Here is a 144,179-nt window from a genome sequence, read left to right on the forward strand (position 1 = left end):
GCATTCAGTGAAAGCTTCATTTGCACACTCAATCGGTACTTAACCCTTTTCAATCCACTGTCTGACATCTAAAGACATTCTGATTGAAGGCTGTACAGCTCAGATGTTGGAGGTCGTCCGGCAGGATATTCTTACTGTAGATTACTGGCTGCTCTGTTGTCGGTAGGCCTCTCCAGCTTGTCCCATACCGCAGTACTGGCTCTAGCCAGCAGATGGCGCCATTGCATAATGGCAGAAAGAGAAAGCCCCCTAGGAAACCCTGAATCCAAAATTGGATTGCAAAGAGTTAAGTAGCTGAGTAGCTACTCAATAGTTTATGCAAAATGATCGCTCAAAGCTGTCATTCAAACTGTCGTTTGAGCGATCATCGCTCCATGTAAATTGGCCTTAAGACACTACTTGCTGCTCTGACACTGCTCATATGGTCAACACTGGCCAATCAAGGCAGCATGCAGTGTATTATATAGTATGTATATACTAATACACAGTGCACTAAAGGTAGTCAGAGAAGCATTGCGGCCTTCTTTGTTTCTCCTGGTCTGGAGAGTTGCTTTAAAGCGTACTCGAGCTCGTATGGGACTTTGTGCGCAAATGCGTACTAATATTCAGGATGCTCCGTTTTTTTTATGCAGATGCAAAAACTAAAATAAAAAACAAACTCGTTGAAATCAGTTGGCTTTATTCTCTGGGTATTGCGTGTGAAACACGTCTGTGGAAAGCACCCTTCGAGACCTTCTGGCCAAATAGTTAGTAAACCCACTGTAATGTGTGTATGTATAATGTGTGCACACACAGAGAGACACACACCCACACGCTGGAACAGCAAAAGAGGCAAAGACTGCGGAGATCATTATCTCAGTGTCTGCAGATCTGTCAGCCTGCAGCCTGTAAGTAAAGGGTGGCCGCCTGTGAAGATAGACCCTCCCTCTGTTGCTAGGAAAACATCCCTGTGTCCTTGTTACTATGGAAGGTATGTACCCAACAACAGACAGTGTACTGTAGAGAAGCTAGAAGGGAGGCCCCTAGTGGCAGACACCTTAAATGTAATTTACAGTAGTAAAAGCAACAACATTTTTAATGCAACTGTAATACTGAAAAGTTAGTGCCCCTTCATCTCTGGCTCTCTATATGCTACAAAACTACAACTCTCAGCCTGTATTGACAGCCTGCAGTGATCAGGACCTGCTAAGCACTGTAGTTCTGGAACAACCCGGGACATGGTTTCACTGCCACCCGCATGGGATTTTTTTCTCATGCAGCAGTGTGCAGAGTATACGGAGAATAGTATGACTGAAATAAGACATCCAGCGAAAGGTAAATAATTTGCCGATGAAAGGGGTCAAGGGGAAAGTCAAGAATCATTCTGAGAACCAGGTACTGCAGTATCAAGCAAATTTCTGCCAAATACAAAGCTGGTGCTCCAACTAAAGGCCCATTTACACGGGAAGAATGTCAGGCGAACGATGCCCGACGCTTGTCCCTGTGTTTCCTCGCTCCTATGCTGCTGCACGGAAGTGAGTATCATTTGCTCTCTGACAGAGCGACCAGCAGGGGGCCAGGGTGGCTGGAGGAGACTTCACTCCTAGCTCTCCCCCACCCCTCTCCATTAACTTAAAGGGGTTGTCCCGCGAAAGCAAGTGGGTCTATACACTTCTGTATTGCCATATTAATGCACTTTGTAATGTACATTGTGCATTAATTATGAGCCATACAGAAGTTATCAGAAATTATTCACTTACCTGTTCCGTTGCTAGCGTCCTCGTCTCCATGGTGCCGTCTAATTTTCAGCGTCTAATGTGGATTAGACGCGCTTGCGCAGTCCGGTCTTCTTCTTTTGTGAATGGGGCCGCTCGTGCCGGAGAGCGGCTCCGTGTAGCTCCGCCCCGTCACGTGCCGATTCCAGCCAATCAGGAGGCTGGAATCGGCAATGGACCGCACAGAAGCCCTGCGGTCCACCGAGGGTGAAGATCCCGGCGGCCATCTTCACCAGGTAAGTAAGAAGTCACCGGAGCGCGGGGATTCAGGTAAGCGCTGTGCGGTTTTTTTTTTAAGTCCCTGCATCGGGTTTGTCTCGCGCCGAACGGGGGGGCTGTTGAAAAAAAACAAAAACGTTTTGGCGCGGGACAACCCCTTTAACATAGCGGCTGTTCAGTACTGAACGGCTTTACATGTCCGAATGCACAATTCACCATTCATTAGCACAGATGTGCTATAACAGAAAGACAAGACTCCAGTTGGCAAGACACAGCAAAAATGGTATCACTGAAGAGCGAAAAAACATCACCTGGTCAGATGGATCGATGACCCCTTCCTGTCATTTGGTCAGACCATGTCAGCACCTCCATCTAATGTGCAGCAAATAGAAGAAGCTTCCTGTCCGCAGGGGCCGATATTGAGAACGATTTCATCACCTAGAGGAATCTACACAATGAATTTCTGTGATTCTGAAGGCCAAAGGAGGTCCACCGTGCTCAGATGGGGGTCTCTAATAAAGTGGCCATTCAGTGTATGTATTTGACATACTGCACTGGATAAATCTATATAGGTTCAGCATGCATGTATATATTGCCGCCTCCTTGGCTGCATACAGCGTTCCCCCTGGCAGTACACCTGGCAGATAATGCAATCATCTTCCCGACACCTGCAGAACCTGAACTTCACTCCGGGCCTCTCCCACTTCTAATTTTTCCCCCAGGCTGCGGCGCCCCTTGGCTGCATGCTGAGCTGCACACTTGTAATACACATAATTAGGGAATTGGGTGGAAAATGAAGCAGATCATTGCGGGCTGGTGTTACATGATGCGAGAAGTCTAAAGATTGTGCTGGAGGATGGCGGTTTAGGGAATAGGGTGGAAATACAATCCAGCTTATTACGGAGCAGAATGCAGACCACAACCACAGCATGAAATACTTGAAAGCTTTGGTTAGAGCATGAATGGTCTGCCCCAAGCAGATGGTAAGCTCACGGGATCAGATCAGCTATACCGGCAGATCTGCTGATATTAAAGCAACAGTAAACCTAATGCTGCTCACACAGGTATGTGATTTTCAGCAGATCCTATTGATTAAAAGGGGCGGACTATAGTTAGAAATTGGCTAAATGTACCCCAACAACAACTCTTGGACAGCTTGATTTTAACCCAATCAATCCGTTTCCTTGCTCCTAACAACCAATCACAGTGCGCCTTAAAGGGGTTATCCCACAATCTAAACTTATTCCTTTTGCACAGGGTAGGGTTTAACTTTATGACCAATGGGAGTCTCGTCAATGAGACCCTCACCAATCCTGAGGACAGGGGTCCCATGTCCCCCCTCTTCTCATCACTGCCCCCACAGTGATGTCAGAGAGGAGCAGTGGGCGTGCATGTGCAGCTGTCACTCCATTCATTTCAATGGGGCTGATGAAGATCAACCAGCACTTGTACTCGGCTCTCTGGCACTCCCATTGAAAGTGAATGGAGCGGCACTGCACATGTGCAACCACCGATCCATTCAATCGACATCTCGCTGTGGGGTGGGGATGTAGTAAATCTGCAGTGGGGAGGAGGGGGGCCGTGGGATCCCCATTCTCAGAATTGGTGCGTCCCCTACCGATCATAAAGCTATTCCCTACCCACAGGATACGTGATAACTTTAGATTTTGAGCTAAAGAACTTAAAGAAATGCTGCGCTCTGATTAGTTGGTTTAAGGCAACAGGAAATTTTTCCGTTACAAAGGTTTAAAACCGTAATACGGAGCTAATGTAAATTAATAAGAATTCAAAGGGGCATATTTTTCACGGCCGTGTTTTAAAACCTCATATTCGTATTCTTTTCTTTTATGTGAGAACAGAAGTCTGGGTCATAGAAAGGACCATGTGCAAACGCTACCACCTCTCCACTAAACTCCGTGCAGCCCATCTCGGCTGAGAAGTAGACTCTCATTCTCCTGCTAGATGTGGGTCCCAAAAGTGGCTTCCATAAGATCAGGCATTAACCCTTTCCAATCCACTGTCTGACCTCTGAAGAGATGATTTAAGGCTGTACAGCTCCGATGTTGGAAGACGTCCATTGGGGTTCTCTTACTGCATATTGCCAGCCTCTCTGCAGTCAGAGCCTATCCAACGTGTCACCTCATGCAGTACTGGCTTTAGCCAGCATGTAGCGCCATTGTATAACAGCAGAAAAAGAGTAAGCCCCCTAGGAAAACCAGAATACAAATTGGATTGGAAAGGGTTAAAGAGATATTCCTGTCTCAACGAAACATGTCTGACATGAGAATACAAGCAACTACTCCACAGTCAACAGTGGCCAGGATTACAGAAACACCCGAATTGGCTATCCTACAGAATTTCCTTAAAAGAGGTATTTCCAGCCCTGTAAGTTATCCCCTATCCACAGGATAAGGAATTACTTGACAATTAGTGAGAGTCTGACCGCTGGGATCCCCACCGATCCAGAGAAAATCTCCCCTGGCTTGTTTCGGAATTTTGAAGTTCTAGACAATCTGCAGCAGTCCCAGTCACTTAATGGGATGACTGGACATTGCTGAGTGCTTGAATTTGACCATTTCTGGTGGTCCCATTGAAGTGAATAGCACAGTGCTGCACATACATGACCATCGCTTTCAAAATTACAGGACACACCAGGGGCAATTTCTCTGAACCAGTGGGGGTCCCAGCTGTGGGACTCCCACTGATTGACAAGTTGTCCCCAATAGGAGTTACGGAAACAATACAGAACAGCCAATTCGGCAGTTTCCATAATCCAGTTTGTTGCGGGGTACAGGCTGGTACTGTCGTTATAGCCATGTTTGGCTGAGACGGGATTACCTCTGTAAACTGCTCTGAAAATTATATTTAACTGGGATTGGTTAAAGCGGTTTACTGGGACTTTACTAATTCAGACCTATCCTCAGGATAGTTCATTAATTGTTTGATCAGTGAAGGATCCCCGTCGATCAGCAGATATCAAGCCTACCGTCATTGTGGACAGAGCCAGACAGCACTGTCCGTATTGCAGGCACAGCTCCCATTCATTTCAGTGGGCAATACCAATCAGCTGATCGTTGGGGGATCTAGAGTGCCAACTTCGACTGGACTGGACAAACTTTCTTTCCTTGACGTATATCAGAGGAAAAAAGGCGTGTTGGATTTCAACATGTCTGATAGTTTTGTTTTCAAGGGAGATCAACCGCTGCCACCAGAGGTGTCTGATGACAGCTTATCTCCCTTCCTCTATTGGTACCAAGCCACAATCCAGCAACCCACACTGGAAAGATCCTACAGTTGGCCTCCTAACTCTCCACCAATGGCAGAAGTCAGAGGGGATGAGACTGCCCACTTCTTAAAGGGGTTGTGCCATACGATAGGTGAGAAAAGCCTGATCAATGGGATCTCACCACTGAGGTCCCCACTGATTCCAAGAACAGGAGTCCTATGTTGCCCTCACCTTCTCACTGTAGTGAGAAGATTGAATGGAGCAATAGTCGAGCATGTGCGGTAGCGCTCCATTCATCTTCAAGGAACTGCCGGAGATAGCCAAGCACTTACTCAGTTAGTACAGTCAGCCCCATTGAAATTAATGACGCGGCATGGCACAGGTTCAACCTCCACTCCAATCAATCTTAATGTCATTGTGGCATGGGCAGTGATCCCACATTGAGGAGGAGGGGAGCCCACCATTCTTGGGCCTGGTAGAGGTCTCAGTGTGAGACCCCACTGATCAAAACTTTACTAACTATCCTATGGGTGAATAGATTTAAAAAAATTTAAAAAAAAAGGATTTTGGTATGACCTCTTTAATATAAAGGTAAATTCCCCTGGTGCAAGCACCGAGTCGTGACGTTTTCTTGGCAGACCATTTTTGTGGGGTGGTTTGTCATTGTCTTACCCAGTCATCATTTTACCCCCCAGCAAGCTGGGTACTCATTTTACAGACCTCGGAAGGAGGGAAGACAGAGTCAACCTTAAGGCCTCATGTCCACTAGGAAATTCGGGTCCGCGCGGATTCTCCATGCAGAATCCCGCAGCGGGTCCCTCCTTTCCCGCAGACATGAGGCCTGAAAAATAATTTAACTTACCTGCCTGGATGCTGCGGGTTCCCGTCCGTCGCAGACAGATCTTCTTTCCTTCTGCACAACGGATATGCTCAGCATGCCGCGTGACTGCGCCGTGCACTCTTTTTTTTTTGCTCTCCTCCGCCAGAGAGCAGAAATTCAGCTGCAGGTGTACCGCGGGACCGGACTGCTTCCATAGGCCTCTATGGAAGCCTGCGGGAGACCCGCAAAAAATGGAGCATGCTGCGTTTTTTTCCCGCACGTGAGAAAACGCAAATCCATTAAAATGCCATCCACGGGTGCAAATTTCAATTAATTTGACTGCGGATGGCCAATGATTCCCTATGGGCAAAATTGAATGCGGATTTCACAGCGGAAATCTGCAATTCAATTTTGCTAGTGGACATGAGGCCTAAGCTGGGTACCTGAATCATGCATTGAACCCGCAACCTTCAGGTCGTGAGTGAGAGCTTAGGACTGCATATTGCTGCCCTAACACTGAGCCACATGAAGCATCCTTTTGTTTGCAGAAAGATAAGCTACCACCTGAGGTGTCTGACAGCGCCTTATTCCACTCTGTAGATTCAGAACACACGCGCTTTTGGGCAAGCCAAGTGTAACCGTATGGAAGTGACGGGCATGATAGTAGGCTTGATAAAGACTTATGGTCGAAACGTTGCCTTTTTACAATATGGAGCAATAAAGAAAACTTGATTTTATCCTGCACCTTTGATGCTGCCACTACCTCTTATACCTTCGGGCATGATAGTTGGCGGCTGACAGAACAGTCAGCCGACAATTATCTTATATGTATGGCTAACTTAAAACTTGCGGAGAGCCGAAACAAGATTTTAAAACTTTTTTGGATTATCAGATGTTGGAATAAAGAAATGGCACTGTAGATGAAGGTTAATTAGATTAGAATTATTATTTTACAGAGATTTTTTGGAGTTTTTGTAAAATTTTTCCCAAATTGACCTGAAAATGCAAAACGATTTGGAATGGTTACATTTCTAATTCGGCATGAAAACAGCTCCAGCGAGATTTCCACATCCGCTATAGATTAGTAACAGTTACGATATAAATGAAATTGGTTATCAGGAATTGTCCTGCTGGGCGTGCGCAATTGTCTGCTGTCTCTGGGAGCGGGCTCCTGCCGTGCCTTACAATAACCAGCTATTTGCGGTCCCAGCAGGAGGCTGCTCTTTAGACACAAGAGGAGAGACGTGTAAAGCGATATTGTTTTAAGCTGAGGGCCTGTGTACGCGGAACGATTTCTCAATGGACATGAAACATCTCTCATGAGACTTGCTGCGGGCAAGTGAGATCTAACGACAAGTTAATCGGTGAATTGATCTGGAAACCTGTTGGTTGTCGTCAGTCAATAGCGTTCTGCTGCTATATAGAAAAGGAGAGGCTTGACAGAAAAAGGTGTGAAAGACTGAATTCTAGCGGAAGTACCCAGAAATTGATGGCATGCTTTAATAAAAGTGTTCTTTGTAAATAGTGCTAATTTCTGTGTAGGAAAGAGATAAGCGGCAGTCACCAACATCCGATGCTGCTTATCTCAAAGACACAAAGCACCAAGGAGATAAATATCCATTTATACGGGACGATTATCGCAAATCATTTGGTCAAACTAATGGAAATGCGCGATAATCGTCGTGTCTAAACGCAAAGCCATCGCGCACTATTCGCTTGTCGCTCACTTTCATCACTGCGTTTAATCGCTCCCTGCTCAGCGCTTCACATAGAACGTGAAGCACTGAGCGAGGGGTTAGCGACAAGTGAGCGAATCCTAGCGATTTGCCTGTCCGTAAAATTAAAACCTGCTGATTACACTGATAATAATAGCAGCACATCTCATTTTCAAGTTATTTAACCCTTTAGTGACCAAGCAATTTTTTTGTTTAAAAAAAAACAAAAACGTAACTCCTTTATTTATCCATCGACGTCGCTGTTTGAGGGCTTGTTTTTAGCGGGACGAGTTGTATTTTTCAATGGTGCTATTTAGTGTACCATATGATGTACTGAAAAACTTTTTAAAAGTTCTAAAATGAAAAAAAAAACAACAAAATTCCACCATTCTTTTGGCGCGTCTTGTTTCTACGGCCCACAAACTTCAACAAAAATGACATGATAAGTTTATTCTATGGGTCCGTACGATTACTACGATACCAAACTTATAGATTTTTTTTGCTGTACCACTTATTTTTTTCAAAGATATTTGCCTTTTTTAAAAATTATTTTCTCTTGCCATCTTCTGCACGCAATAACTTTTTAATTTTTCCGTCCACTAAGTTGTACAAGGGCTCATTTCTTGCTCGACATCCTGTAGTTTGCGGTAGTAGCATTTTGGAATGCATACGACTTTTTGATCACTTTTTATTGCAATTTTTTTTCTTGGAGACAGAATGACCAAAAAAGTACGATTCTGGCATTCCTAATTTTTTTTTTCGGATGACGTTCACCGTCTAGGGTAAATAATGCGTTACTTTGATAGATCGGACTTTTACAGACGCAGCGATACTAAACATGTATTTTTGTTTTATGATTTTGATTCTTTTATTTAGTATAAAAAAGGCCCATTTACACCCAATGATTATCGCTCAAAAGACATCTTTTGAGTGATAATCTTTGTGCGCATTTACACGACACGATCATCGCTTAAAATTTGCTCAAACTGCAGTTTGAGTGACAGTTTTGAGAGTTCACTTTGCATACATGTGTAAATGAAGGCTTACTCTGTATGCAGAAGACAAGCGGGACCGCTATCTTCTGCATATAGCTGTTGTCTTTTCGGAGTGCTCAGCTGCTATACAGCTGAGTGCTCCAAGTGGGGTATGCAGAGTACAGCTGCAGCGCTGTCTTCTGCATACTCCTGCTGTGTTCACTGAGCGCTCAGCTGGTATACAGCTGAGTGCTCAGAGTGGTGTATACAGAACACAGCTGGAGCGCTGTCTTCTGCATACTCCTGCTGTGTTCTCCGAGCGTAATACCAGCTGAAACAATAGTATCAGCGGTATCCCGATGAGAACTCAGCACGGTCCTGATAAGACTTATTGTTGTCCTTCATCTTGCTAAAAGACAACAATGAGCAAATAGTTAACAAAAACTGCATGATGCCTGCGAGTTTAGACCCAACAATTCCGGCTCAAAAGATGGTTTTGAGTGAATTTTGAGCGAAAATCGTTGGGTCTCAATGGGCCTTAATTAATTTATGAACGACTGCCTGTTTACTGTGAATGAAGGCACGTGTGCCGGAATGAACCTTGCCTCCATTCACTAGCGATGATCGTTGCTGTGTAAGAGGAGAGGAACGATTATAGTGGTCACGACCTGTCGGGCATCTAAATCTGACAGGTTGTCCAGTATAAAAGGGCTCTCGGGGTGGCTTTACACATTTTGTTGCTCAATAGGGCAAATATATGCAACTGTTGTTACGGGTAAAGCGGGTGAGAATTCATTCACTAGTCACTTCATTTCAGCTCACCTAAAAATAGTTGCTGGTTAATTATCATCTGATGTAAACACGTAATCGCCGTCTTTTAACCTCTAGTCAACAACTTTGCAGGGAGGATGCGCTCTTGCTCGGTGTGAACCTCCCACTAATTGGCTCCTGCCTTTTTTTTACCGTTTTACCCTCCCACTTAATGCTCATTGGCTCCCAAAAGCACATAAATACATGTGAGTGATCCTCAACTGAACAGTTCCTGCTGGTCGTCAAAGGAACACTCGCTGCTACGCTGGCTGGTTTTAGTCTTTGAAGACACACTCACTGCAGCGCCGACAGTTCACTCGAACCAACGAGATGAGAGTAAATATGTGCATTCAGTGGACTCCGCAACCAATGAGCGTGCGTTATGCAGGGGTAGAAGTTTCAGTGACTGCTTAGCAGTTACCTTTCATAGACCGTGATTGGCTGCAGCAGTCACATGTCCCGGTCAGCAGCAACCAGGAAGGACAGAGTGGTTGTGAAGCAATTTTAAGTTGTGGGAAAAGCCCTTTAAGGTATCTTTACACAGAACAACCAGCATTCAGATAGTCATTCACAAGAGTCCGAATGGCAGTCGTTGGCATGCCTTACAGAGTGATGATTGGCCATTAATTGTTTGCCGAGATCTCGTTCATAGAGCGGATGAACATGCAAGTTCAAATATTAACTGTGACTTTACACCAGACAACTTTTGATCAACCAGCGATTGTTTTTTGATAAGCTGAAATAAAAAACAACTAGTAATTTATCACTTAGCACCCTGTCGGTGGATGGGTTTCCACTGATTGACTATCGTTTGAATTCGCTCTTTTGAGCAATTACTCCGCTGATAGCCGTCCCATATAAAAGGTACCTTAACTTGTATAATCTATCCCAGGATAGGCAATTGGGAAGTTAAAGGGGTATTCCTAGAATAGACTTATGGCCTATCCACATCATAGCTGAAGATCTCACAGATGGGACCTTCAGCGAACAGAGGATGGCCTTTGTCCACCTACAAAGGGGAGGAGCCAAGCATACGTGCTGCCACTTCATTTCAATGGGGCTGTCAGACAGAGTACAAGCGCTCGGCTAGTTTCAGCAGTCTCATGGAGTTGAGCTGAGAGTCAGCGTACATGCTTGCTTGCTGCTTCACTCAAGCCCCTCATTGTGGGGTGGACGGTGGCACAGGACCTCCGTTCTCAAGAACAGTGAACATGCCAGTTGTGAGAACTTCACCTATCCCGTGGATGAGGGATAAATGTTGATTCTAGGATAACCCCTTTAAATACTGGTGATACACCCCTTAATTTCATGTTTTTTGTTTTTTTTTCTTTTGAAGGGGATAGTCTTTTCCCAAAATCGCTTCTTTGAGGGGTCAAGGTCTCCATAATACGGAACCATAACGAGCACTGTAAAGGCTCATTTAGACACAATGAGAATAGCTCAAAGCCATCTTTTGAGCGATTTTCGTTGCATCTAAATGCACTGACATTGTGTAGTTTTCGTGCACGAGTCGTTGATTGCTCACTTCGAGTTTCTTGAATTGAGCAATCAGCTGTCATCAGCGCAGCCTACTGTTATCACAGCCGACTCCGCTGATAAGATTCTCTGTGCCTGTCTCCTGCTATGATTTCACAGCTGGGCATGGGCTGTAATCCTGCAGAACAATACAGCTGTTTGCTTATGCAAAACAGCTGTATTGTTCTATTAGCAGTGCCCTCTGTGTCCCGCTCCGGTTGCATAACTGTATAGTAGCTAATGTGTTCCCCATCCTCCTCATTGCGGGGTTACTTGACCGCCTGCAGTGAGGAGGAGACTTAAAGGAGCACTGCTCCCGTAAGCACACCAGCTCTTCATTCAATTTCAATGGGATTGTTGGGTATTTCCAGTGCTCCCACTGAAATGACTGAAGAGATTTTTTTCTCGCAGCATCTGCTCTTTTTGAGGCAATCTTACCCATTATTTTCTATGGGGCCAGGAAAAAAAAACACACAACTTAAATCGCACTTGTATGCAGATGCACATGAAAAATCTCATGTACTGCGATGCGTTGCACTTACGTAGAGAATTGGATGATTACCAGCATATCATCGATCCAAGTTCCTTGGACCAATATTGCAATTGTCCGTGTAATTACAGCCTCAGGCCGCATTTAAGACTGATTTTCTCGTGCAAGTTTTATGCATTATGAAATGCCCAAAGCTCACACAAAAACAGAACCCCTTGCTTTAAATCAGTCAATTTCACGTGGGATTTTTCTCTCGCAGCGATTCTGCAAAGATTGCAGCATGTTCTATTATTCTGTGATTCCGCAGAAAACGTGTCCATTATTTGCGATGGGCAAGTAAAAAAAATGCGATTTTTGAATTTTTCCCATTGAAATAACGTGATTTTTGTGCATGTGAAAAAAAATCACATGTACCACAATGCGTTTTTCTCACAAAATCACGAGACTAAGAGTAATATTGGTCTAAAGTAAATACAACCTTATGGAGAGCGGTGGAATCCGCTTCAAGAGCCGTGGCAGTAACCGCAGCTGTGCAACTGCATCGCTGCGGATGCGCATGTGGATTTAGCCCCTTTTAATGGACAATTTGCATGCAGAATTCACATAGAGAAGTGAGAAGTCACAGATCTGAAATAGACTTGTGGAATACAATTTGCGCAGTATAGACTACGGCGCGGACTCCCATTAAAGGTAATGGGCGCAGATTCAGCACCACTTCTGTGAGAATGTAACTTTGGAAAGACGTTCCCTTTACGGAAGAAAACTATGTTCCATAAATAAGTTATAATAAATCAGTAATGGGAACGTTCTGGAAATCGGTCTCGGTAAATCTAGCGACCACACAAGAGCCCGTTTTTCTCTGTTCCCCTTGTTCCTAATTGCCTGCAGCGAGCGGCATTCATCGCCGCCGCCCCCCCCCAGGCTTATCTCATGTTGCAGCTCCGTTGCTTATCTTGCAGACAAATGGCCTGCGCGCACGACTCAAACAGCTCCCGCATTTATCTCTCTGACACGTGCGTCCCTGTTTGTTTTCTCCAGCCTTGAGACATCAGCTCAATCTTCTGACATTATTTAAGATGTGTCTGCCAGCGCGCTAATGCTCTCCAGTCGCTTCCTGACGTATTAATCAATTTCTTTGGTGCATTTATCACTAAGTGCAATAAATCCGCACCAATCAATGCCTATCGCCTGCACCGACACAAACACAAATCTGCAGGAGAAAAAACGCTCCGGTAAGCCTGGGGGGGGGGAACGTAGGGGAAAAAAAAAAAAAGAAGAGCAATCACCTTTTAATCCCATTTGTTACTACGTCGTCCTCCGCACTTCTGGTGTCAATGTCGATGCAGCGGAGTCAATAAAATGGATTCTTTGCAAAGGAGATTTATTTCACCTTAGAAGACTTCTTCTCCCAAGGATTTCCTGTGATCTTGACGGGTAGATTCATGCAACGGGTAAAAAAAGTGAAAGATATAATGCCAGAGAAAAAGACATATGAGACCGATAGACACGAGACAGACAGATATAAGATAGACATGAGATAGATAGACAGACATGCTTGAAAAAGACTTCTTACACTCAAAACGTTGCCTGTATTTTTAATATGAAGCAATAAAAGTTGTTTTTATTTTGAATCCACCGCTGATGCTGCCACTCCATTTGCTTCAATAGACAGACATGAGCTAGACAGACATGAGCTAGACAGACATGAGATAAACCGCCGACGAATAACGCGGGCCGACGCTTCCCATAGCGTTGCTATGGAAAGCGCTGGCACCTGTCCACGAGCTAAGAATCATTGCGATTCTTTGCTCGCGGTGGGCAATTCGCAGCATGCTGCGAATTGCCCCGATTCTCCGCGGTCAGCCTATCTATTAGATAGGGCTGACCGGCAGAGATTCAGCGGCGGCTCCCATGGCGGAGCTTCGCCACGGGATACCGCATCGCCCGTGGACAGCCGGCCATAGACACGAGATAGACAGATAGATATAGTAACATAGTTCGTAAGGCTGAATGAAGACAATGTCCATCTAGTCCAGCCTGTCTATCCTCCTGTTTTGTTGATCCAGAGGAAGGCAAAAAACCCCAAGAGCAGAAGCCAATTAGCCCTTTTGGGGAAAAAAATTCCTTCCCGACTCCCTAATGGCAATCAGCCTGTTCCCTGGATCAACCCCTAATAGTTCCTACCTGCCTGTATACCCAGATTAAGTTAACCTAAGATTTATATCCTGTAATATCCTTCCGCTCCAGATAGACATCTAGTCCCCTTTTAAACTCCTCTATGGATTTTGCCATCACCACGTCCTCAGGCAGAGAGTTCCACAGTCTAACTGCTCTAACAGTAAAGAAACCTTTTTTATGTTGGTGATGAAACCTGCATTCTTCTAAGCGTAGCGGATGCCCTCTTGTTACCGCCACAGTCCTGGGTATAAACAGATCATGGGAGAGATCCTTGTATTGTCCCCTCATGTATTTATACATAGTTATTTGATCACCCCTTAGCCGCTTTTTTTCTAGAGTAAACAATCCCAATTTGGGTAGCCTCTCCGGATATTCCAGTCCCTTCATTCTGTTTATTAATTTAGTTGCCTGTCTTTGAACCCCCTCCAGCACTGTAACATCTTTCCTGAGCCCCGGTGTCCAGAACTGTACGCAGTATTCCATGTGAGGCCTGACAAGTGCCTCATATAGTGGGAGAATAAGGTTCTCGTCCCTCGCCCCTATACCTCTTTTAATGCATCCCAAAACTTTATTTGCCTTCGCAGTAGCTGACTGGCATTGGTTACTCCAGTTTAGTCTACAATCCACTAGTACCCCCAGGTCTTTTTCCATATCACTTTTCCCTAGCAGTACCCTATTTAGTGTATTTTGGTGACATCCGTTTTTGTTGCTCATGTGCATAACTTTATGAGACAGACACGAGAGAGACAGATATGAGACAGACACGAGAGAGACAGATAAATATGAGACAGACACGAGAGATGGATATTCTGATTTCTAGTTTAATGACATATAAAACAACTCCGTTAGTCAGTAACGATCATCATGTCTATCTATTTAATAGGCTTGCTACGGTAAGATACAAGATATGATGAAGCAATGAAATATTCACAGAATAAATCCAGCGTTCATCCATAGAGAGCGCCGAGGCCGAGTGTCCATGACGGGAGAGGTTAACCCATAGACAGCAGTTTATCATCAGCCTCCTCCTCTGTTGGTACCTCCACGATGTGGAGACGATTCATCATGCTCGGAGCCACCTCTAAGAGCTCCGCGGTCGGATGCTTTAGATCAGTACATGGCGTACAGTCTTGGGATTCGTCAGGGGTAACAGTATGGCGCTGCCTTATGGAACTCTCCTGGTAGGTAATTGCCTCTTGCACCTTCTCCTCTGTGCTCATCGGTGCTTGTACGGGAACAGATGTGAGCACAGGATGGGACTCTGCCTCGGCAGCTGCGTCCTGGTGGCTCTCTGTGTTCTCCACTACTTGTATGAGAGGTGTAGCAGCTGCCTTCCCCTGGAGGGTCTCAGACGGGTCTTGCAATCCCATTTCTTCGCTGCGGCTCTCATCCTCCTCATCTGATGAGGTGTATTCCGTCTCTGATGAGTCAGAGCTGCTCGATGCTTCGGATGTAATGAGCGCTGCCGGCTGCCTGGGAACATCGTCTGACGCCTCCAGCAGTTTTTCTTCCTCTTGAACCAAAGTGGCAGCTTCCTCCAGCTCTTCCAGCTCAAGAGCCAGATCCGCCTTGGAAATGGTAGTCGCTTGCAGGCAACCTAATAAGCCAGCCACTTTCTTAGATCTGGTTTAGTAAAAAAAAAAAAAAAAGTTATAAAACCAATAATATCAAAATTTTCCCACAGTCATTTCTAGGAAACGTTATTTTTATCCCATTTACACCATTAGGCCTTTTTTTTTACTGACCTCACTAAAGGGCTTTAAACCTACAGAAGCAACATTTTAAGGCAGGGGCTTGTCTTACTACTGACAGCCAGGCTCCTGCTCTAAGGGCCTTTTTAGACAAGATCCTGGCAGTTTAACCCTTTGCATGCCACAATCAATTGTAACTGCTGTAAGTAAGTGGATAATAGGGGGCTTGTTCAGTCACCCTTCAACACCCTGCTCTTCAATTGCAGGGTACCAACGGGTTCCCATGGCAGCCAGAAGCCAGACAAAGACCTCCATGTCAGACATGTAACTCAGCCTATTAGGCCCCGCCTCCGACAGTCTAAAAGGCTTCTGTCATAGACATAGTAGAATGCAGTACATAAGTAATGCAGTGAACTATCCTAGCTATCAAACATCTTAGCAATCGCATCTTCATAACATAACAGCATATGCCATGAAAGTCTGATAGGGGCGGGCCCTTACCGCTGGGACCAGGGGCGTAACTTTAGGGGATGCAGTTGCACCTGGGCCCTCGAGCCTTAGGTGGCCCATAAGGCTTCTCTCCTCAGTTTAGGAAGCCCAGTACTATGAATAAAGCATTATAGGTGGGGGCCCCCATTACAGGTTTTGCATTGAGTCCCAGGAGCTTCAAGTTACGCCTCTAGCTGTTACCCTATCTTCTGTTCTGGAACCCATCCTGGCTTTATGCCACACACTAGGGTGGTCAAGGGGACAGAAACCACATAGGGGACTTCGCTTCACTGTTTCAGGGACTTCCATAGAAATCAACAAGAGTTCTGCAAACAGCACAATGAGTTACGCCGTTTCCATAACTCATAACGTATGTGGGTATGCATCACCTTTCAATACAAATCCGCAGTAGAAATCCATGGTAAGGGGGCATTCACACGTGGCAGAGTTTGGGGCGGATGGGCACCCATATTCACAGCATATTTTTTGGAATGGAGTTTGGTGCAGCAGTGAAATCCACGTCAATAACTGTGTGAACACGGCCCAATGGCACCAACCTTTGGCTTTAACGATTAGGTAGATTTGTCATTTAGTATCTGGAAAAGGTAACTCTTTAGGCTTGTGGTCACCCAGCTCTTTAAGCTTATGATTGTGGTCATCAAGCTTTCCAGAAACAGATCTAAACAAGAAACAGCAAAATAGAATATTTTGCCAGAGAGAGACGCGGCACGTCTTAGATAGAAGGTCGGTGAGGACCGCACAACCATTGGCCGATTGATCATCTGGTGAAATGCAGCCATACGCATATTAGTCCATATTGGCCATCACAATCCTCCAAATTGGCCGTACTTGTCCAATGACACTGGGCGATGGAGGAAAGATCTTACGGAGGACATTCCTTCAGAGAAAGATGGTTTGAAAGTGAGACAAAAAAAACTTTAGTCCACAGACAAAAAATTCAAATCTGTCATCCATCGGCTGAAATGATCATTCGCTGGTAAATTTCACCCAACGAACAATCATTTTGCTTGAAATCGACTATTTTTATCACCTTTATTTCAGGGGCATTTTTATATTCACTTGGATTGTAGAGGGGAAAACCCAACACAACCATTCGCTCATGTGCCGCTGCTGTAATGAAACGCATTGATTTTTCTTGTCATCTCCTCCACCACAATGTGGCTGGTAGGTGTATATGGCAATTAGCATTCCAGTCCTTGGGTGTGAGTGATAATGAGGTGACACACCTCAGGCTGGTTAGAAATTAACCCCCTCCATGCCTACACAAGGACATCAGGGCACTGCTTGCCCATTTTAAACGTACGCAGCCTTTTAAGCCCCTTTTACATGGCACCATTAATACAGCATACAAAGCGCTCATTAGATCAAGCAGTTTGCACAATAATTACGCAGTGAGATAAATCACTCATCGTTGGCCTGCCGCTGCATCCTTCCGGGTAAACAGGCCATCTTCCATCTATGAATGACTGCCTGTTTACTCTGAATGGGACTCTGGGAGCGTTTGGTCGATTGGCTCAGTCCTTGGAGCCGAAAAACAAAATTCCAGAACTGCACTGATTAGAACAGCACCCAACGTACCCCATAGTCTAGAATAGAGTCTGTCCGGGTGCCGATCGGCGCTTCAGCATGCTGCGTTATTTCATTTGGTATGTTCTGCTGGATCTCCGATGCAGATGTGAATGGTCATCCACTGGTTTCCATAGATTTTGATTTTCTTAAAAATGTATTCTCATGCCAGCCAATAATGGCCGATATGGGAATAGTCCTCTGTCCGCAGCGACCGCAGTCGGAAGTAAAGAAACAACTGAGAAGCTGTGCTACAACTCCTGATGATTAAATGCAGCCGGGTCGGGCTCCATTCTTGAGGTTGGCGCAGGTCCCAGAGGTAAGACTTGCACATATCTGTGGAGATGCCCAAGTATGAGATGGGAATATCCCTTTCAATTCAGAAACAAGTTAACTTTAAGGGGGCCATACACATTTAATATGGTGGAAAAAACGTTTTTCCACCACTTCAACGCTAATACGACTTCGATTAGCCAGCATTAGTAGGCCAGCAGGACCTATAGCGTATATTTTGGCACAAAGCACTGCACACTTGTACCTTATCTTTGGCTTCTGTTCCCACTCACATTACTCTACCCAGTTACTATACTCATACACAACAGATACATTTTGGCGCAACCCACCAGTTTCAGTAGGACTGGACAACAGGCTAATGGACACCCCCCTATGCAACGACAGATGGATCGCAACACTTGTTAAGGGAGATGTGCCACCCTCCAGGGCGTCTGGCAGCGGTTCTTCCCGTCTCCACATGAAAATCATGTGCATACTCGGTGTAATCCAGCGTACCTGTGTATTGGGGAGGGGGGCAGCTTTAGTGCTCATTCACACGGAGAATGCAGACTCTGGTCCATGAATACCCAAAGCGATGCAGGAAAACAGAAACCACTCATGTACTGTATGACTCCGTTCAAAGAATGGGGTTCATATTCCTGCGTCTTGCAAGGCACAAATCTCGCGCAATTTTATGGGTGGTGAGAATGTGGCCGGAGTATTCCATGTGTGTTGCATTTTTTTTGAGTGAGCATTGTATTTTTAAAGCCTGCAATCGACCCCGGTATTTTCCTACATTAATACACATACATCATGCGTATTCACTGCATATTTATGCTGGCCAATTGACTTTAATGGCTTATTTTGGTCCGTAATATGGACCAAAGTAGGACATACAGCGTTTTTTTCCCACATGCGTAAATACGTACGTGAAAAACGCAGGAGTGAGCACCCCAATGCAGTGAATGAGCCCCTAGTGTGGAAAATAAATTTTAATAACGGTAGAGCCATTTACACAAGTCTAATGGAATGGTAACTATATCATGCAGTCAAACGAAAGCTTAGAAAATTAATTGGCAATCAGAGCTGCTGTGCAAAGCATGGGGGAAGCCGGATTTTATACTCCGACTAATTCCACCAACGTGTACTTGCAGTCCAGGCCTTGAAACAAGCTAGTATGGTTCAATAGGAACTGGCAACCTGACATGCCACAAAAGGAGTAAACGAGCCTTTTTAAAAAAGGTTCTTCAGCTGTAAATGATTGATTTGCCTATATGCAGGAAAGGCCATCAATAGTAGATTGGTGGGGTTCTATCATCAGGGGCCCTGCAGATCAGTTGTTTGCTGGGTCAGTGCGTTCATGCACTTAGTTGATTTCTGCAAGAAGACGACAGCTCCATTCTCACTGCAGTGGCCAGGCTTGGTATCATAGGTGGAGTTCCCGTTCACTTCAATGCCTGTAATACCAATTCTGGCCACTGCATTGAGAACAGATCTATCTACCTTTTTAAGAAATAAGCTCGATCCATAAGTGCAGTAGTCTGGGATCCCTGTGTCAGAAGCCCGGCAAATCTACTATTGATAGCCTATTCTGCACATAAGCAATCAATAGTTTACAACTGGACACCCCCTTTAAAAGGGTCATGCCTAGTTATAATGTTATCCAGGATAGGTGATAACTTTATGATCAGTGGGGGTCTGACCACTGGAACCCTCACGATCCTGGGAACGGGGGTCTGTTAAGTCCCTGAGTGAATGGAGCAGCAGTCGCACAGTTGTACCGCCACTCCATTCACTTTAATGACAGCGCCAGAGATGACAGAGTTCAAGCACTTCAGCAAACTCCGATGCTGTAACTAAAAAGTGAATGGAGCAGCAAGGCGCCTGCATGACCTTCAGCTCCATTCACCTTGAAGAACGCCCGGACCCCCATTTGTGGAATCTGGTTGGATCCCCACCGATCATAAAGTTATCTCCTATCCACTATAACTTTGCACAGCCCATTTAAGAGGGATACCCCCTCAGGAAGCCATCACTTGCAGGTTCCCTCAAAAACCGAGGCTGCGCCTCTCCAGAATTCCTCCAGACTCGGCGCGGCGTTCAGAACCCTGGAAGGGGATTACTAGCGTCCTGTGAAGCGGATACGTCATGTCCTGAGCTGCACTTTTTGCTCTGGGCGAGCGCAGGGATCTGTTAGCAGTTAGACCCAGCTGGATGTATCCGCACAATCACATGCGGCCGCTCCTCAGGGGGAACGAGGTTTAATCCCGCTTCCCTCTCATTCCATTCCTGTGACATTAGCGGGTTGGAAAAAGAAAAATGAACTCAACGGGGGAGAAAACAAACAACGTGCAGACCCCTGATCCACCATTAACTATCTGAGGGTTAACCTCTTGTTAGCTGGAAGATCGGCGGGTTTGGAACACATCAGCCATACACCTCTGTTGCTTCTAATCTTATAGGGATCGGTCTGCACACTATAACATGGTGGTTTTAATCGTCTCTCCTTCCCCATAAAGAGGGCTACATCCCCCCACCCCTCCCCAGAACGCAATAAGATCTGCCAACAGCAATGTAATTTGTATAGACATCGATCATAATACCTCCAGGCGAAACATTGCTGGAGAAGAAAAATCCCGTCCAAACTATTTTTTTCCTCCTTTTTTAAGATACCTGCTTGCTGCCAGTGAAAGAAAACACTACTGTACATTGAGAACCTGAAGACCTGTCCTGACAGATCCATCCCTTGTTACAGTGCATCAGAGTTGCACCTGAGCTAGCGCCACACCTGGACACGTTTTGAGCCTCCGCTTCTATTCACTGACAGCAAGAAATATTGGAAAAAGTAAAGCATCGATGCACAAAACATTATTAGATGGACTGACCAATTAGAATAAGCGCCGTGTAGTTCTTGGTAGGATGTAAGGCGCACAATTCATTCTCCCCGAATGAATGACGGGCGAGAGCTGCCTGTGATTGGCTGAGCACCTCAGCCAATCACATTCAGCTCTTTCAGCAGGCGGGGATTTTAAATCCCCGCCTGCTGATAGATCAGCACCACAGTGTAGGGGACAGCAGGAGAAGACGCAGCTGAGCCCTGGCAGGGAGGCGAGTATCTATTTTTTTTTGTTTAAACCACTTTTACTTGATTTTCAGGGAAGGCCTTATGTTCAAAGGCTGGCAGCAGAATCCTCTACCGCAGCTGATGTGTGACAGCTGCGATAGAGAATGGAAGAATTCCTCTGGTGCATCTGCCACAGATGCGGCAGATGTAGCAGCAGGGAATTCTTTTAACTAGCCGCATGCAGATGTGTTCTTTACCCCCACGGGGGACACAGCAGCAGCCGACAGGTAAGTAAATTTTTAATTTTTTTACACTACTTTTAATTGGCTTTTCAGGGAAGGGCTTATGAAGCCCTTCCCTGAAAAGCCATTCACAGCTGCCAGGGCTCAGCGGCGACTTCTGCCGCTGTCCCCGGACCTGCAGCGCTGCTGAGCTATCAGCAGCCAGGGATTTAAAATCCCCGCCTGCTGGTAGTTCTGATTGTGATTGGCTGAACTGCTCAGCCAATCACAATTAGAGTTACCAGCAGGCGGGGATTTTAAATCCCCGACTGCTGATAGCTGAGAGCTACAGAGCCTGGGACAGCTGCTGAAGCCGCGGCTGAGCTCCGGCAGGTTAGTATTATTTTTTTTTGTTTTTCACACTATTTTGAAAGGCTTTTCAGGGAAGGGCTTATGAAGCCCTTCCCTGAAAAGCCATTGACAGCTGCTGGGGCTCAGCGGCGACTTCTGCCGCTGTCTCTGGCTCTGTAGCGCTACAGAGCCTGGGACAGCGGCAGAAGTCGCGGCTGAGCCCCGGCAGGTAAGTATAGATACTTTTTTTCACTCTTTTTTAAAAATATTTTCAGGGAAGGGCTTATGAAGCCCTTCCCTGAAAAGCCACTGACGGCTGCCGGGGCTCAGCGGTGACTTCTGCTGCTGTCCCCGGCTCTATAATTCTCAGCTAGCAGCATGCGGGGATTTAAAATCCCCACCTGCTAGTAGCTCTAATTGTGATTGAGCTACCAGCAGGCGGGGATTTTAAATCCCTGGTTGCTGATGGCTCAGAACTACGGAGTCTGGGACAGTGCCAGAAGTCGCGGATGAGCCCTGGCAGCTGAAGGGAAGGGAGTATTGATTTTTTTTTTTATACACTTTTTTAAATGACTTTTTAGGGAAGGGCTTATGAAGCCCTTCCCTGAAAAGCCATTTACGGGGATGCCGGCAGCAGGATTCTCTACCGCAGCTGATGTGTGACAGCTGCAGTTGAGAATTAAAGAATTCCTCTGCTGCATCTGCCACAGATAAGGCAGATGTGGCAGCAGGGAATTCTTTTAACTAGCGGGGGTGAAGGAAACCTCTGCCGCATGCGGCAGATGTGTTCTTTATGCCCGCGAGGGTCACGGCAGCGGCGGAGAGGTAAGTTTGTTTTTTTTTTGCACTAAAATGTTTCTTTTTCAAGGAAGGGCTTATATGTAAAGCCCTTCCCTGAAAAAGAATGCAGGGAGCTGGCAGAGCATTGTTTTCAATGGAGCCGCCGGCAGCAGCTGCGGCGGCATTGACAACAAGCACGCAGCTGTGTTCACGTGTTTTTGCTCGTACCTAGGTGAGGACGTATGCACCCACCTAGGTACGCACAAAAACACGTTCGTGTGAACGCACCCTTAGGGCATTTATATTCCCCCATGGGGGAGGGGGGGGGCTACAGGGAAATTGAACACTTAGAACTCCTTCATACTGGTGATTGCAATTTTGGTGTGAGAACATTGCGGCAAAATCACATCCTTGTTCTCGCAATTTAAGAGTAATCAATTGCACGAAAGTCAATTGGAGTTTCTAATGTTAAAAAAAACGCATCACACGAGATTGCAGCTGATCCCTGGGGATCCTGGCAGGACACTTTGTGATCAGCCTATCAATGGACCCCTCTAAAGCTGCCCATCCGACAGCGGTTTCCCCCGCTCCCCCATGCACAGCAGTTTGGCGGGGCTGAACATTCATGTGTTTAGGGAAGTAAGCTGCAGCCAGAGAGCTTCAGCGATGGCAAACATCCCACGAAACATAAGGATCAAGCTTTGAAACTCATCATTCTTGATGCTGCTTCTCCTTGATGTCATCTGTCAGGACAAAGTTGAGCCAACCTCATATACATCAGAGGGTTGCCCGACCCCACCGTTAGCGGCAGGTTCAGTATGGGGACTCTAACAAGTAGGGAATGACCAACCTGGAGAATTTGTTTAGAGGGGTTGTTCCAAGTTCTAGTTATTCCCTATGCATAGGTTAGGGAACAACTCTATGATCGGTGGACATCCGACTACTGGCACCCCCAGCAATCCCGAGAATAGGGTCACCACTGCTCCAATCATTTCAATGTCAGTGCTGGAAATTGTCGAAGAGCTTGAACTTGGAATCTCTGGCGTTGTCATTGAAGTGAATGGAATGGGGGTCATGCAGGCGCACCGCTGTTCCCTTCCCTCTAATGACAGCGCCGGGTATTTGAGTAATTCGGTATTCTCCGAAGAGGTCATTGAAATTAATAGAGCAACAAAACGTGTCTGCAGCCTTCGTTCCATCCACTTGGGGACTGACTGGACCGCCATGCTCAGGATCGGTGAAGATCACAGCGATCGGACCCCACGATCATAAAGTTATCCTGTAAATAATGGATAACTTTATGACTTGGTACGACCCCTTTAACCCCTTGAGTGGCACGCCCGGAAATTTTCCGGGACGAGCTCCACTGCTCATAGTGACATAGCCCGGAAGATTTCCGGGCTATGTATCACTATGGGAGCTGCAGAGCACAATGCCACAAGCTGTGACAGTGTGCTCTGCCTGCACAGTCCCACACAGAGCAGTGCAAGGGCTTTGAAAAACCAGCAGAAGATATTGCCGATATGTCGGCAACCTCCTGCTTTATTTACAGGTTGCCATAGAGACCATCGGCTTGTCAGAAGCAAGCCGATGGTCTCTGTGGCAGGGAGAGCTTGGTGCTTGGCTGTGAGAGGACAGCTAGGTACCTGCTCTTACAGCAGAGATCAGAGAAAACCTCCGATCTCTGCTGTGTTAACCCTTTACATGCTGCAGTCTATGTGACTGCAGCATGTAAAGGGCTGTCACCATCGGACCCCTGGAATGTGATCAGGGGTCCTGATGGGTCCCTGTGGAAGTCCCCTAAAGGGACAAAAAAAAAATTTTTAAAAAAAGGTAAAAAATTATAAAAAAAAAATAAAAACACTTGTCTCCCTTTACTTTGTAAAAAATCAAAAATACAATCACACATGTGGTATCCATGCGTCGTAATGACCCAGAGAAGGAAGTTAATACATTATTTAACCCCTTAATGACATGGCCCCTTTTTTTTCTTTTTCCCCCATTTCTTTTTTTCCTCCCCCCTGTTTAAAAAAATCAAACTTGTCGCGCAAAAAACAAGCCCTTATATGGCCATGTCAATGGAAAAATGAAAAAGTTATGGCTCTTGAGACGCAACTGCAAAATTAGTTGAAATTCAATGATTAGAGCATTTTAAAAAACCTGCCCTGGTGGGCACAACAGGGTGGTAGGAAACCTGCCACTCAAGGGGTTAAGGCTAGAGCTACAGACATGAAAAAAAAGAAAAACATGGGGGAACTGGGCAAAAAACAAAAACAAACAAGTTTTCACTCTTTTTACCAAAGAAAATGATCGCCTGTGACGTTTATCTGACTCACACAAAATTGCAAAGAAATCAGGTCCAGCTGTGTCCTGGATGCATGTAAATCACACGACTCCATATATTCTTATGGACTGCAGCTGTCAAGAAAACGATGTCTGTGCACAATCCGAAAAAACACTCCCTGCCATAGAAGGCGACCCCTCGCCTAAATCTTCCTCCCATTACCCAGGAGAGATCTGTGTAAGGCACTATTCACACAGGCGAGTTTTAGATATGTGTTTTAGGAGTTTGAGAGTAAATTTGGACCCATTAAAAAAATCAGTGGAGCTTTTCCAATTAGCGATTCTTTTTACGGAACGATGGTCCATGTTAAACAAAAAAAAAGCCATAGCGTGACCTATTGTGGCCCAATTCACTGCCGAGAGTGCCCTGTCTGCTCCCCTACGCATCGTACTCGGCTATATGAATGCAGCCAACAGAGTGGTTGCCCGCTAGAGCTGGCTCATACCCAAGACGCTCAACTGGTTGATGGCCATCTCCCATGATGCCCCTATATACAAGTGTTAAAGGGGTGGTCTCGCGAAACCAAGTGGGGTTATACACTTCTGTATGGCCATATTAATGCACTTTGTAATATACATCGTGCATTAATTATGAGCCATAGAGAAGTTATTCACTTACCTGCTCCGTTGCTAGCGTCCCCGTCTCCATGGTTCCGTCTAAATTCGCTGGCGGCTTGCTTTTTTAGACGCGCTTGCGCAGTCCGGTCTTCTGCTCTGAGCACGAGCCGCTTCAGCGTGCTCGCTACTACAGCTCTTCTGCGCATGCGCAGACGAGCTGTAACTTCTCGGGAGCGCGCTGGAGCGGCCATTCTGTACCATCCTCTCTTAGAGGAAGGTGCAGAAACTTGAGCCGCCCAGCTGTCCCGAGAAGCCGCCCAGCTGTCCCGCCGTCCTGCCACCCAGGTAAGTGATGGGCCGGGGGGGGGGGGGGGGCTGCCGCTGTGCCGGGGGGGGGGGGGGGGGTCTGCCGCTCTGCCGGGGACTCTGCCGGGGGGGCTGCCGCTGGGCCGGGGGGGGGGGGGCTTCGTCTGTTGTCAGGGGTCTAGCGCCGGTTACCTGCTGCCTGGCGGTGGGTGACTGTGTGCCGTGGTCGGCGGCTGCGGTGGGTCCGGTCGGCGGCTGCGGGGCGTCTGGTTGTCAGGGAGACACAGCTGGTAGCGTCTCGGGAGCGTGCACGTCGGGCTACAGCAAGCGACGGGAAAAAAGCCGGTGGCCATCTTGGGAATGTTTTTAAAAGTTGCTGAAACGCTGGAACTGTAAGTACAAACCAGCTAGAAAAGTCATTTACAGGGGGGCTTAGTAATGAATGCTTAATTAGGGGGACTGGGCAAAAAAAAATTCACTGCTTCCTCGAGACAACCCCTTTAACTTCATTAGGGAGAGGGGAATAAGCTGCCACAGGAGGAACAGTAAGGGCTTATTTACAGGGGCGAGTTTCCCGTGTGAGTTTTGTGCGTTGTCAGATGCATAAAACACGCAAGAAAACAGAACCCATTATGTAAATGGGTCAATTTATATGTGCAGTTTTTCCCTCTGTTCTATTTTTCTGCTATATTGCAGAGAACTTGCTAATTATCGGGTTAAAAATTACATTGTGCATACCAGGGCGATGCGATTTTAAAATTTTTCCTATTGAAAACACGAAATTTTTATGTACGTGAAAAATGTGCATGAAAGTTGCATCTACTGTATTGCGATTTTCTCGTAAAACGCAGTGAAAATGGGTTTAAGAGTGCGATATCGGTCCGGGTTTCTCAGACCGATATCGCACTCGCCCGTGTATATATGAGCTGTATTTACGTGAACGAATTCCTCGTGTGATTTATGTCCAACGGACAGAACTCGCACGAGAAAATGACATTTTCTTACACACACGGGGGATTCTTTTCTCCGAGGTCGAGATAGAAAAGTCGCAGTGTGTCCTATTATTTGGGTGGTATCGCCCATTATTTTCTACAGGAGAGGGAAACAAAATTGCGTTGCATTGGCGTGTAGATGCCTTTTTTTTTCCTATTGAATCATACACTTTTTCATACAAATGAAGTGTCCTGGACGGATCTCATGCTCGCCCGTATAGATACGGCCTAAAGCTCTCTGCCTTAAGTCCCTATCTCATATAGGACATAGACAGAGGCAGGCAGTGAAGGAAGGGACAATAGTTGTTTTTGGGGTGTGGGAGGAAGCTTACATGTACTGCACACGTGTGATAAGACGCTGAAGGGAGAAGTGGCCACTGAGTGCTGAGTGTGTAAATTGTTTTCTAGGGTGTGAACATGGTCTTTATCTCCCTGATGGTTTGCTAAGGGTGGAGATTTGTTTGTAAAGGCAATGGGGGACCACCTTGTAGCTATAGACTCAGGCCCTGCGATTTCCGCTTAGAGGTCAAGCTACAGCGATGTAGATAAAAACAGAAGCTCGTAAGTCATCCTGCTCTGCCGTTCCATCCAGCCTTTATGGTAACCTAGCTTTCTACAGACCCTGAATGGCATATATGTCAGGACAGTTATTTGGGGGGGGGGGGGGGCATTCTTGTAATTGGTGGGTGTGGCAGCAGTCGGACTCCCAGTGATCAGGCACTTACCCCTTTTCTATGGATAAGGGAGAGGTTTAAAAGGGATTGATGACCATCTTCAGTATCGATTATCAATATCAGATCAGGGGGGTCCAAGGATCTGGATCCCGCTAATCAAGCGGACTTCAATAAAAGAAGTGATCAGATGTCCATACCAGTGGCAGTGCCTGGTATTGCAGCTCAATCCCATGCACTTGAATGGGAATGAGCTGCTCCCGAGCCATGTGACCAATGCAAGTGATGTCATGGGTCTGAGAAAACACTGCAATCGGCGAGGATTCCGAGTGGAAGACTCCCGAGGATCAAGTATTGATGACCTTTTCCAGCCTTTTAAATCTTGGAACAAACCACTTTAAAGTCGCAAAACCTGCCCGAAATTGAGTCACATTTTTCAAAATGGCGCAAAGCATAATAAATTTAGTGTTTCTGCCAGGGCATGTATCTTAGGCCATACTTCTCTTCCTTGTGCTATCTGGTGACTGCTGTACATTAACTTCAATAAGCTACACCCAACAAAATAGTGCACGTAGTTAAATATGGCGCAGTTTACTACTCCTCTTCGTATCATGCCTTCCATCCCACCTTTTAAACCTACGGAGTCTGGCATAACAATGCCTGAAAGAAATATAATTGGCGCGCGCCGGGCACACCATGACTTCCACCGAATTCTCAACAAAATTCTGCTGCATTACGCTTTGTAAATCTCCCGCCTCCTCTCTATTTTCGTAGCTATAATCAGTTCTGGTCTCTGCCTGAATCTACAACGTCGCTGATCGCCGTCGTCTGCTGCTGCCATGTTGCTGCCAGGCATAGAATTTTGATCAAAGAATTGTTTTCTGTGTACATTATAATTACTGGCGTCTGTGATACTGCACAATGAAAGTGCTGCGTTGTGCCAATCAATGCCCTGGGACTGCCAAGTGGCTGCAGATGAGTCTGACGGGTCTCGGCAACACGCGCGGGAAAGAACAGGACCAAGGAAACGGATTCCAGCACCAGATAGCAGGTGTCTGTCCTGTCCTGGCCTCGATACAACGATTCTTAGTAAAGAGGTTGCGTAGATTGTATATCGTATGGATAAGAAGCCAGCATCTTGGCATTGGAGGAGGAAGGAGCGAACGACAGTTCTGTCTCGACTTCAAAAGAAAACAATGGAAATAGAAAAATCCACTTAGATGAACATGCCATGCAATATCATACATAATATGAGAGGTCAACGTAGGGGGATTATGGGTAATGCCATGTATACGCCATGATCAGGAGATTACAGCAAGGGTGCAAGTCTGCTTATTGTTAGTGGAAGGTTCATCTTAGAGATGGTTAGATCAGGACAGGCACATGTGTCAAACTCAAGGCCCACAGGCCAAAACCAGTTGGCACATCATTTTATGCGGCCTGCGAGGTCTGGGCGCAGAAGAGCCTCTTCTAGCTCAGAGGGTCCTTGGCTGTGCAGGGAAGACCTTCTGGAGCACTGTGGGCTCGGTTGCGGCCTGCCACTGGGTGGCGGGATCACGCCCACCATCTTGGTCCTATACTGCACTGTTACTGTAGCCCCTGATGCCTTTGGTATGCCCTCCCCGTCTGCTTCTCCCGCTGAGTCTATCCTGCATTATGGCGCTGCTTGCCGGAGTTCAGACCGTGATGCAGCTAGTCCACATTACTATTCTGCAGAGGACAGAGAGGATGTTGTGTTATACTGCTACCTAACCCAGTAAGGGCTTTGCCTAAGGAATTTTTTGGAAACCCATTTACTACATTCTGCTAACTCATATTATTTTCCTTTTCTCTGCCTACCTGACAGTTTAAAGTCAAGAGTCTGTGTTGAAGAGCTTGTGCCCCAGTTTTTCTGGACTAGAACCTTGCTCTGGTCCATCTGTTCCACCTTTTTTTAAAATACCTTTTAAAATCCAGTCTTACAATTACAAACAGCCCTTTGAAGACAACCATAATGCTGATGTGGCCCTGCTATAGGGGATTGTAGCCAGTTTCACTTAAGATGCCACCAATACAACTTTGACCCGTCAAGCCTTGGACTCCACAAGAACTCTGAAGGTGTCCTGTAATATTTAGCACCACAACCTAAGCAGCAGATCCTATAAATCCTAGGTTGTGGCCTCCATGGATCAAACTTGTTTTCCCAGCATATCCCAAGATGCTCGATCAGGTTCAGATGTGGGGAACGTGGGGGTCATCATCTTGAACTCTGTCATGTTCCGGAAAACATTCCTGATCAATTTTTACAGCATGGCTGGATGCTTTATTCTGCTGACCAAGGGCACTGCCATTAGGGAATACCGCTGTAAATGATGGGGGCTCTTGGTTTGTAAAAGGTTTAGGTAGGTGGTACGTGTCACATCCACAAGTATGCAAGGACCCAAGTACCCAGCAGAACATCGCCCAGAGCCTCACACCGCCTCCCCCAGCTTGACTTCTTCCTGTAATACATCCTGTTTCCATCTTTTCACCTAGCTGCCACATGATGTAAACCGTGATTCATCATACGAGGCCACCACCTCTCGATGCCCTTTGGTCCAGTTCTGGTGCTCACATATCCATTATAGGCTCTTTCGGCGGAGGACAGGGGCACTCTGGTCTGTGATTATAGAGCTCCAGAAACAGCAAGCTATGATGGCCCTTGTGATCTGACAACTAGCATGAACTTTGGTTTGATCCCACGGATTGTTGACAAATAGGCTAGTCTTCACCGCCATCTGCATCAATGAGCCTAGCAAATCAATGACCTAGTCGCAGATTCCCCAGTTGTCCTTCCTTAGGCCATTTTTGGTAAATACTAACCACCACATACTAGGAACACCCCACAAGACATGCCTTGTGGGAAGACCTGCAGAGGTTTTCCTCTTTGGAGAAGCTCTGACCCAATTTTCTAGTCACAATTTGGCCCGCTCAGTACCTTACACTTGCCCATTTTTCCTGCTTCCAGCCATCAACTTCAAAAACAGACTGTTCTCTTGTGGCCCGATATGCCCCACCGCTGAAAGGGGCCATTGTCACCAGATAATCCATGTTATTCATTTCACCAGTCAATGTTATGGCTGATAGGTCTATACTCTTGCCAAAATTGGGAATGGATCCAAGAGGAAAGCAAGAAAACCGCAGCTTGGTAGGTCTTAGCACAGCGTAAAGTGATCAGTGCAAAGGGAGTTAAAACCATTCCCCATATTTACAAAGGCTTAATGCCAACCATTTATGAGACCCAAACATATGCCCTGCCATGTGCCCAATGTTCTTGTATAAATAGGAGACTAATCGCTGTGTAGCAAGAACTTCTACAACTTTCTAATATACTTTGTGATTTGCATGCGAGTGAGATGTGTTTTTCAAGTATTTTACTAATGGAACCACATGGGATTGATTTCATTCATGTGAAAAATAGATGCAAATTTCACGCAAATTGCATGTTTTTATCTCAAAAACACATCATAGAAGCATGAAAATTCCAGGCAAAATTGTCCGTTTTTCACTAACCTGAATCGCACTCGCCCGTGTGAATACGGCACTGATAATCCTATTTTTGGACGATTCTTGTTCAAGAATCGCCCATTATTTTCCTATGTTATCGGTTTGTAAAGCATTTTCCTATTGGAACCTCATGCAATTTTTTTTTTCACCTGCTCGAAAAACGGATGCAAGTCTGATGTAAACTGCATTTCTAAATCAAATCACAACGTACACGCGTGAAAATTGTAGCCAAGACGGTCAGCTTTAGACTGATCTGGATTTCATTCAGCCATGTGAATAGTCCAGCATCACACGAGCGCATGCATAATTGCGCAATAAATGATACTTTTGTGCAGGCGCATCAATGTATTTCGCTGTACTTTTTCTGTGTGCAAAAGCATGTTCATTTGCTCGCGGTAAAAAAAAAAAAAATTTTTTAAATGCGCCGATTGAAATGGCTAGTCTAATGAGTCCCAGGAGTGATTTTTTTTTCCTTCGAAATACAGTTTTATGCATCTTCTACTCTGCTTTGCACGCATCTGCGCATCCCTATCGACTTCTACGAATGATCATCGTCGACTTCCGCTCGTTTGAACAATTTTTTTAACGATGATCGTTCCGTCAAAAAGGGCCTTAAAACAGCGTGACACAGCGTAGTACTCCAGACAGAAGAGTGATTTGCACTGCTGATGTTAATCAGTTACCGCAGTGTCTGTCGCCAACAGACAATTGGCAGCCATGTGACCTGTATTGTATTGGACTTGTACATCCTGTTTGTATCATCGGCCATTGTAACCCATCAAAGCAAATGTGACTTCCTGCAGCAAGAGATCTGGTGTAAATCTCCCAGAGAGCAGCGCTTTCATTTCCTCTGCAGCAGCCCTCCGTAACCTCCGAGGCGCGGCGCACTGACAGCCGAGCAATCAGCACATAATGTAATAGACAAGTCCCAGGAGGACGCGGCGGAGGTGCACATTCTCTCGGCTGAATGGCTTTTAAGAGCTTCATATTTTCTCTCCCGGGAGGATAATCATTTAACATGTCACAAAACTTAGCGTTCTACAATCTAATAGGATTTTTGTTCTCGGAGATCTCGCTACATCATCACGCGATTCTGCTTAGAAGCTGCTAAACAGCGCTCCACCCACTGGATCCAATATACGCTTTCACATAGTGCGGAATTAAGACGCAACTAAAGACGCGGCTTAATCTGCTGCTGAGGATTTCTGCTCCACAGCCCACATGGATACATGCCAATTTTGGCGCAGAATTTTCGGCGTACTTAAGTGCGTCTTGCAGAATAATTCAAGATGGCCGCAGCACTCCTGTTGCTAATGGCTGGACACAATGTGCAGCGGTAACCAGCTTCTTGGTCTGCCAAGGCTGCTCAGGTGAGCAGTATGTTATGTTTTAGACTACTGATGCAACACCAGTGCAATAATTGAAGCAGCGGAGTGGTCATCTTGGGTTACCCAAGTGGGAGCCCCCTAAAATTGTGTGGCTGTAAGGTAGTAAAAGGAGGGCACCAGGTACTATACCCCTAGGGTCAAGTCTGCTTTGTAAAGTGACCCTCCTAACCCAGGATATGATTTGTCCAGAGACAGCAAGGTCGGAGGTATGTTACTAGGTGTGTAACAGGCAGTTTTCACGTGCGAGTTCTGTCCAATTGTGATATTGACAATCCGGCACGGCGCGAGAAATACGGCAGCTGCATCCCTCTGCTTTGCGCCTACAATTTATTGGTTTACTTTAAGACCCTTTTACACGGGACGACCTGTTGGGACGCAGATGCCTGACAGGTCGTCCCAACGATAATCGTTCCTGTGCTTTTATACAGAAACGATCAGTGAACGGAGGCGGAGCGGATCGGGGATCATTCCAGAAAGCCCGCCTCTATTCACAGTAAACAGGCAGACGTTCATAAGTGATAACTGCCTGTTTACATGGGCTGATCCCTTTTTGGCATGCAGAAACTGAATGACAAATGAGAAACGAACGGGACATTTACACTGAGGATAATTGTTCAGAATCCCGCTGGATGCTGAAAACTGAACGATTCCTCGGCCCGTGTTAAAGAGCCCTTAAGGCCCATTTAGACACAATGATTATCGTTCAAAAGATGTCTTTTGAGTGATAGTCGTGTCATTTACAGCACAAGATGGTCGCTCAATCATTCAGCGATCGCCTTGCGCTCCGAGTAAACGATGCAGAAGACAAGCAGGGTATTCCCGCTTGTCTTCTGCATCCAGCTGTCCCCCCCTCAGAGCACCCGGCTGTTATACAGCCGAGCGCTATGAGCGGGTTATGGAGAACACAGCTTGACCGCTCTGTTCTTCATACCCAGCTGTCATCAGGGAGCAGGATACAGCTGAAAGAATAGTATCAGCTGTATCCTGCTGTAAATCACTGATAAGGCTGATCGTTGTCTTTCAGCACGCTGAAATACAACGATGAGCGACTGCTTAACGAAAACAGCATGATGTCAGTGCAGTTACACAGAACGATTATCGCTCAAAAGACGGCTTTTGAGCGAATTTTGAACGATAATCGTTGTGTCTATATGGGCCTTTAGACAGACTGCAAACATGCAGAATCCTCTTCAGTCACCAAAATCAGCGCGCCTGCAGGGTAACAGAAGGAAGGGGATGAAAATGCATCTTTCCCTTACTAAGAAATATTCCAATATTGTATTCACTTTTGTGAGCAAAGACAGGAATCGGGGATCATGGCAGGTTATCCCTTCCAGAAAGACATCCTATATCACACGGGGCTGTTCTGGGAGAAATCTCGACCCATAATCAAATGCAGTTGTTCCTCGGTCGGCCATTTAATTTGTATTTAATGAGGTTAGGTGAGGACAGTGGGAGGTACACGTGCAAGCAATTTACAATTCTGAAAAGGACCCTTTTAGCCAGACAGAAAAAAATATTTTTTTTACCCTTTGTTTTCAGGTTAAGAAAAAAAAAATCTACTTCACAGCGTCCGCGATAAACTGCCGCTACTAGCAGTAATAATCACAGTTTTGTATAAAATCACACAAGGTTGTTAATTAAAAGGGAAAATATCCTTTATGGTGCGTTCATATAGAACCGATTTGCTACAGATCCGCCCCAAAAACCATGACAAAATCTGCAGCGAATTCACAACGTGGATTACTCAACGTGCATAACAGTCAGCGACTATTTAGATCCACAAAACAAAAATAGTTATTGGTTACTGTCAACAGTTTTCTTTTGGGGTCTGGATAAAAACGGTTTCTCCTTGTGGAGACCTAAAAATTGGTGTGAGGGGACTTATAGGCCATGCAATGCTCCTCTGGGAAATAAAGTATGCAAATAGGTGATGGAGGGCACAATGCCTCTGCAGCGCCACCTACTGAACGGTAGCTTCTATATACATTAATGTCTTACCGTCAAACAGGCCTTGCAACATGACTAAAGATATAACAAAATCAAAGTCTTGTCCATAAGGTACAGATAACCACCTACTGAGAGCTGTTCCAGAGTTTTTCCCCCTTATCAGTGTACAGTAGGGTTCTGATTGGCTGGGCAAGAGTTCCAAGTTAATAACATAGGGGGTCAGTCTAAGAATCTTACTTTTTGTTTTACGACATCTTATAATAAAGCTACATGATGAGCAATAACTATATTGTCAGCAATGTAAAATCAGCCTGTCTCACAAAGAGAATGCAGCCGATAGCGTCAGCATGGAGTATATCACTCTGCCATTTGTGGTTGGGGGACTGGGCACATGTCCTCTCCTCCGGTCAACGGAGATGGTCACATGATCGGCGCCAGTGATGTTTGTCACAGCTGGCCAATCCCCAACCACAAACGGCGGAGTGATACCGCATACTCTTTGTGAGGCAGACTATAGTACTCCAGGGCACCGCTAACATGAGCCAACCTGCAGGACCTCAGGGGTGGTGCTAGGGTTTCCACCCAACCAATAAGTCACTATTTATTTTTTACTGCATATATTAATGGCCAGTAAACATAATTGCTAGATGCGAGCCAGCCAGGCACTGCGGCCTCTGACTGGCTGCAGCAGTCACCTAACTTCCCCTGTAAGCACAGGGCTAGGACCGCCAGAAGAGCCGCTCCCCCAGTTACCGGAGTGAGAGGAGAAGTGAGCAATGCCTAGTCGGACAACTGTTTATTAGAAGTGGTGCAGGGAGGCCAAAACAGCTACATGGACCTTCAGTGTCGGATCCTCCATTTCCGGCCTAGTTCCAACACCAGATCATGTGGTCGAGCCCCTCAGTGCCTACTATGTCATTAAGGGGGCAGGCTGCTTGGCTCATTTTACAAACTAATCCCGCCTCTTTTTCTGTCTCAGCAGCATCTGTAATAGAGAAGTGGTCTGGCTTCATTATTAAGGCAACCTTCCAGTTTTGGGACAGAATTCTGACTCCAGAGCGGAAGGGGGTGGGGTTTAGTACCTGCAGCGGTCCTTCCTTGCTGTCCCTGCGATGCAACGGTTCTCAATTCTGTTATTGTCCATCCAAGATGGCTACTGCAATTTTCAAACTACTAACGACCACTTGTCCGTCAATTTGTGTGTGCTAGTTATATGCAGAGCCTGACAGCACCTGTGATGTCAGTTACCGACTCTTCGCTCCACCCCCTGATCACATGACGGTGACATTATTATAGGTCCTCTATCCTCCTCCTGCACTGAATGAGAGATTATATGGGCAGACTACATCCCCCACAAACCCCTGCGGCCTCAGTTGCTATGGATACAGCAGTACTCAGTCAGCCAGTTTGTACCTGGTTGTCAGACTTCTGCAAACCTGTGTGGAGACTCCAAAAAGATGATGCCTCACAAATGTCCACATACATAGCTGGCGGTGCATATTGACCAACAACATTAAAGCATCATCCTTCACCACTATCTTCACATCTCCTGAACATGATATCGTGTCATCTCAAGTGCTAATGCCGCCAACACCAGTCGAGCCTTCATCTAATCATCAACCGTTGTCCAGTGTTTAAACAAAGCATCGCTGTCGTGCAAACATGTCACCACAGAGGGTTCAACGCTGCCGTGTAGCTAATGCAGCTTACATGACTCAGCGACAAGCCACGATTTCACCTCAGCCACTAGCTGCAGTTTGTAAAACACATGCAGCGAACATGCGAAAGCTACAAGCGAACGTCTCCTCAGTGAGCTGCTGAAGTGCGTAAATCACGTGCAGCTCATATGTGAAAATGTAGCAGAGCTGTGTGTGTCACGTGCATGTAACAGAGCTCTGTGGCGCATTGCGCCACCAGAAACAATGGTACTCTAATTTCCTAACAATTACTAGTCTACCTAATGCACACTGTGCACAGCCATCTGATTGGCCAGTGTTGATCACATGAGCAGCACTAGCCAATCAAAAAGCAGGTATTGTGTATTAGTAGTCCAACACTACCAAGGCACACTGGGAGAAAAGGTAGTCTTAAGATTGCTTTGGCATCTTGGACAGCACATACCGGGACTGAGAACCAGTGGATGGGAGGAATAGCAGAGAATAACAATTTCTGGTAATATACCCCCACTCCCCTCCTCTGGTCCCAGGATAGTGGCCTGTCCTGAAACTGAAGGGTCACTTTAAGAGTAAACCAAACAGCCAACCCCTGTGATGACATACTGGGCACAGAGAGAGGGGCCACATTATGTGTCCCGCTGTCGGAACCAAGCCAGAAGTGGAGGTTCCAACACTTTAGGTTTGTGAGTGTATTCAGCCTCCCTCAAGAAACCCTTTAAGGGGCCGAATTAGGAAGAATTAAAGAGGTTGTACAAGATGAGAAAACCACGGCTGCTTTCTTCTGTTGCAAGCACAAACGTTACACCCATAATGCACATTTGGGCCAGTCATTCCACTTTATTATATTGTATTATACTGTGGTCTTGCTAGAAATCCTACTGTGGCTCAGGTTGCAGGAAGCAGCACAGGATGCCCGCAGAGCACTGTATCCATATACTACTGTCGCCAGGTCTCTCCCCGCTGGTGGTTACACTCTATAAAAAGTTCCAAGTCCCTGAGGCAAAATGAAGGTTAGCAGGTTATCACCACCAAGGTCAGAGTAAGGTACTAAAGCTGCAGAAGCAATTAATGTCCATTAAAAGACAAGTCCTTAGTGCTGGGTCATTATCTTCGATTCTAGCAATGGAGAGATTTTTAAATTACTCTTCCGGGCATCCAGATAACAGCAAAGTGACCCGATCATTGACCATTACTGGACACAAAACTGAACTATGTACTGCACTTTTCATACACTAGCCTAGCAGATGTAATTGGCCACCTGAGCAAGAATTAAAAGTAGTATTTATTTCCAGATGTTAATACTTAGTGGGGCTCACTTGGCCCTAATGACATTGGATACTCTCCTTGGCATACTTTCTAATAATGTCTGAAAGAAGGTGCATCGACTCATCTACAGTGGTGCAAGGGGCGTCATCATTGGACAATTGAGCAATAGAAGAACGTTCTATGGAGTGATGAATCCCACTACATCATCTTCACATCACATGACATACCTGGGTGTGAAGGATGCTGGGCAACGCCACCTGCCTAAGTGTGTTGTGGCAACAGGCAAGTACGGCGGAGGCTCTGCTATGGTCTGGGGATGTTTTATGTGGCATGGTCTCGGTCCGTTGATTGCAGTGACAAGAACCATGAACACGGAGGTGAACCCTGACATTCTACACAATAATGTGCTACAGACAATGTGGTAATATTCTGGGAATGGTCATCCATACTTCCAAGACGACAACACGCCTTGTCACACATCCAATGCTGTTTTACGTTGGTTTGAGTATATGGATGTCCCATGATTGGACTGGCTGCACAGAGTCCCGACCTGAACCCTACTGAACATCTTTGGGATGAACTGGAATGTTCAAGAAATCTGAACGAGCATTTTCTTTCAGAGAACTCGCCAGATATTTGAAGGATGAATGGAGGGAAATACCAGCTGAAATGTATCAGACATTAGAAAGTATGTAAGAGATTTAACCCTAGAAAAACTGTTTTCCAGATGTGAGAGAAGACGGAAAATCAAAAGGAATCAACTGTTCATGACGACTTTAAAGGGGTATTCCGGTAATATAAAGTTACTCCCTTTCAACAGGATAGAGAATAATTATCAGATCAGTGGAGGTCCGACCACTAGGACCTCCATCGATCCTGAGAACAGGGCTCCCATGTACCCCCGAATGAATAGAACTGTCCCCACTGAAGAGTGCTGCCCTCCAATTCATTTTAATGGGACTGCAAGGGATTGGCCAAATTTTTAAATCATTTTTACTAAAAGTTTCCTACCATTGTGTTGTTGTAGAGATTGTGTAACTCCTTCACATAGCTGGCTGTCCTGCTGCTTCTAAGAGAGTGGACATCACACTGCTCCTTGCTCTCCTCTCAGTGTGAGGCTACATGCACATGAACGCAACTCTTACGCGAGTTCAGTGCGTTGCGAGACCCGCCAACATGAACCCCATTCTTTTGAGTGGAGTTATATACGATTGATTTTTATTCACCGCATGTCCTATTTTCTTTTAACAAGTCATATGGGCCAACTGTCATTGTTCGCTCATGCGAACGATTTATCGCTCCGTGTAAAAGGAGCCTTAGTGTATACACAAACCTGTATTATCCAATACTGACAGTTCTGATTAATCTGAGCAACCACTGCTGGGAGAAGAGACAGCCAGATATCTGTAGGGAAACCCGCTGTATGCGTTAATAAAACATATCTTCGTAGCCACCCACTAAGATAAGAAGCAGGCCTGAATACCGTAGAGCGTCCGTCAAGTGTTCACATACATTACGCGGGGAGCTTCCCTGCCAAATACACTTGTAATAAAAGCTCTTCCATAACTCCAGTCTCACGCTGCCAAATTCATCTTCCTCACACAAGCTGCGTCTTGTGTCTATGCCAAGGTAAATATGTCTGTATGAAGTGTGAACCTCTAACACGGAGAGACGCTGCAAGATAATGGCGGCAGCTCCGGAAAGGGTAAGACTGCAATAAACACAAACAGCACAGCTCGACAGAGCCGACCGCCAGCTGCAGCAGTCCTAACAGTCTATGCCAGACGAAGTACGCTGAAGGGCCACTTTATTAGAGACCCCCATGGAGTAGTGGGTTGGAACCGATTTGTGATTCACAACTGCAGCAGTTGATCGTGGCGTCCGTCTGCCGGTATCAGAGAACCCAGAATGTGTCAAGAAATATTCCCTACACCATTACTCCCCCTGCATGACAGGAAGGGGTCAGCGATTCATGCTGCCTGCGCCAAATTCTGACCTCCCATCAGCACGGTGCAACAGAAATCTGGATTCATCTGACCAGGTGATGTTTTCCGCTGCTCAGTGATACAATTTTTGTGCTCTTTTGCCTCCTCACCTTTCTGTTTTGTAGATACAATGGCGCTGGAACTGGCCGTCTGCTATTATAGCCCATCCGTGCTCAGGAATGAGGAGTTGTGTGCTTTGTTGCAGCATCAATGTTGTACTCAATACAAATTTGCCTCACTGTGCACCGACTGGTCGGCAAAATGATTCCGGACATCCTCCTCTGACCCCTTTCGTTGCAGAGTTGTTATTTCCACAGAATCCCCTTTACGCTGGATGTTTAGTCTCGATCACGCCATTCTCTATATACTCTTCACCACACTGCACACAAAAACCCCACGCAGTTGGCAGTGATATCCTGGCCCTGGCTAGTCTAGACTCTAACTGATGACCAGGATTTGATGGAAGTCACTCAGATTGCTGTTTTTTCCCCATCTGATGTAGATTCACAGAAAACGCTCTCTGATCTACTATCTCATATCTATCTATCTACTATCCATCATCACCTCCCTGATACTGTATATGTACCCTGAACAGTTTATTAGAGACCCCCATATAGCAGTATGTTGGACCACTTTGGCCTTCAGAACTGTAGCAATTCGGCATGGTGCAGATCCCACTGGGTGATGAAATCATTCTGCAGGAATATCGGCCCCTGTGGACAGCTTCTTGTAGTTGCTGCAACTACTGACATATTCTGACCAGCCTGAGAGGAAGGGGTCATCGATTCATGCTGCTTGTGCCAAATTCAGTCCTCCCATCAGCACGGTGCAACAGAAATCTGGATTCATCTGACCAAGTGATGTTTTTCCACTGCTTAGTAATGCTCTTTTGCCCGCTAGAGTCTCGCCTTTCTGTTTTTCTTAGTAGTGCTGGAACTGGTCATCTGCTGTTATAGTCCATCTGTGTTAAGGAGCAGCAAATTATACGTTTGGACATGTTCGATGGGGAAGCAGAGTTGCATTCAGCTTCAGTATGCTTGACTTGCAGCACCTGTTCCTCAGAACAATTTCTGACATCCTCCTCGGACACCTTTTTCTGTCCACACGTCATTCTCTGCATACTCTCCACATGCTGCACGAGAAAACCCCACGCGGTTGGCGGTGATATCCTGGTCCCCGGGTAGTCGAGCACCAATGACCAGGCCTCGTTGGAAGTCACCAGATCGTGCGAGCCTGGCCTCAGATGGGAAAATCTAGCAAATGGGTCAGATTCTGCTTTTGGGATGCCCGCAGCAAATTCAGGCTGGTGACCCTACGTACCTCATCACACTGCACTGCGGATAAGTGTGGCGGCTCGCAGGCGGTCATGTGCAGTAAGGTTTGTTTTTCCTCTTTGTATTTCCGGTTCTGTTGCTTAGCGATGATGTGGGTACCCGCAGCCCATACGCAATTAATGTAAATGAGTATGGACTGTGGGTCAGACAGCCTCCATTGACATCAATAGAGGCCGTCCACGGCAAAAAAAAAAGCATGCTGCAATTCTTCTTCCACTCGCAGAATACATAATTTGTATTCGTGCCTGTGAAGGGAAAAAAAAAAAAAAATCAAAAGTTCATGCCTTTCAATGCCCGTTTTTTTTAACGCGGAGCACCCATGCGGGCGGTGATCGTTGAATCAGCAAAACAAATTCGGTCGGGTGAGACCGTCCCGATGTGGATTCACACTGAAATTGATCTTTGGAAAACTTGCCACCTGATTTTATGCTGCACTCTGGGGTCACCGGGAGAATTTCCATACAGGGAGGCTCCAATGGTGAAAGGACCAGGGGCTCTAGAAGTCGCCATTCAGTGTATGTGGGGCAATAACATGACATTCACCAGACCCGGTCTTGTACGGCAAGTAGTGGGAGTAATGACCCCCAGCCAGGGGCAACCTTCCAGTAATATGACTAATATAATCGAACGGCATCGGTGGGTTCAAACAACTAAGGTCTAATGTGTATGGGGGGCCTTTATGTCACACACTGCAACCGGAAAAAACAGGACAGAAATAAAAGTAGTATTTCCAAACTGCATCACCGATATGTGGTAAAACAGGTTTTCAACTGCACCGCAGAAGAAATCTGACTGAAAGGTGGCCGCAATGTGTGATCTAACCTAATACCAGACAGACCTCTTTTACCTTATATCGTATCTATTGTAAATTTAGCAAATGCTTACACATGGCCTTTTCACCTCAAATCCATTCACCAGCCACCTTTCCATTCAGCCAGTCATTCACCTCATGGCCAACCACCCGTCCCTCCATTCACCTCATGGCCAGCCACCCATCCAATCCATTCACCTATCTCATGGCAACATGTCCGTTAGTCCATCCATCTACTTCATAGCCAGCCACCCTTCTAACCCCATCTCATGGCTAGCCAACCACCCATTCTTCTATCTGATGGCCAGCCACATCCACACAGTCATAGCCAGTCATGCATTCAACACTTCCATCCATGTCCTAACGGCTAACGACCAGCTGTCCGTCTGTCCATCCGTCTACCTCATAGACAGTCACCTATCCCACACTTCTATCCACCTCCTGGCCGTCTATCCATCTCCCCCCCCCCCCCCATGACCAGTCGCCCATCCATCCATTCACCTTATGGCCAGCCACCAGTCCCTTCAGCCATCCATCCATCCCCCCATGGCCAGCCACCAGTCCCTTCAGCCATCCATCCATCCCCCCATGGCCAGCCACCAGTCCCTTCATCCATCCATCCCCCCCATGGCCAGCCACCAGTCCCTTCATCCATCCATCCATCCATCCCCCCCATGGCCAGCCACCAGTCCCTTCATCCATCCATCCATCCATCCCCCCATGGCCAGCCACCAGTCCCTTCATCCATCCATCCCCCCCATGGCCAGCCACCAGTCCCTTCGTCCATCCATCCATCCCCCCCATGGCCAGCCACCAGTCCCTTCGTCCATCCATCCATCCCCCCCATGGCCAGCCACCAGTCCCTTCATCCATCCATCCCCCCCATGGTCAGCCACCAGTCCCTTCATCCATCCATCCCCCCCATGGTCAGCCACCAGTCCCTTCATCCATCCATCCCCCCCATGGCCAGCCACCAGTCCCTTCATCCATCCATCCACCCCATGGCCAGCCACCAGTCCCTTCATCCATCCATCCACCCCATGGCCAGCCACCAGTCCCTTCATCCATCCATCCACCTCATGGCCAGCCACCAGTCCCTTCATCCATCCATCCACCTCATGGCCAGCCACCAGTCCCTTCATCCATCCATCCACCTCATGGCCAGCCACCAGTCCCTTCATCCATCCATCCACCTCATGGCCAGCCACCAGTGCCTTCATCCATCCATCCACCTCATGGCCAGCCACCAGTGCCTTCATCCATCCATCCACCTCATGGCCAGCCACCAGTGCCTTCATCCATCCATCCACCTCATGGCCAGCCACCAGTGCCTTCATCCATCCATCCACCTCATGGCCAGCCACCAGTCCCTTCATCCATCCATCCATCCATCCCCCCCATGGCCAGCCACCAGTCCCTTCAGCCATCCATCCATCCCCCCATGGCCAGCCACCAGTCCCTTCATCCATCCATCCCCCCCATGGCCAGCCACCAGTCCCTTCATCCATCCATCCATCCATCCCCCCCATGGCCAGCCACCAGTCCCTTCATCCATCCATCCATCCATCCCCCCATGGCCAGCCACCAGTCCCTTCATCCATCCATCCCCCCCATGGCCAGCCACCAGTCCCTTCGTCCATCCATCCATCCCCCCCATGGCCAGCCACCAGTCCCTTCGTCCATCCATCCATCCCCCCCATGGCCAGCCACCAGTCCCTTCATCCATCCATCCCCCCCATGGTCAGCCACCAGTCCCTTCATCCATCCATCCCCCCCATGGTCAGCCACCAGTCCCTTCATCCATCCATCCCCCCCATGGCCAGCCACCAGTCCCTTCATCCATCCATCCACCCCATGGCCAGCCACCAGTCCCTTCATCCATCCATCCACCCCATGGCCAGCCACCAGTCCCTTCATCCATCCATCCACCTCATGGCCAGCCACCAGTCCCTTCATCCATCCATCCACCTCATGGCCAGCCACCAGTCCCTTCATCCATCCATCCACCTCATGGCCAGCCACCAGTCCCTTCATCCATCCATCCACCTCATGGCCAGCCACCAGTGCCTTCATCCATCCATCCACCTCATGGCCAGCCACCAGTGCCTTCATCCATCCATCCACCTCATGGCCAGCCACCAGTGCCTTCATCCATCCATCCACCTCATGGCCAGCCACCAGTGCCTTCATCCATCCATCCACCTCATGGCCAGCCACCAGTGCCTTCCATCCATCCATCCACCTCATGGCCAGCCACCAGTGCCTTCATCCATCCATCCATCCACCTCATGGCCAGCCACCAGTGCCTTCATCCATCCATCCACCTCATGGCCAGCCACCAGTGCCTTCATCCATCCATCCACCTCATGGCCAGCCACCAGTGCCTTCATCCATCCATCCATCCACCTCATGGCCAGCCACCAGTGCCTTCATCCATCCATCCATCCACCTCATGGCCAGCCACCAGTGCCTTCATCCATCCATCCATCCACCTCATGGCCAGCCACCAGTGCCTTCATCCATCCATCCATCCACCTCATGGCCAGCCACCAGTGCCTTCATCCATCCATCCATCCACCTCATGGCCAGCCACCAGTGCCTTCATCCATCCATCCATCCACCTCATGGCCAGCCACCAGTGCCTTCATCCATCCATCCATCCATCCACCTCATGGCCAGCCACCAGTGCCTTCATCCATCCATCCATCCACCTCATGGCCAGCCACCAGTGCCTTCATCCATCCATCCACCTCATGGCCAGCCACCAGTGCCTTCATCCATCCATCCATCCACCTCATGGCCAGCCACCAGTGCCTTCATCCATCCATCCATCCATCCACCTAATGGCCAGCCACCAGTGCCTTCATCCATCCATCCATCCATCCACCTCATGGCCAGCCACCAGTGCCTTCATCCATCCATCCATCCATCCATCCACCTCATGGCCAGCCACCAGTGCCTTCATCCATCCATCCATCCATCCACCTCATGGCCAGCCACCAGTGCCTTCATCCATCCATCCATCCACCTCATGGCCAGCCACCAGTGCCTTCATCCATCCATCCATCCACCTCATGGCCAGCCACCAGTGCCTTCATCCATCCATCCACCTCATGGCCAGCCACCAGTGCCTTCATCCATCCATCCATCCACCTCATGGCCAGCCACCAGTGCCTTCATCCATCCATCCATCCACCTCATGGCCAGCCACCAGTGCCTTCATCCATCCATCCACCTCATGGCCAGCCACCAGTGCCTTCATCCATCCATCCACCTCATGGCCAGCCACCAGTGCCTTCATCCATCCATCCACCTCATGGCCAGCCACCAGTGCCTTCATCCATCCATCCATCCACCTCATGGCCAGCCACCAGTGCCTTCATCCATCCATCCATCCACCTCATGGCCAGCCACCAGTGCCTTCATCCATCCATCCATCCACCTCATGGCCAGCCACCAGTGCCTTCATCCATCCATCCATCCACCTCATGGCCAGCCACCAGTGCCTTCATCCATCCATCCATCCACCTCATGGCCAGCCACCAGTGCCTTCATCCATCCATCCACCTCATGGCCAGCCACCAGTGCCTTCATCCATCCATCCATCCACCTCATGGCCAGCCACCAGTGCCTTCATCCATCCATCCATCCACCTCATGGCCAGCCACCAGTGCCTTCATCCATCCATCCACCTCATGGCCAGCCACCAGTGCCTTCATCCATCCATCCACCTCATGGCCAGCCACCAGTGCCTTCATCCATCCATCCATCCATCCACCTCATGGCCAGCCACCAGTGCCTTCATCCATCCATCCATCCACCTCATGGCCAGCCACCAGTGCCTTCATCCATCCATCCATCTACCTCATGGCCAGCCACCAGTGCCTTCATCCATCCATCCATCCACCTCATGGCCAGCCACCAGTGCCTTCATCCATCCATCCACCTCATGGCCAGCCACCAGTGCCTTCATCCATCCATCCATCCACCTCATGGCCAGCCACCAGTGCCTTCATCCATCCATCCATCCATCCACCTCATGGCCAGCCACCAGTGCCTTCATCCATCCATCCATCCACCTCATGGCCAGCAACCAGTGCCTTCATCCATCCATCCACCTCATGGCCAGCCACCAGTCCCTTCATCCATCCACCTCATGGCCAGCCACCAGTCCCTTCATCCATCCACCTCATGGCCAGCCACCAGTCCCTTCATCCATCCACCTCATGGCCAGCCACCAGTCCCTTCATCCATCCATCCACCTCATGGCCAGCCACCAGTCCCTTCATCCAGCCATCCACCTCATGGCCAGCCAACTGCTCCATCCATCCACTTCATGGTCAGCCTCCCTCCCATCCTCCTTATAACCAACCAACCAGTTGTACATCCCTCCAACCACCTCATGTCCAGCCAACGTTCCTCCATCCATCCACCTCATGGCTAGCCACCCATGCTTTCATCCATCCACTTCATGGCCAGCCACCTGCTCCATCCATCTATCTCATAATCAGCCAGTCATTGTCCATCTTTCCCTTCATCCAACTCATAGTCAGTCAGCTGCTCCATCCATCAACTTCATGGCCAGCCCCACATCCATCTATGTATGCATCTATCTACCTCATAACCAGCCAGCCATCTGTTCGTCCATCCACCTTATAGTCAAGCCACCCAACTATCCAACTCATAGCCAGTCACCTGCTCCATCCATCGACTTCATGGCCAGCCACCTATCTACCCATCTATTTATCTATCCACCTTATAACCAGCCAGCCATCTGTTTGTCTATCCCCCTTATGGCCAGCCACCATGGCCATAAGGTGAATGGATGGACGGGTGGCTGGCGATGGGGTAAAAGGATCTGCATCTATCCCCTTCATAGCCAGCCATCAATGCATCTGTCCACCTCATGGTCAGCCACCTATCCCTCCATCTATCCACCTCATGACCAGGAACTCGTTCGGCCGGCCATCCGTTCATCCATCTCATAACCTCCCATCTGTCCATTAATCCATCCATCCATCGCCAGCATTTTATCCACCCAAAAGCCAGCCACATCATCTATAGCTGTCTGTCTGTCTTACCATCTGTTTCAGACATTATCCAGCTAATATCTAGGTGACAGCAGCCAGTTTCCACTATTCCTTCCTCCTGTATATAAGCCCTCTGGTCGCTGCCTACTCCTTAGAGATGATTTACAGTACGAGGTATAGTAATGGCAGATCAATTCCCATACGCTGTAGCAGAGGACAATCCCTCATAAGGCCGCTGCTGTGCTGCCGACACTTCCTGTATTTAAGTGGTTTGACTCTCTCCACGGAGCAGAAGAGGAAGGCGATGCACAGCAGATTATTACTGCCTCAGGGAATCAGGAAAGAGAGTCATTAGTACTAGACTGGAGAAAATTGGGAGTTCGAGTTTCAAATATATTGCTCATCAATTCTTTGTCATTCAAAATCCCTGCTTGCTCTCAATGAATGGAAACATTCTTGTTCACATCTACAGGCTGTAAACCTGTTCTAATCATATCCACCATTAGAGCCTTTTACAAGAGATGCACTTAACAAGCCATGCAGGAATGTTCTATTCACCGACAGCAAGCTGAGAGCTTGAAAATGGTAAAGAAGTGAAACTGAGAAAATTCTGGAATTTTGCATTATATAATGATTAGGTGGTTAACAGAATCCATATAAACAAGATTTCTTGGCACATATGACATTAGAAGGCAGAGGTATATATATATTTTATTTGGAACTCCGTATTGTAAGGTTCCTCTGTTATTCCTCCTGGAAATAATTACAGATAGGTGATCCTACTCTCCTAGTTGATAAGGTTTAATCCTTAGTTAGGGCTTATTCACACAACTGTATTTCGGGGCTGTGTGATTTGTGTATTCCACAGCCAAGAAGCGCCATCTTTTCTCCTTAGGGAGAGCACCTAGACAGTGAGTGAGGAGAAGCAAATGGCCATTCATGCCCCTCTGGGTAATATGCAAATAAGGGAGATTGAATAATACCTCCACAGTGCCACCTATTGGAAGGCAGCTTTCCTTCAAGCAAAAGGCAGACTCTTTATACAAGCCTTGTAACAATGACTGGGAATTAAAAGCAAAGCCAGACTCAATGTACAGACAGCGGTTTCAGGGTATTTGCCCTTCATCAGTGCATGGTAAGAGTCTGTATTTCCACAGCCAACACATGGATTCATATAGCCCTGGAATCTATTCCCATGTCCGTTTATTAACGCGGACAGCAATAAATAAAAAGTGCTTTTTTTTTTTTTTTTAAATACACCCCATTCATATCAATGGGCAATTTATGCGTAAAGTACGCATTAAAACACCAAAATAGGACATGTGGCGCATAAATACGTGGCGCTAAAACGCCCAAGTGTGAAGCCCTATTGAAATACACGAAGGTCTGTGATGAGAATTTTGCTCGCCCGTAATATGCAACAAAATAAACGCTCGTGTGAGAGTGGCCCAAGACTAGATTCACAAGGAAGATTTTTTTCCCGGAAGTTCTGTCCAATTCCAAAATGGACAAAAAATTCAATTGAAGGGGTTAATTCATACGAATTTGAAAAATCGCTGCATGTCTTTTTGGGCAATTTCTTTTTCAGTATCGCCCATTGTTTTTCAGGCCATGCGAGTTACGTACGAGTGAGATCCATTTTTAAAGCATTTTACTATTGGAATCACATGCGTGAAAAAAACAAGTGAAAATTTAATACAAATTGCGCTTTTTATATAGCGAAAAACACATCACATACACCGGAAAATCACAGTGGAATCGTAGGTAGAATGGTCAGTTTTACACAGATTTAAATCACATAGGTTTGAATACAGCCACAGACTGTAGTCACAAATGTGATTGCGATCCGTAAAAAAAAAAAAAGAAGTTCAAATTTTTGTGAGTTTCAGCAATTTTCACGCTCCATCAAAATACCTTGCATCGCTTCTGTGAAATTACGATCCTCAGGCGCGCGTTTCGCGTGCGAAGGATCTCAATTGATTTCAATGGGAAGCCACATCGCACTCCAATGTGCATCGCCATGCAATGCCTTTCAAGGTCCCTTTGCAAACCATGGGCGAGGCGTTCCGAGGGAATGCAAAGAGATAGAACGTGCTTGTGAATAAGCCCTTAGTCCGATACCGACAGTATGGTTTGGACAGACAGCACAGACACAAACCCCACTGATAAAATAGTAACACAGTTATCAATGTACTAAGATATTTCCAGAAGGAACAACTGTTATTTTGCGGTGGATACAAGTATTAACTACAATGAACAGGTCAGGAGAGCTAACAAGTCCTGTTTGCAGACCAGCTGATGAAGGGTGTTCCAGGAGACCCCACCAGAACACCAACTGGTTAGCACCAGGGACTGCAACATGGACAGACTTACTACTATGACTCAAGCAGTAACCTCTTAGCGCCCCAGGATGTACATGTTCTAGCTGTGTGGGTTTAATATGGCATCAGCTCAGAAGCAAAGCCAGCTACATACATGGCTAGTGGTGGCTGTCTTTGACAGCTGGAACACCGCCACAATCAGCATTCATGGTAATTGCAGCTGTTAATTCTTTAAATGCCGTTATCAGTTAAATCCCCCAAATGATGATCGAAGGTCCCGATTTAGGTGCCTTCTGTAGGGTCCCTGGGCTGCCTAGTATTTTTACCTATAAGAGACGGGCTTGCAGCACATCTTAATACAACTCTGGAAGAATTATTATATACTGCAATACTGAAGTATTGCAGTATATGGTATAAGTGGTTTAATGATTTCAAGTTCAAGTCCCCCAAGTTGATGGAAAAACAAGCATCAGCGCATCCACAAGTGTCAGATCTATCAAAATAACATTTATCCTGCGCAGTGAACGTCGTCACGAGTCTTCAAAAGCCTGAATTGCGCTTTTTTGGGTCACCTTGTTTCCAAGAAGAAAAATGTAATGAAGAGCAATAAAAAATAAGCCCTCGCACAGCCCCATCAATAGAAGGGGAATGGCGGTAGAATGTTTTCCTGTACTAAAAAAAAAATATATATATAATATATATCTCAAGCGAAACGTTCGGCGGATGCATCATTTTGTAGTTGAACACACTTTCTCGTAATGCCTTTTGCTTTCGTGCTTGAGATATATATATATATCTATCCATCCATCCATCAAATTTGGGCTCACTGTAATCAGACTGACCCATGGACTAAAGTTATCATGGTCATTCTTGCCACAGTGTTCTCATTGTAAAAACAATATACTCCCAAAGATGGCGGAATAGCAGTTTGGTTTTTTTTTAACTCCACTTAGAAATTTTTAAAAGCTTTTCAGTACATTAAATAGGGTCATTGAAAAATGCCATTCATCCTGCAAAAAACAAGCCCTCATACAGCAACACTCGCGGCAGTGAGCTTCTCTCCAGCCTGAAATGGCTGATGACAGAGAGCACCAGCCTGTATTCACTGTGCAGGTGAACGAAGACAAATTTCACAATTGGGGTCCCTTTAAAAGAAAACGCTACGTATAGGGCTGAGAAGGTAAAAAAAAAAAAAGAAAAAGGGGAACTTTCAAAGGCCTTTGGTGGAGATGGAGGTAGGGTTTAATTGTATTATGGAAGTGTAAGTGGCGGAGGCAGCGGGGTGTTTGATAAGCTCACTTAGCGGGAGGATGGAACGAAGTGATGACATTCCACCGTGACCTCGGGGGTTAAGGATGCAATTTTCCATCTGGTGAAACCTGGCTCCGGCGCGCAGGCTGCCACCACCTGCTGTTCAGCGCTGGAGGATCTGAAGAATCAATCTGCTGACAATGAAATCGCCGCCGAAGCCGCTGTTCCAGTTCAGTCATTTCCTTCCACAAATCAGCTTATCTGTATGCGTGCAGGCAATGCCGAATAGATTTCCATATCGCACCGTCAACATCCTGGGATTTCTGCATTAAAAACTCTTCAGCAAATCACATTCTTGCACTCGGTGTCTTCGCTGCTTGCAAATTTACAACAAAAGTGTGCATTGTCAGCTTGCTGTCAGTGAATGGAAACTAGAAGGTTTCCAGTCAGGCTGAAAACCTGTTCTGCTTGTGTTCAATTGGATGACTGGATAATCTGGATAACCAATTGGAGGGAGTTTTCTCAGAACTGAAGACTAGCAAGCTGCAGAGCCGCTGCACTCAGCAAACAGTTTGGGGACGACCTTCAACTGGGCAAAAGGGAGTCAAAATCAGTTGCATGCAGTAGCCAATCTCATAGTTGGGGGATGAGCGGAGGGGAGATGAGCAGTTCTGGATTCCCCAAGTGCTTATCACTGTTCAGTGGGAATTAACAATCTCAGAGAGATGGACTAATTACACTGGATTCCGGCATGCACCTCTATCCTAGGAAGAATCCACCGGGTAGGGGAGGTTCAGAGGAATGAACATGGCCGCCTTCCCTTCTGTAAATACAATATTGTCTACAAATAGTGATTGATCCAAGTGATAAGAAAAGGCACAGATATAGTCCATGGGCAAGGTTCTGCCATGTCTGGTAAATGCCAAAGAGGCTTCCTTCTCATCATTCTCAGGGTCAGAGCCATTTCTGTGAACCCATAGTGGGTCCTAGCAGTCAGAGCCTTTCCACTGATCCGATGGGGGTCCCAGCGGTTCCGGTGATCCGATGAGGGTCCCAGGAGTCACAACAGTTCTGGTGATCCAATGAGGGTCCCAGGAGTCACAACAGTTCCCATGATCCAATGAGGGTCTCCGCACTCACAAGCAGCCAGACACGTGGCCAAGATCCACTGGGTGTCCCAGCAGCCAGAGGTGTTCCTGTCATCCAGTGAGGGATCCCAGTAGTCAGAGGTGTTCCTGTGAGCGGTCCCAGCACTCAGAGCTATTCCCATAATCCAGCAAGGGCCCCAGCAGTCAGAGCTATTCCCATCATCCACTGTGGTGCCCAGCAGTCAAAACAGTTGCCATAAACTGGACCGTGCTCCAGCAGCCATGATCCACTGGGGGCCCCAGCAGTCAGAACCATTTCCATGATCCCAACGGAGGTCCCAGCAGCCAGAGCCGTGGCCGTGATCCACTGGGGGTCCCAGCAGCCAGAGCCGTGATCCACTGGGGGTCCCAGCAGCCAGAGCCGTGGCCGTGATCCACTGGGGGTCCCAGCAGCCAGAGCCGTGGCCGTGATCCACTGGGGGTCCCAGCAGCCAGAGCCGTGGCCGTGATCCACTGGGGGTCCCAGCAGCCAGAGCCTTGGCCGTGATCCACTGGGGGTCCCAGCAGCCAGAGCCTTGGCCGTGATCCACTGGGGGTCCCAGCAGCCAGAGGTGTTCCTCTGATCCAGTGAGGGATCCCAGTAGTCAGAGGTGTTCCAGCACTCAGAGCTATTCCCATAATCCAGCAAGGGCCCCAGCAGTCAGAGCTATTCCCATGATCCACTGTGGTGCCCAGCAGTCAAAACAGTTGCCAGAAACTGGACTGTGCTCCAGCAGCCATGATCCACTGGGGGCCCCAGCAGTCAGAACCATTTCCATGATCCCAACGGAGGTCCCAGCAGTCACAGCTATCACCATAATCTGGGGGTCCCAGCAGCCAGAGCCGTGGCCGTGATCCACTGGGGGCCCCAGCAGCCAGAGCCGTGGCCGTGATCCACTGGGGGCCCCAGCAGCCAGAGCCGTGGCCGTGATCCACTGGGGGTCCCAGCAGCCAGAGCCGTGGCCGTGATCCACTGGGGGTCCCAGCAGCCAGAGCCGTGGCCGTGATCCACTGGGAGTCCCAGCAGCCAGAGCCGTGGCCGTGATCCACTGGGAGTCCCAGCAGCCAGAGCCGTGGCCGTGATCCACTGGGAGTCCCAGCAGCCAGAGCCGTGGCCGTGATCCACTGGGAGTCCCAGCAGCCAGAGCCGTGGCCGTGATCCACTGGGAGTCCCAGCAGCCAGAGCCGTGGCCGTGATCCACTGGGAGTCCCAGCAGCCAGAGCCGTGGCCGTGATCCACTGGGAGTCCCAGCAGCCAGAGCCGTGGCCGTGATCCACTGGGAGTCCCAGCAGCCAGAGCCGTGGCCGTGATCCACTGGGAGTCCCAGCAGCCAGAGCCGTGGCCGTGATCCACTGGGAGTCCCAGCAGCCAGAGCCGTGGCCGTGATCCACTGGGAGTCCCAGCAGCCAGAGCCGTGGCCGTGATCCACTGGGAGTCCCAGCAGCCAGAGCCGTGGCCGTGATCCACTGGGAGTCCCAGCAGCCAGAGCCGTGGCCGTGATCCACTGGGAGTCCCAGCAGCCAGAGCCGTGGCCGTGATCCACTGGGAGTCCCAGCAGCCAGAGCCGTGGCCGTGATCCACTGGGAGTCCCAGCAGCCAGAGCCGTGGCCGTGATCCACTGGGAGTCCCAGCAGCCAGAGCCGTGGCCGTGATCCACTGGGAGTCCCAGCAGCCAGAGCCGTGGCCGTGATCCACTGGGAGTCCCAGCAGCCAGAGCCGTGGCCGTGATCCACTGGGAGTCCCAGCAGCCAGAGCCGTGGCCGTGATCCATTGTGGTTCCCAGCAGCCAGAGCCGTGGCCGTGATCCATTGTGGTTCCCAACAGTCAAAGCCATAGCCGTGATCTCGTGGGAGGACCCAGCAGTGAGAGCCGTTCCTGGGATACGATGGGGGTCCCACCCGTCAGAGCCACTCCCATTATCCACTGGGGGTCCCACCCGTCAGAGCCACTCCCATTATCCACTGGGGGTCCCACCCGTCAGAGCCACTCCCATTATCCACTGGGGGTCCCACCCGTCAGAGCCACTCCCATTATCCACTGGGGGTCCCACCCGTCAGAGCCACTCCCATTATCCACTGGGGGTCCCACCCGTCAGAGCCACTCCCATTATCCACTGGGGGTCCCACCCGTCAGAGCCACTCCCATTATCCACTGGGGGTCCCACCCGTCAGAGCCACTCCCATTATCCACTGGGGGTCCCACCCGTCAGAGCCACTCCCATTATCCACTGGGGGTCCCACCCGTCAGAGCCACTCCCATTATCCACTGGGGGTCCCACCCGTCAGAGCCACTCCCATTATCCACTGGGGGTCCCACCCGTCAGAGCCACTCCCATTATCCACTGGGGGTCCCACCCGTCAGAGCAGTTCGCGTAATGTAACAGGGCTCCCAGCAGTCAGATCCATTCTTGTCCTAACACGGATGCCTGTTCTCATGATCAGTGGGGATCTCAATAGTCAGACCCACTCGTGTGATTGGTGGGTGCCTCAACAATCAGATGACATCTTGTGATCAGCAGGGTTCCCAGCAAGCAGATTAATTCTTGCAATCACTGGAGTCCTAAAGGTCAGACCTGTTCTTGTGATCTGTGGGGATCTCAGCAGCCACACCTGTTCTCGTGATCACAGGAGGATTTAGCAGTCAAGCCGGTTCTTGTGTTAACTGGGATTCCCAGCTCTCTGACTTCTACTTGTGGCTGGTTGGGGACCTAAAGTTAAACCTGTTCTTCTGATTAGCAAAGATCCCAACAGTGAAACTCCTTCTAGTGGTCAAAAGGGTCTCAGCGGTCCAATTCATTTTAGTGCTCTACAGGGAACTCAGCAGTCAAATGCCTTCTAGTGCTCAACAGGAGTCCCAGCAGTCAAACTTATTCTAGTGATGGAGGGGGTTGCAGCAATCAAACCTGTTCTAGTGAGGTTGTAACAGGCTAAACTGGATGGACATATATACTATATTAGTGAATGATAGGGGTCCCAGAAAACAAACCCAATCTTATACTCAGTTGGGTTCTGAGCAGTCAGACTCGCTCTCGTGATTAACTGTGCTCGTTCTCAGTAAGAGAAACCAAGTAATCTCGTAGATAGCATACCTTTTAATGGCTAACAAAAAAACATGATGTTAATGCGAGCTTTTGGCCCTCACAGGGTCCTTCATCAAGGCATAACCGTGGTCCTAAGTCAGTCCTGTTTTTAGGATCGTGAGCGTCCCAGCAGTTACACCCATTAACAGTTTAATTAATTCCAATAGGCACCTCTTTTCACAGGTCTCCTTTAAGGCTTTCAGATAACCACAAATCCATTTGCTGCCATTCTGTTAATGTGAAGGAGGAAAATATCCTGGAAGCAAGTGAGGTTGGGAGTCAGGATATTTACACTTCAGATTATGCAGAGCGAGATTTCTGCAATAGTATTTAAATGAGCGAAAAGAAAGAAAAAAAAAAAAAAGGTCTCAATTTGGAAGCAGCTGCTCCTCTCGCGCTGCACGGAATATATGGAGTGCGGCTGTCTGTGTACAATTGGCTTCCACAAAGCTTTTTCCCTGGAGAGAGCGCAAGTGAAAAGCTGTAGTTTTGCACATGCCTGCACAACGTCTGCCAAGCAATGGTCCTAATCGACACTGAAAACATTAGCTGACAATACGGAGATGCGCCGAGATCACTCAGGAGAGGCAAAGAATCTCTTTACCGATAAACAAAGACGTTTCCGCTGAGCGTAAGAGACTTAAAGGAGATGTCCCGCGCCGAAACGGGTTTTTTTTTTTTTAAACCACCCCCCCGTTCGGCGCGAGACAACCCCGATGCAGGGGTTAAAAAAACCACCCGCACAGCGCTTACCTGAATCCCGGCGCTCCGGTGACTTCTCTACTCACCGCTGAAGATGGCCTCTTCCTCCGTGGACCGCAGCTCTTCTGTGCGGTCCACTGCCGATTCCAGCCTCCTGATTGGCTGGAATCGGCACGTGACGGGGCGGAGCTACACGGAGCTACACGGAGCCCCATAGAGAACAGCAGAAGACCCGGACTGCGCAAGCGCGGCTAATTTGGCCATCGGAGGCCAAAAATTAGTCGGCACCATGGAGACGAGGACGCTAGCAACGGAGCAGGTAAGTAAAAAACTTTTTATAACTTCTGTATGGCTCATAATTAATGCACAATGTATATTACAAAGTGCATTATTATGGCCATACAGAAGTGTATAACCCCACTTGCTGCCTCGGGACATCTCCTTTAACCCATGAGATGCTCAGACCGTGGAAAATGGAAGGCACTCCCTAATCTTCCCATTCAAGATGTTCTTCATTAACAGGGTTAACCTTCAAGTAGGGCCACCCAGCGAGTCAATGAAAAGATACTGGAGACGTTACAATAACCATTATCCTCTAATTGCCATGGAAGCCGCACATTTAACAGCAGAAGGAAAGTAAAGAGTTTTATATGTAGAAGAATTATAGCGCCACCTAGTGGCCAAACTATGATGAAAACCTGTAGAAAATTTGATAATACAGAAAGGAAGATGGACTTTTATGGAATAAGAAGGTCTGCAATTAAAGGGTCTGAAATCAGAGAAAATCCCTTTTAATATGAGAGTTAAGGTGGTCCAAAAGAGTGAAAGTAGGCCGCGTCCACAGTGCATCATAGATCAAAAGTAGACTTTATTCCTCCAGGTTAGGGAGTTAAGGAGGTATTCAGTTACTTTTCTGACAAGAAGCCATGAAATATACGGCGATATCCGGATATCCGGGACAGGATCTGGGAAATTTTATGTAGGTTAAATATTGGATGAAATGTAGATCGCATCCAAGGAAAGAAGCTGTTTTTTTTTTTTCTTCTGGGAACAGTGCCACCCTTGTCCCCAGGCAGTATCTGGTATTGCAGCTCAGATCCATGCATATTTGGTTTAGCTGTACATAGATATTAATGGGGTGGTCTACCATATATAAAATACGTACAGGGAAGTAGATGTGGGGTATCTGGACAATTTACTAATACTATGTAATTAGGAGTTAATTAAAGGGGTTATATCAGCAATGACCATTCCATAAGAAAGGGGATAAAAGTCTGATCGGTGAGGGTCTCATCACCGAGACTCCCACCGATCCCAGAAATAGGAGTCCCGTGTCCCCCTTACCTCCTCACTGCGGGCTCGCTGAACCCCCAACAGTAACAAGGAGCTTGAATGGTGTGTTAGTCGCACACATGCGGTGCTGCTGCATTCATCTTCAAAAAGGCACCACTGGAGACAGGCAGGTGATTGTACTCGTGTTTTACGGTCAGCCTCACTGACATGAATGGAACAGTGCTGTTCATGTGCAACTGTTGCTCCGTTCTCCACGACACTAAAGGTGGGTGCAGCAAATTAGGAAAAAAGAGGGACACGGGAACCCCAGTTCTCGAGATGATGGTGGTCTCCTTGATAAGATCCCCACCAAATCAGACTTATCAGCCTATTTTGGGATAACCCCTGTAATGAAGCCACATCCCCTCACCACCGTCATTCTCCGCTGCTCCGTCGTCTTGCAAACGGTCACCAATGGAAAAGCACCTAATGGGGTCTCATCCATTATCACCTCCCTCTCTGAACCAGTTTCCTCCCTGGATGCAGATAGGGACATGCAGAGGCAACTGGCATAGAGCGGAACACTGATAGACGGGGGATGCTTCATGTATCCCTTCTCCTCTGTTGGCAGCAATTTGTAGGACAGAGTGGCATAACTGTACAGCAGGACAAATCAGTGGCAATGTTGCCCAAATACCCCACCTGCCCTGTACGGTGGCCAACCCGTTTAATTCAATAGACTCGATAAGTGGCTGCCACTTTGCTCCAGGGAAAGCCACAGGATAGGATGAGTCATGGAAAGGTATAAGAAATGAATGCTTCTCTGTGATTGGTTGCTATGGGCAACAAAGTCAGAATTTCTTTTTAGACAGCTTTCCTAAGAGTGCGGTGCCGGCCTACTATTCCATGGCCCACCCTATATAGCAATCCATCCCGCACGACCCCCGGTTCCCCCTTTGTCAGACAGCAGGGGATGTCATGCAGCCCCCACACTCCATAACTAATGGGATCCGCTAATCTAATATCAATGGCCGGCATTCTTTCCAGCCTGTCTAGTGTATCATTTGCAAGTCCTGCCTGCTGTACAGATGCCGCGACCCCCACACCAGCAGCCCCCTTTTCTTTGTATGTGGAGCCCTCATTCCTAAGAGATGTCGAGGCTCCATCCCAACTCCCGGCAGTTCCTTGTGCTGGAAATGTTTCATATTTCATCTCTCTCCAGCGTCTCCTCGCAAAAACAATCCAACTTGCTCTTGTCACTGTGACAGCCAGGAAAGTTAGAGCAATCTGCCATGTGTCTCTCTAGGGGGAGCGAGCTCTGCACGAGAGCCTGCTCTGTGAACTCCCTGATCTGTGCTGCACTTCAGCTGGCGTGCTGTGCAGATGGCTGGTGCCGATACTCGCTGTCAGCGTATTATCGCACATCCACACTCTACGGGGAGACTGGACAGAGAACGCTGGAAGGCTGGATCACAAGCCGACATGCACACTAAATAGCTGAGAATGAATGCAAATGCTTAAAGGGGAAGGCCACCTTACATAATAAAGCATAAAAGACCATGAATGGCAAATACAGAAAATACTTGCAATTTACTAAGATACAGCAATTCTGCGCTGGTCCTTCCCCTCACCCAGCAAGCTCTGCCACCTCACATCTAAGTTTTTTTTTGGTGGAGAATGCAGCCACTCCATCCTAGAAACGGCCGTCCATAAAGCAGTATGTGATGTGACCCTGTCCATCAGCATCTCCCACGCTCTGCACCTGTTCCCTGATCAGGGCTCATTTAGATCTGCGCTTTTGGGTTCATTTTTCCAGCTCAGTTAAGGAGCAGGTAAACAGCACCCAGTGCCTGAACGGAGCGGTCATATGATGGAACCACTGCAATGGACAGCAGGCTGGACAATCAGCTGATGGATGGGGCGTCCCGAACAATGGCCCACCATTTATCAATTACTGATATCTTTCCAGAGGACAGGTCATCAGTAGAAAAGAGGGCAAAAAAACCCTTCAATTAACTTAGCAGCTTAAAGACCCATTTAGACACAACGATTATCGCTCAAAAGCCATCTTTTGAGCGATAACCGTTGTGTCTAAATGCGCGGCCATCATGCACTGTCCTGCACTATTTGCTCATCGGTGATTTCTAGCAAGCAAATCACAGATGTTATCAGCGCCAAATGCTGATTATCTCAGCGGGCGGCGCTCATAACATTCTTTCAGCCTGGTATCTCCCTGGCAGTTCCCAGCGGGACACCAGCTGAAAGTTCTGAGAACAATGCAGCTGTTTGCATAGACAAAACAGCTGCTTTGTTCTCAGAGCTATCGCAGCGGTATCCTGCTCCACCTGCATTAACTCTTAAGTAGCTAATTAGCTACTTAGAGCTACGCAAAGATGATCGCTCAAAACGGTCAACCAAGCGGTGGTTTGAGCGATTATCTTTCAGTGTAAATGGACCTTAAGGTCCATTTACATGGAACAATTATCATTCCAAAAGTCGTTCAGATAAAAGAAAGTTAGCAATAATCCTTCAGTTTAAACCCCAGCCAACGCCTGAACAACAAACAAGAATTGTGCGTTTCTCATTCGTCGTTCAGTTTCAGCCGGCATAAAAATGATTGATGGCCTCTTGTTGCGTTTAAACACTGTTCATTCAGTCTTACACATAGGAATGTAAAACACTGAAAGAGAAGTGAATGAGAAGTTCATGATTCCCAACGACAATTTGCCTGTCACCTGCTTGTTCTCTTAGGCAAACGTAAGTCGTGAGGTTCTCGTTTGGTGTAAAAAGGGCCTTTACTGTACACGATCTTAACAAAAATAACTGGACACATGAGCAAGAATCGGACGTAGTATTGCCTTATGTTAATACTTAGCAGGGCTCCTTTAGCCCTAATGACATCTCCTACTCTCCAAGGCATTCTTTCTACTAACATCTGACACATTTCAGTTGGTATGCCCCTCTATTCATTCTGCAAACATATGGCAGGTTATCTCCAAGAAGATGGACACTGTTCAGATTTCCTGGTCCGATGTAAGGCAATCTTTTTAATCAACTTAGCATTTTCAATGAGAATGATGCCCGAGCCGTTACTTCTTCCCGTCTACTTATGAGAATGTCCGGCCCACTGCACTAGACAGCGGGCCAGACAATCTACTGATGGACGGAGGGTCCCAATCGGCAGACCCTATCCATCAACTACTGATGACCTATCCAGAGAATAGTGAAATATGGGAAGACAAGTCCTTTAAAATAAAAAGTAAAGCCTTACTTGACTTTCTGGATCCAGATACAGTAGTCTGTAATATACAGGTCATTGAGAATGTACGCAGAGTCGTTCTCTTGAAAGATTGCATGGATGTCCAGCAGACATTTCAGGATAGCAGCTTTACCTAAAATAGAAAAGAGATACATGTTGCATGGTGAACAGCTACATATACTGGGTAATTTTAATTCTAGAATGCCACTGAAGAGAGACAATTCTGAAGCCTTAAAGGGAACCTGCCACAAGCTTGGAGAAGGTGAAACCAACTGCAACAAGGGAGCAATAAATTATGGGGCATTCCAAAGCGGATGATGTTTAGCGGCCAACATCTTCATACCTTGTAAAACTGAGGTTTAATTATTCCTGCGCTGTATGTAAATTAAGGCGGACTATCTCCACCACCCACCGTGCGTTCCAATCTCCAGCCATTCTGTCTTTCAGTGATGTGTGGCGTGGAGAACATCTCCTACGTCATCCATAGTCTTCCATTCAAATCTGCACCATGCCACAAACCCGTACATTTAAAGAAAAGCCAGTCGATTCTGCCCACAATAGGGCTAAACGATCTACGCCGGCACCGGTCTGTGTGGCGGTAAGAAAAAAAAAGTAAAGTACTCCCCCCATTTTCCCCAACCATCCAGCACTGAAGCCCTCAGTCCTCTGCTGGTCTCTATTTACCAGCAGGGACGTTTCATACTGCTCATGGCCACAGTGATCGCATGCTGTACGCCTGGCGTCATGGTGTCCCATCACTGGGCGGTTATGCAAGTACTGTAACATGCGGGTACTAAGGCCACCGATTGCAAGTTTCACTTCAGCACTGCATAGTCAGGGAAACAAAAAGGAGAGTACAGTCTTTTTTTCCCCCCCTTCTTTTTTTAGTTTTACACTAATAGCAAGGCATAGACCTCGGATGTGATGCAAATAGAAGCGTGTCCAAACACATTGGATGGACGAATAAATCTGATGGGACCAATCGCCGTAAACTGCATATCTAATGCACTTCGGCTGTCCAGACTCTCTAGCTTCCAATGGCAGATGTCAGGGAGGGGCTCTGCTGTTTTGTTGCATAAATAGCACCACACATGTAACCAGACCAAGTCTGGTATTGCAAGCTTGTCCCCTCAAGAACCAAAAAGAAATTTTAAATTTTTTTCCCACTTTGCCTTCCAGCAGTTATATTTTTTTTGTATTTTCTCTTTCTTCATTCATTAAAAATAATAATAATAAAAAAAAAAAAAAAGATCTGAAGGGTACAGAAATTTAAAAATGGGGTAAGGAGGATAAGGCTGCTTTTACATGGAATAAATCGTTCCATGTAAAAGCACCTTAAGAAAGGAAGTATTTTACAGCACCCATCTGCACATCGCCTGGCACAGTGGGTTCTCATAGATGAATCAACAACACCACAAATCAATTTCTCGTGCTTGGCTTCTATTGTTCCTATTTTATTACCACCATCTCCTTCCCCCTTAATACAGGGAACAAGAAGGAAAATAAAAAGAAGAGGAAGCAAAACCATGATAGGTCAAAGGAATCAAGTCTTTAGCACCAGGAACAAGTGTGCCGGATACCCCAATCAGGGATATACAGGGTCACTGAAAAAGTCACAGGTGACGAACGAGGGGGGAGAAAAGCCTTTTTCAAAGGCATAGATATTGTGGAGGAACCCACACGACAAGGAGAGGTAAAAGTATACATCTGCTCGAAGCAGATTACACACAGCCCAGAATCTCGCACGAATTTGTGCGCTGCAAGACGCAGAAGTCACAGACAGATATGAAGCTCATTCTTTTGAACGTGGTCTTACACGAGCGGCTTTTTTCCCGCAGCACATCGCACTGCGGAGTAAAAAAAAAAATTCCGTCATGACCTATCTTTGGGCATGCCCTCGCATTGCATCGCCCATTGTTTTCAATGGGCCTGGCTCAGCATCGCACTGCATGCTAGGTGCATGCAAAGTTTACCCATTGAAACCATTCCACCATCCTTGCCATAGGATCGCTACTTCCCCTCAGTGATGCGAGGCGGTTTTAATACAAAAATGCCTCATATCCGCGGGGACATTACATGTTGGTGAGCGCGATATTGAGCCTGTGTGAAATTAGCCTAACAGCGTCATGTAGCTGTGGAATCGGCGACCAGTTACTCCATTCTATTCTGTGTGAACAGCAGTCTTCTTGGAACCATTCTCTGACAGAGGGCGGCCTCAGGCTCTTCCACAGACGTGGGATCACGGTCTTAAATGCGATGAGGAAAAATCTAAAAAAGCTTTTAGAGAGGTGCCTTAGTGAACCCTGAATCATGGAAAGGAGAAGCGTGGCAGGGCGTTGGGAAGAGCCGTCCCTGTAATCCTAAGAATAATGTCTAATCACTTTCATACAAAAGGTCTGCAGTCTAGGGCATTCCCATCAAGTATCGTACCACGTTCCCTTGAGCTCGCCCACACCGCCAGCATCTATCCAAGACCAGAGGGCATAATGAATGCAAGATGGCTGGAACTCTGTACCAACATGTCAAGATCTCATAATTGGTTTCTTGTGCTTTATAGAATATAGATACTTTATGACATAAAGTGAAGGACTTCGTCCAATCTACAGATAAGAATGTACAATTAAGCTTTTTTTCCAACTGGTGATATAGGTCAGGAGGACACAAGGGAGTCTACCATCAAGTTATATATATCTGAGATTGCTCTTGTCTCCTCCAGCAAACAGGGATTTCAAAAAAAGTGAAAGCACAATGATATTTCAGTGGGACTTTGTTTTTATGGTAAAAATGACAGTTGAAATCCAACATAGCTCCCCCCCTCCCCCTTATAAAAATAAAAAATAAAAAAAATCACTGATCAAGGGTTAAACAGGAGATCAGATGTTTGTTTTGATCTCTGCCATTAAAGTAGAGTAAGGGATTATGATGGGCTGCCAATTGACTATAGAAGAGATTGCCTTCAAAGTCAGCATTTCTGTAAGATCTGTGCACACCATCTTATCTGAAGACGCAAAAGGTTTTCTCCAGATGGGTGCCACAAATCCATCAAGAAAACGCTCCTGCTCATCGGGCGGCTCTTACTCAGGGGTTTCTTCAAGACAACAACTTTGAAGGGGGTTCATCATACTCCGTACTCACATGGCTGCACCTAGTGATTTTTGGCCTTTTGAAACAGTTGTATGATTTCCAGTGGTGCCGCTCTTCCATTAGTGATTTTCCAGTGTGCAAAAAAGACCCCTAAGGAAGCGATTGCAGTGGCCATGTAATCGATTGCAGGATATAGAGATAGGGGTTGTTGATCCGGGTCGTGGAATCCGGTAGGAACTTTCAAACGTTGATCCAGGATCATTCCGACAGCCATTATGGAGTAGGGAAGGAATTTTTTCCCCCAAAATGGGGTAAATTGGCTTCTGCCTCATTGGATTTTTTTTGCCTTCCTCTGGATTAACATGGGGGGGGGGGGGGGTAGAAACAGGCTGAACTGGATTGACATTTGTCTTTTTTCAGCCTTGCATACTAGGTTGTCGATGATATGAAAAACGTAATGTCAAGAGGCCGAATATTTTGAGAAGTGACAATACTTTCGGCTTTCTGGGATAAGTAGTTCTTTAGAAGCAAGTTCTTGGTTTTAGAAAACTCTTTCTAATCCTGGACAACCCCTTTAATTGCCCTTGTGCCTTGCTTATACGTAGATGCTGATTGTACCCATGTATAAATATACAAGGGGAGAAGCTACCCTTTACACTTCTCCTGCGCTCGCCGCCGCGGCATATTCTTGGCTCCATTACCCGCAGGAGATAAAAATAACAGAGATTGTTGTCTAAACTGAAATGTCTTTTTGGCATTCCTCTGCGCTCTCACATTTTCACACCCCTTCTCTTGGCAGGCGAAGCACCGGGCTAAAATGATATCCAGATTGTGTTAAATAAAACACACATTTTTCGCTCTAACACAAAGCCCACAGCTTCCCCACAAAGGCGCAAGCACAAACCGCCGAACTTTATGTGGCTTCCCGCATCCTGACGAACTCCCCACCCAGGAATATCTGCCGGACGAGGAGACAGAAGGATGGTGCTGGGTATTGATGAGCTCAGACTGGTAACACCAGATAAACCATTTATTATACTGACTTTATTAGCGACCGCCATCTAATAGTGCGTTGGACGGCAGCACAGCAATTTGTCTTGGCATCTATCCACAGGTAACAGAGAACTAAGGCTAAGAAAACATTCCCTGCACCATTACTCTATTTCCACCATCCTCAGAGAAAGGGGTCATCCATTCATGCTGCTTGCGCCAAATCTGACCTCCCATAAGCACGGTGCAGCAGAAGACTGGATCCATCTAACCAGGAGATGTTATTTTACTGCTCAGCGATACAATTTTTGCACTCTTCTGCCCGCTAGAGTCTCACCTTTCTGTTTCTCTTAGACACAATGGCGCTTTAACTGGTTGTCTGCTGTTCTAGTCCATCTGTACTAAAGAATGATGAGTTGTGTGTTCAGACACTTTATGCTCCTTTTAGATGGCACAATTGTCGTCTGCACAAGTGAATGAGCTGGTGGCGCCATCATCAGGTCATTCGTGCAGTCCGTTTAGACGGGCAGATTTATCCTTGACTCGTTCAGCGACAATCAATCATTCACTTCTCATTTAGTGTTTCAAATTCCTATGTGTAACACTGAACGAGCGCCGCTTACGAAACGAGAATTGAACAAGCCAATGATGATTTTTAGTCCTGCAGAAACTAAACAAATGTGAAGCAAATGGTCCTCATTCATCATTCAGTCGTTGACCTGAGTTTAGACTGAGCGATTATCGTTCAAAAAAAATCATTTAGTCTAAATGCACCTTTAGGCCTCTTTCACACAGGCGATGAGCAGTGTCAGCGATGCGTTTTGTGAAAATTGCGCATCGCTCCTGTCTGTGCTAAAATCGTGCAATTTTATCGTGAGAAGGTTAAGCCCTACCCAGAAACTAAGCCCTAGCTGCACTCGATTAAAAAAAACAAAGAGGAATTCTTACCTAAAAGGCTTGGTCCGGGAACTCCAGCTGCTCTCCGTGGCTCCGCCAGGCGTCCTGCAGTCCTCATTCGTCCACAGAAGATCACTTCCTGGTTGCTGGATTCATAAATCTCGCCTCCAGGAAACAATGACTGATTGGTTCATCCAGCGCTGCATTGAATAGCTGAGAAGCGCTGGATGAAACAATCACAGGCGTCGCATTGGTTCATCCAGTGCTGCATTGATTGGTTCATCCAGTGCTGTTCAGCCAATCAATGCAGCACTGGATGAACCAATGCGATGGCTGTGATTGGTTCATCCAGCGCTGCATTGATTGTTTTATCCAGCGCTGCTCAGCCAATCAGAGCCATCGCTTCCTGTGGGCGAACAAGAACTGCAAGATGCCCAGCGGAGCTAGAGAGAACAGTGGGAGGACGGGACGAAGCCTTTTAGGTATTACCTTTTTTTTTTTGGAGTGCAGTTAGGGCTTATTTTCAAGTGTTAAAGTCGCATTGCATGAAAACTGCGATTTTGTGCGTTGTGATGCAACAAGAATGAAGGCTCTATAGGGAAACATGGGCTACTAAGAACAGAAATCATGGTACTATAGAGTATGCCGTGATTTTTTTCCTTCATACGTTAGAAAACCATAGGGAGGAGAGTGAACTCTTAGCTAGGTATCCAATTTCTTACCTATATGAAGCAGAGCACATGTGTCTTTTATAGCTTTCATCACAAGGCAGAAGCTTCTATGAAGTGGATAACATAAAACGCGCCTCCCAAATGACACCAGCACATCCTTGACTGACCTGTAATTCTATTCAATGAAAAACAAAGGGTTAAAGAAATATTAGAGAAGTGAAAAGATAGAAAAGAAAAAACAAAAACAAACGAGCAGCACTGGATAATATATGGGGAAACTGAAGTATACCAATACTTAAAGGGGAGGTCCATGACTTTTGCCATTGATGACCTATCCTCACAATAGGTCATTAATAGTTGATCGGCAAGGGTCCACCACTCCGGATCCCCACTAATTAACTGATCCCTCGGCCTGCTGTCAGTACAGAAAGCGAAGGAAGCAGATATCGCTGTCCATATTGCAACGACCCAGTTTGCTACTGCAGGCACAGCTGCCATTAAGGCCTGACTGCATGCCTGGGATTCAGCGGATAGGAGGGGGATCCTGAGGCGCAGACCCATGCCGATCCATCAGTTCCTAAAGTCCTGGATGACCCCTTTACGGCCACTCCAGCACTGCTGGTCCTCGCCAGTTTGTTTACTTGGAGGCAGCTCTGATGTCGTGCGGTATAGTCACTGCATAGTCGTGTGGTTATCACTGCAGCCAATCAATGGTCTGAGCAGTGATGCTAGTATATACACGGCACAAGACCAGTTATCTGGTGGCAGGCCTAGGTGTAATTTTTTTGTTACTACTCAGGACTCTCATCTACTGGCCAAAGTGGGAGCAACTACAAAAGAACATCCCTTGCGTTGGAGGACTCAACACATTTTCACTGTGCAAAGTTTCATTTCACCTGAAGTGGCGCTACAGGGAGATTAAACACCTGCTTCTGGCTTTGGTCACAGACTACAGATGATTGCAGGGTTCATGCAGCAGCATGGCGTCCTGTGGTCAATAAGTCATCAGGGGATTTAGGGCTGCTATTACAAGAGCTCTAGCGCTCACATTTTTCCCGACAATAGCCGGGCTGCACCTGCAATTAGTGTTAACGATGCTCATAAAATAGCATAAAACTGCTAATACACGAGTGCAATTAATGCAGGTGTAATAGCTTGTATAGCCCAGCAGTTGCTAGAAAAATGCTAGCACACTGCACTGCTGCCGCCGGTCCCAGATCAATGGGCGATATCGCAAACAGAATGGACACGCAGCGATGCGCTCCCTGCATCGCGGTGCCATGCAAGGAAACATCGTGATATTGCCACAAAAAAATCGTGGCAAAATGGTGACTTTTTTCTTGCGGTTTTTGAGCGTCAGCGTAGATTTTTCTTGCAGAAACATCACTACGACTTTCGATTTGCTCGGGTGTTTTTTCACATGATTTTGGCACAAATTTTTTAACGTGAAAGTCATTAGAACTTTCTAATGTTAAGAACGCAGCACATCGCACGAAAATTGAAAGTTTGTGCTTTGCAATGCGATAAAAAGGAAGTTCCATTGGGAGACATGGGAGATTAAAAAACAAACAAAAAACGCAAAAGGATAGGAAATACTGCGATTTTTTTTTCTCGCAACATCTCATGAGTGAAAACATTGCAAATCTGAAGGAAACCATTGGTTTCATAATTCTGCGTTTTTAGTCACTATTGCATCACACAAAAATCATGTAATGTTCTCGCCAGTGTGGAGGCGCCTTTAGGCTGCTTGTACGTGTGCGCTAGCAACTGCCAATAGGCTGGATCTACAAGAGTAAATGCAGCCCGGCAATTAACTGAGCGCTAGCGTCGGCTCTGGTAATAGCACTCTAATGAGGAAAAAAAGGAATGTCCAACATGACCGAAGGACTTCTATTGGCTAGCAATCTAAATTGCACTGTGCCTGCAATTAGTAACCTAGGCAGCCGCAACATGGACAGAGCAATCTACATCCACAAATGACAGCGGGCCAGATTACAGGGGGGTTCTGGGCAGAGGACCCCTGCTGATCAAGGACTGATGACCCATCATCCATAGTTCAGAAGTGGACAACACCTTGATATGTGCAGTCTCCCCATCGAAATCTGTGCCAAATCCAACAACGGTCCACACTCCACACATGTGGATGGCGCTTCCTCAACCCTGTTCACATATAACAGAAAGATTCCGAGTGGATTTTTTGTTCCACTGCAGAAAAACAGACAGACAATCTGTTGTGGAAATAATTAGCACGCAAGCGTAAAAGGCGAGGATTCGCCCCACGAAATGACGATGGGGATAATACTGCTGCACACTTGCGGTAAAAAGTGAAGGGTCAACCTCAGATTTTTGCCACGTCAGATTATAATTACCCATGTGAACATGCCCTTAATGTGGATCTGTCAGCGCTCCCGACAGGACTGTTGTGTAAAAGGGTATACAAGTATTTACAAGGGGGAGGAGGAACTCAAACAGATATCCCACAATTTCTTAGGAGTGTGAGACGCCGCATTGTTCACGTGCATGAAAAGGTTTCAAAAGTGAAAATTAAAAGTTGCATTGCGCTCGCATAAAAAACGCCATCTACATCCGAGTGCAATGCAATATTTTTACTTACCCATAGGAAATAATAGGCGCGTTTTCTGCATAATCACAGAAAATAGGACATGCTGCCAAATTGAATCCATATTGTGGCGTTCATACATTTCCAGGAGGGATGGAGGGATAAACTGACAACTGCTTACTATTCTCCCCACCAATAGCAGTAATTTAGAAAGAGAGCAATGCAAAAGATGAAGCAGCAAACGTCCCTCCTTAAGCCTGGGAGCAAGAAAGGGGATTCCCCTGGCTGTACGGATCCGCATTACCATGGAACCGGATGGATCCTATTGACTAGAATGCAGTCCTTTGATTTCCGCTCAGCTGTCGGGTAATTTGTGACAGATCAGCGATGGAACGCCCGAACGGAGGCTCCAGCGCAGATGTGGAAGCAGCCTAGGGCCGCTTAAGACGAATCCGTTTAGCAGGAGGTTCCCCTTTTCTGCTCCCATAACACAGCAGGAAATGGAACCCCCAAAGCAGATGTGAAAGCAGCCCAATACCCCGTAAATACACAATCCGGTCATAGAACAGCATGACTCAGGACAGCGCCCGCCATCTATTTAATTCCGTCTCTAGAAACGCGATGCAACATGTGGTATTTATAGAAAACATGTGTACGGAGCGGATCTTTAAAGATGATTTATGAGACTGTTTCCAAGAAATTCAGCGTTGACAAAAGAGTAAGGGGGGGGTGACGTATAATACGGCGGCTGAGCGGCGTGTGCTGCAGAGAGCGAAGAGCCAAAGGTGATTGTGAGATAGTGGAGTCTTTAGAGGAGGTAATTAGCCAACGGCGGGGACGGATTCTGCGTATAAACGAGTGTTTATTAGAAGTCGACATTTACTGCAGAATAAAAGTTTAATCCAGCGCTGGCCTTGTGGAGGCTCGGAGCGCCATACTTGGATGGAAAAAAAAGACACCCCTTCCTTGCCATATGATGGCGACCAATCACAGCGCAGCTTTCATTTCTTTTATTGCTGAGGTAAAATGAAAGCTGCACCGTGATTGGTTGTTTTATACACTGCTGAGGTAAAATGAAAGCTGTGCTGTGATTGGTTGCTATGGGCAACAAAGATTTTCTTTTAGTCAGCCATCATAAGAGGTGGTGCCAGGCTCCTTTTTCGTAGCCGACCCTGTATATAGTTACTGAGGAGGCTGGGGGACTACCAATATGGCCATCAATAAGGGTGGTCACCTGGCTTTTCTATCGACCTAAATGGCAAATGGGTATTAATACGGGAGCAGGGGGATACAATGTTGTGCAGCTATGTAGAACTGCCATAGGTGGCAGCCGCCCCTACTGACTGCCATCCAGCTTCCCCAGAAACAGATAGAACTATGTGATCACTGAATGTGGCTTCTATTTATTGCAGTAAGCCATGATCTCCTCCTCATTATAAGCACATTAACCCCCAAGAGCCCGGAGTACTGCGGACTACTGAGCACGGGTGTGTATAATTCACCCACATCCTCTGCAATTTGAGAAGTAACGTCCTGCCATAGCCCATAAGTGCTGCAACCCATCTGTGTCTCCTGAAGGCCTCTTAAATAAATGATCACAGCCGCTTTTCCATGCCAAGATACGGCTCCCAGTGAAGGCTGCAAGTAATTTCACCTTTATTCTTTTTTTTTTTCCCTCAGCAACAAAATGATAAAACTGAAATACCAACCTAGTCGTACAGCGCGGAGAGAAAATACAAGTACATGGGGGAAATGCCATCTGGGATTCAAGCGGGCACAAATAATGGCAACTTACCATAGATGCCAATGGCAAAGGAATCTTGTGGGTCACATATCTATATTAACGACTACTACAACCAGCGAATGGCGAGGAGGAGTTTAGGGAAGCTGGATTTATAAAGTTTCCATTGAACTAAGTAAATCTGTATGCAATGAGCTCCCCCTAATGGTGGCTGTAGGGAGACAGCAATGGAACAGGATGCCCAGCGAGTATAAAACACCGCTGTCCGAAAACCCCGTTCCATCATCTCTGCACCCCATATTGTAGTTTATGGCGCTCAAACGTGATGACTGTGTGCCTTTAAAAGGCATCCCTGGGGCTATTACTACTGATGGCCTATCCTCAACATAGGTCATTAACAGTAGATTAACGGCGTTTAGCCACTCAGGGTCTCCACCAATCAACTGGTCCCCAGCTCCGCTGTTAGTATGGACAACGTCGGGAGCAGATGGTGCAGTCAACACTGCAGCCCTGATTTGGTACTACAGGCACACCTCCCACTGAATTCAGTGGGAGGTGTGCCTGCAGTACCAAACTGTGCCGCTGCAAAACAGATCGTGCTATCTGCTTCCAGAATTGTCCAAACAGATGGAAAGCATAGGCATTAGCAGAGATCCCAAGCAGCGGCTATAAAACGATAACTATTGATTATCTATCCTGAGGATAGATCGTGCTGGAGAACCCTTTAAAGGGAAAGCCATGAGCATTAATTCATGTGCAAACACCTGCTCTCCATAGATGTGACATCATCCATGCAGATTAAGTAGTTGCTTGAAAAAGGCTCTTGAAGGGCCGAAACGCGTTGCATTACTACTTTTTGTTATGTTTCCCTTGTTGCTGTGACATGCGCATATTCTATTGGCGTGCCTATTAATTCTTTTCCCATTTACTTCACTGGAACTGCTAGAGAGTCCAATAGGTGGTTCAGTCGCAGGACCCATCTGACCTCTATTCACCTCCATTGGCTCAAAATCCCCGCCTTGGGTACTGACGTCTTCAGCTCCATTGAGCTGGTGATGCCATGTGTTCCACACGCTGTGTACGTACCGCACTTCTGGAATTGCCAAATCGGCGCATGCAGAGTGAAGTAGCCTGCAAGAGCCATTGGGATCAGTGACATCATGCGACATGCATAGTGTGTGGAGCGCATTGCGGTGCCATTGGTAAGGAGCCAACGGGTGTAGTTTATGCTGATGGAGGGGATCAAAGTCCAGACCATTCCGGTGACTAAACCGCTCATTGGAAAAGTTACATATAAATTTGCGCACCCTGTGCGTCATGTAAAAACTGCAATTTCAGGGCCGCGGGGAAAATTTGTATGGTTATGTTTGTCTTTATATCCTCCTCCTTTGGTTACATTTGGTTTATTATGGCAATTTTCGGTGACCGATTTCCTTTAATAAGGACATTTAACGAATGGCGTTCAGCCCACGTTAACATATGCCTTATAGGCGCAGAATGTTGGACTAAAGGCATTAGACTGAAGGTACTTGTGGCTGAACCTCACATTCATTTTTTTGCTTTCTTCTCTATGAAAAGGAACAGAACGCGGATGAAAAAAAAAAAAAAAAAATCTAATCTATTACCATCTACAATGTTCCCTTTTATTGTCAGGCGCTGAGCATCAAAAGGAGACACGGACGAGGCACATGCATTCTGCACGCCGCCGCACATTGGGGATTCCTCTGGCAAGATTTCAAAGCACAATAAGGTCTATCACATACTGTGCGAGTGTCGCTCCGGGCACAGATAAGATCGCACTTTGATAATCCCACCAAAGAGATGGCACAATGCCAGCAGCACCAGGAAAAACAGCAGAACTACAAGACTGGCATCTGCACAGCAAAGGACGGAGGGAAGGGAGAGTTATGGAAAATATACTGCAGATGTTCCACAAGGATATCACATATCAGCTCCCAGAGGTTCTTACGTCACACTTACAGCGCGTCAACATCTATTAGAACGGTCAACAGTTAACGCTGTGCAGAGTAACCCAAGGAAAGCGGCCTGGACCAGCTAGGAGCAAATATCATACCAAGATACAAAGCTCCCCTAACTCTGATGAAGGGGCACAAGTTCCAATACTAGAGGGGTGGGTCACGAAAAATTAAGCCAACACCACACTTATGAAGGTGGTCTAAAAGAAAAATTGGTCTTTGTTGCCCATAGCAACCAATCACAGCACCGCTTTCATGTTACCTCAGCAGTGTAAGAGATGAAAGCTGCACTGTGACTGGTCGCTATGGGCAACACAGGCAGATTTGCTTTTAGATAGCATTCATAAGAGTGTGGTGGCGGGCTACTTTTCTATGGCCCACCCTGAACGTATACACAATTGCTCAATTGAAGGGCTCCATGGTGCCATTCTTGAGTGTAGAAGTAGTATTCAGGGGTGCTATTGCACTGGTGTGTTCAAGCTTATTTAGGACATTAACCCTTTCCAATCCAATTTGCATCCTGGTTTTCCTAGGGGGCTTACTCTTTTTCTGCCGTTATACAACAGCGCTATCTGCTGGCTAAAGCCAGTACTGCATGAGGGGACACGTTGGATAGGCTCCGACAGCAGAGGAGGCTGGCAATATACAGTAAGTACAGCCTTAAATTATAATGTCTTCAGACGTCAGACAGTATATTGGAAAGGGTTAAAGGGGTTCTCCGCTTTGTAGAATTCTTACTAGTTAGGGTGGCTTTACACAAGACAACGAACATCCAAATAGTCACTAGTCAACATTTTGCCCCCCTACTTAACACTTATTGGTTCCCAAGTACATGTGAGTAATCCTCGACTAAACAGTCCCTGCTGGTCTTCGAAAGAACTACCCCCCCAGCTACGGTCTCTGGCTGGTTTGATCTTTGAACATACACTCACCACAGCACCTCCTGTTCAGTCGGAACAGCGAGAGACTACAGCAGCAAGTGTTCACTCGAAGACCACTCGCACATATTTAGGGGTGTTCAGTGAACTCGGCAACCAGTGAGCATGCACTGGGGAGGGGTCTAATTTTCAAAGAACATCACACTCCCTAGTCAAAACGGTATTTTGGGCTGTGTAAACGCTCCCAGCAGTTCAGTCGGCGACCGAGAAACTGAACAAGCGAGCAACAGTCGCTGTGTAAAAGCACACAGGCAGTGGTTTGTACACCTTACCAACTATTTTGAGCGACTAGTCAGATGATAATTGTCCCATGTAAAGGCACCCTTATAAAAGGTGCCTTAACATTAAGTTGATCATAAAGCGTCATCCTACTGTGACACCCAGTGATCAGGTGTAATGTGAGGAAACCGAACCCTTATAGACCTTTTAGATGGGCAGATGATCAGGAACAAACATTTGTGTGAAGGCGCCAGCAATCAGATCCCAAACGAGCAAACCCTCATACATCTGTTGATCGCACCTCTAACGCAGCAGATTGTTACATGTAGACAGCGATCTGTCCCCGACAACATACAGAACTGCGGATTGTTCCATGGAGCTGAACAAGTGCTGATCGACCTGTAAAAATGTTCCTCAGAACTCATTCCTGGCAGAGAATCTTCCAGTTTAAAAGTAGCTTAAGGGTTTTTTTCAGGGAAATACCACAGCGACCGGAAAAAAAATAAATAAATAAATAAATAAATCACAAATGCCTCCATATTTTGGCCATTCCTCCGGATATTTGTGCGCATAAAATGCTGCATATTTATGCGCAAAAAAAAACAAAACAGAAGGGCCTATTGATTGGCTGCACAAATACACAGCTTTCTAAGCTGGGCAACCCCTTAATAGATGTGCAAACGTCTGCAGCCGCCTTTCTTGATTTGCACCAGTGTATCTCATCTTTAAAAGAAAAAAAAAAAAAAAAAGACAAAAGCGATTTTGCAAATACTTTTAAGAATGTTGTTTGTGTACACAACTTTTCTGAAGAACTGAGTTTCCATGGTTACAGACTTCAAAAGACCCTTGTGTAGTCTGATCTGGTAGTCCTGTACAGAGCGGGCCACGGAAAAGTAGCCCAGCACGACACTCTTATGAAAGATGTCTAAATTAAAATCTGCCTTTGTTCCCCATAGCAACCAATCACAGAACAGCTTTTATTTCTTATACTGCTGAGGTAAAATGAAAGCTGCGCTGCGATTGGTTGCTATGGGCAACAAAGACAGATTTTCGTTTAGACATCTTTCATAAAAGGGTGATGTTGTGTTACTTTTCCATGGTGCACCCTGTATTACTCCATTTCTTCTGCAGGCAATAGAAGAGGGGACAGAGCTATTATAGAACTAATATTACAGATTCACCCAGCTTTCCCAGACTTCTGAAAGGCAGACCAGTCTAGTTGTCCCTGATGCTGCACAAGTATTTGCAGGGACCAGTCTATGGATGTGTGGCGGTACTGGTGGGGACGCAGCCTCCAGACCTGACACACATACAGAGTATGTTCTCTGGAGGAGACCTTGCAGGACTTCTAGTCACATGATCTCTGGGAACGGCGGGTTTTTGCATCAACAATTTATGTGGCCAATTAAAGCATAAAACAGACCTGGATCTGACCGAGACGTGTTGATATTTCTGCAGCCAGCAGATGCAGCGCCGGTGGTCACACGTCTTTCCTAGTGCTGAAACACGATCTTATTATTGCTGGATTTCGCTCAAGCAGCTTGAGGTCCTCAATGCCAAGTTTATACGTTGGTCTCACATTCACATTAACCCCATCACTGACAGTCTACACTGTGGTGGAGAACAAATAAAAGGAGTGACCAGAACTAAAAGAAAAGGTCTGCTTTCATGCCCCCAGACATAGTACCACTCCTGTCCATGGCTGTGTCTGGTACTGCATCTGGTATTCACTTAAATGTGGATAAGCTGCAATACTAGACACAACCCATAAACAGGAGTGGCGCTGTTTCTGGAAGAAAACAGACCCCTTTTTCTAATCTCTCACAAACTAGTTGTAAGTTCCAGCATTTAGGTAGAGCTGTACCTTCATGTGCTAATATATCTTCCGCTCCTCTGCAGAGCCTCCATTCATAGTAAAAGATGGAGAATTGTCTTTAGTCCTCCACCAGCACCAAAAGATGTTGTACAAGATTAGAAAAACATGTCCGCTTTCTTCAAAAACAGCACCACACCTGTCCACAGGTAGTGTGAGGTAGAACAGCACAGCCACATTCACTTCAATGGAGAGTAACCAACATTGGGTGCTTACTATACAAAAATATGCATGAAGTACTATCGTTAGGAGAACTACAAGCCAAGCGCAGTACCCCATACCTACAGGCGAGCAGCTACGTGGACAAAGTATTGATGAAATTAGCCCCAAGTGAATGGCTAGAGTCAAATCAGTCACAATTAAAGCATCCCACCAACGCACGTAGACACACGACTAAACTATCACTCCTGAGGCACACAAATGGATCACGATTCCTTCAGAACAGCACTCACCAGATGGACCATGGACATACCAGAACTGACAGTACCACAAATACTAAAAGCACTGAAGTACAGCCCACGCTCCCTCCCTTTAAGCAGATATATTGAGATGAACCTACAACTCTATCACAGAGCATATATAACCCCCCCCCCCCCCCCCCAGCGAGGTCACAAAATGGGAATATACCCAGATAGGTGCTTCAGGTGCCAAGAGGTGGGGGCAAGCGTCCGCCTTGTCTGTGGGATTGCACTGTGGTCCAGAGGTTCTGGGCCAGGGTACATCTCTTGACCATCACAAACCTACCTTTAAGAGCCCCATTTGATTCTGTATGGGCAATCTTTGGATATAGAGACCCAGACAAACTGAGATTAGCCGAAAGCTTCTATACATGGTGGCCATGGCCGGGGTCAAAACAATCCTGCAGACATGGATCAACGCAGCCCCTCCTCCCTTCAAACTGTTTCTGGAGAAGCTCTCCTTCCTTATGGGGATGGACTGGGTGGAGGCCTTCCTTCAGAAAGAGTCACAGGTGAAAAGGTTCTTTGAGGTATGGGAGAGCTTTATAGACATCCTACCAAATAAAGTGAGGAGGGCCATAGAGGAATCCTTTAGAATGTCCACATGGCATATGGAGAGATCCATGACAGGGGACCCCCCCGATGCCGGGGGTGTGCCGTGACCAGGAAGGCGTGGGGTGGATCCGGGTGTCTGCTAGAGTCGCATGATTGAGAGCAATAACTTGGGTTTACCTGAGAATACGTGACAGAGAAGAAATCAATCTAGTAAAATGTCGACTTGGTTTATCGTTATTTATATTGTTGAAAAGGGTCAAAAAGGTCAGACCCAAAGTTTGTCAACCCCCCCATCCTTTCTTCGACCTCTCCCTCCCTTCCTGGTCCCTCCCCCACCCCTCATTTCCCCCTCATTTTCCATATTTCTCCTCTCCCTCCACCCCTTCCCTCATCCTTCCCTTCCATACAACGTACATTGAGAAATATGACAGACAGTTCTGGAATTGCAGAGAATCGATTGAAGGACGCACAACGTAATTCCCCCCGAAACATAACCCCTACCACAGTGGATATGATCGCAGGGTTAATGTTATGTAACTTGTATACGAGGAAAAGTTTTGTGTAATTGGCAAAAGAGAAATTTTTCAATAAAAACAACTTGAATAAAAGGGGTATTCCGGGCATTTTCAACTGAAGACCTATCCTCTGGATAGGTCATCCGTAGTTGATGGATAGGGACTTGTCGCTAACGATCTCCGCCCATAAGCTGATCGTCTGGCACACTGTCAGTGGTCCTGTCCATACTGATAAGCAGAAATTGTAATAGCAGCGCGGTGCTCCCATTGATTTCAATAGAAGTGAAGCCGGAGCTTCCACTTACTGCCTTGCCCATTAATAATGATGTTCGGTTCGCTGAGGATCAGATAATAAATGTCCCCCTCTGCTCTAAAGTAGTTGATAAAAAGTGCAGGAGAGAAGGGATGGGGTGAAAACTAAGTGTCAGTCAAGCCTCATCGACAGATTTCCTACGGAGAATCAGACTGCAAGTTCTATATACAGTGATATGTAGAAGCTTCAGAAGACAAACGGTGCAAAGTTTTTAATTAAACCTTATTGCAAAAATAATTAGCAGCCAAAAATACACACATTGAAGTGGAAACATTTATTTTTAGCCCACTTTGAGGTCGTTAAGGGCCTTTCCCATGGGCAGATGATTTGGAAAGAGCCTTCGTTCACCTGATCTGCCACCAGTCACCTGACATGATCTCATCCCTTTGTGCAAACAGAGATGTGCTGCTGCCAACAATGGAACCATATGTGCAAGCACAATCGTTCATCATTATGAAATATTAGCAGAATTGTATGAATGTGCCCTGATCAACCTGCAAAAACGAGTGGGGGTCGCGCCGGGCAAAATAAATCTGCCTTTGTAAGAGGATCTTTATAATATAATAATAATAATCTTTATTTATATAGCGCCAACATATTCCGCAGCGCAGCTGATCTATTATGTGCAACAAGCGGCTTTAATTTTCCAGAGACTAGCAAATAATCATCAGGGCAAATAATGCCACTACTGAACGGGTCAATATAAAATGCATTAACCCTTTGCAATCCAATTTTGGATTCATGGTTTCCTAGGGGGCTTTTTGTTTCTGCCATTATACAATGGCGCCATCTGCTGGCTAGAGCCAGTACTGCGGTATGTGACATGCTGCAGAGTCCCCAGACAACAGAGCGACCAGTAATATACAGTAAGAATACCCTGCTGCATGTCTTCCCACATCGGAGCTGTACAGCCTCCAATCAGAATGTCTTTAGACGTCAGATAGTGGATTGGAAAGGGTTAATAACACAGGCTGTGCCTCTTCCGTGCGCTCTCATACAACACATCCATACTGCAACCAGCTGCATTACCCCCTCCTTCCCAACTGGGAAATAACATACGTTGGCACTGCGTCAGACAGAGGGCAATTATCTTGTTGACAGGGTGTTATTTTAATGGTCTACCTGCTCTGAACAGGGTAAAACCATGTAATCATGGGGGAGGGGTGTCCTGTCTGCAGCTTTCCAGGACTCCTAGCGCTGTGTTAGATGATGACTTCAGCTGCAGGACTCGCAGTCACATACAAATACACAAAGTTGCATTTTCATATGACTCCATGCACCAGACACGAGACACGTGCAGATGCAACTTACAATTAAAAGATGGCAGTGAACGCAGACCAAGTCTCCGAATTTTGTTTCCGCGTTCACTTCTATTGATGTGCAATGCAAGCAGAGAAAACCTTTGTCACTGGATCCATACTGCACCATGTATTACCCAATTAATGGCAGCCTAAACTATCTACTCACCTCAAACCAACTAAGGGTCCCGCTCAGCTTCATGATGTTCCACGCAGACTCAACCTGCATCACAGAAATGGCACAAGTAATGAGCATCTCATCGACTCAGATCAAACACGTTGCAAGACCACATGTAGTGAAGAAACTAATTAAACAACAATTCCATAATTTATAACGTTACTTCTTCACATGGGGAGTCAGGAAGGAACTTTCCCCCAATGGGCTAATTGGCTCCTGCCTCTTGGGGTTTGTGTCTTTCTCTGGATCAACAACATAGGAGGATAAACAGGCTGAACTAGATGGACATTGTCTTCATTCGGCCTTACATACTATGTTACTATGTAATGTTTAACTCGTCCCCTGCATATACCGAATATCTCAGAAAGCTTCCATAGCTAGAGAGCAATTATTATTAAAGGGGTTGCATCAAGATTAACGTTTATCACCTAGCCACAGGAAAGATGATGAAAATCTGATTGGTGGAGTCAGTTAATATATAGAGATGAGTGAGCATACTCGCCAATTGCCGTTAGCGAGTACCTGCTCGCTCGGGAGCAAAGATTCAGCTGCCGGCGGGGAGATTTCTCTCTTTTGCCCCCCCCCCCCCCCCCCGCTCCCCTGCTCCCCCCTGCTCATGGCCGCAACTCACCTGTCACCCGCGCCGGCAGCCGCACCTTTTCTTCCGAGCGGGGAGATACTCGCTAAGGACAATGCTCGATCGAGTAATTGTCCTTAGCGAGTATGCTCGCTCATCTCTATTAATGTGCATGTTCAAACTCTGAGCACAATTTCAAAGGCTGTATTATACTGCAGAGCTGCACACACAGTGACTCCACCAGCAGAATAGTGAGTGCATCTCTGGAGGAAGGTTGTGTGTCTGAGAGCTCTGCAGGATCCAGGGTGTGGTCGCAAGAGGCAGGTGTAGCTCTTGCTGGATCCCAGGAGCAGTGCACTATTTCTGGGCTTGTTTGCTATGGAGTCTCGTGCTTCCCCCCCCTGGCTCCGGTCAGGAGGGGGGAAGAATGAACCCCAGGAGGGGAGAGGATCTAGAGGCAGCGTCACCCAGACTCCCCGGAAGGACGTGGAACACAGGAAGACCAGAGGCCAAACCAAGAGCAAGGTCAGTGCTGCAAAAGCGCCTACAAGTGCCAGCTGGGGAGAGCATAAGAGGGGTGAATCTGTGACCGCCATGGCGTCTCGGATAGCTGCGAGTTTAAAAGACTTTAAGGAGGTCGGAAAGCAGCTCCAGAAATATCGCAGGGAGCTACAGAGTGCCCTCAGCGATTTGGATAAGGCCCCACGGGGAAAGAAGAAAATTACTGCAGCGGAGAGAGTTAAATCCTGCAAGGAGGCAGTAGATTACTACAAGGAGGAGAGGTACAGGATACTGCAAGCCAGCGGCCCATTTAAAGAAAAACTCTTAAATGATGAGCGATTTTCTGGAATGGCGCATGTGAGCAGCGACAGTAGCTCTGATGAGTCGGAGGATCCACAGGAGGGGATGGCGGTATGTTCAGGGGAGCAGCCGTCCCTACAGCAGAGGGGAACTGCAGGGAGCAGCATTCCTGCAGAGCAGGTTAGCCTGCCCCCCACATCGGAGGAGTCCAATGCCGAGGATGCAGACGACGACAGCGACAGCAGCAGCGGTGAGGGGGCGCTCATCATGCAGCAAATCATGCTGCAGGAGTCCCCAGAAAGAATGCACAATATGTACTTTGGTGACGACATGCCTGAAACAACATCTACGGGCAAAAAGAAACAGAAAAAAAAGATGAAGACCACCGTGCAGGAGAGGTTTGTGTACGTCACCAAGCACTCCGGTCCGGCTGCAAAGTCAGATCGGGGTGCTAGCCCTGGTATACCCCTAGTCCCGGGCTCTGCAGTGGGTCCGGTGCAGGGGACTGGGGAAGAGAGGGTTAATGCGGCCCTGTTAATGTACGTGTTTGCCATTGATCCTTTCCTTAGGATGATTGATGGTGGGCCTATGGCGGGGGTCGGGATGGATCGGGCGGTGCCGGAAGCCTCCCTCAGGGTGGCAGCGTACGCTGATGACGTCACCGTCTTTGTGTCCTCGAGGGGGGAGGCAGAGTACGTGATGGCAGATGTGGATCGCTACTCGGAAGCATCCGGGTCCGGCATCAACTGGGATAAGTGCGAAAGTCTCTGGTTAGGAAGGGGAGATCCTACATTTAGTCTCCCGGACACTCTTCCAGTGCCCCAGGACTCGGCTAAAGTTCTCGGCATCAAATTTGGCCGGGGAGATTACCCCATGCAAAATTGGGTGGTCAGGCTCGATGGTGCCACTCAGAAGGTGGCCCAGTGGAAGGGGTGGTCTTTGACCCTTCGGGAAAGGGTTAACCTGATCAAAACATACCTGCTCCCTTTATTCATCTACCTGGGCAGCGTATGCATTTTGCCAGAACCTCTCTGGACCCGGGTCTACAACCTGTTCTTCCTAATGTTGTGGGGGAACAGGTTGAACCTAATTAGGAGAGATGTCACATATCGCACGAGGAGACTAGGGGGGTTATCTATGGTCAACCCTGTGGTGTTTCTCGTAAACACCTTTGTTAAGATCAATATAGGCAACCTCTGGCAAGAGAGGGCTCCTCCGTGGGTATTCTCCTGTTGGGGATGGCTTCGGCCTTTCTTCCAGGAATGGGAGACAGGAGGGCGAGTGAAGGATCTTCGCACGCCGCACGGGCATCTTCCGGCTTACGCTACCGTGGTTCTGAAGATGATACGTCGGTGGGGTCTGGGGATGTGGGAGATCAGAACTCTGTCGAGGAAACTCCTCGATAAGAGGGTTCTGTTGACCCATTTCCAGAAGCCCCTGGCGCTCAAGGACTGCCCAAGTCGGGACCTGGAGGGAGGGTTACGTTTATTGAATTCTGACAGGATCCCCTTGAAGTTTTGGGACTTGACTTGGCGCTGTTTCCACGGGAGACTGTATGTAAGGGGCAACTTGAAGAGCAGGCCACTGGTGGATAGGGGTTGCCCCCGCCAGGAGTGCAGCAACGTACTGGAAAGCATGGAGCATTTCCTGCTTCAGTGTCCCTTTAATACAGAGGTGTACAAACGGGTGGGAGCCTCCATTGGTTGGCCCAGGTTGGCACGCCTCTCGTATGCGGAATGGGTCTATGGGGCATTCGGGGACCTTGGTCGCAGGGACCGGTGCACTTTATTCTTAGTCAGCCTAGTGGTCAGGTTTCACATTTGGAACGCACGGTGTCCAGTTTCGACGGAAGAGAAAATCCTCCCCGTGGATGAGGTGAATAGAAACATCCTTGGTGACCTGGTGAAGGTGCGCTCTCTGGATTATGAGAGGTTGGGCACGACTAAGGCCTCTCTCCTATGGAGAGGGTTTGTATTTCGTTAGGGACAGTCTTCTTATTGTTAGGGTCTTTGTAGGGACAGAATAGGGAGAGGTAGGGACAGTTTTCTCTGAGGGTAAGTTTTAGGGAAGGAGTAGGGACATTGTAGGGACAGATTAACTATAGGGATAGTTTTTCCATTTGGTCGGTGCCCGGCTTATCATATCCAGTCCTGGTGGAGGGCTGTGTGTGACACCAGTAGAGTTTTTGTTTTTCGGTCAAAGATAAAGTATGTACGGCTGCAGGTAACTGAACCTCAGGCTTTCGGGTATTAATATGTAGTGTTGGTTTGTAGTGTGTAGTATAAGAGAAGTTATATGTTTTGTTTGTATATAGGGCTAGGGGTTATAGATAGGTTGGGTGGGGGTTTATTGGGGGGAGGGGGGGGGGGAATTTATGCCTCAGCCGTAGCTTGACACGTCCCGACAATGAACACTGGGCACGGACTGTTGGTGCGGGCGTGGCCCTCAGGCTGCGGCGGGCAGGGTGTGTATGCGGTGCAGCCCGGCTCGTCCTGGACATAGACATTGAGCACGGACTTGGGATGCAGGCGTGGCTCCCGTGGCTGCACCGTAGGGGGTTGTTTGGGGTGTGTGGTGGTTTGGTCTGGATATAGGGTTAGTTTAGGATTATGTAAGGTTTTATTCTTTAGGTGGTGGGCATTAAAAAGAAAAAAAAAAAAAAAAAAAAAATTTGAAAAACAAAATTAATAAAAAAAAAAAAAATTTGAAAAAAAAAAAAAGGTATTGGGTGGTTCTTATTGCTAATTACTTTTGTTATGGTTGTTTGCATTTTTGTTATTATATAATTGCTTCGGTTATTAGTCGTTTTCTTTCTTCTTTTTTGGGATTTCAGGCTGGATCCTGTGAGTTATGGTTGTTTTCTTACATGTGTGTATATCGTTATATGTAGTATGTAGTGTATATGTATTGGTGAGGATGAGTGAGTGTAGTTTGGAGTGCAGGTTGGTGTAGTGTGCTGTGTGTATTGTTTGGACCAGATGGACCTTTTTCTTTTGTCCTGCAGTAAGGCAAAGTACGGATAACACAAGTGATAATTTGTTTTGGTTTTATGTCTTATGCCAAGTGAGCGAGATTTATGTTCTGTTTATTGTAATGTTTTTCACTTTTATAATAAAAAGATCTACAGGATGTAACCCAGGACCAGTACAGGATAAGTAATGTATGTATACAGTGACTCCACCAGCAGAATAGTGAGTGCAGCTCTGGAGTATAATACAGGATGTAACTCAGGATCAGTACAGGATAAGTAATGTATGTACACAGTGACTCCACCAGCAGAATAGTGAGTGCAGCTCTGGAGTATAATACAGGATGTAACCCAGGACCAGTACAGGATAAGTAATGTATGTACACAGTGACTCCACCAGCAGAACAGTGAGTGCAGCTCTGGAGTATAATACAGGATGTAACTCAGGATCAGTACAGGATAAGCAATGTATGCATGCAGTGACTCCACCAGCAGAATAGCGAGTGCAGCTCTGGGGTATAATACATGTATGTAACTGAGGATCAGTACAGGATAAGTAATGTATGTACACAGTGACTCCACCAGCAGAATAGTGAGTGCAGCTCTGGAGTATAATACAGGATGTAACCCAGGACCAGTACAGGATAAGTAATGTATGTACACAGTGACTCCACCAACAGAACAGTGAGTGCAGCTCTGGAGTATAATACAGGATGTAACTCAGGATCAGTACAGGATAAGCAATGTATGTATGCAGTGACTCCACCAGCAGAATAGCGAGTGCAGCTCTGGGGTATAATACATGTATGTAACTGAGGATCAGTACAGGATAAGTAATGTATGTACACAGTGACTCCACCAGCAGAGTAGTGAGTGCAGCTCTGGAGTATAACAGTATGTTCATTCATAGCCAAAATGCTGCAGATTTACCACAGCAGACAATTCTGCGACAAAATCTGCATTATTTCTGTAAAATAAACCATTGGCATTAAAATCAGCTGCATATTCGTAGCAGATTGCAGCAGTCACCTTCGCCTCACAAATCTTCGCGCCATCAGCGTACGCTTCACCCAATGGCCTCTAATGAGCTCTGCACCGTTAGCCAGGTAATGCAAGAGTGGCATCACCTGATCAGTGTCACTATGCTCAATAAAGGCTGCTAGTTACCGGTTGAAGGGGTGTGCTTACAGCTCGCAGAACTGCATGGCGAGTGCTGTGGCTGCTGGAATCAGCTGCAGATATGTAGCTGATGGAGTCAAAATCTGCAGCATTTCCACGACATGTGAGGCTGGGTTCACACAGGGCGGATTTGCTGCGGTTTTGCCGCAGATTGCCATTGCATATCCACACTGCGGCAAAACTGCTGCGTTTGCAGTGCAATGCAGCACAAATGAGTTTTGCAAAAAAAGCTGTTCTCACAGGGCGGATTTTTTCCGCACAGCCGCAGTGCGGAAATGTAACTACGGCGCAGTTTTCAAAGAAGCAGCATGTCCATTCTTCTGTCTTTTCCGCAGCGCTTTTTGTCTATAAACCTCTATGGACGCCGCAAAATCCGTGACAAAGTAAAGTAAAGAAACGCTGCAGAAAAACCGCTTGCGGATTTTTCCGCAAGAAAATCCGCAATCCCAAATTAAACTTTGAAGCGGTTTTGCAGCAGAAGCATTTCTTCTGCGGCAAAACCGCTACGGAAAAACCACGGCAAAACCGCAGCAAATCCGCCCTGTGTGAACCCAGCCTAAGGTCTCATGTCCACGGGGAAAATCAGCCCCGCCGCGGATTCTTCATGCAGAATCCCGCAGCGGGTCCCTCCTTTCCCATGGACACGAGGCCTAATAATAAGAATTGTTTACCTGTCCGGACGCTGCGGATCTGCCATTCATCGCGACCGGATCTTCTTTCTTCGGCCCGGCGGATGCGCTCGGCATGCCGGCAGCGTGCCGCACGCACGCACCGTGCATGCTTTCTTTTTGAGCTAATGGTCTTCCGCGCCGGAGAGCAGGAATTCAGCTGCAGATGTGCCGCGGATCCGGATGGCTTTCATAGGCTTCAATAGAAGTCTGCGGGAGACCCGCACTAAAATGGAGCATGCTGCGGGTGTTTTCCCGCACACGCAATCCACGCCTCAGGGGAATATGACATCCGCAGGTATTTAATTACCTGCGGGTGTCCAATGCATCCCTATGGGGCGCGGATCACGCGTGCGGGTGACCTGCTGCGGATCTGTCCCCGTGGACATGAGGCCTAATAGAGGATATAACTGAGCATCGGTCCAGGATAAGTAGTGTAATGTATGTACATGACTTCTATTTATTACTATTAGATTATATCTGCATTTTCTCGGACTGATGGAGGAAGTCGGAATACGCAGAGTAAACTATAATAGGATAAGCAAAATGTTCATTCCCTGAAACCATCCTGCAAAAACAGTCTTCACTGCCTGCAGCCAAGACATGATGTACAGAGCAGATAAAGAGCATCAATATATATTATACACAACAGTTTCGCTGGGAGATATTTTTCCGTTACGTGCCGCCGGGCAATTCAGGAGGCAGGCAGCAATGCCAGAATGGGCGGGGAGTGCTCCTCGCTATCTGCTAAATCTACTGCAAAATACTTCTAACAGCAGCCTTCAGCCTTATCCTCTGAACGAGAGGGACTCATTTTTCACCTGTCAGATTATTCTTCGCTCGTTGTCTGCGCGCCTCGCCTGTCAGGAGGGGAGGTGCGAGGCTCACAATAGAAGACTATTACAGCAGAATCCTCTTAGCAGGAGTATTCTCTAGACGGAAGACTAAGCCAGAGCCAGAGAGAGGGAAAGAGAAAAATCCACTTACGTTTCTCTCTCCTTCGGTTACGCGGACCTCGTAGCAGTAAGCCAGGAGCAGATCGATCAGGCTCAGGTACACCGGCGGCTCGGCCTTCTTGTCCAGTAAATAAGACTTGTTTGTGAATTTTCTTAACTGCTCCTTCTCTTTTTCGGTAAATATTACTAGTTGGAGAAGGAAAAAAGAAATTAGAGCCAAGTCCTGAGCCTTCTGTCAGAAATTCCATTTCTTCTAGCCATATCAGGTAAAGACAATATGGCTTCCTTTTCTACTTCCACAAGGGTTGCCATTCAGCTTTACTATGGTCCTGATGAGCCATGTAGCAATATGAAAGAGAAGGAGGTCACCTGTAGGACTAGGCACATTTGCTTTTCAGGTATCCGGGAAAAGGTAGGTGGGACTATAAGAAGTTGTAACGGCAGCCATATTGGGGGTCATCCGTTTTGCACAATTCAGTGAGACAATTTTGAGCGAGAAATTGTTCACCAGTCGCTTCATTTCAGATCACCTAAAGTAGTCGCTGGTTGATCTAATGGTTGTCTTTTAACAACTAGTCAACAACTTTGCAGGGAGGTGTGCGCCTTTCACCGATTGCCTTCTGCCTTTCTTAATAGGCAGAAATACATGGCAGCCCTGGTGGCCTTTTAGAAGGCCCTGGGAGGCGATGACAACCAAATGGCACCTTGCGATCTCATCGCAGGGAAGCCGTTCGGGACCATTAGTCACATATACAACCAGGGCGAAGAGGTTAAAATATCTATACACCTTCAGTAGCTATTGGCCAAAACACTCGTTCGGCCGCCATAAACTTTTGCCGACTCCAGTGTACACATGAATGCTCAGTTCGGCTGACACATGTATGTTTTCATTAAGAACAGTGGATAAAGCTACAGTCGGACACTTCTGACCGCAGCTTATCTCCAGGGAGGACAAAAGGATCAGGTGTGGAAATTCAATGTGTCCAATCCTTCTTTCCTCCTAGATCATCTGTTAAGGGAAAGCCAAGAGCCCCCATACAGATAACATAAAGTCATCCGGTCCTGCCAAAATCAGCTAAGTTGGATGACTCTTGCCTAAGGTGTACAGGGAGCCTTTAAATTTTCTGTAAATCCCACTGGAAATTGGGAGGGGTCTTTAAAGAAAAAGGTCTGCGGCCAGCGTTACACAACACATGCTTCTCTGGTGATTAGGATTCTCCTGTTGGCTGAAATCAGTCCTCCTTATCCTGGAGCAGCTGTTGTGTGACATCACGTTCCTTAAAGGCTGTTCCAAGATCACAAACTGCGTGAAGACGACTTGTAAGATGTTATTTAGGGTGAACCATGGAAAAGTAACCAGGCACCACACTCTTATAAAACAGCCCATCTTTGCTGGCCATAGCAACCAATCACAGCGCAGCTTTCATTTCTTAGACTGCTGCCGAATTTAAGCTGCGCTGTGATTGGCTGCTATGAGCAATAAAGACAGAGTTTCATAAGAGTGGGTTACTTTTCCGTGGCCCACCCTGTATGGCAATGTCCCCTATGAAGGGCGGAGGGTCTCACCTCTGGTGTCCTCACTGTTGGCTGATTCACCGCACTCTCCTTTCTGCGCCTCCACCCACCAAGGTTTATACTTCAGCAATTTTTGAATAGCGTCGTCCTCAAAGAGATCCGCCCTGGGGCGAAACAAAGGAGTCATCAGGAAGAGCCTATACCTGAACATTACCACTTATCATAGCCATGTGTATGGAAACATGGAAGACAGAAGGGTTCAGTGCCAGCACCCTTCTTCGCCATCAGTAGAAACAAGGCCTTGATTGGCAATCCTATTAAAATTTCTATTTCGTTGTCCTAAATGGCATATTTAGCAAAACGTAAAAGCAGAGGAAGGAAGGGGGGAAGAAAAATCACATAGGACAACTGAATTTCTTGGACAGCGAAGTGGCAACTCTTTTCTAAAGAAGGAAAATGCCCTTTAAAAGGAGGTTTGCCAACTTTAACACTCCTTCACACAGAAACGTAGGAGAATAGCCACCAACTTCTGCTGTCATTTTATAGGCGAAATCTGTGTAGAAAATTCCATGGCGGATTGTGCTTTATGAACATGGCCTGACAACTATCCCCTATCCAAGGGATAGAGGGTAAGTGTCTGATCGATGAGGTTCGACCACTGGGAACCCAAGCTATTCACGAGAACAGGGGTCCTGTACCCCCGTGATGTATGAACGGGACTGTCAAAACTAGAAGCATCCAACAATATCTGGCAGTCCCATTAAAAATAAATAGTGACTGCACACATGCTTTACCGACACTTCATTCGGTCCTAGCAGTTGGACCTCCAATGATGAGACACTCATCCCCTATCCTATGGAAAGGGGATAAGTGTCAGGCTGTATTAACACGGTGGAATCTGCCATGGAATTTTCAACGCAGTTTCCACCTGTAGAACCACAGCTATTCCCTTGCTGTATTGATGGCCAATCATCAGGATAGGTCATTAAATCGATTGGTTTGGGTCCGACGCTTGGGATCTCCGGCAATCAGCTGATCTCAACTCTCACACTCACTGCAGTGGACTGGATGTTGACAGGTCCATCTGCATTGGGGTGGGAGCTGCAAGGGTGATAGAGGTATAGCTCCTATTGATTTCAATTGGAGTGAAGTCTTCTATTGCACCTCTGGCTCCGACCCCAATGTGGATGTGCAGCCCCACTGCAGTGAGTGCAGGGGCTAAGATTAGTCGATTGTCGGGGGTCCCGAGTGGTGGACACCCTTTGATAAACTATTGATCTGCAATAGGTTAAATGCCCAGAATACTCCTTGAAAGCTGAAATTTCCTAGTGAGCAGCAACATGGGCTGAAATCCAAGCAGCAGGAAAGAGTTAAAGAAGCTGCGTGGCGAATCGCTCTTCTCTATAGACGTCTCGCCTCTATCACTGCAATGACTCCGCCAGCTCCATTAGCACGAGCACTTTCCCAGGTGGAGGACAGCATTAGCGAGAAGTGCCATCTGACACCGGGCGTTCTCGCAGACTCTCAGAAATATTGCCGCTGACTAATGCTCCAGACGCCTATAAAAATGACTGACAGCGAATACTGGAACGAGAAAAGAAAGCAGTCGCAGGACGGGAGAATCGATTCACCAGGGATGAGATTGGCAGAGAGTCGGGATTATTTGCTTCCTGGAGAATCCATGAAGAAGAAATTCATCTCCATTCAAGACAGTTATGGCAAGTTAGGAAAAAGCATCAGTCATAGAAAAGTTTCAGAAGTCTGGACTCCACCTGCAGAAATAGCGCCCATCTTACCCACAGGCTGCCTCTGGTATTGCAGTATTCAAATAAATGTGGCTGGGCTGCAATACCAGACACAGCCAAAATCCTGTAGGCCCTATAGCAGCACTAGGTCAACAGTAAAAGGAGTAAATTAGGCGTCCCTCTTTTATTAAAGGGCCCCGAATATAATGCAGTTATTGGAATTGCTATGGGCAGGGCGTGACACCCCAAGGAAAGAAACATCGCAGTGTCGTACAGCGACTGGTCGCCGATCACATGCCATATGTGCAAACAATGAGACATCCTCAGGGGACCAAGGAAATTGGTGGAAAAAGAAGTGGATAAGTAAGGGCCCTATTACACAGGCTGATCAGCACTTGTTTAAGCTCTACAAGGATTGTGTCGGCTGTACGGGGGGTGGGGGTGGGGGATCAAAATCTGCATGAATGGAGTTTGACGTGTTTTTGCAGGAGACTTCAACCCTTCAACTCAAAGGGTAAAATCTGCAGTGGATTCACATCAAGCTCCACACCAAAAGGTGCAAGTGTTTGATGCCGATCCGAACAAAAATCTTCAGCGCAAAATATGCTGTGGCTCCACATCAAAATCCACCACGTGTGAATGCGCCATAAGTTCACATGTCAGATGCCGCCGTGGGATCCGCCTGTAATACCGCAGCAGAAACATGCTGCTATTCTGCCGCAGATACGCACATAGATTTAGAACTGTCAGTGGGAAAAATCTGTGTGTGGAATTTGATACATTTCCGCATATAGAAGAAGTGACATGTCGCTTCTTCACGTGTATCTGTACGGAAACGGATTTCTGTATGCATATTTTGACACAATTGACAGGGATAAATCAAAAACTGTGGCAGAATACCTGCAAATTTCTGCCTTCATTTTAAAGGCGGAAATCCACACTGAAAATTTGGCGATGGAATCCGCCATGTGAACATACCCTAGAGGCGTATCACACACGGCGGATATTGGTGCGGATTCATAGCAGATTTCACCCTTTCAATTAAAAGGGGTGAAGTCTGCTGCAGATCAAATTCTAAATCCACAGCAACGTGTGCATTTTGGTGAAAATTTTGCAAACAATCTGCAGCAAATCCACTACATATCCACTGGGAACTTCTTGCCGCTGCCTGGCTGGCGGTGTTCGCAGAACAAGCCACATATCCTGCCAATACTGGCTACAGGGCGGCAGTGACACTTCCTGCAAACCTTAACAGGTGAGGGAGTCATAATAGTAATGAAAGGGATTCTTCTAATAACATTCTATAAGGGGATTGCTAGTTGAGCAATTGCAAAATACAGTTGGCTCCAAGTCACTAACTGTGGCATGTGACTTTAAGAAAAGCAGAAATCTCCTTTCTGGGTGTGCATATACCTCTAATAGCCGGGTGATATGCTGCATACGTGATATTGCAATTGTTGTTGCAATTGCAGAGTCCCTTTAAATCTCCCCCCCCCCCCTCCGCCTTTAATAGATAAGCATCATTGCAATAAAAATAGAAAAACAAGCAGCGGCAGGAGAGCAGCCAGTTGGCTCCGGCTGATGGATGAATGAATGATGTCAGCGGCGACTGCAGAGAATTCCTCTGGTGTTCATCAGGCAGATTAGGCTGAGCCGGGCGGACTTGTGCAGGATTGCAGAGCTGGGACGAAGCCCAGTAGAAGTGATAGATGGACAGCGCTCCCTGCGAGGCGGCGGGATGTAGGCAGAGCTTAGTGTGACACCATTGTCAGGCTTTAGATGACAGAACGGAGCCCTGTAGCCATAGTGACGCCGAGGATGGTGGAAGGATAGTACCAGGATCAGGGAGATAAACGCTGAAGAGACAAGAGGAGAAGGACCGGGCAGCGACAACAGCGGTGCGCACAATATACGGGCAGGATGGGTGCCATTACTCACTGACAGAAGAAAAGGACGACACGAGGAGGAGGACAGAACAGAGAGATGGAGAACAAGAGAACGAATAAACCGTATGGGCATGAGCGAAGCAGTGAATAACTGAGTGATTAAGTGACTGAATGAGGAAATGAATGAGTGAACGAAGGCAGATAAGTCAATCAATAAGTAGTTGAATGAATGAGAAAACAAGCAAATGACTGTGAAAGAATGACCAAGCGACAGACTTAATGCACGAATCAAAAATGAAGAACTGTTTGCATGAATGAATGAAGGAATGAATGAATGAGCAAAATAGTCAAGTCAGCAAAGACTGACTGTACAAATGAGAAATTGATTGACGTTATGAGTGATGGCAAACAATTGAATGAATAAATAACTATGTACATGAATGAATGAGAAAACAAGTGAATGAAAATTAAAGGGCCTGTCTGGCAAAACACATTTTCTCATCTCTACACCCCCCCCCCCACTCATTGTCTTTCATGCTTTAGAGGTGTGTTCTGTATATTGCAGTCACTTCCCTGCAGTGCAGCCTCCTATCTGATACTTATCAGCCACCATCTTAAGAGTGAGATTTTTTTTTTTACCTTCAGTTTCAAAAATCAATAACCTGATGCATCAGCACTGCATTAGCTGAGGCTATACCATTTTTGCCTGCAGGGAGGACAGTTTAGTTCGTTATTTTCTACATTGTTCGAAATAAGCTGCAGACCATAAGTATAAAGGCAGGAGGATGAGCTGTGATCTCCTCTCTTATTCCTGTGTGACAGGAGTAAAGCTGGAGATCAGAACAAGGATCTTTCGGAGCTCCATGTTTGAACTTGGAATAAGCAGGTGAGCTGGAGTGCTCCCTTTTTTTCTGCTCCGCACTTGCTTTTCCATGCATACCGACCTTATCTTTTGAGTGGATCTCCTCTATTATACCTGTGTGACAAAAGCGGTTTGATCATTATCATCAGTAACTTTGCCTACAGGGGGACACAGACACTCCTGTGACTTTCTGTAGTAGGGTCCATTTAACAGCCTGACACAGAGCATTTAACTAGAAAAGGAATCCATAACCCCAAGGAGACCTGAGCTGGTCAGAATTGAGATCACATGACCATATGAGGGGAAAAAAGGAGGCCAGAAGTTTCAAACAGAAAGAAATAACTAACTAATGTAAAACTAGCTGACTGAGGTATAGCTACAAAATGAATGAATGAATAAGTGAATGATTTTTAAAAAAAAAATTTTTAAATCCCAAAGTAGACCTTTAATAAGTTAGTGTTGGAAGTCAAGCAGGAAAATGAACAAACGACTATTTGTGAGTGAGCAAACAAGTGAAAAACTTGAGCTGACTGCAAGAAGGAGAAAAGGAATGAGAGAATGAATGGTGCAAACAAGTGAATCAATAACTAGTGCATGGATGGATAAGCCACCAAGTTCAGGCTGAATGCCTGAATATTCATTTATCTGCTTGTCTTCATTCACTTTCCTCAAGGACAGTATTTGCATAAATGAAGGACTAGATGAGAAACAGAAGTGAAAGACTAAAGGAGTTTTCGAAGTTATTCCTTTTATATGGTTGTGAGCGCCCCCATGGGCAAAACTATATAAAAAAGTAATATACTCACAGCGACTCTAGACCACATCTGACAGGTGACGTTACCCAGCCAGCAGGCCTGGTGACGTCCCGTAAACCTGTCAAGTGGGCTTCTAATGTCACTTCTTGACGCGAAAATGCGGCAAATTCTGCATGCGATTCCACAAGAAAAACTGCGGCAGAAAGCCCTCAGGGTGCATTCACACTCGGCAAATTTTAGTGGGGCTCCACACAAAACTCTGCATGATATGGCGCAGATTGACAGATCCATAGCAGATTTCACCCTTTGAAATGAAAGGGTTAATTTAGCTGCAGATCCACGTTAAAATTCAGACCAATGGCGCGAATTTCAATGTGTATTTTCAACAGCATCTCCATTTCGTGTGACTGCACCCTGAAACCCACTTCTGTGTCAGCATTAACCTGTGGATTTGGCCCAATGACAGGGTAAATTCCTTGTCCAAATCCGCGCGGATGTTCCGCTGTGGAAAGTCCATGCCACTTCCGCTACACGTAACCGTATTCGCATCACATGGGAGCAGACTTCAATTTGATACAGATGGGAATTCCCTTCAGGCTTCAGAGGAAACGCATCAAAACACGTATATGGAGGAAAATAAAATAAATCAGACGCCAGATCTTATCGGCGACTATAAAGTGATGTCAATCCTCCTGGGAAATGTAATACCTCATTAAAAGCCACTTACAGGTAATGATCGGGGTCAAACTTGGCCTTTTCAGCTTCTAGACGCCTCTGTGTGCGTTCTGGGGCCGGAGTAACGTCTGGATCTCTTAAGTCAATAACATCATTCAGTTCCTCCTGAAAGCAGAGAGCAGCGGCGTCACCAGGTGCCCGGGTGATGACTGATCATGTACACAGCGATCAAGAGGAACATCAGCGCCCAAGTGACCCATCAGGTTATAAACAACGCTGTAAACACGCACAACATGCACGATTATAGCGGCTGTAATACTATAGACAGCAGGTGGTAACTATGGACGACTTAACATAGCAATGACCACCAATGAGCGCCATAAGAAAGAGGTTAAGTGGGTCGTATAACACCTTTCCTAAAAGGTCCTTTTACACACAATCCGATCAGGCCCAAACCGATCTCCAAACATTCATTCATCCAACAATCGGGTCATGTAAAAGGGCCAACAATCAGCCGATTAACTAGTGAATGGTAGCCGAGCATTCCGATAAAAATGCTCACTGATCGGTGGATCACCATAAGGCCTCATGCACACAAGCGCTGCTTTTGCGCATTAGAGGCATCTGAAAAGAGTGCTTCTATAAGAACGGATGGTTTCCTATAGAAGCGTTCACATGAAGGAATTTTAGACGCGCTAAATACTCACACCAATCAAAGATCTTTAGTGAAGTATAGCCACAATCTTTTCAACAAACAACCTTTGAACAAGCCCTAAAGCAGATTCTCAACCCATATAAAAGGAAATTAAATGAGCGCCGATCAACATACACGTTGATCGGCCCTTGTTATATCGGGCCAGGAATTTGTCCTGTCTAAAAGTACCCTTCCTTGCCAAACTTAAAGGGGACCTAGAAAAGTGGAGCCCACTTTACATATCCTGGACAGGTAGAATAAATGCTGTAAAAATGGACACCCTACCAAAATTCCTTTACCTGTGTCAGACACTACCTATCCACCTCAATAGACGATTCCTGCTTGACCTGCGCGCAGTAATAACCAACTTTGTCTGGAGGGGTCGTAGACCCCGGCTTAGATATGCGCTTCTCACACGCCCCAAGGAACAGGGAGGACTGGACTCCCAGATTTCACCCTGTATTATAGGGCGAGCCTGAGCAACTATGTGCTATCACTCCTGAGAGACAAGAATGCAAAGTTATGGGTAGAATTAGAACACAACACTACATCTACGGCGGTTCAGGAGGCCCCATGGATTCCGAGACAATATGTGAAGGAGATCCCTTACTTGCGGTGAAAGGGAAGTTAAGTGCTCAGCGTCTGGGGCACATTTGCCCAGAAACTGGGTTTGATCTCTGTCCCGGGACCATTGACCCCACTGACAGCCAACCCCCAGTTCCAGGCTTTTGGAGGAGGGGGCCCGGTCCTGTCCCTACCTAGCACCCCGATACCACGAGTGAGAGACGTAATCACACAGTCAGGAGTGAAACCCCTGAGAGACTTCTATAGAGAAACCAGACCCCCACCAGGGGCATGGTTGAAATATTTCCAGGTGAGGGGGTATGTGGAGTCCCTGACGCCCAGGGGAAGTGGCAGCATACCGCTAACCCAGTTTGAAACTGCATGCATGACATCATCATCCGTGGAACACGGGATCTCGCTGATATACAGAATGTTGGTGGCCTGTGGGACAGAGGACGACCCACCCAGCTACGTGGCACAATGGGAAAGGGAAATGGGAGTAACGTTCACCAGTACAGACTGGAAGAGGGCCTACCTTATGTGTCATAAGAGTACCAAATTCGGCAGAATACAGGAGCAAAATTTCAAAATTTTATTATGATGGTACAGGACACCGTCGAAACTGCACCAAATGGACGCACAAGTTCCTGATGCATGTTGGAGATGCCAGAATAGCATAGGAACTATGCTGCATATCTGGTGGGCATGCCCACTAGTAGCTGAACTATGGAAAAGTGTAGAGCTCCTCTACAATAACATGACCAGGTCGACGGTGTCTTTTACACCAAAAATGGCCCTACTACTAATGCTCCAGGGGTCCATGGCAAAGATCAAAACCGAACTCCTGAGATTGGCCATCCTAGCGGTCAGGATGTCTGTCCCGGGCCTATGGCGTTCCACGGTCCCACCCACAAAGGTTATATGGACAGAAAAATGTAATACTCTTATGAGATACGAAATGGAGGGAGCAGAGGAGGAAAAAGACAGCAAAAGGTCCTATGATCTTTGGAGCCTGTGGATTGCCATGAGAGCATCTAAACCTTTTGAAAACTGGTTATATACAGGTACTTTAGACCCTTAGGGACCCCTGAGAGCCTAATAAGCCTACAAGCAAGAACTACACCCCCCCCCCCGACCCCTTAGCCCAACATCCCCCCTCCCCTACCTGCCACCCCTCTAGTCAGACATGTGCCTTGTATTAACGCATCATAAAGTTGTATTTTTTTTTTTTTAATTTTCTCTTTCTCTTTCTTTCTCAATTCATTATTTTTTAGTTTTTTGTTTTACAAAATAAATGTATTCTGCAGGGAAAAACCACGATTTATGACGCGAGAGAATTAGGGTGGCTATGTTTAGATAAAAGGGTAACTGCAGATCAGTATGATGTACTACTGTTTAATGTTTATCGAAAAAGTTCAATAAAAAATGATTGAAATAAAAGTACCCTTACTGAGAATCTGTTGGCAATCACTTGATCAATTGTGACAGAGGAAGCTGCAAGCAATTGCAAATTTCTTCTGTAGTGGCCACTGCAGGTAAAATGTGGTATTACACGTTAAAATGCCTTGACAGGCATGTAATAAATGGTAGAGGTCATCCAGAGCTGGAGCTGCTGTTTGATGCTGTTCTTCGCTCTCGTTAAATAGGGACATGAATGGGAGACACCATCCTGTGTTGTCCATAAGTCACGGTAAGGCATATGGACTGAGGTTATTGTAAAGGAACATTCCATTTAAAGGAAACTTTTAATTTTATGCAAATAAAGCTTAAAGGGGTTTTACTGCCCAAAACAATTTATCGCCCCATCAACAAGTTAAAGGATAAATGTCAGATTGCTGGGGATCTAGCCGCTGAAACCCCCATCAATCTGACAGTTATCAGTGTGTTGGATTAACATGATATTTTAATAATCTGGACTTTTATGGACACAGCGATTCCTTTTTGTACATTATTTTTATATGTGATGACTCGAAAAAGTTTTGTTTTACTTAGTGTTTTTAAATTTAAGCCTAAATTTTCTTTATTCAGCTTTTTTTTTTTTTTTTTTTTTTAAACTAAAAAGAAAAAACAACAACTTTATTTTGCTATAGTATTGCATTATGCTATATTCTGACCAGCAATCTATCAAGATGTTCCCGTGGCAGCAATCATTCACAGCAGCCCTGGGGACCCTTATAAGGCCTCCGGCTGCCATGACACTCACCCACTTGGGCCCCCCGAATGACAACTGTGGCATTTAAGGTCTATCAGCCATGATCGATGTTCTCTCCGATAGCAGTAATCGTGGACAGGTGTTGGCTGTCAATGATGGCCAACATCCGCCATGTATGTAGCGGACTCAGCTGCCGAGTCCGCTTCATACACAGACACCCAATGTCTGCTCTACATATACGGCACACAGCAGGAAATGGTTAAAGGGGTTTTCCAAGTTATAGTAAAACTGGAAAAGGGGCAGGAAAACGTTTAAAAAAAAAAAAAAAAAAAGCCAAAAAATAAGTAACTTGCTGCTGCGTTCCCCCGCTGAAACAATGCCAGCACCCTTGCATCCATTTTCACTGCAACTCTTTGTTTACTTGACTTGCAACTATGATATTTCGTATACACAGGCGACCGCTGCAGCCAATCACAGACCTCAGAGTATGCCTAGGGATCGCTGAGCCAAGTGATTGAATGTAGAGGTCATATATGTATAAGGACACCTCACTACTGCAGTCTGACCGGGTGTGAGAGCCGGAGCAGTGGCGCTGAACCAGCAGGGGATGAGAGAGATGAGTAGAAACAGAAATAGGGATAATATATAATACATATCCATTCCAATACACCTCTTTATTTAAAAACAGACAAAAGTTGCAAAATTGCAGATCAGTGTAATAAATACATAACACACAATACGTAATAAATTATTCAGCTTGACAGCTATTACAGAGGAGCAGGATCCTCCCCGGGAGGCGGAAGTCTATGCCAAGAGATAGAAATCAGCAATTAAATAGCAATTAGTAAGACGTGCAACAATTGAGGTGTGATAATATAAATTAACAGAAAAAGATGGCATCACCACCCGCTAGGCAGCTCCATCTTAGCGCCCTTTTACAAGGACGACCTGTCGGGCGCAGATACCCGGCAGGTTGTCCAATCGTTCCTGTGCTTTTACAGCATCGTTCAGTGTATGGAGGCAGAACGGGTCGGGATCGTTCCGGCTATCCCCTTCATTCACAATATAAGGGAGCGACTGCCTGTTTACATATGGCGATCCATCGTTCAGTTTTCTGCCTGCAGATACTGAATGACGAACAAGAAGCTAACAAATTCTCGCTCGTCGTCCAGTGGGGCAAGTATTTACACCAAGTGACAATCGTTCAGATTCCTGCCTGTCTTGTATATCATGCCCACATGTTGTACAAATCCCATACCTGAAGTCTTCCAAACACGCCGACACGCAAGTTCCCAAAACCGTAACTGCAATCTGAGTGGAAAGCCTCACTGGACAGTTCTTCGTAGGGGGTCTGCTCTATCTGCCAATCCAAGTCCTCTTCATCATCTTCAGGAGCTTCATTTGATGAACCTAAAATAAAAAAAAAATTTTAAAAAAAGTATTTGGGACAAGTAGTAAAGGAGTTGTTGCCGTATCATAGTAGCTGAAATTATTATTTATATTGAGGGATTCAGCAATTTCAAGTTCTCCGATTACCGGACCGGACTGAGCGATTCATAGAGAACTCAGAAGTCGGACATCCAAAAGCACAACTTCTCTGGCAGTCAAGAAGTGGAAGGGTTAATGCTTGTTTTACTGGTGAACTAGTGCTTTGTTTGGACGGAACATATTGGTCCAATGAGCAAATGTGGGGAATAATCATTCAGTCCAGGCGCCAGCCAATGACTGAACATTCGTTGTTCAGTTTCAGCAGGCGTAAAAATAATCGTTGGCTCATTCGCTTATTGTTCAGTTTAAACAGTAATCGTTCAGTCCCTCTCATTGCCTTATAGAGGAACCAAACGAGAATCCTGCTAACGAGTCAACGATGCATTTGCCTAAACAGGCAGCATTAGTGTGAATGAGTTAGTGGTGATGTCACTCGCTCGTTCAAAATGAGAATCAGCTTGTCTAAAAAGGACCCTAGGGTGGTACAGAGATTAACACCAGCTTCTCTGGTGGTCCAAGGCAGTGGAAGACCTAAAGTCCATTTACACACAAAGATGATCACTCAACATTCTTCAGAAACTGACAGCTTTAATCAATCATTTTGCATTACGTACTAATTATGTTAATTAGCTGCTAATGGACATTAGCAGCTAATTAACATAATTTGCATGTTAATCAGCTGCCAGAAGATGCATTTACAGAACAGCAGGTGGTCTGTTCTTTAAATACATGTCCATTTGATCTGCCATGGGGCTGCTAGCTAAGAACTATGTCATCAGCACTGCCCGTGAAGAACACAGCATGCCGTCCGTCTTATCAGGGATGATGGCTTTTATGCTGAGCTGAACTCAGTGATGGACAAAGAACGCAGCCCCCCTCCCCATGTACTAGACACACGCCCCTCATCCTAGCCCCTCTCCCCATGTACTAGGCACACACCCCTCATCCCAGCGTCCCCATGTACTAGGCACACACCCCTCATCTCAGCCACTGTGAGCTATTCACACCACAACTCATCTCAGACCTTATATACCTTTTTCTTCCCCAGTCATCACAACCTCCATATGCTACCCTCAATCATCAGAGCCCCCATATACCATCCTCCCCCCTCATCTCATCCCCATATATTGTGCTCTGCAGTCTCACGGCTTACTAGCCTCCAGTACACTGCTCAATGGCCTTCTGCACACCCAATCTGATATTAACCCCACCCACAGTGTGAAGGGCTTGGTTCAATCACTGCCATTCATCGAGCGCTGGCTGTGATTGGCTAAGCGTCAGCCAAACACAACCAGCGCTTCCAGGAGGCGGGGATTTTCAAACTTCCAGCCAGAAGAGAAGATCACTGCCAGGGACCCAGGGAGAAGCTGCGGCCAGGCTGACAGCGTGGGACAGATGTATGTGTGTTTTGTTTTTCTTATTCAACTAAGGCTTATTTTCAGGGAAGGGCTTATATTTCAAGCCTCCCCCGAAAAACATTGCATGTGGGGCTACAAAGCCACGCGGCTTTGTAGCACCACATGCGACTTTGTAGCGCTACAAAGTCGCGGTGATATCGCACGGACAAGCGATGCCGTGTCGCCCGTGTGAACGAGGCCTTAAAGGGAACCAGTTATCATGTAAAACCAGAGGTACTAGCAGGCAGGGAAAGTGTTCCAACTTCCCATGCCTAAACGCACCATTTGCCTTAGTAAACCTGTCCAGAATATTTCCCACGCTGCACGATAATGAGTGGGAAAGAGTCATGTTTTCTTGAAGAGAGTCAGAGTGCCAGACTGTCACCAAAGCCATGCCTTCAAAGTTACGATTCACAGTATGAGGATTCATTTCCTGGCACTACTGAAATCCCGCAGTGCAAATGCATAGATGCCCTCCTTTACAGCTTCATATAAACCGCATGTGCGGGGAAGGCACTGACGCACCAAATGTCAGACATCAAGCACTGTGCACTACCAAGAAACTCTTCCTCCACCACATCACCCTCCTAAAAAGTTAGAAGATCTTGAAACGTAATAAGGTTAGATATAGTCGCTGTGGTTTCTTCTGGGCGGACAGAAATGAAAGGATGCAGCCTGAGGCAATTACAATTCTACCCGTTCAGTGGTGTCCGACCCTTAGATACTCTGTAGGCCAGTCATCTCCATGTTTTTTTCTGTTCTTTACAGCTGCTTTTAATTACCTGATGCCCATCCCCACGTCCTTCTTGATGGTATCCAGCCAACGTGTCTTCTGTCTTTCTGGTTTCCCTTCACCACTGACCATTTAAAGTAGCATCTCTTTTTCCAGTGAATTCGCCCTCATCACATGTCCAAAGTACGTCAGACTCTGTCTCATGACCATGGCTTCCGGGGACACCTCTGGGTTCATACGGTCCAGAACAGCTTTGATTTTGACCCTAGCTGTCCAGGGGAGTCATAGAAGTTTTCTCCAACAACATCCCCTAAAAGCATCAATTCTTCTTTTGTCTGCTATGCTCCTTGTCCACGACTCACAGCCATATGTTGCAATCGGGAAGACGATGACTGTGATGAACCTTCGCTTGATGGTGACTGAGACATCCTTGCACTTCTATATTGGGTCCATGCTCACCATGGCCATACATCCCAGTGGAAAGCGACACTTTAACTCATCTGTCAAGTACCACTGTGATCAATGAGGGACCCAAGAGTATGAAACTATTAAACACTTTAATAGTACGGACACGTGCAGAAATTCAGGAAATATCAAGTAGGCAGAGAGCTTCTGCGTATGTGTAATAGGCACAGGTGTGGGATTTGGGACAAGATTTTAGCAATCAGATAATAGGTGTGGTCATTGAGGCAGAGGTGGGTGAGGTTCTAGGTTGCTGGGCTGAGGCAGCGTGTGCTGTGGACTAGCTACTTAGAAAACTTGGCATGGCATGGCATGGCATGGCATGGCAGCCGCAATTAAAATGTGCACTCTGTAATAATTGCTGCAGCGTCTCAGCGAGGGTGAGTAGAGCGCTATACAAAACTTTTGCCTTGATGAAGGACTCGGAGGTCCGAAATCTTGCCTTACATCATGTATTTTAGTTAGCCATTAAAAGGTATCCTGTCTACAAGATTACTTTGTTCCCAGTATGAGAATCCATCACACTTCGCTCTACTGGCTAACACGGTACCAAACCCTTCTTTTTGTTTTCTACTAAAAATCTTGATGGCTGAGTCCCCTAAATATAATTAATTAAAATAGCTTTACAGGGGATGACTGTCAGATGCATAAGCACCCAGCAGCTGTCCCATGGAATACCACCCAACTTTGGCTCCCGTGCTTACACAGGAGGGATAGTCATTCAGGACCTTTTCAGCCGCCCGCCTTCATTCACAGTAAACCAGTCGTTCGAAGATTGAGCAGTTCCAGCTTACACGGCCGACAGTCGCTCGGTTTTTCAGTACTGCTAAAAACCAAGCAACTCCAACAGGTGAGCGATTTCTCACTCAGTGCCCTGTCGGCAGATGAGTGTACCTGGAATGATTAATCGCCTGAATTAGCCATTTCTAGCAATAATTCGGATAATAATCGCCTTGTGTAAAGGTACCTTTAGAGAAAAATCCAATCAGCTTTACTGTACTTAGACTGCATGGGCTAAATGTGCTCTGAACAGTTTTTACTCCCTTCCTCCCGTTGTCAGCAGCAGGAGGCGCCAAGAAGCAAAAGAGAAAGCTCCTCCCAAGTTAGAAGCACAGGAAACCTATGCTCCATACTGAAGCATGACGGGAGTACAAAAAAAAAATTGGGATGTGTCCACTATTATTTTTAATTGCGTTTTCATGACAATTTGCAAAAAAAACCCCAAAACTGCAATACCCCTCTTCTACCACTAGGTGGCAGTGTTGCAATCGCTGTTGCTGCTGCTCCCATTATGCCATCCTGTGGTGGTAGTGTCCATTCCAGAACTACCCCTTCATAAAACTGCACACAAACTGGCAAGACTATTTTATCAGGCTCCGCTTATTCCTAGACTTCATTCTTTTCTGGAACTGCAAAATCATCAGCTCTAAGGATCTCCCAGAGGAGGAATCCACTTCCCCAGTTAAGCAGCGCAATTAATATGTAGCTTTACCCGGCGCACATCCTTCCATTCTACGTACCGGTAAAATGTGCTTCATTGTGTATTTCCCTGGGGCTTAATGCCAGTTTGCAGTCAATAGCTGTCTCCATCCTTAACTATCCCTAGGGCCAGATAGGAGAGCGCAGACCGACTCCGGAGAAGCAAGTCAAGCAGCGCCACTATGCTCTTTGCACCTGAATTACTGCTGCGGTATAAGCTTCCCCCTCAGGGAACATCGTATGAGCTCTCTGGACAGAGAACTGCAGAGAACCGGGTTATTCCAGGACTGAATATCGATCCCCAGACATGAATCATATTGTTTATCTGCAAATCTAGAAAATGGCAAAATATCCAAATCAGAGGAGACACCGGAGACTCGCAAGTCCTAATGACATTGTCTGCAAAGCACACACCTGACTGGTAAAGAAAGAGGAATACCGGAGCAAATAGAAGTATATTAGAACTGATGGACATTCTACTTTTTTAATTGGATTTCATAAACAGATCAGATCCATCTGTCTTCTATGGCGTCAAAATCATAAGCATTCAGCAGCTCTGTTTGCCTTGCTCACAGCAGGAAATCCCAGCACTATCTGAAATATCGATCAGCAGGTTAGACTATACAACAAATGGCCACTTTATTACAGACCCCCATCTAGTACAATGTTGGATCTCCTTTGGCCTTCAGAATGGCAGCAATTTGTTATGGTATCCGTTCAAAGATATGAGGACTCGGCGTGTGGCAAGAAAACCTTCCAAACGCCATTAATCCTCCTCCCCCAGCTTGACAGGAAGGAGTCAAATCACCAGGTGATGTTTTTCGATTGCTCAGCGATTCAATTTTTGTGCCCTTTTGCCCACTGGAGGCTCATCTTTCGGCTTCTCTTAATGACGCTGGAACTGGTTGTCTGCGATTATAGCCCATCCGTGCTCAGGAATGGTGCGTTTTGTGTTCGGACATTGTAATTGAAATTACAGCCAAATACAAGGCTGGTGCTCCATTTACTGTACATCTCCTGTTCATTAAAACAATTCTTCACATCCTCCCTTTGACCCCTTTCGGGGAGGAGTTTGTTTCCGTCCACAGCATCCTCTTTCGCACCATTCTCTGTATACTCTCCACACCGCTGCATGAGAAAACCCCACGTGGTTGGCGGTGAAACCCTGGCCCCGGCTAGTCTAACAAGGACCAAAGCTTATTAGAAGTCGTTGAGATCGCTGGATTTTCCCATCTAATGTGGATTGACACTGAAACTCATCCACGGAAAACTTGTCACGTTGTTTTATGCTGCACTCCGGGGCACGGGGAGAATTTCCAAATCGTGCAAGTGCCAGGGCTCTAATAATGGGGCCATTCAATGGCTCAATCAACACTCCAAACAAGATGAAAATTACTTCCCTGGTCAAAGGAAGGTTATGTTTTGACTGACGGAGGAAGGAACTTTGTACAGCTTGCTACTGTGTAAACAACCATTAAGACACATGGATACCCATATAGAAGTTGTGGCGACTTGATATACAGTTAGCAAAATTAAGCTTCCTAACTGATGCTTCTGGAGAGCGCTCTGCTGCTCCAAATGTGACGAAATTGAAACAATGGCCACTTCAAACAATGCGCTGTCCATTTATGAATGAAAAAAAAAATTGTGAAAAAGTAGGAGGCACATCATTTCCTATGACTCAGCAGCTGCAGGTCCTCTGTTTTTGAAGAGTAAGGGCTCCTGTCCATGGATGATAGTGCATTGCGTTACTCGCGGCAAAAATCTGGCCGCGAGTAACGCAGTGCTCGCTTTCCATAGCGTTGCTATGGAAAGCGCAGCCCCCTGTCCATGAGCGAAGAATCATAGCGATTCTCCACTCACGGGACTCAAATCGCGGCATGGTGCGATTTGCCACGATTCTCTGAGGTGAGCCTGTCACATAGGCTCACCGCATAGAACAATTCTGCAGCAGCTGGGCCACACTAATGTATAATATGCTCCTCGGCTGCTGAAGAACCTCTTTATTAAAATTGATCCAACAGTATTTGATACACGAGAAGGAATTCCCTGCAAAACTAATCTGTGACAGACCTCTACTGCAGGAAGAAATAAGTGGTGCCTTATAACGTGTGCACCGCTCGTCTATGGTACCACAATGTGAGGTTTTTAGATCTAGTACTAACAGATGCATCAATAAATGACACTATGGGAGAAATGTATTAAGACTGGAATTTAAACATTAGTCTTAACGCCCTAGAGACGGCCAATACACCTTTTTACTGACCTCACCAATGGGCTTTAAACCTGCACATACATATTTTAAAGGTAGTGGCTTAGCTGACTGACAGCCAGGATCCTGCTTTAACAGCCAGGAGAGTAGAAACCTCAGATCCTGCCAGTTCAACCTCTAGTCAATAGCAGCTGCAGCATGTAAGCAGATGTCAGAGGGGCGAAGTTCATTAAAATGAAAACAATAGTGGAATTCCTGGAAGAGTATTCCTATCTACCCCCCTCCAAAAAAAAATAAAAATAAAATGTAAAAGAAAAAAAAAAAATCCAACACATTACATTACCCCAGAGTGAGCCATTAACCCCTTCCCGCTGCAGGGCGTAAGTTTACGTCCTGGGAGCGGGGTACTTCCCGCAACAGGGCGTAAACTTACGTCCTGGAGATAGCGCGGGATCACATATGATCCCGCGCTATCCCGCAGCGGGAGCCGGCTGTCAGTCACAGCCGGCGTCTCGCTGCAGCAGCGGGGGGACATCGGAGATGCGCCCGCCACTTTTAACCCCTTCCCTGCCGCGATCTAAGTAGATCGCGGCAGGGGAAGAGTTCACAGCGGGAGCGCGGCTCCCTCTGTGTCTCCGGCCGGGACTCGCGATGTCATCGCGAGAGCCCGGCCTGTCACCATGGCAACAGGACGCCAGACACTGGCGTCCTGTATTGCCTATGCCTGAGATCGCTGTATGAGCGATAAGGCATGGGAGAGCAGTAGCTCTGCCATGCCTTATACCAGCGATCATCAGGGCAATGGTTAAAGTCCCTCAGAGGGACACAAACAGTGTGAAAAAAAGAAAGATTTAAAAAATGAATTAAAAAAATGTAAAAAAAAAAGAGTAAAAAAACCATTTTTTATGCTTTTTCTCAGATTAGCATAAAAAAAGGTAAAAAAAAAAATAAAACCCCACATATTTGGTATTGTCGCGTCCGTAACGATGCGTACAATAAGTTGCACATGCTTTTGATTGTGCACCGAAAAAAACACTAAAAAAAAAGCTAAAAAACTGAGGCAAAATGCTCATTTTTAGCATTTTGCCTCACTAAAAACGCAATAAAAGTGATCAAAAAAGTCGTATGTACGCTAAAATGGTACCGATAAAATCTACAGCTCGTCTCGCAAAAAATAAGCCCTCATAGAGCTCTGTACATCAAAAAATAAAAAAGTTACGTGACTTTGAATGCAGCAATTTAGAATAGAAAAAAGATTTCCAAAAAAAAGGGTTTTTATTGCAGAAAAGTGGGAAAACCTTAAAAAAATGTTAGAATTTTGGTATCGTTGTAACCGTACCGGTCTGCAGAAAAAATGGAAAGTCTCATTTATGCTGCATGATTAACGGTGTAAAAAAAAAATAAAAAAATCTATGGCAGAATTGATGCGTTTTCTCTCTCTGCTATCATTAAAAAAAAAAAAAAAAATTTACAATATAGTCTATGTACCCAAAATTGGCATCGATAAAAACTACAGTTCGCCACGCAAAAAACAAGCCCTCATACGGCCGCGTCCACGGAAAAATAAAAAAGTTATGGCTTTTGAAAAATGGAGATGGAAAAATACCAAAAAATTGCTTGGTCCTCAACACCAAAATAGGCCATGTCATGAAGGGGTTAAAAAAGACAATTTGTCCCCCATAAAAACAAGCCCTCATATGGCCATGTCAACCAGTAAAGGCTTTTGCAAAAATCACTTGGCTCATCCCTAAGGGGTTGACAGGATTTCCTCTGGCCTAATACAGGACAACTCCCACCCCCTTCATATATGAGGCACATCTTTCTGTGGGCCTGCACTGAAATGTAAGCCGGGTCGGAACGGATATACATTTCTGGTATAATTTACTCCAATTTCTGGCATAAATTATACATAAATGTGTAGTTCCAAGGCGGTCCGCTCTGGACAAGCATTGACAACTTTTTTTTTTTTTAAAGCGGGAAGGCCAGTGTAAAAAGCTGAAGTCACAGATTTTTGCATAAAAAGTTGTGACTTTTACACCAGAAAGCGGCATAAAATTTTGTATGAATGTTCCCCATTATAGAAACATAAATAGAGGCAAGTACTCACCTATCTCTTCTATCAGAGGTTTACAAGTCCTCGCTCCCTTGGGTGCTAATAGGGATGTCAGGAGATTTAGGCCCTCAAAGTGCTGTCCTGGGGTCTCTTTAGGCACTTGGATGGTGAAAATACCTGAGAAGGAAATAATACAAGGCACCAGATGGTCAAGTCAGACATATGAGAGATTACCTTACAGAGACCTAATCAGCTGTTCACACTGCAGTAAAAAACACACTGTATCCTTATTCTGTGGGGCACTACAATTAAGGGGGACACAAAATTTATATCGTTTTAATAAATACTACTTTTAGTAATACTAAAAAAAATTACTTAAAAAAAAATTGCTTTCTTTGGCCATTTTGTGACCCCATAATCCTTTTATTTTTCAGTCAATGGTATTGTGTGAGGACTAGTTTTTTTTGCAAGACGGTCTGTAGTTTTGATAGATTTTGGGGTGAGTACAAGTTTCTTGAAGTCGAGGTGACCTAAAAAAGTGCAATTCTGGCACTGTGTATTCTTTTTATTGGATGGCATTCACCTTGCAGGATTAATAATGTGCGATTGTTCTCAGTAAGAGAAACCAAGTAATCTTGTGGTTATGATACCTTTTAATGGCTAACAAAAATACATGATGTTATAGTGAGCTTTCAAACCTCTCAGTGCCCTTCATCAAGGCAAGAAGGAGGATTAATAATGGAATGACTGGGAAAAGGTTTTTTTGAGGGAACTTGAGATTATTTGATCACTTTTACAGTATAATGGTATTGCATTATACTGTCTTCTGACCAGCTTATAATAAAGCGATCCACAGGCTCATGGCAGCCCTAGGGGCCTTAGGACCATCAGACTACCACGATACGCAGACAGCATCTCATGATCACATCACAGCGGGGCTGTACAGGACTTTGAAACACCAGTCAGGGCATTTAAATGCCCCCATCAGAAATAAGAGCACATGTAAAAGGTTACAGTCATGACTAGTGTTATCGCCGATCGCAGCTGCTGCAGGTGGGTATCGGCTGCCAAACCCCCAGACTGCAAAGGACTTCAGAAAGCGCAGTTACACTTTAAATAGGTCTTGAGAGGTGGAGTGACTTGTATGGCCGCAGGTACTGTAGCAAAACTGCAACAAGTTTTTTAACATTTTGAAAAGTTGCAATTCTTCAAGGGGTTGTGTGATTAGAGGTTAACTATGTAAAATCATAGCCAAAAGGATTAAAACAGTAAAATAAAATGATACTTACCTGTCCTGAGTCCCAGGAATCCAGCACTGCAGCCCTGTGAGCCTTCTGGTCTCTGTTAAGAGCAGAGATCATGTGACTACTGTCTGCCAATCAGAGGCAATCACCATTCTGAAGTCCTAGCATTATGGCACCCAGGATGCGAGCTCTGATGCCAGGAGAACCTGGGGTGATGCTACAGCCTGCGGTTGGCTGTCAACAGAGATTGGAGGAATCGCAGGGCTGAAGCACTGGGATCACTGGGGCTAAGGACAGGTAAGTACCTTTTGTTTTAACCCTCTTGGCTCAGATGTTAACCCTTTCCAATCCAATTTGTATCCTGGTTTTCCTAGGTGGCTTACTCTTTTTCTGCTGTTATACAACAGCGCTATCTGCTGGCTAAAGCCAGTACTGCATGAGGTGAAACGTTGGATAGGCTCCAACATTAGAGAGACTAGCAATATACAGTAAGAAAGCCCCAACGGACGTCTTCCAACATTGGAGCTGTACAGCCTTAAATCATAATGTCTTCAGACATCAGACAGTGGATTGTAAAGGGTTAGAGTTAAACTCTAACTAGACAACCCATTTAAATCAGTCTAAAAACCTCACTCCGCCCACTGGAGCGAAAGATGTAACATTTCTTTTTTTTTTCAACTGTCAACTGTAAATTTGTCAAAACTGTTTTCACAAAACAAAGGGGCAACTTGCGCTAGAACCCTGGTGCGACACTACTAAATATGTGCACATTTTGTGTTTTTGACCCCATACTATTTTCAAGACCTCTGTTTGCGGACCACGGGGCCTTCGCTTTAAAACATTTTACCTTGCAGCTTCACCTTAGCTGTATGTGAGACATCGCTGACACCTGCGTGAATTACTTTGCATCGGTATGAGGCCTCTACCATGCAGATTTTCAAGCATGTTTTAGCCAAGCACTTCAATTCTGCTAGTCCCATTGAAAATTAATGGAGCGAAGTAACGTCGCGGATGGGCAAACATTGCTTCATTCAATTTCCTCCTTACTCTGGGGTGTGCAGTCAGCCCGCAGTGAAGAGAACAGGGAAATCTGGAGCCCCGTTCTTGGGATGTGGTGGTGGGGAGTCTCAGAGGTGAGACCCCGACCGACCGAACTCTTATTACCTATCCTATGGATAGGTGATAGAAGTTAACTCTGGTCCAACCCATTTAATAAAGTGCGACTACGACTGAAATTATAAATTGCTGTATTAAAGTGGAGCAACTGAGAAGCGGAGGAAATTGTGTCAACGTACAGGGCTGTATATGAAGCGTGTGACATACTCTTACCGTCATCCGCATTGTACGTGGCTTTCTGTCTTCCATCTTCCACTATCCTCCCAGGCAGGGTTAGTCTAAAGAGAGACGAGAACGTTCTTAAGGGAATGGATCACATAGACTACTTTTTATTAATACATTAAAACCATACACAGATTTTTTTTCTAATCTGTTTTTAGTTTCTCATTGTAAGTTTTTTTTGCATTTTCTGTACATAATTGTAGGGGCAACCATCTTGCAGGAGCTGCAGTTAAAGGGGTTTTCCAAGTAAATTAGTGGCATAGTACATAAAATAAACATACTCCCCTCTCGCTGCCTCATTAGCACTTGCCACACTCTCCTGGTCCTCCAGTCTTCTGTTGACAAGTACTGCAGCCAATAGAAGACCCAACGCGGACGTCACGATGACATCCCATAAACATTCTAAGGCCTTTTACATTAGAAGTCCATGTGTCCGGTTTACAGGAGGTCACAGGATCAGACCACCGAAATTGCGGCAGGGTGTCGTGGTGATAATATGAATTTAATATAGTCTTGGGCACAGGAGACAAAACTATATAAAATAAATACCTTTGAAAACCTCTTTAACAGGAAAGTTTATTAGCTGACCATCTACTATGTATGGGGGTGCCCTGATTATCCCCCAAGAGAAGATGCCAGGGAAAGAAGGATCCAGCATGCAGGACTTCAACACTCTGAATATTTTGTTCCTACGCGAGTTAAGCTGCTGCCAGAGGGGTCTGACAGTGGCTTATTCCTCTCCCCCACCCACCCCAAAAAATGCTTGGATTTTGGAGTCAGGAGCCATAGCTGTTGGCCAAACAAGCATTCAGACAGCAGCTATCTAATGTGAAGCTCTACATCAGTCATATAGAGATAACTCATTGACTTCTATGTGAGAGCATTGTGGGCATGCTCTTTAACCTCTGCAGGGAGGGGGAGGAGGTGAACTGTTACATCACCTAATTGTGTATCCTGTGTTATCTATATATAAGTGTCGCCTATCATTGTAATTTTGCTTGTGATGAGATGATTGTTGAGCAGTTTTCTCCTCAGACCGTTTAGTGGTCAGTGTGAGAACTGCAGGATTTTAGAATTCTTTTAAATTTAGATTGTGACCATGAATATAAAAAAAAAAAATCCTTTAAAAATATATTCAATATAAAACGCGATTTATAGAAGAAGTAATTTTCTGACGATACATTCCATTTAATTTAGAGGGAATCTATCACGTCCTGTAAGCATCATGAATAGTTATAGGACAGGTCCTGCAGAGTCTGGGGTGTACTTTTTATACTTACCCGGCTCCCTATTCTCATCAGCATGACTATTAAGTCCATACACATGCACTCCCATAGAGAACAGTGGAGCACGCTCACAGACTGAATGAAAGGAGGCGAGCTGATAGAAGGGACAGCAACTTCCCAGGGTGACAGTGCGGGAATGGGGAGCCCGGGAAGAATTACACCTGTGGGCTCAGCAGGTATCTTATAAGCACCAGAACTTAATTTATGATGCTTATAGGATGTGATGGGTTCCATTTAAGGTTTTCCTACGGTAATAGCAATTTTTTCAAAGAGACCGCTGATTTAGATAACTACACTGATCACAAAAATTAAGGGAGAACTTAACCCTTTAGTGCCAATTTTGGGCCTAAAGATGCAAAGGTTTATTTGGGATTTTCATCTCCACTTTTCAGAAGCCATCATTTTTTTATTTTTACCATCGCCAAGGCCATAAAGTGCTTGTTTTTTGCGTGGCGAGCTGTAGTTTTTATTGGTACAATTTTTGGTTTCGTATAATGCATTAAATACCTTTTGGAAGACTAGGGAGGAAAAAAAACATCAGTTCTGGAGGTTTTGTTTGCTTTTTACAGCTTAAATCATGCAGCATAAGTGACATGATACATTTTTTCTGTGGGTTGGTACGATTATATTGTTTTAGGTTGTTGCACAATAAAACCCCTTTCTGGAGATTTTTTTTTCTTTTTGCATTGCTGCATTCAAAGTCCCATAACTTTTTAATTTTTTTCATTAATGGAGCTGTGTTAGAGCTTGTTTATTAATGTTACAATCCTTACATTCCTGTATGCAACTTAAACCTGTGGAGCTATGATCACTATAATACACTGCAGTACTTCTGTATTGCCATGGCCTATGACCGCTAATAATAGCAATAATGCATTGCAAGTCCAGACGCCATAGTCTGGTGATCAATTGCTAGAGCAATTACATAGTGGATGGCTGATGAAATTACAAAGGGAGCACCCCCCCCCCCCCTCTATGAACCCTTTATATGCTGTAATCAGTATTGATCACGGCATGTAAGAGGTTAACAGCAGAGATGGGTGTTCTCACCGACTCCCACTGTTGCAATGGGAGATCGGCTGTCAGTCACAGCCAGCCAGTGGGCTTTTGAGGCCATCTACAGACGATAAGCGTACAACTATTTGTGGCAATAGCTTCCCATCCAGGACATACGTTTAAATCCTGTGGTGGGGAAAGGCTCACATTTAGACATAACGATTGTCGCTCAAAATTAGCTCTGCCGAACGAAAGTGCGCGATAATTGTTACATGTAAATGGGCCTTAAGACACGTCAGCCAAAGACCATGCGATAATGTTGGTTGGTATCAGTATAACTTGCCCTTTATATTACCTTAGAAAATAGGGTTTGGCGTAGAACTTGAAGTCATCGCCATCAATGTAGATATCAAACTCCGATGCCCTGGCGTAGGGAACTCGGATGGTTATGATGAGAACGTCCGAATCCTGAGTGATGTCAAACGCGGGAGTGATCATTGTGAATCACGCTAGAAGAGAACACAACAAGAGGATCACTGCTTTTATATCTACCTTAGGCTAGTTTCACACAGACCATCGTGATTTTCGCCTGATGCGAGAGTCAGTAAAAAAAAAAAAAAAAAAAAAGGGAGTTTCGGAAACCAATGATTTTCAATGGTTTCCTTCCCATTAGCGATGTTTTCACTGATGCTTGTTAGGAGAAAAGATTGCAGCACGCTCTATATTTCTGTGATGTGCGATTTTTTTTATCTCCCATGTTTCCCTACAGAGCCTCGTTTTTAATCGCATCAATGAGATTTTAACCCTTTCCAATCCACTGTCTGACGTCTAAAGACATTCTGATTAAAGCCTGTACAGCTCCGATGTCGGAAGACATCCGGCAGGGTATTCTTACCGTAGATTACTGGCCACTCTATGGTTGGGGGCCTCTCTGGCATGTCACATACTGCAGTACTGGCTCTAGCCAGCAGATAGCAACATTGTAAAATGGCAGAAAGAGAAAGCCCCCTAAGAAACCCTGAATCCAAAATTGGATTGCAAAGGGTTAACATTAGAAAGTCCTATTGACTTCTGCAAAAAAAAAAAAAAATGGGCATTTTTATTGCGGGCAGCAGGAACGTGATGAGAGATTATTCTTTAAAAAAAAAAAAAAAAAAAGCATTGCCAATGCCCAAAACTTGCAGGAAGAGAAAAGACGCAATTTTCTCGCAGGAAAAAAAAACCCAATCGACCTTGTATAACTAACCTTAGAGAGGTGTTCTAACATAAAACATTTCTGAGGACCCTTTTACACAGGCGCAGATGCCCAGCAGATAAACTACAGCATGGATTCTCATTCAGACAAATGGGATTTAGATTTGCAACGGAATCAGCAGCAAATCTGCACACGGCCTTATGCTCCATGCAGACGAGACGATCTCTCGTTGGAACGAACAATGTCAGTTCGCTTGGGCAGCCCGTTTGTACAGGCAGAACATACAGCGTTAAATTTAGCGTGAATTATAAACACTGAACTAAAACGCTGATCTGAGAAGCCCCATGGGGCTTCAATGGAAGTGAAGCCAGTTCGGGTACTTTCGCTCCCATCTACTACGTCACACATCAGTCCCGCTGTACTGACAGCAGGCTGGGTGATCAGCTCATCGCCGGCGATCCCGAATGGCAGGTTCCTGGCAATCAACTATTGAAGGCGATGGTCTTAAAGAAAACCTCTTTATCATTTGCCCCCATATAACAAATTATCAGTTTAAAAAACATGAACAAGCGCTGAGTGACACCTTATTTAACAGGTCTGCGAGCTGGGGGGCTCCAACTACTGGGGAACTGCAACTCCCAGCATGCAAGGAAAGCTTATCTGTCTCTCTCCAGCAGCTAAGGAACTTACACCTCCAGTCATGCCCCGATACAACTCGCCAACAGCTGGTGAGCCCCAGGCAGCCCAGTGCGGCTAGTAAGGCAAGTACACAATACAGGTGACATCAGAGCACCGGCCGACTCACACCGCTCACCTGCGCAACACACTCCGCACACCCCGCGCTCCAAGCCTCCTACTTCCGGGTCTGCACGTGTTCCAGACTGAGACTAAAAGGAGATCAGCGATAGGACGAATGGTCCGACGTGTCCCCGCCCCTTCACCAATGAGAGTCTAGATTGGAAACACACGGGTGGAGATTGGCTGCTGTCAGCAGCTGTAGGGCGGAGCGTTTAAGCATCTTCTGATTGGCGGGAGAAAAAGCGTGGGAAATAGAGAGCTACAAGCAAGCATGGTGGTTGTCATAGTAACGGCATTGCAGCTCAGTGCAGTTTATTTCCTGTAGATGAAACCATAGGAGAGTCCTGCGTTGTGCATTCCGTTTAGGAACCTTTCACACGAGATGGAATTAGTTCTGCGCCAGAATGTTATTCCTATGGCCTATGCACAGGGGCGGAAATTCCGCAACGGGATTTCCTGCGGGATTTCCGCTCATTCTCGCTGCTATAGAATTGCATTAGATAATGTAATTCTATGCAGACAGCCGTAATTTGACCACGTGAAAACTCGCGCGTAAAACAAACATGTCCTATTTCTGTGCGAGACTCACGTCACTGGTGACGCACCGGCTCTGGTCTGCGCATGTTAACCCCTTCCCGCTGCAGGGCGTAAGTTTACGTCCTGGCAGCCTGGTACTTCCCGCAACAGGACGTAAACTTACGTCCTGGAGATAGCACGGGATCACCGGCGTCCTGTATTGCCTATGCCTATGATCGCTGTATAAGCGATAAGGCATGGCAGAGCAGTAGCTCTGCCATGCCTTATGACAGCGATCATAGGCACAGTGCTGCAAGTCCCTCAGAGGGACACAAATTATGTAAAAAAAAGAAAAATGTAAAAAAAAAATGTTAAAAAAAACCCTTTTTTATGCTTTTTTTCAGATTAGCATAGAAAAAGGTAAAAAAAAAATTAAACCCCACATATTTGGTATTGTCGCGTCCGTAACGACGCGTACAATATGTTGCACATGCTTTTGACTGTGCACGCTAAAAAAAACCTAAAAAACTGAGGCAAAATGCTGATTTTTAGCATTTTGCCTCACTAAAAACGCAATAAAAGTGATCAAAAAAGCCGTATGTAGCCCAAAATGGTATCAGTAAAAACTACAGCTCGTCTCGCAAAAAATAAGCCCTCATAGAGTGCCGTACATAGAAAAATAAAAAAGTTACAGGACTTTGAATGCAGCAATTTAGAATAGAAAAAAGATTTCCAAAAAAAGGGTTTTTATTGCAGAAAAGTGGGAAAACCTAAAAAAAAATGTAAGAATTTTGGTATCGTTGTAACCGTACCGACCCGCAGAAAAAATTGAATGTCTCATTTATGCTGCATGATTAACGCTGTAAAAAAAAAATTAAAAAAAAATCTATGGCAGAATTGATGCGTTTTCTCTCCCTGCTATCATAAAAAAAAATAAAAGTTTTACAATATAGTCTATGTACCCAAAAGTGGCACCGATAAAAACTACAGTTCGCCACGCAAAAAACAAGCCCTCACACAGCCGCGTCGACGGAAAAGTAAAAAAGTTATGACTTTTGATAAATGGAGAAGAAAATCCGCCAAAAATTGTTGCGTCCTTAAGCCCAAAATAGGCCATGTCATGAAGGGGTTAAACCCCTCCAAAACCTGCGGCAAGTTTTGAAGCTGCGCTTTTTCAGCGGAATTCTCACAGTTTTTTGGTGCGGCCATTCTGCGACAATTCCGGGGAAATTCCGTCTCGTGTGACCTCAGCCTTATACTTGCCGAATTGTTGTTGCGTATTTCTAATTCCGCAAGTAAAGTCTGCGGAAAAAAACACAAATTCCACAGAACGCTTTCCACAGTGAAAAAAGCAACAAAATCTGCGCTAATTGACTAAATCCGCATCTGCACTGCATCCTGCAGACAATTCTGTCCCTCAGAATCCCCAGGATCCATCCTGCGAACGGCACTGAAGGGACTCCGTGGACTTTAGTTTCCGTTTGTGTCCGTCCACCAAAGAGTATAATGTTAAAAAAGGTCTATTCAGTCTTTTTTTTTTTGAGACAATGGTTGCTGTGCTTTGTTTCCATGGAAACAGCGAAAGGCAAAGAGCACTTTTTTACAATATAGTTAATGGGTGATGGAACTGAACGGTAAGGGCGCCCACCCACTGGCGATTTTTTTTCCTTTGCGTTTTGCGTTTTTTCTCAAGAGCAATTAGTATTGAATGTGTTCCTGTCCACTGGCGTTTTTTTTTCCGGTCCGTTGCAATTTTTAACATAGGAACTGTCAGTTGCATATGTGTCCTTATTTTTCTCTTAATGCACCCATGAATGTCAATGGAAATTAACGGAAAAGCCGCGAAAATGCCGCGGAAAACGCTGCGTTTTTCACGCACGGAAATCGCAAACGCCAGTGGGTGGGCGCCCTAAGGCCAGCTTCAGAGGGTATAAGCGCATTTAGGCGTGCAAATGCACTGCGTATTTGCGAGATGGGCATTGTGCTTTTGCGGGCACTAGGGCGTGTATTAGGATGCCTTCACACTTGCGATTATGATATCACTGCATTTTTTTTTACGCAAATGTTAATAGGACTTTTTAATGTTAAAAATCGCAGAGCACAAATTTCCGATTTTTTTGTGTGATTTGTTTTTAACATTAGAATGTCCTATTGACATTCGCGTAAAAAAATGCAGCGATGTCGCATTCGCCAGTGTGCAGGAGTTCTTACTGTAGTTTTTTGCCCGCACAAGTCGTGCGTATTTGCGTGCGTAAAAACACTTGGATTATTTCAATGGACAGTTAAGTTAAATTAGTTTAATATATGCTATGTTCATATGCGCAATCCACACCACAATAAGGCTGGGGTCATACGGGTCGTATTCTCGGCGTAAATCTCACGGGTTTTGGAGCGGCTTTGTCGCATGCTTCTCTGCTGCGTCCGACTCTCCCAAAGAAGAGAGCGTGGCCGCAGCAGAAAAAAAAAAGAATAGACATGCTGCATACTGGGAATCCGCCCCGGCTTCTGCCGGCTTTGCTGTGACGAATTCGCCGCACCGCTTGGATGAGATTTTCGTCCCCATGGCTGCCTAATCCTGGGATTAGCGTCCCCCAGGCGGATTTGCCGCAGTAAAATTCCGTACGGAATTTCCACGGCAAATCCGCCCCGTGTGAACCCAACCTAAAACATGCTGGCTATTTTTTGCGAAAATGAAATTCATGTGCAAAAACAGACCCATCTAAACGAACCCATTGAAATCAATGGGTTCTTTGTGTATTGCGCACAGAAAGTTTGCATGCGCAATATGCTGTGCAAATACATTGGTGTGAGAAAGCGCAAAGGATTCAGATTTCTTCCTTTTTTATGCCAGTTTAACGAATCTGTTTTCAAATGAGCATGCGCAGAAGGTAATCACGTCAGGGGTTCGGTAAGGCCCCAGTCACACCTGCCATAGGGCTCTATTAGGGCAGGCTCACACGAGCGTAATTTAATCACGTATTACATGTACATGCACATAACGCACGGTGAATGGATCCAATGAAAGTACATTGATTTTCATTGATCCATACACAATTGCGTATATCCATTGCGTAGAATACACACGCAAAAAAGAACGCAGCATGTTCTATTGTTCCCTATGGGTGCATAATAAACGCTGTACATGCGAAATTAAGTTGCATATGTGCGGTGTTTACACGCATCGCCGGTAAGCGACAGCAGGACATCTAACCTTTTCCAATCCAATTTGTATCCTGGTTTTCCTAGGGGGCTTACTCTTTTTCTGCCATTATACAACGGCGCTATATGTTGGCTAAAGCCAGTACTGCATGAGGTGACACATTGGATAGGCACCGACAGCAGAGAGGCTGGCAATATACAGCAAGAGAACCCGACGGTAGTCTTCTAACATCGGAGCTGTACAGCCTTAAATCATAATGTCTTCAGACGTCAGACAGTGGATTGGAAAGGGTTAAAGAAAAAGAAACCAGGAAGACTGCGCACAACAGCGTATATGAGATACCCCATCATGCGCAGTAGAAAATCTGCCATATGCAGTGAAACAGCGACTCGCACCACTGTAAAATGCTGCGTTTTATGCCTACGCTCGTGTGAGCCGGCCTTAGGGCTGTCCGTCTCCTTGTTCCGTTTTTGGAGCAGAAAATGGAATTAAAGCAGAAATTAATAGATACATTTTTTCCCCCAATGATTTCAAAGGGGTTTTCAAAAAATAGAAATCTTACAGTCTGCTTACATTTCTTTAACTGAAGCCATTGTCAGGCATCCAGTTGCCATGGCAAGCCATTGGCCCTTCGTGATTGGATGGCAGAAGACAGATTGCTTCACAGAGGGAGCTTATTCCCTCTATTTACTGCTTACATGTCGTGATTAACATTGATTACAACATGTTAGGGGTTAAGAGTTATCAGAGTTCTGAACTATCCCTGCCACTGCAGTGGAATCAAAAATAATAGTTACCTGGTGCGAGCACCTCCAGCTGAGCAGCAACCAAGTTATTAAGCATATAACTCGCTCTCAAGTCCTTGTCGGGATGCAGGGCTCAGAGAAGATACTCACTCCCCCCCCCCCCCCCCCCCGGCATCTGTGTTCCTGCACGTACTGTACATGGTGCAAATGCCGGCGGAGGAGTGAGTGTCTTCTCTGAGCACTGCAGCAGCGTCCTGGCTGGAACTTCAGAGTGAGTTATAGCTTACTGCCCAGCTGGAGGTTCATGGGAGAGGAGAGCATATAGAGGGCCCTTGACAAGGGAACTGTAAGGTGGATTCACAACTGGCTGAGTGATCGTACTCAAAGAGTGGTCATAAATGGCTGCACATCCAACTAGAAGAATGTATCAAGTGGGGTACCACAAGGCTCTGTCCTAGGCCCAGTGTTGTTCAACATTTTTATAAATGATCTGGAGAAGGGAATTGATGGGAAGCTGATCAAATTTGCCGACGACACAAAGCTAGGAGGGATAGCTAACACTAGGGAAGAGAGAGAGAAAAGATCTAGAAAAGCTTGCACAGCGGGCAGCGACTAACAGAATGGTATTTAATAAGGAGAAATGCAAAGTCCTACATCTGGGCAAAAAAAATGAAAAAAAGCACATACAGAATGGGAGGAATTGGGTTAAGCAGCAGCACATGTGAAAAAGACTTGGGTATACTAATAGATCATAGACTGAAGATGAGTCAACAATGTGATGCAGCAGCCAAAAAGGCAAACACAATTCTGGGATGTATTAAGAAAAGCATAAAGTCTAGATCACGTGAGGTCATTATCCCCCTCTACTCTTCCTTAGTCAGACCTCATCTGGAATCCTGTGTCCAGTTCTGGGCACCCCACTTTAAAAAAGACATAGACAAACTGCAGCAAGTTCAGAGAAGAGTTACCAAGGGTATTATTGTATCTTGACGCCACCGGAAGCTAGGGGTTTGACAGGGCATGGATTCAGGAACGCCCCTGTCACAGCTCTAGCTCCCGATTGGCGCATTCTTGAAGGAGCTTGAAGATCCTTTAGCAGCGTGTAGCATTTTCCCTGGGAGCAGGGCTGTGGCTCCGCTTGCTCACTGCGCTGTTAGGCCACTGTAGTCTGTGGAGTGATGTGCCTAATTGGATGCCGGAGTGCAGATCTTCACAGCGCTGTCCCCGAGGGCGGAGGTGTAAGTCTCCTGTGGTCGCTGTTCTCCAAGGTTTGACTGTCGCCTTGGTCCGGAGGCCGCAGCTGTCACTCTGCCATCCCCATATTTGGCCCATGAGCGGCTGTCAGGTGTGAGGACACCCTGGACTCCCGTCCGTGGTGTTCTGCAATGTGCAGCTGTTGCCATTCCCCGGAGGCCGCAGCTGTAAGTGTGCCATCGCCACGCTACTGCTATGTGCGGCCATGGGCTCTGATGTGCTCTGCAGACACCCCTTGTCAGTTGCATCCCGGCGGCCCTGCCATTTCCCTGCGCACAGCGTTGTCTTGGAAGTCCCGACCCTGGTGACACTGTCAGCGCTGAACAGTGGGGTGGGGGGTGGGTATTCTGTCAATGCTGGGTAGAAAGTAGTGGGATGTAGTAGTGAGAACTGTATGCAGCCGCTCCTAAAAGACCTTCAAGGACCTTTAGGAATGCCGCCAATTGGGAGTTCGGGGTGTGACAGGGGCTTTCGTGCATCCAAGCCCTGTCAAACCCCTAGCTTCTGGTGGCGTCAAGATACAATAATACCATTACCAAGATGGTGAGCGGTCTGCAAATCATCCTATGAGGAACAGTTAAAGGATCTGGGAATGTTTAGCTTGCAGAAGAGAAGGCTGAGAGGAGACTTAGTAGCTGTCTGCAAATATCTGAAGGGCTGTCATCGTGCAGGAAAGACTAGAAGCAATAGGATGAAACTGAAAGGGAGGAGACACAGATTAGAAGTTAGAAAACACTTTCTGACATTGAGGGTGATCAATGAGTGGAACAGGTTACCACGGGAGGTGGGGAGTTCTCCTTCAATGGAAGTGTTCAAACAAAGGCTGGACAGACATCTGTCTAGGATGATTTAGTGATCCTGCACTGAGCAGAGGGTTGGACCAGATGATCATGGAGGTCCCTTCCAGCTCTACCATTTTATGATTCTATGAGGGGGCCCAACTACTACTCCCCCCCACTAAGGGGGACACTATTACTACTGGGGCAACTAAAGGGAGCCCTATTACTACTGGGACCACTAAAGGCACCGCCATTACTACTGGGGCCAATAAAGGGAGCCTTTTTTGCTACTGGGGCCACTAAAGAGGAACTAATACTATTAGGGCCACTAAAGTAGGGCATACTAATACTAGGGGCCACTAAAGGGGGCCCTCTTACTATTGGGGTCTCTGAGAGGGGTCATTATTACTACTGGGGCCACTGGAGTAACATAGTTGAAAACATATATTGTGATAAGCCAAACCCCTAAACGAGGCCCCTTTTACCTTGGATGGTATTTTTCATGGCAACCTTAACTCCAGCTCCAGGTAAATGGAGCAGTGGTGTACTTACATGACGACTGCTCCCTTAGGGGCTCTTTCACACAGCAGTAGTCGTTTTTACGTCCGCCTGCCGGCAATGTGTAAAAACGCGAGAACGGACGCACAAATCTAAAGTTTGTGTGCCCGTTCAGACGGCCTGAGCCCGGCGCATATATGCTGAGCCTGCAATGCCGTTGGGCGGGGGAAGAAAGTTTAGCTCTGCTAAACTGTTCCCCCTCCTCCTCGACGGCTCTCTACAAGGGCAGGAGGCAAGATGGGATGGGAGCTAATGTGCTAAGCTCCCGCCCCCTCTCCACCCCTTGCCAGCAGCCAACAATGGGAGGGGGCAGGAGCATAGCAACTAGCCCTGCCCCATCCCACCTCCTCCCGTTGCAAACAGCCAGCAAGGGGCGCAGAGAGGGGGGAGAGAGTTTAGCAGTCACGCTGCTAAACTCCTTCCCCCCTCCCTTCTCTGCCAGCTGTCATTGGCTCCCATAGGAGTCTATGCAGCAGCTGACGTATTTCAGCCAGGAAAGATAGTTCCTGGACTATCTTTCCTGCCTAACATAAAAACGTCCGGCGCTATATTGGCCAGCCGGTCGCTTTTACGCTGTGGGCATTTAATGGATTCATTCACATGAGCGTAATTTTTAACACAAAAATATGCAGCACGACCTCCTTGGTGCGCATTTGCGCATCGCAAGAGGCTATTGAAATTAACAGGCTTGCGTAAATGCGCACAATGTGCACAGAAAACCAGTGTATTCGCTGCGCATGAACACAGAAAGTCAACGTGATTTTGTGTGTATTTTTTTTGTGTCTGCAAGCGGGCGAAAAACAGGGGTGTAAACGCATTTCGGTCACGTAAACCCTTAATCCCAATGCTGACCATACTCAAAGTACATTGCAATGATGGGTTAATAAAAATATTATCTCAATTTTTTTTCACGGAGCAGGTGATGAAAGTTATGTTAGGAATAATAAATTTCCACGTCCCCATCGCTGGTTCGGGGGATTACGCTCGTCTTACTCAGCGAAAAAATCTTTATTTTCTTTTCTTAAAACACAATACTTCCCCTTTAATCCCCCGGCCGTGCCGTTCTGCCGTCAGTAATACGTACCACATGTAATAAAGACAACTTATTGAGGGAGGATAAAGATTCGCATTGAGCGCGGGATGTAATTCCGCATCTTAAATGCATTTGTGACTTTATATCCTGTGATTTGATATTTCCAAGATTAATTTCGAACCCAAAAAAAAAAGTGCCCCCACTGCGGTAATAAATTCACTTAAGAGCCAAATGTCGAGCTGCAGCTACGGTTCACTCCAGGTTACTGTAGTCTACAAGCGCAGCGCAGTCATATTTCTGTCAGGCGCTGCTTCTGGGAATAATTTAGAGCAGGCTTCACTTTGGGCCTGTAATAAAAAAAGATTCAGATCAGTATCATTTCCAGCGAGGGAAATAAATATAAATATCTTGTACTCCCCTGGAAATATTCAGATAGCGAGCGAGCACGCGCCGTCTTCCTCTGATCAGTGATTTAGTCAACGACAGCTGCACTACCGCCGCTCCGCTCGTGAAACTGTTAGAGCTGCGCAACCCTTAGCAGGGTCCTCTAAGCAATCCAGATGTTTCAGGGATTCATATTTCGGTTTTAAAGCCAAAGAGGCCTTTTCTACCCCGCACGCTGGTTTTTATCGTTTTCACTTAATGAGCTTGTTTCGGGTTTCAAGGTTCATATATGGGCCAAGCGCAGCGAAATTCCAGCAAATATTGTTTTATATCAGGTTTTATGAATGATTGCAAGGTAAGATTTTTTTTATCTGTATGATATGGTTGCAATATACAGGGGAGCCATTAGCTGGTAACTATTGGGGTATCACAGCTAGCAGTGTTATATGTGCTCTGGTGTGGGGGACACGGTGGTTGCCAGTTATTGGAACCTGCTGTCGGAAGTTCTGTCGCAGTTCCGTCTCAAAATAACGGAAGAAAAAGCGATGCATGCCATACAAAGATCCGGAAACGAACCAACCCGTTATAGCCAATGGGGTCCGTTCTGCGCTGTTCGGTTTAGTCCTGAGATGAAGCTGTTCGACCTCAGGGATTCCCTTTTACTGCTCCCCTAGTGGATAGGAAAGATATGACATGCGACTGCAAACGCACATCTAAGGTATGTGGTGCGAGAAAAGATAGGACCTGACCTAAGGCTAACTTCACATGGGTGAGTGCGATATTGGGTTGGGAATCACGGCCCAGTATCGCGCTCACCAACTTGCGATTTCCCAGCAGATGTGAGGCCTTTTTATCTCACAACCGTCTCGCATCACTTCAGTAGCAATCCTGCTTTCAATGAAGAATTTGGGGCTTCTTTCACACAAGCGTTTTATCACACCTATCAAGCCGCGATAAAAAGCCGGCCAAAAATTGGGACCATCTGAAGTATTGGATTCCAATGCATGTGTTCAGATGGGTGATTTTTTTGGTACGTAAAATCGGCCAGCCAGAAAAGATAGCGCAGTCCCTTCCCCTCCCGGCAGCTCCCATAGGCTGGGGCGGAGAGGGGGAGGGAGTTTAGTGCACTAGCTCTGCTAAGCTCATGCTCCCTCTTTTTGCCAGCAGTCGGCAAAGGGGGAGGGAGTTTAGCAGAGCTGAACTCTCTCCCCCCAGCGGACGGTATTCCGTGCTGCTGTCTGAATGGGCAAGAAAACGGGAGAGGCAGGAGCGACTTGCCTCTCGTTCATGTGATTTTCGGCCGCGATGCAGTTGAGTTTTGCGCTGTTTTTCGTGCACCTCCTTGTGCAGCATCCAAGGAGCAGACCCTCAGCCGAGGAGACAGAGGGGTAGAGAAATGCCTTGTCATGGGGCTCTATCATCTCCTCCCTAAGGGTTGCTCGGGACCCAACCTAGTTACCGACAGGAGGATATCATAAATGAGTAACCATGGTTATCTGTAGTCCTGTTTGTCACGCGTGACACCAACGCATCATCCTCTGTGGTGAATCCCTCAGATGGAATAAAGGAGTCCATGCACACAGAGTTTATTTTCTGAACGAGAACCAGGAACGTTCGGTTCTGTCCGTTTACTTAGACGATGATAACAAATAACAAAAAACAGTTCTTACAGCGGTGAGACAGGGAGGATTCACGAGGATATTTGTACATCCACAGTCCTAGTTATCTGCAGGAACTCACTCTCCCGGTAATTCTCTGTCTCTCTCTCCTGTCAGTCACTCACTGGCTTTCTCGCTGGCAGTTTCTCCACTTCTCCGAACACACGAGGTTCTTGCGCGGCTTGTCCTGGGTCTGGGCTTATGCACGCTGTGTGGCTAGTCACTATGGGGAGTATCTCAGGAAGGATAGGCCCAAGCGGGAACAGCAAACCACCTTTCGGCCTCCTCCATGTCTCCCTAACTCTCTGACTCTGGTTAACTAACTGACTGCCTCATTCCACACTCCACTTTCTTGATTCTCTGAGATACTGAATCTGAAACTCTCATTCCACAAACATAATTCAACATACATCACGTGGCCAACAACCAATCCACGAACAGACAAAATGATAATTTTTTTCAGACAACACCAGACATTACCATACATTAACCTATTCATGCCTGCAGACATCCAATACACATAAATCTGATTCATTCCACATACAAGACAAACATAAAACATGTATTTTGAGGTGCTGAAGGGGCCCCCTAACTCTGAGCCAAAAAAAGGAAATGTGAATGAACCCATTGAAATCAATGGGTTCTATTCTCTGCATATCGTGCACGTAAATTTTGCATGCACAACGAGGCCCAAGTGAAGAAGCCTTTAGTGTGAAATTGGCCTTATCTGACCACCTTCTCAGGTACCTATCGCCTCGTTCTCAGAATAAGTGGGGTCCCAGCGGTGAGATGTGCCATAAAAAGCCATTAAGTGAGGTCACTGAAACAGGATACAGGCATGATAAACAACATCTGTATTCTGTTCCCACAGCCGAGGGGAGCAGCCACAACATGCATCCACTGCCACGTGTATTCTCTATATTGCTGAATCCGCAAATTCCTAATACATAAGCAAAGGTTCCTGAAAGCCTTAATTAGAAATGAACATGGTGGAGGCGATCATTCTGTGTCCCTTCAACTACAACGGGAAGTTTCTCTGGGCTTCAGATTTGTCAATGAAATACACCATTCAATCCGCGTTCCGATAGAATCCAGAACACGGCATAGAGTGTTGCTTTTGTTCACTCCGTTTCAATCAACGCTCCAGGCAATTACTGTGCATGAGTGCTTACAATCATCAGACACAGGTGTGTCTGCGGTCATTGTAAAATATTCTGCTTCCACAACTGCAGAACGATCGTTTCAGGCCAAGAGGGAGCCCTTGAAGCACAGGTTTACATTAAGGGAATATAAAGCAATTGCTTAAAGGGGTTTTCCAGCAATAAACTATTGACAACCCATCAGGATGGGTCATCAATAGTTGATCGATCACTTGTGATCCCTGCCAATGAGCTGATTGAAGTGACAGCAGCGCTCAGGTGAGTGAAGCTGTTACTTCAGTCCACACCAGGCACAGCGCCGTTCATTGTATAGCAGCTGTGCCTGGTATCGCAGGAGCTGCTCTAAGGCCACGTGACGAATTAACACAGCGGCCTCTTCAATCAGCTGATCCGCAGGGATCACAAGCAACGAACCCCCACTGATCAAATATTAATGGCCGATCCTGAGGATGGGTCATCAATAGCTCAGTGCCGGAAAACCCCCTTAAAGAGCATTTCTATATCATCAGAAGATATACAATGATTTGTAATAACACAATCAGGGGAAGGGAGTACTTTATATAAAAATCAGGCACTTTTTTACATTTTGGAGTGACCATGTATGCTGTATTTGACCATACTGTGTGGTATACACTAAATGACTACCTTATTAGAGATCCCCATCTAGTAGCACGTTTGGTCTGCTTTGGCCTTTAGCACCACAGCAGTTTGGGTGTGGAAAGAAAACCTTCCCCAAATCAGTACTCCATCTTTACCTGCTTGACAAGAAGGGTTCATCGATTCATGCTGCTTGTGCCAAATTCTGAGCTCTCATCAGCACGGTGCAACAGAAATCTGGATTCATCTGACTAGACAATGTTTATCCGCTGCTCATTTTTGTGCTTTTTTGCCTACTGGAGCTAAGTCTTTCTTCATCTCTTATACAGCAATGGCACTGGAACTGGTCATCTGTTGTTATAGCCCATCTGTGCTAAGGAACGGCAAATTACATGTTTAAACATATTAGTTGGAGCACCAGTGTTGTATTTGGCTGAAGTTTAGCTTGACTGGGCAGTGCCTGTTAATCAGAAAAATTCTTGACATCCTCTTCTGACCCCTTTCAGTAATGTGTTGTTTATGTCCACAGGATCTCCTTTAGCTGGATTTATTCCCTCGATCACGCTATTCTGATTATTCTTTCCACACTGCTGCATGAGAAGACCCCACGCGTTTGGCAGGGAAATCCTGGCCAGGCTAGTCTAGGATGACCAGGCCTTGTTGGAAGTCACTCAGATTGCTGGATTTTCCCATCTAATGTGGATTCACACTGAAACTGATTCACGGAAAACTTGTCACGTGATTTTATGCTGCACTCCGGGGTCATGGGGAGAATTTCCATACCGGGAAGAACAAAAAGTGAAAGGGCCAAGGGCTCTAATAAAATGCACATTCAGTGTACATTGGATTATCGTTTGTAAGGGGTTAACCCAAGTGATATGCTATTCTTCACATGGTTAAATCCTATAGAGTCAATCAGTCCCATCCGGGCAGTGAGGCAGCAGGCAGTAGAAAAGTGGAGCTAAAATTGCGGAGGCCGTCTTGGAGGACCGATGAGCCTGTGAAAGGTCTGCGCAGATGAAAAAGGGGACAGAGAATGAAGGTGCAGCCAGATTACCAGGGCTGAGAACTCCGCAGCGCATGGGAGGAGGGGGAGTCTACCTCCATTACCTGGAAGCAGAGACAGAGGGCGCTGTGAATTCTGTGCAGCATGTGCTGTGCAGATGAAGATGGGAACTGCCACAAGGGTCTAAGTGCTATGGGGAGGTCTATATTTGGGGACCTGGATGCCCACATCAATAGTGAGCGTACTCTGTCCACCAGGTTCTGTGAGGCACAAGATCCATGGCTAGGGTGGGGGTCTTGGACACTTTGGGAATACCCGAAAGGGTTAATGTACTATACAGTGTTAATGGCAGCGGCATTTTAGGGCAAGGCCTTGCATAGAGATGGAGTGGATTATGTTGAGTACACAGTTTTTCCGTGCAGAATCCCGCAGCGGATTCCACCTGGACCACAGACATGAGGCCAGAAAATACATTATACTCACCTGTCCGGATGCTGCGTGACTTTCCTCCGTCGCGGCCGGATTTTCTTTCTTCTGCACATGCCGCGTGCACGCGCTGCGCCTTCTTTTATTTTTTTTAACTCCTGCTTTCAATGAAAGCCTGCGAAAGCCATCCGTGCAGGAAAACCGCAGAAAATGGAGCATGCTGTTTGTTTTCCCACATGTGAAATCTGCACGCCAGGAAGAAAAGTGACATCCGCAGGTATTTAAATACCTACAGATGCCCAATGATAGTCTATGGGCATATTGAACTGCCGATCATCCGGACATTAGGCCTATACATGATATATGTCTTTGGCAGGTGGATGCAAGGGAGTGGGTTGGAGAGAGTTTTGCAAGAGTGGAGAGTCTGTGCCAAGTGGTTGGCAAGAGGAGCTGGCAGGAGCTAATCTCCGTTGGACCCCGCAGACACTAGTCAGTCTGTGCGTGGATGATGAAGGCCAAGCGGCAGACTAGGAGTTACCATGGGACTACTACCCCCAGGAGTTCTGCCGAATGAGCGGATGAGGAGAGAGTATTATGCAGTGCGGAGTACCAACTACAGAAAGTGAGTGTGTGACCGGTAGAGAGCTTTTGCGAGAGAAGAAGGAGATTTGGCCAGGAGCGGCGTTACACAGATAACTGAGACTGTGAATCCGGCATTCATCCTGTGATTCCTCTTGTCACACCACTAAGTCTTGTAGGTACCAGTGTGCTGATGTCTTATAAAGAACTGTTTATATCGTCTCATTTGGATTACAAGTAAAGCAGCACTACCAACTGTTCTTGGTTTTGCTCTGAAAAGATAACTGTGTGTGGAGTCTTTATTGCCATCCTATGGATTCACCGCAGAGGATGGAACGGTGGCGTCACGAATGACAAGAACTTAAGGTAAACCACAACGTGGGTTACCCTGTGAAAACCCTAGCAGTGACTTGGTTGGGTCCCGTGCTTTACTCGGGGGAGGAGATGGTAGAGCCACTGTGACAAGTGACCAACTCTACCCTGCCATCTCCTCGGCTGTGGCCTGCTCCTCGTCCGCTGCTAGTTAATAGGATGATGTTGTGGCTATATGTTTATTACATTTGTGATGGCACAGCAAGATGAATAATGAAAGTAAAAGGCCTTTTGTATTTTGAGTCAGATGCAATATTCCAGATTAGGCTTCTGCATTTACCGAGGACTTTCAATGGGTGATTCTGAGAAATGTGGGGTAACTGCTTAAATAGAAGTCGCTAAAAGCGTATATTTTGGCAAAGGCTTTTGTGCATTAATTGTGTATTAAAATGCCATCAGGGATGTGTAAGAAAGAGCATGCGGTATGTTTCATGTGCTAATTGTGCTTAGCACCATATCCTGTGATACCTGAAACTACAGGGGGCTCTAGACAGTCGGCAGATCTGTTGGGAAGCTATAATGCCCTTTTCCAGTCCATTGGTTTAAAACAAATAAACCACATGCTCACTTATTGTGCACATGTTGAGCCATTGTGGACTGTATCTTCTTACTTCCGGGTATGTCTATGTGCTAATACGACTCGTACATGTGACCAGTGCTAGGCAATCGTGGGCCTCAGACACTGAGACCAGGAATTGGCCAGCACTGGACACATGTACAGCACATATTGGCACTACCAAGAAGTTAGAAGATACAGTCCGGAGTTCTTGGAGAGTGCACAACAGGTGAGCATGTGGGCTTGTTTAAGTCAGAACAAAAAGTGGCTGCTATTACTGTGATGGGGGCTAACAAAGGGCACTATTATTGTGATGGGGTCAGAGAAAGAGTATTATTTATGAGGGGTCAGCGATGGGTCATTCTTTCTTTTATGGGGGCAGAAAAGGTGGCATAATTAATTTTAGGGGCCAGTAAAGGGGTATTATTGCTAATTGAAGCAGAAAAGGATGCAATATTAGTTATGGGGGCAGAAAAGGGGCATTATTAATTATGAGGCAGAAAATATAGCACTATTAATTATGGAAGCAAAAAATGGGTATTATTAATCATGGGGGCAGAAAGCAGGCATTGCTCGAAGGAGCAGAAAAGTGGGCATTTTCACTTATGAGGGCAGAAAAGAGGGCGTTTTTACTGTGCGAAGGGCATTAACAGCAATACCTACTGTGTGGGGCACCATAGATTGTGTAGAAAACATAGGGAGGGAGATGACAAAGCAAGGAGCAAAATATTTCCTTGTGTCTGAAATGGTCTTGGCCTGGATAGAGAAGAAAAGAAATAGAGAATGACACCAATCAGAGATGATGCCAGCTGTGATCACCGGAGGCAACTGCACTGTAATCACTATCACTGTGTAGAGCTGGTATCTAGCTATTATTCAGAGATATACTTTTACTGTGAAGGGATCACAGAAAGGCGCTAATACTTAAGGTGACCTGACATCCCGATTTATGCAGGACAGTCCCGCTTTGGGACCCTGTGTCCCACTCTACGCTGGGACCTCGGTAGGACAGCCATTTGTCCTGTTTTTGGGACCTCTGATCACCATAGTGATTACCAGCTGAGGTGCTGCAGCTCCCCAGCCGGTAATCACTTTGAGGCTCCGCTGCAGAGACACACACTGACCTTCCTCCCCCTACCCTGAGCTCTCCTCTTTAGTTCCGCAAGAGGAGAAGGGAGGAGGCACTGCTGCGGCACACACACTGCCACCTGCCTGCAGCAGCACTGAGAAGAGGAGAAGTAGCGGTGCTCTGAAAAACAGGAAGAGTGTAAGTATATTGGTTTCATGGGGGCTCTGCTACTGTGGGGGTTACTGTTACTACTGGGGTTGACGTAAGGGACACTATTAGTAATATAAGTGTCCCCTATATTAGCCCCAGTAGTAATAGTATTAGCACTGAGGCCACTGTGGAGGACACTATTACTACTAAGGGCTACTGTGGGGGGTCACTATTTCTACTGAGTGCACTGTGGGTGGTCACATTTACTACTGGGGCAACTATGGGGGACACCATTGCTACCGGGGACACTGTCACTGTGAGGGTCACTATTACTATTGAGACCACTGTGGGGGACACTATTATTACTGGCAACATAAATCAAGCTGATTTATGGTATGTTTACTCGTGGAGGAAATGCTGCGGAATGTCCACAGCAGACATTTCCATGGCAAATTCCGCAGCATTTCTGCATCCAAACAAACTGTCAAAATCTGTACTATTGGTGCGGATTTTGGCTGAAAATCAGCCACGTGTTTGCAGCAGATTTTATGCTATGCGGCACTCCCCTCACCTCCTCCGTAGGCTTCCCGCACTAAGTGCTCCCCGGTTTCCAGTTCCCAGCATCCTGGTCAGGTGCGGCGCCACTGGTCAGGGGATGCTGGCCAGGTAAGGCCACTACAGGCCGCTAGGAACTGGAAGCCGGGAGCGCTGACAGCGGGAAGCCTACGGAGGAGGTGAGGGGAGCGCCACATAGTATGAAGTCAGTTTGGGGTACCAGGCTAATTTTCAGTCAAAATTCGCACAGATTTTGATGCAGAAATGCTCCATCTTTTTTGAAACAGCCCTGTAACTTTTATAATGGCAGAGGTAAAATCATACATCGCGATAAGCCCCACCCCCTGACTACACCCCTCTGTCCCGCTTTGACCGTGAGAAAATCTGGTCATCTTATATTACTAGAAGGGGGTCACTATTACTGTGAGGGGATATGAAAGGCATGACTTAGCATAAAGGGGTTGTGGCCTAAAAATTTTGCAGTGCACCACAAGATTTGTTTACTGGCATGCTTAACATGGGGAGTTAAATTAGGGGGATAGGGGCCCCATCATAATTCATTACCTCATACCGTAGCCAGCCTTTAATCTGCCCCTGAGCAGAAGGAAGCCGGATGTAGAATCTCAGCAGCTGCCAACAGGAAATTATAGTTTGAGCCCTGCATGTGTATGAATCAGAACCATTTAGGACAGAGTTGCCATAATTTGGTATAGATCGGACATATATAGGAAAGGCGCGAGTTACGTGTGCCTTGCTGCTGCCACTGCGGAGAAACAGAGGGTATGTATAGCTGATATGTTATGCTGAGTACTGTAAGCAATATTTTTGGATTTCAGTGGATCCTTGGTTGCTATTATTTTAGGAAGTTTGTTGTATTCTGATGAGTATTGTAATGTTAAAGTATATGAACCCTCCTATGGAGCGATATGCTGTAAATAATATTTATGGTTTAGTAAAGTTTATTTTGCTGTTATGACAAACCGCCCCCGCTTTCGTCTGTCACCACGGCGCCATCACATACCATCCACCTGTTTCACATTAGCAGATTGCAGGGATTTCTGCAGAATGTGCTGACAATCTAATTTGTATAGGGTGAGCATGAAATTCTCCCATCATATTTGCTGATGTGGAAACAAAGGGGTAGAGGGAGCAATCAGTTTTAAAGGAGCAGTGCATATGCAATCAAAAAATAAATAACACACTGTCTAATTAAAGGAGGAGTCACATGGCTGTGTTTGTGCACTCAAAATCTGTGCGTGCTAAACACTGAGAATAGAACCCATTGATTTCATTCGGTTCATTCTCATTAGCGTGTTAATGCATGACTTTGCAGTATTCTACCTAACCCACTCTGTCACCTGTCAATCATCCCTAGTTAGTCCTGTGATTGGATAGTAGGTTTCCCCCCTAGTCCAGGATTGGTTGGTGGGGAGATATAAAAGACAGTACTTGGGTGTGGTTGGGGGCTTTTTGGGAGCTTGGAGCCTGGTCTAGTCTAGCATTGAGGCTAGTTAAGTCGGTCTGGAGGCCAGCCAGCTAGAATGTGTAGTCGTGGAGTCAGCCGAACGGGAGAACTAAAAGAGCCAAGTCTTTTTCATCCCTGCTTAAGAAGGAATCTAAGTCAGGTCAGACTCCGTTGAATCTGGAAGGAAAAGCAGCCAATTCAACTGTGAGTTTAGCCTGTCCCTGTACATTCAGCAGTCAGTGTGTCCACAGGAGCGCCTGCATTATTCCCTCCATAAATAACCTCCCAAGAACAGTTGCCAGATAACTTGCCTTGCCTGGCAGTCCATGTCATTCTTCAGAGGGGAGAATTAAGGAACAAATGCATGTCATGTCATCGATGCAAGATCTTATGGGAGAAGTTATTATTTACTGCAGAAGAATGTGAACATTGTCATTTATCTGCAAGCATTCAGTAAACTGTGTGCTTTTGGTTTTACTGCAATCTATATGGACTTGCCTCTTTAGTTCATTGTCGTGACTCATTCAAAGGCACTGGCGTCACATCAGACAATACACAAACTACTAATAGTTATTGACACAAACTCAATTGCAATCTGCCTGCTGCACGAGTCGCCATATTAGACAGAGTAGCCAACACCGTGACACAGTTAGAATTAGCGCAACCACTTGGGCTATCCTTCTGTCAACTTCAGCTCGCTGCAGGAACGCTCTTTATAAGCACAGTGGCGCACACATGCACATGTGCAGTGTGGAGTAGGGAGTTAAGAGAGATAGGACTGCTGATCACGGTATTTAAAGACAGAAGAGAAGCTGCGTGAACGTTGTAATTGCCCTCTCGTGAGGTTTTCTTTCTGTGAGGCCCAACGCATCGTCTGGAAAGCGGTAAAATGCATCACTGTCTGTACTAGTGACCATTAAGACTGTTCATGTAGATGAAGTTATGAAGTATCATACGGCTTCTGGTGTCTTCATCGTATGGATGAATATTCCTGGCACATTGTTCAAGTCTTTGGAGTACTTATGGCCCTTTAACACGGGACAATTAGCGTTCAGAATCGTTCAGATTCCCGCGCTCCCATGGGAATCTATACGAATCGTCTCGTGTAAACACATGCTGCGGCTGAATGAGAATTGTTCAGTTTCTGCATGCAGAAAACTGAACCGTGTGCCAGTCAATATAAACAGCAGTCATTCACTTTTGACCGACTGCTACTTACTGTGAATGGAGGCGGGTGGGAGGAGAACGCTCTTCAGCCGTCTCCACTTCGCTGTGAGCAATGCCAATGATACTCGCTTCTGTGTAAAAGGACTGGAGCGAGTATCATCGAACGGAGGGCCGGGCATCGTTAGCCCAATAGCTCGCCCCGTGTAAAAGGACCATAAGGGAACAGATACTTGGCTACCCCTCTTGCAGGTACCAAGGGGCTCAGTCCTACAACCTGCGCCTACCTTTGTTGGCCCCCAACTTCCCGCCTGTAATGGAATACAGATTGTTTTTCCTGTGGAGTCACACAAAATGTGTTCCATTGTTTATTGTGTTATGGTGCATTCACACAGGGGAGTTTCTTGCATGAGTTTTGTACATTGTTTTCAATTGGTCTATGTTACATGTTTTCTCTCGCAGCGATGCTTCACAATAGTAAATTGCAGCATGTTCTGTTTTTCTGAAAGTCCGCAGAAATCTCGCCCATTGCTTTCAAAGGGGGAGAAAAAAAAATTGCATCATACTCACAATGCAAGTTTCATGTGAGCACGATTTTTAATTTTTCTTATTGAAAATATATGCAATTTTCATGTCCGTGAAAATCGCATATTGAGCTAAGCAATTTTCTAGCAAATTGCAACGCACTAGTAGAGAACATCACCATTTTACAAGATTCTCTAACCAATATCACACTCTGCCGGGTGAATGCGCCATCAGGGGTACGCGACATTTTCGGGCGCCATATGCTTTGCGCAGCACACTGTCCATAGGCTGTGTGATGTGTGGGAGACCACACATCTGCACGTTCGATTCTCATGTGAGGCTTGCACGAAAATAGAAAAAGCTGGAATTCTTCCTTCTTGCAGCATCACTGCGAGAGAAAAATCGCCTATGAAAATATACCCGTAACAAATAATTGGTTATATTTTCGTGTGAGTTTTTTTGCCCGTGTGAATGCACCCTTAGGGCTTAAATAGATGGGTGTGATTTTGTCTCGTTTTGCGGCCGTAAAAATAACGGGACAAAATGAAACCATTGATTTCAGTGGTTTAGTTTTCACTAGCAATACTCTACTCATTAATACTACCTGCAAGAAAGATAGGGCAGGACCCATCTTCCTGCTTCTTTTTTCAAACTTGCACGCTATAGCACAGAGTTTGAATGGTCCAAAAAAAAATCCAATTACATGTAGAGCAGAATAGAGCATCATGTGGGTCAGTAATACTGAACCCATGGGACTATACGCCACCACATACGCTCCATGCACATAGTCATGCTTTGTGCCTAATCATTGAGAGTCAGATCTTCACACTATTGTAGCAATAATCCCATAGGCTTGAGTTTGCAAGCTATGCCCGGCAATTGATAACCATTATCTCTGCAGGGTAGAGCTGACCACCCATATATATCACAGCAGAGGGGGTCAGAAACGCTATCTTTTCTCCTTAGGGAGAGCAACTATAAACTAAGTGAGGAGACTCTAATGGCCATGCATGCTCCTCTGGGTAATATGCAAATAACGGAGATGGAATAAATCCTCCACAGTACCACCTATTGAAAGGCAGCATTCCTTCAAGTCAAAGTCCGACTTTTTATACAAGCCTTCTTACGATGGCCAGGAATTAAAAGCAAAACCAGACTCTATGTACATACAGCTGTTTCAGGGGTTTTGCCCTTCATCAGTGTACAGTAGGAGTAGTGAGAGGTTGTTCTATTCTTCTGGGAGTTTGTGCTGTTATCTTATGCATGGCTGATCGCTGTGATCACCACTGATAGAGAAGGTTAATGATTAGAGATGAGCGAACGCGTTCGTCCGAGCTTGATATTCGTGCGAATATTAGGGTGTTCGGGATGTTCGTTATTCGTAACGAACACCATGCGGTGTTCTGGTTACTTTCACTTCCTTCCCTGAGACGTTAGCGCGCTTTTCTGGCCAATTGAAAGACAGGGAAGGCATTACAACTTCCCCCTGCAACGTTTAAGCCCTATACCACCCCCCTGCTGTGAGTGGCTGGCGAGATCAGGTGTTCGCCTAATATAAAAGTCGGCCCCTCCCGCGGCTCGCCTCAGATGCCTGGTGAGTTAGATGAGGGACAGTGCTGTTTATACCGGAGCTGCTGTAGGGAAAGAATTGGTAGTTAGTGTAGGCTTCAAGACCCCCCAAAGGTCCTTATTAGGGCCACTGATAGCTGTGTGTTGGCTGCTGTTAGCAGTGGCATTTTTTTTTTTCTCAAAATCGCCTCTGCAGACCGTTGCACCTGGCATTAGGGACAGAAGTGCTGCATAGGCAGGGAGAGTGTTAGGAGTGAGTGTAGCCTTCAAGAACCTCAACGGTCCTTTCTAGGGCCATATTTATCCGTGTGCAGTACTGTCCAGGCTGCTGTTAGCTGTGCTGCATTTTTTTTGGGCTTCTCAAAATCGCCTCTGCAGAGCATTCCACCCTCCATTGATACTGCAGGGAAAGAATTGTATAGGCAGGGCCACAACACAGTTATTATTCATAGAATATACGCAGTGCTGCCTGTTGGTGGGAAAAAACTGAAAACAAATCTATTTGTCCAGCCTCTGTCCGTCCTAACGCCTGTGGACACGTGTGAGCTGCGTGAAAAACATTGCTAAATCATACGCACCCAGCTACGCTTTACTGCTGGCTTCGCCATTTGCTTTCCTTAATTGGGAAAAAAATACCTGCTCTGCCAGAGTTATAATAACTCTGCTACCCTCACGTTCTGTGACACATAAGCAGGGACACAGCACAGTTATTAAACTTCTCATGTTCATTGAATATACGCAGTGCTGCCTGTTGGTGGGAAAAAACTGAAAACAAATCTATTTGTCCAGCCTCTGTCCGTCCTTACGGGCGGTGGAGACGTGTGAGCTGCGTGAAGAACAGTGCTAAATCATACGCACCCAGCTACGCTTTACTGCTGGCTTCGCCATTTGCTTTCCTTAATTGGGAAAAAAATACCTGCTCTGCCAGAGTTATAATAACTCTGCTACCCTCACGTTCTGTGACACATAAGCAGGGACACAGCACAGTTATTAAACTTCTCATGTTCATTGAATATACGCAGTGCTGCCTGTTGGTGGGAAAAAACTGAAAACAAATCTATTTGTCCAGCCTCTGTCCGTCCTTACGCCTGTGGAGACGTGTGAGCTGCGTGAAAAACATTGCTAAATCATACGCACCCAGCTACGCTTTACTGCTGGCTTCGCCATTTGCTTTCCTTAATTGGGAAAAAAATACCTGCTCTGCCAGAGTTATAATAACTCTGCTACCCTCACGTTCTGTGACACATAAGCAGGGACACAGCACAGTTATTAAACTTCTCATGTTCATTGAATATACGCAGTGCTGCCTGTTGGTGGGAAAAAACTGAAAACAAATCTATTTGTCCAGCCTCTGTCCGTCCTTACGGGCGGTGGAGACGTGTGAGCTGCGTGAAGAACAGTGCTAAATCATACGCACCCAGCTACGCTTTACTGCTGGCTTCGCCATTTGCTTTCCTTAATTGGGAAAAAAATACCTGCTCTCCAAGAGTTATAATAACTCTGCTACCCTCACGTTCTGTGACACATAAGCAGGGACACAGCACAGTTATTAAACTTAGATAATTCATTCACTAGAGGCAGTGGGGCCTTTCGTTTTCCAAAAAGGGCAAAAATTATATTTGGCCTGCAGTCTTGCGCCAATTTATTTCCTGCCTGTGAAATCAAATCACTGGTAATACAGCATGCTGAGGGGTAGGGGTAGGCCTAGAGGACGTGGACGCGGCCGAGGACGCGGAGGGCCAAGTCAGGGTGTGGGCACAGGCCAAGCTCCTGATCCAGGTGTGTCGCAGCCGACTGCTGCGCGATTAGGAGAGAGGCACGTTTCTGGCGTCCCCACATTCATCGCCCAATTAATGGGTCCACGCGGGAGACGGTTATTAGAAAATGAGCAGTGTGAGCAGGTCCTGTCCTGGATGGCAGAAAGTGCTTCGAGCAACCTATCGTCTACCCGCAGTTCTGCGCCGTCCACTGCTGCCAATCCGAATCCTCTGTCTGCTGCTCCTCCTTCCTCCCAGCCTCCTCACTCCACTACAATAACACCTGCTCAGGAGCGGGAGCACTCCCAGGAACTGTTCTCGGGCCCCTGCTTAGATTGGGCAGCAGCGGTTCCTCTCCCACCAGAGGAGTTTATCGTCACTGATGCCCAACCATTCGAAAGTTCCCGGGGTCCGGGGGAAGAGGCTGGGGACTTCCGCCAACTGTCTCAACAACTTTCTGTGGGTCAGGAGGACGATGACGATCAGACACAGTTGTCTTGCAGTGAGGTAGTAGTAAGGGCAGTAAGTCCCAGGGAGCAGCGCACAGAGGATTCGGAGGAAGAGCAGCAGGACGATGAGGTGACTGACCCCACCTGGTGTGCAACGCTTACTCAGGAGGACAGGTCTTCAGAGGGGGAGTCAAGGGCATCAGCAGGGCAGGTTGCAAGAGGCAGTGCGGTGTCCAGGGCCAGGGGTAGAGGCAGGGCCAGACCGAATAATCCACCAAGTGTTTCCCAAAGCGCCCCCTCGCGCCATGCCACCCTGCGGAGGCCGAGGTGCTCTAAGGTCTGGCAGTTTTTCACAGAGACGCCTGACGACCGACGAACAGTGGTGTGCAACCTTTGTCGCGCAAAGCTCAGCCGGGGAGCCAACACCAACAGCCTCACCACCACCACCATGCGCAGACATATGATGGCCAAGCACCCCGCAAGGTGGGACAAAGGCCGTTCACCGCCTCCGGTTTGCACCCCTGCCTCTCCCCCTGTGCCCCAACCTGCCACTGAGATGCAACCCCCCTCTCAGGACACAGGCACTACCGCCTCATGGCCTGCACCCACACCCTCATCTCCGCTGTCCTCGGCCCCATCCAGCAGTGTAGTTCAGCGCACCGTTCAGCCGTCGCTTGCGCAAGTGTTCGAGCGCAAGCGCAAGTACGCCGCCACGCACCCGCACGCTCAAACGTTAACCGTCCGCATCGCAAAATTCATCAGCCTTGAGATGCTGCCGTATAGGGTTGTGGAAACGGAGTCCTTCAAAAGTATCATGGAGGCGGCGGCCCCGCGCTACTCAGTTCCCAGTCGCCACTACTTTTCCCGATGTGCCGTCCCAGCCCTGCACGACCACGTCTCCCGCAACATTGTGCGCGCCCTCACCAACGCGGTTACTGCCACGGTCCACTTAACTACGGACACGTGGACAAGCACAGGCGGGCAGGGCCACTACATCTCCCTGACGGCACATTGGGTGAATTTAGTGGAGGCTGGGACAGAGTCAGAGCCTGGGACCGCTCACATCCTACCCACCCCCAGAATTGCGGGCCCCAGCTCGGTGCTGGTATCTGCGGAGGTGTATGCTTCCTCCACTAAAGCACCCTCCTCCTCCTCCTCTGTCTCACAATCAAGATGTGTTAGCAGCAGCATGTCGCCAGCAGTCGGTGTCGCGCGGTGTGGCAGCACAGCGGTGGGCAAGCGTCAGCAGGCCGTGCTGAAACTACTCAGCTTAGGCGATAAGAGGCACACGGCCCACGAACTGCTGCAGGGTCTGACACAGCAGACCGACCGCTGGCTTGCGCCGCTGAGCCTCCAACCGGGCATGGTCGTGTGTGACAACGGCCGTAACCTGGTGGCGGCTCTGCAGCTCGGCAGCCTCACGCACGTGCCATGCCTGGCCCACGTCTTTAATTTGGTGGTTCAGCGCTTTCTGAAAAGCTACCCACGCTTGTCAGACCTGCTCGTAAAGGCGCGCCGGCTCTGCGCACATTTCCGCAAGTCCCACACAGACGCTGCCACCCTGCGCACCCTGCAACATCACTTTAAGCTGCCAGTGCACCGACTGCTGTGCGACGTGCCCACACGGTGGAACTCTACGCTCCACATGTTGGCCAGGCTCTATGAACAGCGTAGAGCTATAGTCGAATACCAACTCCAACATGGGCGGCGCAGTGGGAGTCAGCCTCCTCAATTCCTTTCAGAAGAGTGGGCCTGGTTGGCAGACATCTGCCATGTCCTTGGTAATTTTGAGGAGTCTACCCAGGTGGTGAGCGGCGATGCTACAATCATTAGCGTCACCATTCCTCTGCTATGCATCTTGAGAAATTCCCTGCAAACCATAAAGGCAGCTGCTTTGCGCTCGGAAACGGGGGCGGGGGAAGACAGTATGCCGCTGGATAGTCAGGGCACCCTCCTGTCTATTTCTCAGCGCGTACAGGAGGAGGAGGAGGAGCATGAGGAGGATGAGGAGGAGGGGGAAGAGACAGCTTGGGCCGCTGCTGACGGTACACCGGCTGATTGCCTGTCATCCTTTCAGCGTGTATGGCCTGAGGAGGAGGAGGAGGAGGAGGATCCTGAAAGTGATCTTCCTAGTGAAGACAGCCATGTGTTGCGTACAGGTACCCTGGCACACATGGCTGACTTCATGTTAGGATGCCTTTCTCGTGACCCTCGCGTTGCACGCATTCTGGCCACTACGGATTACTGGGTGTACACACTGCTCGATCCACGGTATAAGGAGAACCTGCCCACTCTGATTCCCGAAGAGGAAAGGGGTTCGAGAGTGTTGCTATACCACAGGACCCTTGCGGACAAGCTGATGGTAAAATTCCCAGCCGACAGCGCTAGTGGCAGAAGGCGCAGTTCCGAGGGCCATGTTGCAGGGGATGTGCGTAGATCGAGCAGCATGTACATCCCAGGCAGTGCAACAGTCTTTAAGGGCCTGGCCAGCTTTATGGCTCCCCACCAAGACTGTGTCACCGCTCCCCAGTCACGGCTGAGTCGGCGGGAGCACTGCAAAAGGATGGTGAGGGAGTACGTAGCGGATCGCACGACCATCCTTGGTGACGCCTCTGCCCCCTACAACTACTGGGTGTCGAAGCTGGACACGTGGCCTGAACTAGCCCTGTATGCCCTTGAGGTGCTTGCTTGTCCTGCGGCTAGCGTGTTGTCGGAGAGGGTGTTTAGTGCGGCTGGGGGAATCATCACAGATAAGCGTAGCCGCTTGTCAACCGACAGTGCCGACAGGCTAACACTCATCAAGATGAACAAAGGCTGGATTTCCCCAGACTTCTGTTCTCCACCAGCGGACAGCAGCGATACGTAAGCAATACGTAGGCTGCACCCGCGGATGGAAGCTACGTTCTCTCTCACCATCCAAAACGGGGACATTTCTGCTTCATCAATCTGTGTCTAATATTCCTCCTCCTCCTCCTCCTGCTCCTCCTCCTGAAACCTCACGTAATCACGCTGAACGGGCAATTTTTCTTAGGGCCACAAGGCTCACTCAAATAATTTTTCAGAACAATTTTTATAAGTTTCAATGCGCTTAAAAGCATTGGAACTTTAACTTGAACCAATTTTTCGTTACACTGGGCTGCCTCCAGGCCTAGTTACCACTTAAGCCACATTAACCAAAGCGATTAATGGGTTTCACCTGCCCTCTTGGCTGGCCATGGCCAATTTTTGGGATGTACATTAGTACTGTTGATACAGCAATTTTTGTGGGCCCTCGCCTACAGTGTAATCAAATTAATTTTTAGCCCACCTGCATTACAGCTGACGTTACCTCAGCTGTGTTGGGCAATGCAATGGGATATTTCTATGTACCGCCGGTGGCTTCCTGGCACTCACCCAGGCAGTGGGTCCACAGGGAGTTAAACCTAAATGTGTCCACTTGTAAAGAACCCCAGTCTGACTGGGGCATGCAGTGTGGGCCGAAGCCCACCTGTATTACGCACGACATTACTACCTCAGCTGTGTTGGGCAATGCAATGGGATATTTCTATGTACCGCCGGTGGCTTCCTGGCACCCACCCAGGCAGTGGGTCCACAGGGAGTTAAACCTACATGTGTCCACTTGTAAAGAACCCCAGTCTGACTGGGGCATGCAGTGTGGGCCGAAACCCACCTGCATTAACCCTTTCCAGTCCACTGTGTGACCTGTGAAGACATTAGGGTTTAAGGCTGTACAGCTCCGTTGTTGGTAGACGTCCGTCGGGGTTCTCTTACTGTATATTGCCAGCCTCTCTGCTGTCGGAGCCTATCCTACGTGTCAGCTCATGCAGTACTGGCTTTAGCCAGCATATAGCGCCGTTGTATAACAGCAGAAAAAGAGTAAGCCCCCTAGGAAAACCATATACAAATTGGATTGGAAAGGGTTAAGCACAACATTACTACCTCAGCTGTGTTGGGCAATGCAATGGGATATTTCTATGTACCGCCGGTGGCTTCCTGGCACCCACCCATGCTGTAGGTGCACACGGAGTTTTTACTACATCTGTACACTTATAAAGAACCCCAGTCAGACTGGGGCATGCAGTGTGGGCCGAAGCCCACCTGCATTAAGCACGACATTACTACCTCAGCTGTGTTGGGCAATGCAATGGGATATTTCTGTGTACCGCCGGTGGGTTCCAGGGAGCCACCCATGCTGTGGGTCGACAGGGACTTCACAATAGGGAGTTGTACCTGCCTGTGTCTATGAATTAAAAAGCCCGGTCTGACTGGGGCATGCAGACACCTTGACAGAATGAATAGTGTGTGGCACATAGGTTCCCCATTGCTATGCCCACGTGTGCAGCTCCTGATGGCGGTGGCACAGGATTCTATTTCTCATTGCTTCTGTACAGCATTGTGGGCTATCGCTCCGCCACTTTTAAAGAGGGTCGCTGCCTAGCCGTGCCAACCTCTGCAGTGTGTGCCTGCGGTCCCTCGTCATGGCAGACGCAATTCTAAATAGACATGAGCGTGGTGTGGCATGAGGGCAGCTGAAGGCTGCGCAGGGACAGTTTGGTGTGCGCTGTGGGGGGGAGGGGGGGCGGTTGGGCAGCATGTAACTCAGGAGAAGTGTCAGTGGAGTGTCATGCAGGCAGTGATTGTGCTTTGTTGGAGGTAGTGTGGTGCTTAGCAAAGGTATGCCATGCTAATGAGGGCTTTTCAGAAGTAAAAGTTGTTGGGAGGGGGGGGGGGGCCCACTCTTGCCGGTATTGTGGCTTAAAGGAGATGTCCCGAGGCAGCAAGTGGGGTTATACACTTCTGTATGGCCATATTAATGCACTTTGTAATGTACATTGTGCGTTAATTATGAGCCATACAGAAGTTATAAAAAGTTTTTTACTTACCTGCTCCGTTGCTAGCGTCCTGGTCTCCATGGTGCCGACTAATTTTTGGCCTCCGATGGCCAAATTAGCCGCGCTTGCGCAGTCCGGGTCTTCTGCTGTTCTCTATGGGGCTCCGTGTAGCTCCGTGTAGCTCCGCCCCGTCACGTGCCGATTCCAGCCAATCAGGAGGCTGGAATCGGCAGTGGACCGCACAGAAGAGCTGCGGTCCACGGAGGAAGAGGCCATCTTCAGCGGTGAGTAGAGAAGTCACCGGAGCGCCGGGATTCAGGTAAGCGCTGTGCGGGTGGTTTTTTTAACCCCTGCATCGGGGTTGTCTCGCGCCGAACGGGGGGGGGGTTTAAAAAAAAAAAACCCGTTTCGGCGCGGGACATCTCCTTTAATAGTGGGACCTGGGAACTTGAGATGCAGCCCAACATGTAGCCCCTCGCCTGCCCTATCCGTCACTGTGTCATTCCCATCACTTTCCTGAATTGCCCAGATTTTCACACATGAAAACCTTAGCGAGCATCGGCGAAATACAAAAATGTTCTGGTCGCCCATTGACTTCAATGGGGTTCGTTGTTCGAAACGAACCCTCGAGCATCACGGGAAGTTCGTTACGAATAACGAACACCCGAACATTTTGGTGTTCGCTCATCTCTATTAATGATAACATCGTTTATCTCTGTGTAATGTATGACTCTCGGGACAAGCTGTTTGGTTGGTTCGCATGGTTAGTATGTCCGGGGGATTATGGGAGATGACCACCCCAGTGAATCATTCCTATGCTTTTACACAGGAAGGAGCATAGCTAATGAATAGAGGTGGAGTGGCCCAGGGATCATTTTGGCACACTTGCCTCCATTCACAGTAAGCAAGCACATAATGATATGTTGTTCAGTTTTCTGCACGCAGAAACTAAACGATGAATGGAAAGTGAAAGACACCTCGTTCGTCGTTCAGTTGGGGCGTGCATTTACACTGAACCATAATCTTTCAGGGATCCGAATAATAAGCGTTCCGTGTAATAACACCTTAGATGAGGCGATTATCATTTGAACAAGTGAGTAACATCATCGCTCATTAGCTTGTTCGCTCTGTACTGTACATGTTCCTGACCCCCATACAGCTTCAGATCGGTGGAAGGGAAAACTCTGGCCAAATGGACTCATAAGTGAGGTTGGCCTCATTAAAACCACTGGGTGTGCACAGTATAGGGGCTTAACAACCAACAGGTCTGTTGTATAGAAGGGTGCTACGCGCCAAAGGACTTGGACCGTTAGCAAACTTCTATTGCATGCAAATACAGGCTGAGAAAGTGATACAGGAATGTCAGCCTACCAAAAAACTTGAGCTGGAACTCTCAAGAGAACGTGTCAATAGTAGAGCGTTAAACTCTTTTAACCCCTTCCCGCTCCAGGGTGTAAGTTTACGTCCTGGCAGCGGGGTACTTCTCGCACCAGGGCATAAACTTACGTCCTGGGGATAGCGCGAGATCACATATGATCTTGCGCTATCCCGCAGTGGGAGCCGGCTGTCAGTCATAGCCGGCCTCCCGCTGCAACAGCTGGGGTGCATCGGAGATGCGCCCCTGCTGTTAACCCCTTCCCTGCCACGATCTATGTAGATCGCGGCATGGGCAGGGTTCACAGAGGGAGTGGGCTCCCTCTGTGAAGTTGCCAGGCTCTCGCGATATAATCGCAGAGAGCCCGGCCTGTTGCCATGGCAACAGGATGCCAGACACTGGCGTCCTGGATTGCCAGTGCCTGAGATCGCTGTATAAGCGATAAGGCATGGCAGGGTAGTAGCCTTACCACAGCGATCATCAGGGCAGCGTTGTAAGTCCCCGAGGGGGACACAAATTGTGTTTAAAAAAAAGATTTAAAAAATGAATTAAAAAAAATTAAAAAAAAAGTTTAAAAAACCCTTTTTTATGCTTTTTCTCATATTAGCATCAAAAAAATGAAAACCCCACATATTTGGTATTGTCGCGTCTTCCTCCCTAAAAACGCAATACAAGTGATCAAAAAAGCACTTTATTGTACCCCAAAATGGTACCAATAAAAACTACAGCTCGTCTCACTAAAAATAAGCCCTCATTAAGCTCTGTACATAAAAAAATAAAAAAGTTACAGGACTTTGAATGCAGCGATTTAGGGGAAAAAAAGATTTCCAAATAAAGGGTTTTTATTGCAGAAAAGTGAAAAAACCTAAAAAAATGTAGGAATTTTGGTATCGTTGTAACCGTACCGACCCGCAGAAAAATGGATTGTGTCATTTATGCTGCAGGATTAACGCAGTAAAAAAAAATCTATGGCAGAATTGCTGCATTTTCTCTCCCTGCTATCATAAAAAAAAAAAAAGTTTTACAATATAGTCAATGTAACCAAAAGTGGCACCGATAAAAACTACAGTTCGCCACACAAAAACAAGCCCTTATACGGCCGCATCGACGGAAAAATAAAAAAAGTTAAGACTTGATAAATGGAGAAGAAAATCCGGCAAAAATCGTTGCATCCTAAAGCCCAAAATAGGCCGTGTCTTTAAGGGGTTAAAGATGAATTGTGTTACTTTAGATGGTTTATATTTTGGACAGCACTGATCTGTTTACAGCAGTGTCAATACATTTTTTTTGCATTACCATTTTGCATTGAGTACAAAATATTAATTATTCCTAGGATTTAGTTAGCCGAAGCTAGCGTTAAATAAAACTCTGGTAAAAGTTAAATGATTTACTTGTTATGGCACCATTATTCTCTTACATCACTTAGGTCACACATAAACATTACATATTTCTGTAACTCCTTCTGCTGCATTGTATCTTGAATCTGCGTTACGTTCCCACCACCCCGACAGATCAGCATTCATTACAATGAGCCGATTCTCGGACTATGTAAATGGAGCTTTACTCCCCTCACTACATTCACAATACATGTACGTTCGGATTGTGCCACGTGTTCAGGAGCATTAAGGTGTTGTTCAAACGAGCCAACGTGTCTAAACACGAGCCAACGATAATCGCTCACTTTGCATTCGTCATTCATTTTATGCATACATAAAAATCCTCCTGGCTCGTTCACTTATCGTTCGGTTTAGGGCTTCTTCACATGACCCTATTTGTGCATGTTTTTGCGTGGGTAAAATATTTGTGCGCAAAACACAGAAAATAGAACCCCTTGATTTCAATGAGTTCGTTCTCATGAATGTGTTTCGTGTGGAAAAAAATAGGCTCTATTTTTCTGCAAAATCGCGCATCAAGGGCCCCATAGATGCCAATGGGATGTGCGCAAATACACAGTGAATATTTGTGCAAATGCGCAATAACGTGCAAAACCGCAGGGAAAAGAACAAATCTGGACTTCCTTAGGCTAAATTGTCTTTTAAATCATGTGTGCGCAAAAATCAGTACTATACGCCTATACGAGCGCAAAAATAACTTGTTCATGCGCCGATACGTTGCAACGACAACAAAAGGAATTGGGCAGTTGAAATACAATTCATAGTTCCTCTTACATCTGCTCTTGGAGAAGTGCCAGGAGGCTGCCATACAAAGTTGATGATTGGCCAACCCTGCTCAGCCAATCTACATCTAATGTTGGGTAAGCCATCCATCTGTACAGGGGTTTTCCCGGAACTAAAATATTGATGACCTATCCTTAAAATAGCTCATCAATATCAGATTGGTGGGGGACGCACATGTGGTATGCCTGATGATCAGTTGTTTGAGCAGGTTTCAGGCAACTGATGTCTTCACTATATACCAGGCACAGCGCCCTACATTGTATAGTGGCTGTGCCTAGTACTGCAGCTTAGTGCTATTTTCTTGAATAGGACTGAGCTGCACATAGGCCATGTGACCACTGTCACTTGTCTGAGAAGAGG

The 144,179-nt window shown here is 46.6% G+C and overlaps 1 protein-coding gene across 2 annotated transcripts; it reads right to left on the bottom strand.

Annotated features, from left to right (window-relative positions):
• Positions 1-14,504: 14,504 nt before the first annotated feature.
• On the bottom strand, positions 14,505-112,024 carry SHQ1 (SHQ1, H/ACA ribonucleoprotein assembly factor). 2 transcript variants are annotated; one of them, XM_066596706.1, is made up of 12 exons: positions 111,965-112,024; positions 110,311-110,464; positions 107,665-107,729; positions 105,146-105,268; positions 96,526-96,677; positions 91,910-92,022; positions 85,986-86,098; positions 84,451-84,605; positions 77,262-77,315; positions 64,698-64,821; positions 59,017-59,137; positions 14,505-15,324 (listed from the first exon to the last, which is right to left on the bottom strand). In XM_066596706.1, the coding sequence occupies exons 2-12, from the start codon at positions 110,451-110,453 to the stop codon at positions 14,694-14,696; spliced, it is 1,794 nt and encodes a 597-aa protein (XP_066452803.1). In that variant the 5' UTR covers positions 110,454-110,464; positions 111,965-112,024; the 3' UTR covers positions 14,505-14,693. The 2 variants fall into 2 exon arrangements, with proteins under 2 accessions (XP_066452803.1, XP_066452804.1); XM_066596707.1 differs by having other exon boundaries at positions 111,956-112,021.
• Positions 112,025-144,179: the final 32,155 nt, after the last annotated feature.

Source organism: Eleutherodactylus coqui, chromosome 3 (assembly GCF_035609145.1).
Source record: "Eleutherodactylus coqui strain aEleCoq1 chromosome 3, aEleCoq1.hap1, whole genome shotgun sequence".
Taxonomy (NCBI): domain Eukaryota; kingdom Metazoa; phylum Chordata; class Amphibia; order Anura; family Eleutherodactylidae; genus Eleutherodactylus; species Eleutherodactylus coqui.

Excerpts from the sequence above, each read along its gene's own strand:
- SHQ1 (XM_066596706.1), bottom strand. The coding sequence starts at position 110,453 with ATGATCACTCCCGCGTTTGACATCACTCAGGATTCGGACGTTCTCATC. Across the intron at positions 96,678-105,145 it reads ACCTCTGATAGAAGAGATAG|GTTCATCAAATGAAGCTCCT; the intron begins GTGAGTACTTGC and ends TTTTTATTTTAG. Across the intron at positions 77,316-84,450 it reads TAACCGAAGGAGAGAGAAAC|GTTGAGTCTGCGTGGAACAT; the intron begins GTAAGTGGATTT and ends TCTGTGATGCAG.